At 45.1% G+C, this 144,179-nt stretch overlaps 1 protein-coding gene and 1 pseudogene across 1 annotated transcript; both read left to right on the top strand.

Annotated features, from left to right (window-relative positions):
* Window positions 1–12,250: 12,250 nt before the first annotated feature.
* Window positions 12,251–75,945, top strand: CDC34 (cell division cycle 34, ubiquitin conjugating enzyme). The gene is made up of 5 exons (XM_077475622.1): window positions 12,251–12,622; window positions 28,143–28,229; window positions 32,820–32,917; window positions 48,862–48,996; window positions 74,987–75,945. Exons 1-5 carry the CDS (start codon window positions 12,440–12,442, stop codon window positions 75,195–75,197), a joined length of 714 nt encoding a protein of 237 aa, XP_077331748.1. The 5' UTR covers window positions 12,251–12,439; the 3' UTR covers window positions 75,198–75,945.
* On the top strand, window positions 63,658–63,773 carry LOC143979651 (5S ribosomal RNA; annotated as a pseudogene).
* Window positions 75,946–144,179: the final 68,234 nt, after the last annotated feature.

Here is a 144,179-nt window from a genome sequence, read left to right on the forward strand (position 1 = left end):
AAACTGGAGTAAATGATCGACTCAGGTTCATACGTGGGCCCCTCATCCAGAGTGCCACATGACCTAGAGAGCGCACCAGTCCGACTATTGCAGGACACATCCCAGAGATTGCTATATACAGCGGGAAGAGCAGAAGATACTGGGATGGTGGCAACAGGAAGTTTCTCTTGGGGTAACCTTGAGTAGGCAGGAAGAGGAACAGGAGGAACCCCAAGCCAGGATCTGTCCAGCAGTCTAGTCAATGTGTGGAGAATGGAGCCGTAACCAAGGAAGACCTAATATGATAGGAGATGAAGCCTTAGGTAAGACAAGGAAGGATATCCACTCCTGGTGGAGTGTTCCTACTGACATCTTAACAGGAAGGGTCTGGAAGTGGATAGGGCCCCCTGGGAAAACAGTGCCATCAATAACCAAGACCATCAATGGCGTTGTAAGGGGCAAAAGGGTAAGTCATGGAGGATGCAGTTTCCCAACCCATGAAATTGGCAACGGCTCCAAAATCCAGATGTGCTGAGACCAAACAAGAGGAAGCGCCCACATGAAGCAACACAAAGGAGAAGGTGAAGGTGATATTTCAGGGTCTAATACTCCACCTTCCAGATGTATTAGCCCTGAGCGTTTTTCCAGACAAAGATCAAGTGTCACAGAAATGACCTCTGGCCCCACAATAGAGGCATAGGCCCGGAGTTCTGCGCCTAGCGCATTCTTGGGGAGAGAACTTGGTCCAGCCCAGCTGCATAGGTTCCCCAGCAGGCAGAGGGTGCCTGTAGATCCTCAGGCTGCCTATAGAACGGGGATTGCTGAGGTCTTTTTTCCAGGGCCCTCTCCTGAAAGCAAATATCGATCTGGTTACACAAGGTGTTGCCACTGTCCAGATCAGCAGGAAGGGATCTTCCTGCTAATTCATCCTTCACTCTATCAGAGAGGCCATGTAAAAAGGTTGCAACTAGGGCCTCATTATTGCAGCTCAATTCAGCTGTGAGGATATGGAACTCAAGAGCATACTGTCCCACAGAAGCGGACTCTCGACAGACGTGAAAGAGTGCTAGCCGCTGAGGAGACACGACCCAGTTCCTCGAAGATATTCCGAAAAAGTTTCAAGAAATCAGACAGGCTAGAAACCACTGGATTATTCAGTTCCCACAGAGGGGCAGCCCAAGCTAGCGCCTCGCCAGACAGGAGGGATATAAAATATGCTACTTGCGCCCGATCAGACAGGAAGTTTTGGGGCGGAAGTTGAAAATGAATTGTGCACTGGCTAAGGAATCCCCGGCAAGCTTTGGAGTTTGGAGAAACGGGCCAGAGCTGGTAGTTGTAATGAATGTGTGGCTGCGACTGATGCGATAGGTGCAGCAGCAGATGGCGGTTGAGGTTGGTAGGGGGTTCTAATGAGGCCTGAACCTGTTCAAAACAGAATGCTAAATCCTAAAGGAATCGCATCACCTGGGTCTGATGCAATTCTTGGGTCTCAAGTATGCGAACAAAGCCCTGCAACGGATCATCTGCAGATAGCGACACATCAGCTGGGTCACCTAGAGGCCAGGTGACAGATGCACTCCATAGGAGTCAGAAGTGCACTGCTAGGTAGTGGACCTTAGGACTGACTGCTGCAGATTGTACCCAGGGAGAATCAGGACACAGGTCTACTGGATCACTAACGCAGATCCCAGTAGGAGCTAGAGCATAGATTTCCCAGGGCACGGAGTCTAAGAGTCAGCAGGTGTTCACCAGAGCCTCCACTGCAGTCTGGCTTCAGGTCGCGGCCCCTAGGGTCTCACAGCTCAAACTCACAGTAGACTATAGGAGAAGGAAGCAGCAGGCTGGAACAACAAGGATAGTAAGAGGATAAGGCAGAGGTCAGGGCAACTAGCAGACAGAAACAACAGAGTACACACCAAAGGTTCAGAGCCACAGGCCAACAGGAATCATTAAGAACACACCAAGGCTGGTACCAGAGACAGACATCGCACACCCAGGAAGCCAAACACACAATGGTTGATCAGCACCTGGCTTGCAGTGCACAGGTTAATATAGGGTTCCCTGATAGGGCCTGGGGTGGAGCCATGCTTAGAGGAGAGGTTATAAAAACCACCAGGTGGAAGTGGCTGGCCTCTTAGGCTGAACACATGAGGAGAGGTAAGCAGAGGAAGATCACTGCATAACAATGACACCACATACTTGCATGCAGCTCTTAATGCATTAAGATAAAAATAACCTTCTGTTTGCAGAAGCCTAGCTTGATCCAGCGATGTTGCAGGAATTTCTAGGCTGCCTGGAATTCTCCCTCCTCATTGGCAGAGACAGCAGCGCTGCACCATCAGCTCCCACTGTTGTGAATCAAAATCAGTGAGCCAATGAAGAGTTACAGGGGGCAGGGCCAAACCACAGCTCAGCAGAAGGGAGGGGCCAGGAGCATCAGCGAGGGCCCCGAGAAGGAGGATCTTGGCTGCTCTGTGAAAAACCACTTCACAGAGCAGATAAGTATGACATGTTTGTGTTTTTTTTGTTTTTTTAAGAGACTTTAGTATCACTTTAAGTCTAATGCTGACCATACATGTATAGATTTTCGGACAGGAATATTCATAAAAAATTCTTTGTACATTTGATGAAAGCACGAATGTTAGAAATTTTCAATTGCAGTCAACATTCAATTTTAAAATGAATGCCATTTTAATGTTGCATTTTTAAAGCGTAAAGGTGTAGTGCTGAGCAGTGAGGGGTGTACCAAGATGGCCTCTGCGCCACCTTCCTACTGCTGGCATCCAGCTTCTTTCAATGTAAAATTAAAACAGCATCACAGATTTCAATACACTATATTTTTCTTTATACCCACTCAGTTTATTGCTATAATTACTGTGAAATTCAAGAAATAGTTGGGTGTAGTAAGATGTACGCTGCCGCCTTCTGATTGTAGGTGTTCTGTTAGATTAGCAAACCTGCTAATGTGCAGTAAGTATTCAGCTGATGGAACGTCATTTCTGTTAGCTATTCTGAGGGGTCGCTGATTCTGACGGAGCACAGGCTAATCTAGCGGGGGAAACAGAGCTTGACCCGGAAGTGACGTCGCTTTCCGGGTCACAACAAGAAGGGGAGGAGAGCGGATGTGTCTTTTTTATTGATTTTATATCACATGAATACAGAAACAGAAAATAGAGAATAGGCCCACAAATCCCGGTCCCAAGAGGTCAGGTACAAAAACGTACAAACAGAAAATAGGTAACTTCTACAAGCGAACACAAGACATCCTCTCTACCAACTAGAACACATTGGCATGTGAGTAATGTTGTCCATAGTACAATTCTCCTGCGCTAGGCTCTCATATTGTCCGCACCCCTCTGACACGCAGATCATAGGAGGTCGGCGATCCGTGGGCCTTACCGAAGAGGAAAGAGGAAAGACTGAAAAGAGAGTGAAGATGGAAAAGAGAGGAGAAGGGGAGAAAAGGCAAGAGAGAGAGGAGAGGGGGGGGGGGGTGGAGGCGGGTTACTTGTAATATTTTTATGGCCACATGAATTAGTATAAGGCTTGGTTCACATTGGTGCAATGCGAGAACCAAATCCACTGCGTCGCACCCAACTTGCAGGCAGTTCACAGTGCCAATACATAGCTAATAAAACAAAATAGATTACAGCGCACACATACAAAAATGACATTTAAATCCTGCAAGGCTACTTAAAATACCTGAACATATAAACAAATTTGGGGATTTGGTCACACTATAAGGTCATATAGTGCTAAGCCCACTACTGTGTCAAAGTACCCCATTATCAGTGGGTCCTACACTATTCATTGAATGCAAGGTCCTGCATCTCAACCATGGGAAAAATTCCTCTTTACGGCTAGGTTCACACCGGAGCGATGCGGGAACGCCGCAAATCCACGGCGTTTTCCCGCATCGCATGCCTCCCGCCGGCAGTTCACACTGCCCTATGCAGACTGCTGGGAGTGTCAATGAAATCTTAATGACACCCCCAGATCAGTCCGCATATCGCAGTGCGATCTGCAAACTCGGACAGGAATCGGATCGCATGGTGTGAACACCCATGCGATCCGATTCTGCTGCGGTCCAAAAAAAGGGTCCTGTGCGAGTTTGCGGTGGGTGCGATGCGAATTCAGCCATACTATCTGTATGGCTGAACTCGCATCGCTACAGAGATCGGATGCGATTTGCACTGCAGTGCGGTGCGAATCACATCCGGGTCTCCCACCCGCAGCGGTGTGAACCCAGCCTACAAGTGAACTGAAAGGACTCCTCCTATAAAACAGGTGGCCACTAATAAGAGGTAGTGTGCCATTAGTAATTGGTTTTTGAACTATATGAAATTCGTAAATTTTTCCAAAATTTCCAACATGCCCATTACTTTAATTTGATGGCAACACACAAATTGGCCATCGCTGAAGCCCCACTACTGGTGCAAAATTCTAAAGAAAAATCTTTTGGAATTCAACCCATGTATTTTACGATCAGTAAAATATTTACATGTAAATGTACTTAAACACATAAAGATGCGTAAAGACATGTATGCATACATTATATTTTATTTTTCCCCCTTTGTTTCGACAATGTATGAGCTTAGAGACATGAATACATGCATTTATACGCATAAGCATGTACAGTGCATGTTTTTAGACATGCTGGATTTTGTGTTACGGATCTGACAGATCTTTGTGTGGGGCTGCTGTTCATTCTGAATGCCACTAGGGTTGCTACCTCATTCCACTTCTGCCCTGGAAAGATTTTCCCCCCCTAATTACCAGGCTATTTTTTACGCGATACGACACTACGTCACTTTAACTGACAATTGCATGGTCTTGTACCCAAACAATTTATCCCCCCCCCCCCCCCCCAACAAATAGAGCATTCTTTTGGTGGTATTCAATCACCTCTGGGGTTTTTATTTTATGTGCTTTGTTACTTTCTGCTATAATACATGTCCAAAAAAATATTAAAAAAATTATTTATTCATCAATTTAGACCAATATGTAGTCTACTAATTTTTGGTAAAAAAAAAAAATCGCAATAAGCGTATGTTTGGTATGCACAAAAGTTATAGTGCCTACAAAATAGGGGATAGATCAGTGGCGGCCCATCCATAGGGGGTGCCTGGGCGCCCCCCCCCCCCTCCAGGCAATCACAAAATAAGTTCCTTAACCACTTCAGCCCCGGACCAATAAACACCCTAAGGACCAGAGGTCATTTTCCAATTTCGCACTGCGCTGCTTTAACTGGTAATTGCGTGGTCATGCTATATTGCACCCAAACGAAATTTGCGTCCTTTTCTTCCCACAAATAGAGCTTTCTTTTGATGGTATTTGATTGCCTCTGCGATTTTTTTTTTTTTGCGATATAAATGAAAAAAGAGCGAAAATTTTGAAAAAAAAGATATTTTCTTCTTTTTGTTATAAGAAAAATCGAATAAACTAAATTTTAGTCATACATTGAGGGCAAAATTTATTCAGCCACATGTCTTTAGTAAAAAAAATGTCAATAAGCGTATATTTTTTGGTTTGCGCAAAAGTTATAGCGTCTACAAACTAGAGTACATTTTCTGGAATTTACACAGCTTTTAATTTATGACTGCCTATCTCATTTCTTGAGGTGCTAAAATGGCAGGGCAGTACAAACCCCCCCAAATGACCCCATTTTGGAAAGTAGACACCCCAAGGAAATTGCTGATGGGTATGTTGAGCCCATTGAATATTTTTTTTTTTTTGTCCTAAGGGATTGAATAATGACAAAAAAAAAAAAAAATTTACAAAAAGTTGTCACTAAATGATATATTGCTCACACATGCCATGGTTATATGTGGAATTGCACCCCAAAATATATTCCGCTACTTCTCCCGAGTATGGGGATACCACATGTGTGGGACTTTTTGGGAGTCTAGTCGCGCACGGCACCCCGAAATCCAATCACCACCTTCAGGATTTCTAAGGGTGCAAATTTTTGATTTAACTCCTCACTACCTATCACAGTTTCGAAGGCCATAAAATGCCAAAATAGCACAAAACCCCCCAAAATGACCCCATTTTGGAAAGTAGACACCCCAAGCTATTTACTGAGAGGCATGTTGAGTCCATGGAATATTTTATATTTTGCCAAAAGTTGCGGGAATATTACAAACTTTTTTTTTTTTTTTTGCACAAAGTTGTCACTAAATGATATATTGCTCACACATGCTATGGGCAGAAGTCAAATTACACCCCAAAATAAATTCTGCTGCTTCTCCCGAGTACGGGGATACCACATGTGGGGGACTTTTTGGGAGCCTACCCACGTACGGGACCCCGAAAACCAAGCACTGCCTTCCGGATTTAAATATAAAATGCTACCAAAAAAACTGTTAGCGATCGCAGGGATCAGGCCTGACTCTGCGATCGCTGCAGTTATGTGTTTAGTGTTTTGTAAGTGACAGTGATCGATCGATACTGCACTTGGGTGGGCTGGGCAGAGGGGCAAAACGCAGGTGCTAGCAGGTATCTGGGCTGATCCCGCTAACAATGCGTTTTTTTGGAACCCTGAACTGCTGGGGACGCTAGTATAGATCTGATCAGATATTGATCTGTTCAGATTCTATACCACTACGGGAGGTGTATGCTTTGCGCGTGGGTGTTAGCGGTACTGGCACTAACCTAGCGCTGCCTGGGGCGACGCAGACCCTGACCCTAAAACCTAATTGATATCACTCGCCGGGTGATCAGGGGGTTAAACCTTTATTGGGTAATAAATGGTGGGTGCCCTGATGCTATAAAAAGCAAACTAACCAGAGTCACCCGTAACACTTATACGGTGATCAGTGGTGAAAGGGTTAACTAGGGGCAATCAGGGGGTTCAAATTTTTATTAGGTAGTATATGGGGGTCCCTGGCGCTATATAAAAACCTGAGGGGGAACCTAAATAACTAACTGGCTAACCAGCGTCACCAGTGACACTTATACTGTGATCGCTGGTGAAAGGGTTAACTAGGGGCAATCAGGGGGTTAAAACCATTATTGGGTAGTATATCGGGGTACCTAGCGCTATAAAAACCTGGCGGTGAACCTAAAAAAATAACTAGCTACCTAGCGACACTGATGCAGCGATCAGAAAAATGATCGCTTAGTGACACTGGCAAAAGGGGGTGAAAGGGTTAACTAGGGGCAATCAGGATGTTAAAACCATTATTGGGTAGTATATCGGGGTACCTAGCGATATAAAAACCTGGTGGTGAACCTAAAAAAATAACTAGCTATCTAGTGACAGTAGCGACACTGATGCAGCGATCAGAAAAATGATCGCTTAGTGACACTGGCAAAAGGGGGTGAAAGGGTTAACTAGGGGCAACCAGGATGTTAAAACCATAATTGGGTAGTATATCGGGGTACCTAGCGCTATAAAAACCTGGCGGTGAACCTAAAAAAATTAGCTACCTAGCGACAGTAGCGACACTGATGCAGCGATCTGAAAAATGATCGCTTAGTGACAGTGGCAAAAGGGGGTGAAAGGGTTAACTAGGGGCAATCAGGATGTTAAAACCATTATTGGGTAGTATATCGGGGTACCTAGCGATATAAAAACCTGGCGGTGAACCTAAAAAAATAACTAGCTACCTAGTGACACTGATGCAGCGATCAGAAAAATTATCGCTTAGTGACACTGGCAAAAGGGGGTGAAAGGGTTAACTCTAGGGGCAATCAGGGGGTTAAATCTTTATTGGGGGGTGATAAGGGGCTACCCTGGACCTAACACTAACTGCCCTGACAGTTTTTACTTTTACAACTGACACTGAATGCATTGATCAGTAAAGAAATGATCAATGCAATCAGTGACACTGTGACTGGGGGGGGGCAGGGGGGAAAAGGGGGGCGATCGGGGGGGGGGGGGGGGGGGGTTTGTGTACCTATGTGTCAGTGTAGTGTTTTGGTGCACTTACTTTTAGTCTTCTCCTCGTAGTCCGGTCAAAAAGACCGCCCCGAGGAGAATGACATCACTTCCTCCTTCCTGTGTAAACAATACACAGTGGGAGGAAGTTCGTCATTGGCCAGGAGCGATCGAGAGGGGGTGGCCAGAAACCAACGGCCATCCCCTCATCACGGATCGCTCCCGGAGGGAAACGGACCGCCGTATCCAGCGGGAGGGGGTCCGATCGGACCCCCCACCCACTGGAAGGCAGGCACGTACATGTACGTGCTTGTGCCTGCCTGTGCCATTGTGATGTACAATGGGAATACGGCGGTCCTTAAGTGGTTAAGTGCACTGTGTTTGGACGCCAGGGCGTTTAACCCGCCTTGCGGCACTTTCTGAGGCGCCGAGTAGCTTCTGCCCGTTCGTAGTGTATATTACTACGGCCAGGCGGTTTTACATCTGAGTTTGATGTCACTTCCTGTTTTCTCTCTCCAATTGTGCCCAGGAGAGAGGAAATGGGAAGTATGAGAGGATGGACCTCTCCACAGGAGACACCGCTGGAGAGGACAACACACTGCAAGGTAAGTAAGGGGGAGGGGGGGATTTGATGTGAGGCTTCTGCAATTTGGTGGTGACACATTCTGCTGCAATTTGGTGGAGACACATCCTGCTGCAATTGGAGACACATGCTGCTACAATTGGTGGTGACACAGGCTGCTGCATTTGGTGGGACACAGGCTGCATTTTATGTGACACAGGTTGCATGTAAGGAGGGACTCTGTTGGGGGCACCTGATGTAAGGATGGACTCCACTGGGGACACCTGGTGGCAGGCGACGTGGCTAGTGACACGCTCAGGGCTCCCACTGATTCTGTATTGTGAGTTGAATGATTTAATTTTATATTACAATGTTATAATAGAAATAAATCGCTTCAATCATCCTAACACCATAACAACCATGGTGCCGGGATGAAGTGCTAACACCAGGTGTTTGGAATATCTTTGCCGATTGTTAAACTTTCTAGAATACACATATTTCTATTGTGTAGGATCTGGGCCTGCTGTCCCTCCATCTGTCCCTCCCTTTCCCTCCGTCCCTCGTTCATCTTAGACACTAACCACACTACCTTAGAGCCATGCCCACTATTTTGCTGAAACCACGCCTGTTTTCACCAAGTGGGAGGGGTCAAAAAGGAAGGGCGGGGCTGCCCCCCCATCCTAAAGCTTTACCAGCTGCCACTGGGATAGATTTATGGACAAGGATTACTTGTTGTAATGTTTTTACTGGTAGTGGCGGTGATCTGCAAATTTTAGCAAGACTGCGATATTTCAGCGGACAAATCTGACCCTAAGTGACACTTTTTGGGGACCAGTGACAATATTACATGCTAAAATAAAATGAAAAAATACACTGATCAATGTATAAATGACACTGGCAGGGAGGGGGTTAACACTAGGGGACGATCAAGGGGTTAACTGTTCCGTGGGTGTGTTCAAGATGATCAGCCGAGTCGCCTTGCTGCAGTATATCTGCGGAAGGCAGTCAGCAAGTGGTTAAATCTGAGCACCCTTTGAATTACACAGGTTCTGAGGTCAATTTAATGCAGATAAGGCACAAAGTGAGTTTAACCACTTCAGCCCCAGAAGGATTTACCCCTTTAATCACCAGGCCATTTTCTGCAATACGGCACTGCGTCTCTTTAACTGATAATTGTGTGGTCGTGCAATGCTGTACACAAACAAGATGTATGTCCTTTTCTCACAAATAGAGCTTTCTTTTGGTGGTATTTGATCACCTCTGTTTTTTTATTTTTTGTGCTATAAACAAAAAAAATGACCGACAATTTAAAAAAACATATTTTTTTCTTTTTGCTATAATATTCAAAAAATAAAAAAAACATTTCTTCATCAGTTTAGGCCGATATATATTCTACTACTTATTTTTGGTGTAAAAAAATTACAAGAAACGTATATTGATTGGTCTGCGCAACAGTTATAGCGTCTACAAAATAGGGGATATATTTATGGCATTTTTTTTTTTTTTTTTTAATACTAGTAATGCTTAACTGCTTCCCGACTGCTGGACAATGATATACATTGGCAAAATGGCCAGAGTTGGCAAAAGGTAGTACAGGTACGTCCCCTTTAAGAAGCGCTTCTGTGGGTGCTTGCCACATTCTCCATGACTGTGGGTCCCGTGGACTCGATGTCCGCAGGGTGCCCGCAATCGTTTTTTTTTTTTTTTACCAAAAACACGTAGAAGAATATCGACCTAAACTGAGGAAAAAATAACATTTCTATACATTTTTGAGGGATATTTATTATAGCAAAAAGTGTTTTTTCAAAATTGACTTTTTTTTGTTTTTATAGCGCAAAAAATAAAAAAATGCAGGTGATCAAATACCACCAAAAGAAAGCTCTATGGGGAAAAAATGATGTAAATTTTGTTTGGGTACAACATCGCATGACCACGCAATTGTCAGTTTTTAAACAATGCAGTGCCGAATCACAAAAAGTGCTCTGGTCAGGAAGGGGGCAAATCCTTTCCAGGGCTGAAGTGGTTAAAGGATGATTTAGGCTTGTTCACAGACAGAATGTGCAGAGCCCACCAGGAAGTCATCACTGCACAGCGCTAATCACAAGCAGTGAGACATTTCCCGAACAATGTCTCACTGCTTGTGATTAGCGCTGTGCAGTGCTGACTTCCTGGCGGACTCTGCAAGTGCTGTTTGCGGACACGTCTGAGCTCATCCTTAGCAGTGATTATCGCTGTTGACATTTATACAGTGATCAGTGCTATAAAAATGCACTGATTACTGTGTAAATGTCACTGGCAGGGAAGGGGTTAAATTTGATTGCAACTGTGGGGGGAGGGAACTGACAGGGAGTACAGAGAGATGCTGTTGCTGATCACTAGGAACAGACAATCTCAAGCCTTGTACACACAATTGGATTTTTCTGACGGGAATTGTGTGATGACAGGCTGTTGGTGAAAACGCCAACCGTTTGTGTTGGCCAACTTTCCATGGACAAATGTTGGGTGGCAGGTTTATAAATTTTCCTCGGACAATGGTGTGTCCTCGGATTTTCTGAGCGTGTGTAGACAAGTCCACTGGACAATAGCCCAAAGTACAAACATGCATGCTCGGAATCATTGCTCACCAAACACAACATTAGCAGAAGGTGCCCAAAGGGTGGCACTCAAGAGAAGAAAAAAACGTGTAGTACGTCACTACGTTCATGTTTGTTGGTCGTTGTGTGCCATTTGTATGCAAGACAAGTTCCTGGCCAACTTTCCACAAAAGTCAGATGCTTTGTGGAAAATCCGATCGCATGTATGAGGCGTCACTCAACTTCCCTGACAGAACGGGATCTGTTTGCATTCTCTTTCTAGCTTTCTATGGAACGATCGCAGCTGCTGGCCCCATGCATCAGCTCTCCTGCCGTGCAGCGGGCGTGCCCACTATAGCTGTTAAAAGTGACCGACATACAGCTATTCGTGGGAATTAGCTGACCTGTCGCAGTATAATGATGGCAGCTGGTCGGCAAGCAGTTGGGCCTTTTTCACACGAACGATCCGTTCAGGTCTGCCTGTCAGTTTTTCAGACGGACCTGCTCCATAGACCTCTATTGAGAGTCGGATGTCAGCAGTGACATGTCCGCTGATATCCAACCCGTTCCAATTCGGAAAAGTGTAACGGCGGAAAAACCTACTTTTCCATCCACCCGCGGATCGGGTGATGACAGACTCTGTGGGCCGATGTCATCTGATCTCCCACAGGGGAGAGCAGCGCTCTGACAGGTCCATCCCTGAGCAGTGTGCAGAGACGGACCTGTCATCTTCCTGCTCATCGGGAATCAACAGGGTGATTCCCACTAAGCAAGCGGATATCCACGGGGGATCATCACTGATCCGTCCCGTGTGAAAGCCTTATGTGATGAGATGGCACCCCCACGCAACACTATAGTGGGTGTGGGAACCATATGCTCAAAAAGACCTTGCGTTATGTTAAAGGTGAACGCACCGTTTTTATTTTATTTTTTTGCGGTTCACGCAGCACAGCAGCCCATTCCAATGAATAGCGTAAACAGAGCCTGAAAGCTGCTCGTTTACACACCTTTGTGAATGTCTCCATGAAAAACAATGCAGCTGCATTCAGCAAACACTTGTGTATGCTATTACATTTTTTTTTTTTATGTTTGTGTGAATGAGGCCTAACACTTTTGGTGGTTAAATGAGACCAATAGCAGGGTACACAAATCCCAGTCAGAAACAGTTGGACGCTTTGTCTTCCCATCCAGCACTGCTCCAGTGAGGGGACACGCTCTCCCCTCCCCCACCCAGCAGAGCTTTCCTGTGTTCCCAGCCCCCCCCCCATCCCTCACACAACAGCAGCGCCACTGAGAGGCGTCATCGGGCCCCGGGCTGCTGGGAGTTGTAGTTCGCGCCTCCCCCTTTCTGTGGTAGACGGCGAGCTGTTGTCGACGCTATGTCCTCCTGAGGTGTCGTGTGTCCGGACAGGGATTGTGCAGAGACTCCGGAGCAGAGCCGCCATGGCCCGGCAATTGATGCCGGTGCCCAGTTCTCAGAAGGCGCTCCTTTTAGAGATGAAGGGGCTGCAGGAGGAGCCAGTGGAGGGGTTCCGGGTCACCCTGGTGGATGAGGGGGATCTGTACAACTGGGAGGTGGCGATCTTTGGGCCCCCCAGCACCTTCTACGAAGGGGGGTACTTTAAGGTGAGGAGGAAGCAGCTTGTCTTATGTAATGGGTTGCTGTATACAGGCCTGGGGAAGACTAGGGCAAAGGATGTCTGACCACACGAGTTTTTGTTAGTTTTCCATAGGGTTATGAAGGGGTTAAGCTCTCTCAGATTTCTCTGGGTTTACTTCCTGTCAGAGAAGCAACAGGAAGTGAGAGAAAATCCCTCTAAGGCCCCCTTCAGGCTGGGTTCACATTGGTGCACTGGCCGATAGGGATGCGCGCCGGCGTGTCCGCATAGTCCACCAGGAAGTCGGCACTGCTCTAATCACAGGCAGTGAGACATTTCCTGATCTCTGCAGCCGCACATCTGGAAAATGACTCCCTGTCTGTAATTAGTGCAGCACCCTGGTCTGGACAGAAAAAAGGGTCCTGTGCGTGTTTGCACTGAATTCGGTGCGATATCAGCCATACTATCTGTATGGCTGACATCGCATTTAATGTGAACAGCAGTGCACTGCTGCGCATTACATGCAATGTCTGCCATTGCAATAGTGTGAACCGGCACTTACTGTCCAACATCACATGTAATTCACACCACACTGAAGGGCAAACTACATGCTATGCAAATTCAGCCATACAGATAGTATGGCTGATTCGGACCAGAGTCGTCCAGGACCCCTTTTTTGGTCCGCACCAGAATTGGATTGCGTGGGTGCAATCCGATAAGGGTTGCCACATCATCCCCCTTAAAACTGAACACATATTGCACAGGTTCTGTGGCTGATTAAGGGGGAAATTAAACAAATTTGGTGCCTTATCTTCATTAAATTAGCCTCAGAACCTGTGTAATTCATACGTGTTTGGGTTTAAAGGGATGAGATGGCAACCCTAGTTCCGATTCCTGTCCGAATTGACAGTTTGCAGTGCGATATGCAAACCGATCTGGGGGGCTGTCATTAACTTTGTATTGACACTCTCAGTGGTTTGCATAATGCAGCAGTGTGAACCGCCTGTGATTCAGGTGCGATGTGGATTCTCAGGATTTCCCGCATCGCACCAATGTGAATCAAGCCTTAAGTGGAACGTAGGTTTGCCACCTCATCCCGTTAAACCCAAACATTAATTACACAGGTTCTGTGGCTGATTAAGGTGATAAACTCACTTAGCACCTTATCTGCATTAAACTAGCCTCAGAACCTGTGTAATTCAAATGTGTTCAGGTTTAAAGGGATGAGGTGGCAACTCTAGCTCAGCGGCTGTAGCCAAAACTGCAGGACATAGAACTATATAGAAAGATGCAGCTAACCTACACCCAACCTGAGGGCACACTGTTCTACACCCGCGGTGCAGTCAAACCGCTCCACATCAGTGTGAAAGGAGTCTAACCTGAGGGATATTCTGTTTCCTGGTAGTATACTGCCATGGATTAAAGCCAGGAATGGAAAATTACCAGAGTTTCACCAATACCTTTTTTTTTTTTTTTTTTTTTTTTTTCATCTGCCGAGTACCAATACTTTGGGTCAAGTACTCGCTGAGTACTGATACCTTTGCAGTACAATTTGAGCCCATACAAAATGAATGGGCTTTAATCGCACCACAAAAGATCATGTGCAATTCCTGTCCGAATCGCGCGGTTTTGCCTGCACTGCTCCTTTGTGAATCCAGGCTTGTCGTAGTGACTTCAGCCAGGAAACCACCTGTTAGGACAGGAATTGTACCACATCTCTATTCAAATCACATGCAAATCTTTGCAGTGAGATTAGAGTCATTCATTTTGTATGGGCTCAAATGGCACTGCAAAGGTAAAAAATGCTATAAGAAGCCGCACTAAGGTATATACTAGGTTGCCGCCGCCCTATAAATCCTCAGCCCCCACCAGAAGGCTGTGGATGTGTAAAAATTATATTAAAAAAGTACTAGGGCCCTAGGCGCTACCCCCAAAAAGTTATATGAACTAGGCCAATATTTTGGGGGAGTTTCCAGATTCCTCTTTAACACTCGAGGCCAGAGACCCTCCTAAACAATGGGAAGACCAGAGTGTCTTCTCTATTAGGGAGATCACACTGCATATATTTTATCAGACTATATTGTCCAATGAGGCTATCAAAATTGTATACAGCATTTCCCTGTGTTAAGTACGTGTACAACTAAACACTTAAGATGGACAGATTAGACACCCCGTCCTCTGCATATAGCCTATTATGTAAGGCAATACAGAGTGTTGGGATGGGTTAGACCAATGAAAAATGATAAAGGGATATAGAAAATAATGAATAATAAATAATCATAAATAACAAGATCAAACCAGGAACTCTATATAAATCAGACTATACATATCAATGTGAAATAATCAATCACAGTGCTACTATTTCATCCAATTGGTCCAAACTATATATGTCCATATGCAAAAAAAAAAAAAAAAAAAGCATCATAAGTAAATCCATGTGATAATGAAGTCCAAATGTGCAATAAAAAAACGTCCAATCACTGAGTGATTGAAACAACTCAGCAGAGCAGTGATTGGAGCTCATTGAAAAAGTCCTCAATCTTCAACAGCAAGTTGATATTGGCGTAACTGATTTGGTGATACTGCTACATACTTACTATCCTAGGTTGACAAGGTTTACACAGTGACTGACTGTGTCTATGGAGGAGCAGCAATTTCACCCTGGGAAAGGAGCATTTTTGCCATAAGCCTTTATTAAAGTGGTTGTATACTCGGTTTTTTAACTTTTACCTACAGGAAAGCCTATAATAAGGCTTACCTGTAGGTAAAAAAAATATCTCCTAAACCTGTACGGTTTAGGAGATATTCCCCTCGGTATGCGCCGCTGACTGCAGCGGCGCATGCGCACAAGGGGATTCTCGGCCTGAAAAAGTGGCCGGCCGGAATGAAATCTCCCACGCGCATGCGCGGGAGTGACGATATCACGGCTCCGGCCACTTACAGCGCCGGAGCCGCGATACCCGGAAGAAAGGATCGGGCCAGATGTCGGCGCCTCGTTCTAAGGTAAGTATTTCATAATGAGCTAGTATGCGGTGCATACTAGCTCATTATGCCTTTTGCTTTGCAGGTTTAAAAAAAAAATTTGCGGGTTTACTACCGCTTTAAAGAGGATCATCCTACATATAAACAAGTGAAAGAAGGCGGATGAATTGAATGGAAAGCAGCTGGACACTGAGGGATTACATGCACTTAACCACCTAGGGGGACAAAGATTTGGTGAGTGGGGACCCGAGGTGGGCGAGTACAGATTCTTCTGATTGAGCAGCAAAGTTACCTTTAACTTGATTTGTTTTCCCTTCAGTCTTTGAGACCTGTTACACATTGACGCACTTTATCTTAATATTTTGTTTGTTTTGTATTTATTTTTTATTTCTTATTTAGATCTTGCATATAGCTATTTTGGGATAAAAAACAGCTGGGGCCGCACTTTTTTGTACATGTATTGTAAAAAATTGGGCTAACATTTTACTATTTTTTTTTTTTTCTTTCCAATTCATGCATTTGAAAAATCACTGTACAAATACCATGTGACATAAAAAGTAGCAATGACCACCATTTTATTCTCTGGTGTGTCGGCTAAAAAAAAAAACGCATATAATGTTTGGGGTTCTGGAGTACTTTTCTAAAAAAAAAATGTTTTTACATGTAGGAGCAAAGTGCTAGAATTGGCCCGGATGGGAAATGGTGAAAAACTTCACCATATTTCTAGGTAAATATTTTTCTAAAGGTACTATTGACATGAAATGTCCACCACATGTCGGTAGCAATCCATACAAATAACCAAAACCAAAGTTTATGTGTAATAAAATGGAATGACACAGGAAAAGTATTGAACACGCTAACGGAAACTTTATTTAATACTTTGTACAAAATCCTTTGTTGGTAATGACAGCTTGAAGATGCTTCCTGTATGGAGAAACTAGTTGCATGCATTTAGCTTATTCTTCCACACAGTCTTCGAATCTTGAATGTTCTGTGAGCCTCTGCTATAAACTCTGTTTAGTTCTTTGCATAGATTTTCTCTTGGATTCAAGTCAGGTGATTGGCTGGCCATTCTAGCAGCTTTATTTTCTTTCTTTGAAACCAATTGAGAGTTTCCTTGGCTTGGGTGTTTGCCATCATTGTCTTGCTGACATCCTGGTGGATGGCGGCAGATTTTTATCAAGAATGTCTTAGTACATTTTTCTATCCATCCTCTTTGCCATGATATGAAGTTTGCCAGTACTGTATGCTGAAAAACATGGTGTGTATTATGGCATCCAAAGAGTTCAATTTTGGTCTCATCTGACCAGATTATATTCTTAGTATTTCACAAGCTTGTCTAAATGTTGTGCAGCATCAAATTTTAAACTAGCTTCATCATGCTTCAGCCATGGAGACTTGCATGGTGAGCATGCATACAGGCCATGGCGGGTGAGTGCATTGCTTATTGTTTTCTTTGAAACCATTGTACCTGCTTAATTCCAGGTTTTTCTGAAGCTCTCCACAAGTGGTCCTTGGCTCTTGGACAACTCTTCTGATAATTATTTTCACTCCTATGTCAAATCTTAAGAGGAGAACCTGGTCGTGGCCAGTTTATGGTGAAATTATGTTCTCTCCACTTCTGGATTATGGCCCCAACAGTGCTCACTGGAACATTCAGGAGTTTAGAAATCCTTCTGTAACTAATGTCATCAGTATGTTTTTCCGACAAGGTTGCAAAGGTCTTTAGAGAGCTCTCTGCTTTTACCCATCATGAGATGTTTCTTGTGTGACACCTTTTTATAAGCTATCAGTTGAGACTGAACCAGCTGATATTAATTTGCACTGACAAGGGACTGCTTTCTAATTTACTGATAGATTTCAGCTCTTGGATTTCCGTGCCTTTTTTAATCTCCTTTTCTTCATGTGTTCAATACTTTTTCCCTGCGTCAATCCATTTTATTACACATACCTTAACTTTTGAACTTATTTGTTTGATTTCTTTGTATGTATGGTGTGCATATGCGTTGTTACTGAAGTGGTGATAATTTCATGTCAATGGCACTTTTAGAAATATATTTACCTAGAAAAATGATGGCGCGTTCAATACCTATTTTTACCCGCTGTATATATTATAGCTGCTGACCTCAAAGGCCATATACGTGATCGGAAAAGAGTACGAAAAATACCACTTTTGAAGTGGCAGAGGTACAGATATTTGGAGAGCCGATCACGACCATTAATCCGATATTATCTGATCGGACAAGCATGGAAATTTTTCTCGTATGATACCAGATTGTATGATTTTAGTTTAATCTGTACAGTTGTCCGATTTTTATTCTGTGGTAGGAGAATTTTCATAACTTTAGTAGACTCTTCATGTTTGATATGCGACTAGCATGCAAAAAAAAAAAATGGACAATCTTATCTGATTTTAGGATTGTGTGTGTCTGGGCCTTTAGAAATCAGGTTCTTGCCATTGACTGACTTGAGTCCAGTGCTGTCTTCCCTTATAGCTGCAGGTCCTCTGCGCCACCATCTTGCATACCAGAGCTAGCTTCCGGAGGAACCACAGCTAGCTCCCTACTGCGCTTTGTGAATCGTCCCGTGTGTGACATGCTGTGGGAGGGGATGGGACAAAGGATATTGTCCTCTCTTAGACAAGGAATGCGAGAGTGAGTACTGATAAAAACTGGTACTTCCCCTTCCCCTCTCCTTGGGGGGGGGGGTGTGAACAACTTGTAACTTAGTTTAGTTACAGGCTGGGGGAGGGAACGAACCAGTGGGACTTCACCTTTTTGAGGAAAGTTCAAGCGGTTGAGCTGCAGTTTTACTCCTCACTTTAACCACTTATGGACCGCACACCGTCATTATACAGCGGTACTTTGAAGAGGGATATCGTTCTTATGGCAGCAGCTATCTGCCATAACTCTGGTATCCTGTTCGTCAGCGGTCCGATTTCAGATAAAAGTGGTCCCTGCAGCGGATTTGCCTTGATCACTTTTATCGGTGGCGGGAGGGGGACTCCCGCCAGGCTCCTGTGCCCTCCCACGATTTCCGAAGCTATCGGGCCCTCTTCCAAGTGTGGTATGGAGATGAGTGAGGGGAAGATGGCCCCCCACCCGTCTCCTTACCATTGCATGGCGGAAGCGACATCTAAATGTCACTTCCACCCATAGCTCTTTAAGAGACTAGTATATTTTTTATATTTTTTTATTGCATTTTAGTGTGTTAATATGTCCTTTTGACCCCCAGATCTCATGTTTAAGAGGCCCTGTCATGTTTTTTTCTATGTTTACATTTTTTTTCCGATTGTTTGCATTTCTCGTAATAGGAATAAAAGTGACACTTTATTTTTACACTGTTCTTTAAAAAAAATATATATTATTATATATATATTTTTTAATGTGCCCCGTCCCACTGAGCTTGCATGCAGAAGCAAACGCATACGTGAGTAGCACCTGCATATGAACACGATGTTCAAACCACCCGTGTAAGGTATTTCTGCGATCGTTGAAGTGAGATCAATAAACCTGTAGAATTTTTTTAAACATCTCCTATGGAGATTTTAAAAGGTAAAAGTTTGTTGCCATTCCATGAGCGGGCGCAATTTTGAAGTGTGACATGTTGGGTATCAATTTACTTAGCGTAACATTATCTTTCACAATATAACAAATTGGGCTAATTTTACTGCTGTCTTATTATTTAGAATTTTTTCAAAAAACAACCACCATTTTATTCTCTAGGGTGTTGGTAAAAAATATATATAATGTTTGGGGGTTCTAAGTCCTTTTCTAAAAACAAAAACAAAACTGTTTTTAACTTGTAAACACCAAATCTCAGAGGCTCAGTCCTTAAAGAGGAAGTAAACCCTGATGGGTTTACTTCCTCTTTTTTTCCCTGCAAAGGTAAAGCATAATGGACTACTATGCATCGCATAGTAGCTCATTATGTGTCACTTACCTGACACAGGAGCCAGCGAAGTCGCCGCTGTCACCTGTAGTCCGCCGCATCCATCTTGGTTGTGGCGTCTCTCGCAGCTCCGACGAATGACAGCGGAGAAGCCGCGATGACGTCACTCCCGCGCATGCGCACGGGAGTCGCGTCTCGGAGCTCCGACGCTGCCATTCGCCGGAGCCGCGATGACGTCACTCCCGCGCATGCGCACGGGAGTAGACAAATTTGGCAAATCCATTCTTGGACTTGCCGCATTTAGTGCGCCTGCGCGCCGCTGTCTACGGCGCATGCGCCGTAGACAGCGGTGCCCATTTTCGGGCAAATATCTCCTAAACCATATAGGTTTAGGAGATATTACTTGGACCTACAGGTAAGCCTTAATCTAGGCTTACCTGTAGGTCAAAGTTGTTTGGAAGGGTTTACTTCCATTTTAAGTGGTTTACCTTACATGCTAGCTGGAAAAGGTGGTTCACATGTTGTGGCTGTGGTGCTTTAGTGCTAGTTCACACCAGATGCAGTTCAGTGCACTTTTTTTTTCTGTATTAAAAATGCACACAGTGTTTTTCGTGTATTCCAATGGTGCATTTTTTTTCTGCACAGAAATGTAGTACAGTTCTAAGCCTCTGTTGTAGAGTAATTCTCCCCATTGAGGACACAAGTGTGGGTGTTTTTTTTTGTTTTTTGCTGACAGGTGTTCTAAATTCACCACACTATCCAAATTTTAGAAAAAAAATCACCGTTGGCGGCGGGAGAGGTGCCACCCCCTTCCGCCGCCCTCTCGCGCCTTCCGCCGCTTACCGGAGCCATCGGTAGCGGCGGAGGCGATCGGGTCCTGTTGATGGCTGGGTATGGAGACGAGTGAGGCTAAGATGGCCCCCACTCGTCTCTATACCATAGGAGGGTGGAAGCGACGTCAAAGCAACGTCAAAAAAGGTATATATTTTTTAATTTTTTTAAATTTTTTTGCATTTAAGTCCAAATATGAGATCTGAGGACTTTTTGACCCCACAGGTCATATTTAACAGGACATGTCATGCTTTTTTTCTATTACAAGGGATGTTTACATTCCTTGTAATAGGAATAAAAGTGATCCATTAATATTTTTTTTTTAAAGTGTAAAAATAAAACCAAGTAAAATAAATAAGAAAAAAAAAAAAATTTAAACCCCCGTCCCGACGAGCTCACGCACAGAAGCCAACGCATACGTGAGTAGTGCCCACATATGAAAACGGCGGGCAAACCACACGTGAGGTATCGCCGCGATTGGTAGAGCGAGAGCAATAATTATAGCCCTAGACCTCCTCTGTAACGCAAAACATGCAACCTGTAGAATTTTTTAACCACTTCGCGCCCAGGCCAATTCTGACACCTCATCCTACATGTAAAATTCCTATTTTTTTTGCTAGAAAATTACATAGAACCCAAACATATATTTTTTTTTAGCAAAGACCCTAGAGAATACAATGGCACTCGTTGCAACTTTTTATCTCGCACGGTATTTGCGCAGCAATTTTTCGAACACGGTTTCGTGCTTAAAAAAAAAAATTGTGAAGTTAGCCCATTTTTTTTGCATAATGTGAAAGAGGAGGATACGCCAAGTAAATAGATACCCAACACGTCACACTTCAAAATTGCACGCGCTCGTGGAATGGTGCCAAACTTTGGTATTTAAAAATCCCCATAGGCGACGCTTTAAATTTTTTTACTGGTTACATGTTTTGGGTTACAGAGGAGGTCTAGAGCTAGAATTATTGCTCTCGCTCTAACGTTCGCGGCGATACCTCACATGTGTGGTTTGAACACCGTTTTCATATGTGGGCGGGACTTACGTATGCGTTCGCTTCTGTGTGTGAGCTCACGGGGACAGGGGCGTTTTAAATTTTTTTTTTTTTTTTTTGTTTTATTTTTTTTTTTGTTTTTTTTTACACTTAGGAATAAAAGTCAATTTTTTTTTTATTATTACAAGGAATGTAAACATCCCTTGTAATAGGAATATGGCACGATCGGACATATTTACAGTGAGATATGGGATCAATAAGACCCCATATCTCTCCTCTAGGCTGGAAAAAAAAAAACGATCCACAGAGGTCAGATGTTTCTTCTAGTTGGCCACCAGGTTTGCACACAACTCTAGAGGGATTCATCCCTTTGATGCAGTTATGTTGTCCTGTCCCCTTAGTGGAAAAACACCCCCAAAGCATAATGTTTCCACCTACATTTTTTGATGGTGGGGATGGTGTTCTTGGCGTCATAGGCAGCATTCTTCCTCCAAACGGCGAGTTGAGTTAATGCCAAGAGCTCTATTTTGGTCTCATCTGACCACAACACTTTCACCCAGTTCTACGCTGAATCTTTCAGATGTTCATTAGCAAACTTCAGATGGGCTTGTACATGTGCTTTCTTGAGCAGGGCGACCTTGCTGGAGCTGCAGGATTTCATTCCTTCATGGCGTAGTGTGTTTCCAGTCGTTTTCTTGATGAATATGATCCCAGCTGCCTTGAGATCATTGACACGATTCTCCCATGTAGTTCTGGACTGATTCTTCACCGTTATCATTGAAACTCCACAAGGTGACATGTTGCATGGAGCCCCAGACTGAGGGAGATTGACAGTTATTTTGTGTTTCTTATTTTATGTTTCTGTGGACAGGTGTCTTATGCAGGTAACACACTGGGATTAGGAGCACACCCTTTAGAGCCGGTTCACACAGGGCCGACTGTTCAGGCGGCTTAGCCACCTGACAAGTCGCGCCCTGTTCTGTACTATGGAACTGTTAGAAACGACTTAGAAAAAGGTTCCTGTACTACTTCAAGCGACTTGTATTGACTTCTATACAGAAGTCATTTTGCAAGCCGCCACTGAAGTCGTGTGCAGGTCGCCTGAGGCAGTCGCGCTGCAAGTCATGCTGCCCCTGTGTGAACCTGCTCAGTGCTCCTAATCTCAGCTCGTTACCTGCACAGAAGACATGTGGGAGCCAGAAATCTTGCTGATAGGGGATCCAATTTTTTAAATGCAGTTTTCTGGATATTTTTGTTCGGTCTCACTGTTAAAATAAACTTAACATTAAAATTTATAGACTGATCATTTCTTCGTCAGTGGGCAAATGTACAAAATCAGCAGGAGATCAAATCCTTTTTTCTCTCACTGTATCAACTATAACTTGACAAAACCTAACCTTTAACCACTTCAATACTGGGCGCTTTCACCCCCTTTCTTCCCAGGCCAATTTTCAGCTTTCAACACTCTCGCACTTCAGCACTCTCGATCCATACCAGACCCTTATTCGAGCACGCAGCCCAGCCAGTCAGGAAAGGGGGTGGGGGCGAACGAGTGCCCCCCCCCCCCCCCGAGCTGTAACAGGCCGCATGCCCTCAATATGGGGGATGGGTGCTTTGGCCCCCCCCACACCAAAGCACCTTGTCCCCATGTTGATAACAAGGGCCTCTTCCTGACGACCCTGGCCGTTGGTTCTCAGGGTCTGCGGGCAGGTGGCTTATCGGAATCTTGGAGCCCCCTTATTGGCCCCCAGATCTCGGCCCCCCACCCTATGTGAGTAAGGGGTACATTGTACCCCTACGCATTCACCTGGGGGAAAAGTGTAAAAAAAAAAACACAACACAGGTTTTTAAAGTAATTTATTAGGCAGCTCCGGGGGTGGTCCTCCGACTTCGGGGTCTCTTCCGACTTCTCCGGCCTCTTCCCCTGCTCTCTGGTTCTTCTGCCAGGCTCCTCCGCTATCATCTTCCAACTCTTTTGCTAGCGTTGGCCCAGTCTTAGCCGTCGTCGTCTCTCTTCCGATGTTGACACGACGCTCTCTCCCGCTGTAATGCAGTGTACGCAGGGCGCAACAATTTATATAGGCCTAGGGGGTGGTCACTGGGTGACATCACCCGGTGACCACGCCCCATGCCTATATAAATCATTGCGCCCCGCGTACGCTGTATTACAGTGGGAGAGAGCGTCGTGTCAACATCGGAAAAGGAAGAAGACCGGGCCAACGCTAGCAAAAGAGCTGGAAGAAGATAGCGGAGGAGCCCAGGAGAAGAGGCCGGAGAAGTCTGAAGAGACCCTGAAGTCGAAAGAAGACCCCCGGAGCTGCCTAATTACTTTAAAAACCTGTGGTGTGTGTGTTTTTTTTTATTTTTTTTAACACTTACCCCTTACTCATTTAAATGAGTAAAGATTCCGATAAGCCCCCCCTCCGCAGACCCCAACAACCAACAGCCAGGGTTGTCGAGAAGAGGCCCTTGTCCTCATCATGGGGACAAGGTGCTTTGTTGAGGGCATGCGGCCTGGTACGGCTCGGGGAGCACTCTCTCGTCCCCACTCCCTTTCCTGACCGGCCGGTCTGCGTGCTCTGAGCACACAAGTCACACCGCAAGTCGGATCATCTGGATTCGACTTCTGGTACGACTTCTTTTCAAATCAGTGGGCTCCCATAGGGAACCATTGGTTTTTGAATAGACTGAAAAACGCGGCTGAAAGCCAACGCGGCTTAACGTGCATTGAATTCAGTTCAAAACACGGAAAAAATTGAGTTTTTAACGCTGCTTTTTTCCTGACGTCTGTACTAGCTTTACATCCCGGTTTTTAAAACGTCTGTGTGTATGAGGCCTTATTGCTCTTTCCCTTTGGGCCTGTTCAGATCTATGTGGTTCATTTTTAAATATTTATCTCATGTTACGGTGGCTCAAAAAATGAGCATACTCTATTTTTCATAGGCAGTAGAGCTGCATGATCGTTAAAAAATCCTGATCTCAATTCAACCACCCTCGATCTTATTTCCAGCATTTCCAAGATTCATTCATGTAACAAGTGCAGAGCCCTTCTCTGCTCAATCACAGCTGTCAAAAGAAAACAAAAAACAACCATCTGGCAAATGTTTATCAACATTGCTCAGTGCTGAGAGATAAAAGGAAACATTGTAACTTTTAGTTCAAAGGGATGAGCTTTGATCTGTACCTGATGTCAGTTTAACTACTTAAAGTAGTGTTCTACACACAAAAAAATTATTAAAATTCCTAAATTGTAAAAAAATAAAAAAAAGCGCTAGCCCCTAGGACAGGTAAGTGTCTGATTTATTAACCACTTGCCGACCGCCGCACGACGATGTACGTCGACAGAATGGCACGGGCAGGCATAAGGGCTTACATGTACGTCCTTGCCTGCCCGCGGGTCCTTCATGGCCACCCCCTCGCGATCGCTCCCGACGAATGAAAATGTCCGGTGACATCACTTCCTCTCCTGTAATGTAAACACAGGAGAGGAAGTGATGTATTCTCTCCTCCGTGTCGGTATTTTTCGTTCCGGCACCGAGGAGAGAGCATCGGTGAGTTGCACAAGCACTACACTACACAGTAGAACATGCCAGGCACACTCACACCCCCCCTTTACCCCCGATCACCCCCCAATTACCCCTGCCCCCCCAGTCACAGTGACACCAATTGCTTTTTTTTTTTTTTTTGCATTGGTGTCATTTGTGACTGTAATAACTGTTAGGGCAGTTAGGGTTAGCCCCCTTTAGTTCTAATGTGCCCCCCTATCCCCCCCAATAAAGGTTTAACCCCGTGATCACCCCCCGTCGCCAGTGTCACTAAGGCTGGGTTCACATTGCAGCGGTTTATGAGAACGAATGTGATTCTCACCGCACTGCAGTGCAAATCACATCCGATCTCTGTGCGATTCGAGTTCAGCCATTTCGTGTTGCACCCGCCGCAAATTCGCACGGGACCCTTTTTTTGGCCCGCAGCAGAATCGGATCGCATGGGTGTTCACACCATGCGATCCGAGTTTGCAGATCGCACTGCGATATGCGAACTGATCTGGGGGTGTCATTAACATTTCACTGACACTCCCAGCAGTTCGCATAGGGCAGTGTGAACTGCCGCCGGGAGGCATGCGATGCGGGAACCCGCCGCGGATTCGTGGCGTTCCCGCATCGCTCCAGTGTGAACACAGCCTAATAAGCGATCATTTTTCTGATCGCTGTATTAGTGTCACAGGTGACGCTAGTTAGGCAGGTAGGTATTTAGGTTCGCCGCAGCTTTTTATAGCGCCAGGGACCCCCATATACTACCGCATAAAGCCCCCTGATTGCCCCCTAGTTAACCCTTTCACCAGTGATCACCATATAACTGTTACAGGTGACGCTGGTTGGTTAGTTATTTTTTTATAGTTTCAGGGCACCCGCCATTTATTACCTAATAAAGGTTTAACCCCCTGATCACCCGGCGGGTGTCATTTGTGACTGTAATAACTGTTAGGGCAGTTAGGGTTAGCCCCCTTTAGTTCTAAGGTACCCCCCTAACCCCCCCAATAAAGGTTTAACCCCGTGATCACCCCCCGTCGCCAGTGTCACTAAGGCTGGGTTCACATTGCAGCGGTTTATGAGAACGGATGTGATTCGCACTGCAGTGCAAATCACATCCGATCTCTGTGCGATTCGAGTTCAGCCATACAGATAGTATGGCTGAATTCGTGTCGCACCCGCCGCAAACTCGCACGGGACCCTTTTTTTGGTCCGCAGCAGAATCGGATCGCATGGGTGTTCACACCATGCGATCCGAGTTTGCAGATCGCACTGCGATATGCGAACTGATCTGGGGGTGTCATTAACATTTCACTGACACTCCCAGCAGTTCGCATAGGGCAGTGTGAACTGCCGCCGGGAGGCATGTGATGCGGGAACCCGCCGCGCATTCGTGGCGTTCCCACATCGCTCCAGTGTGAACCCAGCCTAATAAGCGATCGTTTTTCTGATCACTGTATTAGTGTCACAGGTGACGCTAGTTAGGCAGGTAGGTATTTAGGTTCGCCGCAGCTTTTTATAGCGCCAGGGACCCCCATATACTACCGCATAAAGCCCCCTGATTGCCCCCTAGTTAACCCTTTCACCAGTGATCACCATATAACTGTTACAGGTGACGCTGGTTGGTTAGTTATTTTTTTTATAGTTTCAGGGCACCCGCCATTTATTACCTAGTCTCACTAGTGTACCCCTAAATTTAGGGGTGTCTACTTTCCAAAATGGGGTCATTTGGGGGGGGGTTTGTGCCATCTTGGCATTTTATGGCCTTCAAAACTGTAACGCCCTTAGAAAGCCTGAAGGCGGTGCTTGGTTTTCGGGGCCCCGTACGCGGCTAGGCTCCCAAAAAGTCCCACATATGTGGTATCCCCGTACTCAGGAGAAGCAGCAGAATTTATTTTGGGGTGTCATTTCACATATGCCCATGGCATGCGTGAGCAATTATATCATTTAGTGACAACTTTGTGTAAAAAAAAAAAATAAAAATTATTTTTTGTCATTATTCAATCGCTTGAGGCAAAAAAATAAAATATTCAATGGGCTCAACATGCCACTTATCAATTTCCTTAGGGTGTCTACTTTCCAAAATGGGGTCATTTGGGGGGGGTTTTGTACTGCCCTGCCACTTTAGCACCTCAAGAAATGAGATAGGCAGTCGTAAACTAAAAGCTGCGTAAATTCCAGAAAACGTACCTTAGTTTGTAGATGTGACAACTTTTGCGCAAACCAATAAATATACAATTATTGACTTTTTTTTTACCAAAGACATGTGGCTGAATAAATTTTGGCCTAAATGTATGACTAAAATTGAGTTTATTGGATTTTTCTAATAACAAAAAGTAGAAAATATCATTTTTTTTCAAAATTTGCGTTTATATCGCAAAAAATAAAAATCGCAGAGGCAATCAAATACCATCAAAAGAAAGCTCTATTTGTGGGAAGAAAAGGACGCAAATTTTGTTTGGGTACAACATTGCATGACCGCGCAATTACCAGTTAAAGCAGCGCAGTGCCAAATTGTAAAGAGACCTCTGGTCATTTACCAGCAAAATGGTCCGGTCTGAAGGTGGTTAAGAGTCAGCAGCTGCAGTATTTGTAGCTGCTGACTTAATTTTTTATTTATTTTTTAGCACCTGCAAACCGACCTGAAACAGCTGCTGCTGTCTCCAGTGTGAAAGCCCTGAGGGCTTTCGCACTGGAGCTGTGCGCTATTAGGACGGTAAAAAGTCCTGCTAGCAGCATCTTTGGAGCGGTGTATACACCAGTCTTGCCCATTGAAATCAATGGGGCACCGCGGCGATACATTTTTAACAGTTTAAACCCTTTCTCGGCCGCTAGTGGGGGGTTAACTGCCCCAATAGCGGCTGCCGCAAATCCGACGGTAAAGCGCCGCTAAAAATAGCGGTGCTTTACTGCCGACGCACCTTCCGCCCCAGGGTGAAAATCAACCACTTGTTTCTGCACTTCTACAGATGGTTTGCTGTGTTAAGAGGTGACTAAGCACCACCTCTGTATGCAGCAACACTTTGTGCTAGGGCTACATACAAACTGACCAATTAATGGCAGCCACTTAATCAGCATCCAGCGTCTGCGTTTCTGTGTTCTAGTTACACACAAAGTCCAGGGTCGGTCAGATTTTTTTTGCATGTTAACTCAGATGGGTGGCTATGTATGAACAAATCTGACAGCCATGTCTAGCTGCACACAGCTCATGCTTCCTGCTGAAAAAGCTTTGGCTCCTTCCTTCCATTAAACCGCATTGATGAAGGTTTATTATGTGTATTTTATATATGTTAACCTGAATTTTTTTATTTTTTTGTAACAGGCTCAACTGAAATTCCCAATAGATTATCCATACTCTCCTCCAACATTCCGATTCCTTACAAAAATGTGGCATCCAAACATCTATGAGGTAAGTAATATTTTCCTGTACAGGGATTTAGAAAGTGAACAAAGAAAACTTAAATATTCCTTCTGAACAACTTAACCGTTTGCCGCACGCTGGCTGTCATATGACGGCCAGGCAGCACAGCTCTCATTCTGGGAGAGCGTCATATGACGGCTCTCCATTTTAAACAGGGAATGCGTGCGATCGTATGCGCGCATCTCTGTTCCTTTGGTGGTGTGTCACGGAGAAACTGCTTGCCACTGAGGGCATGGCTGTTTACAGTCGGTACCGCCTCACTTTGTACATCGCATGCGCGCGATCTAAGGCGCGATGCACGTCAATGGCGGCGTGTTCCCGGGAACACTGCTCATCACAGATGCTGGTAAACAGCCATTGGCTGGTGGCTTTTTACCACGTGATCGACTGTGATTCTTTCATCACTAAATGTCAACAAACTGCGGTAACAAGAGGTTACTGGGTTCTCCTCCTTACACACCGATCGTGTGTGAGAAGGAGATTGCGGTAACATCCCGTTACCGCTTACAGTGTACACCAACACACACTGATCCCCCCCCCCCCCCCCCCAATAAAGAGGACCTGTTACCAGGTCATCAGAGTACCTGAGTACTTATTTGCAGCTCATGCCTCAGAGAATGTACGTTGGGGTGCTTGCTTTCCAAAATGGGGTAATTTTGTGGGTAATTCCATGGTCCTGGTGCTCCAGGACCTTCAAAAGTGTGATAGATAGGAATGTAATGAAATGTGTAATTTATGCTCCTAGAACGCCTGAAGGTACTACTTCAATGTTGGACCTCTGTATGTGGCCAGGCTGTGTAAGTCTCACACATGTGGTATTGTCATACTTTGGAAGAGTAACAGAATGTATTTTGGGGTGTAATTTTTGCTATATACATGCTATGTGTTAGAAATATCTTATAAATTGACAACTTTGTGTAAAAAAAAAAAAAAAAAAAAAAAAAAGTTTTCTTTTTTTTTCCACACCTTCCAAAAACTTCTGGAAAAAAATGAACCATTTAAAAGACTCATTATGCCTCATAGATTATACGTTAGGGTGTTTGCTTTCCAAAATGGGGTCATTTTGTGGACAATTCCATTGTCCTGGTGCTCCAGGGACTTCAAAAGTGTAATAGGTAGTTGATAAATAAGATGTGCCATTTATGCTCTTAGAATGCCTGAAGGTGCTACTTCAATATTGGTCCTTTGTATGTGACCAGGCTGTGTAAAAGTCTCACACATGTGAGATCGCCATACTCGGGAAGAGTAGCAGAATGTATTTTGGGGTGTAATTTGTTGTATGCATATGCCATGTGTGAGAAATAACCTGATAATTCTACAATTTTGTAAAAAAATAAATAAAAAAAATATTCTTTTTGCAAAGCATTGTGGGGAAAAAAAATACAACTTTAACCGCTTAACAACCAGCCCATAGCCAAATGACAGCTACAGGGTGGTTGCTTAACCCCGGGAGAACATACTATGATGTCCTCCCAAAATTCCACTCTCGTGTGCCCCTGGGGCGCGCACTCAAGAACATCCATGACTGCAACATGGATCACGGTAAACGCTGTTTACCACGTGATCACTCCATCAAATGACGGAGCGATTACTTGTAAACAAATGGTTCCTCCCTCCCCTCTCTGTACCGATCAGTACACTGCGAGAGGGGAGAGATCGTTGGCAGCAGCGCTGTGGGCTAGATCTGTAATGCCCACAGCGCTGCTCACTGACAATACTCTGCAATGCCCTGCCAATACTCTGCAATGCCCTGTAATACCCAGCCATACTCTGTGATACTCGGCTATACCCAGCCATACTCTGTGATACTCGGCTATACCCAGCCATACTCTGTGATACTCGGCTATACCCAGCCATACTCTGTGATACTCGGCTATACCCAGCCATACTCTGTGATACTCGGCTATACCCAGCCATACTCTGTGATACTCGGCTATACCCAGCCATACTCTGTGATACTCGGCTATACCCAGCCATACTCTGTGATACTCGGCTATACCCAGCCATACTCTGTGATACTCGGCTATACCCAGCCATACTCTGTGATACTCGGCTATACCCAGCCATACTCTGTGATACTCGGCTATACCCAGCCATACTCTGTGATACTCGGCTATACCCAGCCATACTCTGTGATACTCGGCTATACCCAGCCATACTCTGTGATACTCGGCTATACCCAGCCATACTCTGTGATACTCGGCTATACCCAGCCATACTCTGTGATACTCGGCTATACCCAGCCATACTCTGTGATACTCGGCTATACCCAGCCATACTCTGTGATACTCAGGTATACCCAGCCATACTCTGTGATACTCGGCCATACCCAGCCATACTCGGCCATACCCAGCCATACTCGGCCATACCCAGCCATACTCGGCCATACCCAGCCATACTCGGCCATACCCAGCCATACTCTGCCATACCCAGCCATACTCTGCCATACCCAGCCATACTCGGCCATACCCAGCCATACTCGGCCATACCCAGCCATACTCTGTGATACTCGGCCATACCCAGCCATACTCGGCCATACCCAGCCATACTCTGTGATACTCGACTATACCCAGCCATACTCTGTGATACTCGGCTATACCCGGCAATGCTCGGCCATACCCAGCCATGCTTGGCTGTACTCAGCCTCTGTATGTGGCCAGGCTGTGGAAGTGTCACACATGTGGAATTGCCGTACTCAGGAGGATTAGGAGAATCTATTTTGGGGTGTCATTTTTGGTATGTACATGCTGTTAGAAATGTTGTATAAATAGACAACTTTGTGTTAAAAAAAAAAAAGCATTTTAACCACTTCCCGCCCACCGGCCGTCATATGACGCCCTTGACTTTGTGCGGGGATATCTGAATGATGCCTGCAGCTACAGGCATTATTCAGATATCAACTTTTTCAGCCGGCGATTCCCTACACCATAAGAATGATCATAGCAGCTGTTCCGCTGCTTGATCATAATTACGGGAGGCGAGAGGGGACATCCTCCCCCCCCCCCCCCGCAACCCTCCGGTGCTTCTACTGACTCACCGCTATGATCGAAGCCAGGATCTTTTTTATTTTTTTTTATTTCAGGCTTCCCAGTCTAGAGGTGGGATGTGGGGTCTTATTGACCCTATATCTCACTGTAGAGAGGACCCGTCATGCCATATTCCTATTACAAGGGATGTTTATAGGAATTTTTAAGTAGCGAAGTTTGGCGCCATTCCACAATTGTGTGCAATTTTTTTCTTTTTTTTTTAAAGCAGGAAACTTGTCTTTTCCTAAAAAGAGTTCGAAAAATTGCTGCGCAAATACAATGCGAGATAAAAAGTTTCAACGACCGCGATTGTGTTCTTTAGGGTCTTTGCTAAAAAGACATATATAATGTTTTGGGGTTCTATGTAATTTTCTAGCAAATAAATGATGATTTTTACATTTAGGAGAGAAATGTCAGAATTGGCCTGGATGCTCCAGAACGCCTGATGGTACTCCCTGCATGTTGGGCCTCTGTATGCGGCCACGCTGTGTAAAAGTCTCACATGTGGTATCACCATATTCAAGAGTAATAGCAGAATGGGTTTTGGGGTTTAATTTGTGGTATACATATGCTGTGTGAGAAATAACCTGATAATGTGACAATTGTGTGAAAGAGAAAAAAAAAGGAAAAAAAAATTTGATTTTTGCGAAGAATTGTGGGAAAAAAATACAACTTCAAAAAACTCATAATTCCTCTTACTAAATACCTTGGAATGTCTTCTTTCCAAAAAGGGGTCATTTGGGGGGCATTCATACTTTTCTGGCACGTTAGGGTCTCAAGAATTGAGAGAGGCCGTCGGTACATCAGGTGTGATCAGTTTTCAGATATTGGCACCATAGCTTGTGGACTCTCTAACTTTCACACAGACCGAATATACACCAATTTGTACTTATTTTTACCAAAGATACCCTTTAGTTTCATTAGTGTATGCAAAATAAAGGACATCCTCCCTTCCCCATTTAAATACCTATAGAAAACGGTAAGAAATTCGTTTAAAAAAAAAAAGCACACACATAGTATGCATATGTGTGTCCAAGCAAAATTAGGACCCAGACATGCACAAGACCATATTGCACTACACATAAACTATCTGCACTTGTTTGAGGTTTAGAATTAATTTCAGCTTCCTCCATAATGGCAGCCCTCTTCCTCATTCAGGGGACAGGAAGCCCAAAGATTAAACAATCTCTCCAACCCTTCTCATGTCAGAGCTTTATGCCCCTTTCTTAGAGGCAGAAGCAACCTTCGTTGGTCCCTTGATAGGGGTCATAAAAAGTCCATCACCCCTGCACTGTTGCCTTGCTTTGGGGATCCAGATAGTTGGGGCTGTTGCTGGCAGGTGGAGCAAAGGGTAAGGGTCACCAAATGCAAAAGTTGTAGTGTAAATTTAATGGCTTAGAGTTTATCCCAGAAACTGTTCACCAGGAGACCTAACTGAATCTATTAAGATATTGGCACATAGAGGAAGAATCTACAAATGAAATCATGCAGTGAAGAATAACTGTTTTGAGCTGTTGTAGTTTGTTAAATTTATATGCAATTTTCCCAACAGAATGGAGATGTGTGTATTTCCATATTGCATCCTCCAGTAGATGACCCCCAGAGTGGAGAACTTCCTTCTGAACGGTGGAACCCTACTCAAAATGTGCGGTAAGCTTTTCCTTCCATCCGCTTCTGTATCTTACCATAAGCCTGTTTATTGCAGTAATGGATTTAACCGATCCGTGTTGTAGATTATGGGGCAACACAAGTCTGCAAAAGCTTGACACAGTAGTCCTCTTTTCAGTTCAGGACAGTTTTCTATGAATTCCTTGCAGAGTTATTAAAGCAGTAGTAAAGGTTGGGGGGGGGGAAAACAAAACCTCTTTGCAATGGTGCTAGAATAAACAAAACAAAACAAAGGCGCCGCCATCTATGTATATCTATTAAATGAATACTAAAAGCAATTAAGACTGCACTGTAAATTGGCTATATCATAGTTATAGTCAGGTTGAAAATCATCTAGTTAAACCAAAAAAAAAAAAATCCCCATATGTACAAATCCTATACCCACAGTTAATCCAGAGGAAGGCGAAAAATCCCAGCAAAGCATGATCTAATTTATTTACAGCAGGGGATTCCTTCCTGATCCCCTGAGAGTCAATCTGATATTCCCTGGATCAAATTTACCTATAAATGCTAGTACCCATTCCACAATTTCACAGCTTTAACTGTAAAGAAACATTTTCGTATTTGGAGATGACATCTTCTCTAGACGCCACCAGACAAGACCACACAGTGTGTGAGGATCGTCCCCTGTGGAGTCTTGCTGTCCATTTGGACCTCATTATGATGTGCCTGTTTTTATCCTACTCGGTGAGTGCATTTTTACTACAATTAAAAACGTGTTACACTACTGCACTTAGGTTGGCACTGCTTGTTCTTGTATTTGTCCTAAAGGCGTTTCTACCCTTCAGCGTGCTGCCTCCTGCATTTGTGCCAGTGACATTTCCCTGAGGTTATATACCCAGGCTACAGACTCCCCTTTTCAACCAGTTGAATTTACATCAGGCGTCACTCTCTAAATAACTGTTTATTGACTTACTGCTGCTATTATTATTATTATTTTTAACTGTGCCTTACCTCTGGACACTTTTTTTTTAACCCCTTCCCTCCTGTATACAATACACCCTTGCTTACAGTTAATATTTTTAGGGCAACAATTTTTTTTTATGGCGTCAGAAGCTGGCGCTACTTCCCCAGACATCCCTGTTTTTGCAACTGGCTCACTTGCCCCTGCGGTGCCCATGGACGCTTTGTCGGCGGTCCTGAAGATTTTTGTTGCCAGGGTGGAAGCGGTGTGTGGGCACAAGGGGGGTAAAAGAATGCCCCCTAGCCGCCCCCCCCCAATCTTCTGGGGAAAGCTCTGATTCAGACTCTGCTCCGCTGTGACAGGCGACCCCTGTTCTGAGGTGTCAGAGGATGTGGACCAGGACTGTGCAGACAGTGAGGATAACTCTGTGTCCGGGTTAGCGCAGGAAAAGGCGCTTGTAGGAGCACTTATCACAGCAGTGCAGGGTACCCTGAACAGACCGGATACAGCAGGGGCATCTGCATGGTGGCGGTCCTTTTTAGGTCCCGCAGACTGGCCTGCACTGCTCAGGTGTTTCCGTAATTAACTTATTTTGATACGTTTATATACAAGGAATGGGGGAGCTGCAAAGGGCCTTTTCAGTCCAGAGAAGGATGGCGGTGCTTTAGCCCCTTTTTAAGGAGAGCCTCCTGGAAAAAATGGGCATCTCCTCCGGTCGTTGACCTCCCGGTATCCAGGTTAAAGAAAGTAATTACAATTCCGGTAGAAGGGACCCTACCGATAAGGAGGCCAAGGCGGTGGCCCGGTCCATGTGTACAGTAGTGGGGTCAGCATTACGACCAGTGTTGGCCGCGGCCTTGGTGTCGCAGGCGTTTGCTGAATGGGAAAAATTGCTGCACCAGAATTGGTGAAGCAACAGACTTCCCCGGTCTGCATAGAAATGGCAGACCTGTTGGTGCATGGCCTTAAGTATGTCTGTGATATGGTCCCCCTGCTCTCTAGAGCATCAGTATCAGCAGTGGTGCTACAGCGCCTGATGGCTGAAATGCTGGTCTGCGGCCCAGGCATCCAAAAAAAACACTGGTGGATCCAAGGTGAGAGGCTATTTGGAGCCTCGCTGGATGACATTAAGACTCTCACTGCTGGGAAGTGCACGTTGCTCCCGCAGTCCAGTAAGGGTAAGGAGCCACACCATAGGCATGGGCCCTCTTCTTTTTTTTTTTTTTTCTTTTTTTTTTTTAACGCTCTGAAGTGACTTTTCCGCCTGTCCTGGTTGGCAGGTAAGCACTCCCAGTCTGACGAGGCACATGCGGAGGGACGAAAGCGCCCCTGGTTTCGCAAGCCAAACAAATTCTGCAAGCATAGATGTTACTGCATGAAGTTTGCCTCTCAGGTGAGGGGTCAACTTCGGGAGTTTGTAGCTCGGTGGACCCTCCTACGGTCCGACCGATGGGTCTACAAACTGGTTTCATCGGGGATACAAGATAGTTTTTCTTGTCCTCCAAACAGATTCTTGCCAGCTCATCGGGAGGCCCTGTTTGGGGTTGTACCGGACGCGCTTTTGCACGGGGTGATAGTTCCTGTACCGGCGCTGGAAAGGTTTCAGGAATTCTACTCCAATCTGTTTGTAGTCCCGAAAAAGGAAGGGGTCCGTCCAATACTGGACCTTAAAGCCCTCAACAGCTTTGTGAAAGTGCAAAGGCTCAGGGTGGAATCAGTTTGCTCCTTGGTCGCTGCATTCCATTAGGGGAACATCCTAGCATCCTTGGACATCAAGGACGCATACTTACATATATACCCATGTGCCTCAGGCATCAGAGGTTTCTGCGTTTGCAGTTGGGGAAGAGCACTACCAATTGTTGGCTCTCCCTTTTGGCCTGGTGTCAGCGCCCAGGCTCTTCACCAAGGTGTTAGCCCCATCCTGGCATTGTTAAGGCAACGCGGGATCGCAATCCTAAGTTATCTGGATGACCTCCTTCTGAGAGCAGCTTCTGCCTCAGAATTAAGGGATGATGTGCGATCACCATGCAAACTCTTCAGGAATTTGGTTGGGTACTGAGCCGGGGTTGGTGCTGTCTCAACGCCTGGAGTACCTGGGCTTACTGCTGGACTCCTCAGAAGCGAGAGTCTTCGGACAAGCTGCAGACTCTTCAAGCTGCGGTGAAGTTGTTGGTGTCCCGCAGGTGGATATTCGCTGCCTTTTTGCATGCGAGTTCTGTGTCTCATGGTAGCCACTTTCCAGGCGGTACCGTATGCTCAATTTCACGTGTCTTGCAGAGGGAGATCCTGTCAATAAGGGACAAATCTCTGGCATCCCTGGAATGTCAAATTCTGGTGAGCCAGCTAGTTAGGGATTCTCTGCTCTGGCGGCTGAAGTCTCCGACCCTTTGGTCCGGGAAAAGTCGTTCCTTCCTCTCCATTGGATGGTGATCACAACGGACGCCAGCCTGACCGGTTGGGGGGAGTTTTGGGGTACAGTCGGCCCTGGGGTACAGTCGGCGTGTTCTAATCAGTGTGCTTGGGCTTCGGTGCCTCTCCCCATGGTCAAAGTGGCTGCAGGGGTGTCCGGTCAGGATCCAGTCAGAAAACAACGCCACGGAGGTGGCGTATGTCAACCATCAAGGAGGAACAAGGAGCTCGGCTGCAGCACGGGAGGTTGCTCACATCCTACAGTTGGCAGAGCGGCGCGTCTCGGCATTGTCGGCCGTATACATTCCAGGGTGTAGAAAACTGGCATGCTGACTACCTGAGTCGTCAGATGCTGAACCAAGGGGAATGATCGTTACATCCGGATGTATTCTGGCTCATTCACCTAAGATGGGGCACACCAGATGTGGATCTCTTGGCTTCTCGGCTCAATCGTAAGGTACAGAGGTTTGTCTCCAGGACAAGAGACCTCTGGGGGGACGGGTTGGTGGCTCCATGGGGGCATTATCGGCTGATTATGCCAGGTTTTGATGGCGGCTGTTTAAGGTGGGAACTCCTCTGTGTTCTTGTGGGTGAAGTTTTTGTGTGTGTGTTTGTTTTTGTTTTTTTTCTGTTTCCATCCCTTGTTTTTTTTACACTGCTTGGGGACGTCCCTAAGGTCAAGATTTAAAGGAGCTGTGTTCTTCAATGAATGAAAGAGAAAATGGGATTTTTGTATTCAGAGAAAAGGATTTTACGAAGAGTACAAAAATCTTTTTTTTTTTTATCCCAGACCCTATATCATTAATAAGGATATTAAAAAGTAAGGGTCCCAACACTGAACTTTTGGGTACACCACTAATACCCTTAGACCATGCAGAGTAAGAATCATTTACCACTACTCTCTGAATTCTGTCTTTTAGCCAGTTTTCTATGCATTTACAAACCAGTCTTTCCAGGCCTGTAGACTTATATACTTATAAATAGATTTGAAGAATCTTTGGGGGTTTGTCCTATGTTTTTTATCTGCCGTTAGTTTTGAATTAATTTTCGCATCTTTGATTTCCCTTTTACATATTCTGTTATATTCTTTGTAATATTCAAACAATGATAGTGTGTGTGTGTGTGTGTGTGTATATATATATATATTTTTTTTTTTTTAAAGCTTTTCTTTATAGCTTTTTTTATATATATATATATATATATATATATATATAATATATATATAATTTTTTTTTTTTTTTTTTTTTTCAGTAAGCCACATTGGTTTTTATTTTTAGCCTTTTTAACTTATTGCTCATGGGAATGTACTTTGCAGTGAGTTTACATACAGTCTTTTTGAAGAATTCCCATTTGTTTTGTGTTTAATGCCAATATTCACTCCCAGCCCTTCTCCTTGGAAAATTTGCTCTCTTAAAGTTAAGTGTTTTTATATTTACCGTACGTGTTGGTGGCTTACAGCTAACATTAAATGAAAACATGGTCACTGCTACCCAGATGTTGTTTTTATATGAATATTGGTAATAAGCTCTGCATTGTTTGAGATTACCAGGTCCAGCAGAGCATCATTCCTAGTCGGACCTCATCTCCTCATTAACACTGGGTGGTCTATAACAAACTCCAATGATCACATTTTGTAGTACGCACACCCATGTATAGTTTCATAATGCTTCAGACTCATCACGCTCTCCGTCAACTAGGTCCTCTTTCACACTCTTTGAGATGATTCATCAATCACAATTTTATGCGTCTGTTCCAGAGGGTCAATAGTCCCAGGAAGTCTAAGCTCGTCTGTCAGCCCAGTGGAGCCACTCTGGTTAACACACAGCCACCTTCCGTCACAGGAGACACAGAAGCTGTACTCGGTATATGCCGGATCTACCTGCCATTCCTACCATTGTGAAGCTACGGTTTCATCCTGTTACAATAGAATATACAGCTTTTTTTTTCTTTTTTTTTTTTTTGTATGCATTGCTACTAGCACATAAAGTACTTGCCTTGAAATGAGGCACTCCAGTGGTGCGCTTTCACTGTTGCGAAGGCTTCCATTTTCATCTTCCTTCCAGGTTCACTGGCCGTGGCCACTTTAAAGAGCCAGGATGACGCCACTCCTGCGCATGTACGTGGGAACAGTATACCTGAGATATTCATTTAACCTACAGGAAAGCTTTATTATAAGCATAACTGTAGGTAAAATTGGAGTTTTAATAATGTTTTAAGACCAGAACTGTCTCTGAAAGCTCACAGTTCTGCATTTTCTAGCAGTTTATTTCTGTGCTCCGAGGTGGGGCTATATGTTGGGCTTTTTCAGTGGCTGATATTTGTGCTGCACAGATACCTTGGGGATTTTTTGTTTTGCTTTTCTCATTGCAGGGGGCAGGTAAATTGGATTTTTTTTTTTTATGGTCTGTATGCTGTTTTTAAACTTCCCCTCACCTTTCTGTGCAGTCAAGACCCTTGTAATGCACTTTTTCATCGCACAGCAGCTATTTATTCAGTGTTTACATCTTCCTGACACCCTTGCCCTGTTGTCGCTTAATATTGTGCATGCATTAGCTAATGAACTCCTTCACTTTTACCTACCAGAAGTTTTCACTGATGGAGTATAGGAGCACCACCAACCACTTCATTTCTGCCTTCTTTTGTTCATGAATTGTTTTTATAACACAGCTTCTAGTATTCGAAAACCATTATGATTTTCCCTATAAACCCAGTGGTCTTGTCGCAGAGCCATTGTGGATGTATAACCCTCTACCACATCACAGCTTTGGTCTGCAAATACTCCTTTTGGATTTTGGAGAGTTTCTTTTCCTTAAAGGTATAGGATTGCCACCCTGAAAAACATTTCTATCTCCAAGTGGAAGAGCAATCCTCCAGTGGGCAAATCATTTAGTCAGGCCTCAATTTGCACTTTGTACAAGGATGAACTTGGCACTGGCAAAGAGTGTGCTTTTTGTACTGCTTAAGCCTGGTACACACTGTTCGATTTTGAACTGAAAAAAAACCTGTCTGCTTTGGTTGGAGCTGCTGTACTATTGATCTGATGTTGATACAGTGATTTTCCCTGCTGAGCTGTTGTGTTCTGACGGGGAGGCCAACCAGAACTCTGCCAGAATACTCCTATTGGCTGCTGGTTTTCCAGCAGAAGCAGGCCAAACGTCAAGCTTCTGCCATGTCTACCATACACACTGGGCCGAATGTTGGCCGTTTTCTATTGAACTGGCCGATGTCAGCCGGCATTTGGCCTATGTGTGCTTTTAAGAGTCTGTCAGAACCATTGCATCAGGAGCTATATCTGAACCCCCTCATGTAATCTTTCCTATGGGGGGTTTCTATTTTGTTATGGATCCTTTGTCTTGGTTAAAGACGCTTTCTGCTTCCCCTGAACCAAAGTGGTTGAAACGCCCTCCATTACTTTCTCCAGTGGAATTTAATGTAATGCTCTCTAATCTTTGATTCTGTGTAAGACCGTCTCGAGGATTCTTTGTGGGATGCTTAATCTCCCCTTTCCCTGGAGTAGAAAATAACCCTGCCAGCTAAATTTCGGTCAGCAGTTATTTCTCCAAAAGAGAAGGAAACTTTACTTTCTCGTTGAAGCTGTACATTACACTTCACCTACCACAGTGTCCTTGATTCTTAGACCCAAACATTCCATCAAGGTTTTTCCTCTCCGTGCATTATTCAATAAATTCATTTACAAATTTTTTTAACTGGATTAACCAATTCACTGTACCCAGATGGTTCCACATGCTCTGTACTTTTGCAGAGGACTAGTCAAACTTCTATCAAAAATGTTTGGTATTTTGGGGACCCTAATAATAAAAATTTTGAAGTAGTTCTTCAATTAATTTACTCCCTAAATCGATGGGTCCTTCAACCTTTGCTGGCCTCTGATGCTATTTTGACTGGTCTAAATCATTATGAGATCAGGACACTATTGGCATTGAATGGGTTAAAAACAACAAACCTGGAACACGCTTTCCTGAGTTGCCAGAAGCAACATATGTTCTTGATAATCCCTGATTTGTCAGTGAGACGGGATAGTTTCAAAGCTCAAATAAGTCAAAATGTAAAGAAAAGAGCAATGGAACAGAGAGTAATGTCCCAAAGAAGAGCTATGAGGAGGATCAACCATGGAATGTCATATTTAAAAATGGCTTTATTATGTTTACAAGTGTAAAATATGGCCACTACAAATATATTGAATAAACGTAGCAGTGGAACAATCCCCCTAGTGCACTCAGTAATAAAAACATATAGACAAAAATGACAATACAATATGGCGCCAACCACAGAGCACCACTCATACACACACATGCAGACATACCAGCTATACCGCATACCAGCTATAACGGGAATGATGCTGCTAGAAAAAGAAATCCTGAAAAAAAAAAATCCTGATCCTGAATAATCAATAGTCGCTAACTATACATACTGCATGTCCATATATCAGGTTTGTATGGTTATAGTGTAGAGGAATTACCACAACAGTTGTATGTGTTTTTATTCCTGGGTGCACATGGAGGGTGGTTCCACTACTACGTTCAATATTTGTAGTGGCCATATTTTACACTTGTAAACTTAATGCTATTTTTCAATATAACATTCAGTGGTTGATCCTCCTTATAGCTCTTCTTTGGGGCATTAGTCTGTTCCATTGCTCTTTTCTTTACACTACTGCCATTGGTCTTTACTTTAATTGCCTGAGCAGATGACGGTGTCTCAATTTTTTTGGTGTTATGTAGGGTTGGATACTATTATCTGTGTTCTGTATTGGGCATCCCTTTCTACTGCCCAGAGCAGCAGAGCAACTGTGTAAAAATTTTGTAGGAGGTGGTCCTTTCAGTTATGCACAGGATGAAATCATTAACACCCCTTTCACACCACAGTGTTTTGCAGGCGCTATAGCGTTAGAAATAGCACCTGCAATCCGTCCTAAAGAAGCTGCACCATTGTGTGTAGTGTGAAAGCCCCGAGGGCTTTCACACTACAGCGGTGCGCTGGCAAGACGTCAGAAAAAAGTCCTGCCAGCAGCTTCTTTGGAGTGGTGTGTTTACCGCTCCTCCACCGCTGTTCCTCATTGAAATCAATGGGGCAGCGCTGTAATGCCGCCGGCAAAACGCCGCTATTGCGGCATTTTACCGCTGACGCAAAGGGTGGTGTGGTGTGAAAGGGGTCTTAGAAAAGAAATGGCAGGGTACTCACACTAGAAACACAAAAAATAGGAATCGACAATAGAGAGCAAACATTTTGAGGTAAAAAAAGGAAGATGTTAATCATTCCCCTATGTCAGGTTCAGTTCCCAGACTTATAAGTCATCTACTTTGATTCTAGGGCTTCCAAATGCTCTTGACAGGCCAAGAGCCCAAAACCTGGACATGGGTCTAAGTATGAAGGTCTGTACCCACCAGTTTGCCCACAGGTGGGCTAGATATATACAGACCTTCACGGAAATTTAGGGGGTTTGCATAGCTAATGATTGGTTGCTAAAGATTGTATCTGCAGGTTACAGATGCAGTGGATATAAAAAGTCTACATACCCCTATTAAAATGTCAGGTTTCTGTGTTTTAAAAAAAAGAGAAAAAGATTAATTATTTCAGAACTTTTTCCACCTTTTTTAATGTAACGTATAAACTGTACAACTCAGTTGAACAACAAACTGAAATCTTTTAGGTGGAGGAAAGTAAAAATAATATTGTTGCACAAGTGTGCACAGCCTTAAACTAATACTTTGTTGAAGCACATTTTTATAGCATATTTTATTACAGCACTCAGTCTTTTTGGGTATGAGCCTGTCGGCATGGCACTTCTTGACTTGGCAATATTTGCCCACTTTTCTTTTCAAAGAAACTCCAAATCTGTCAGATTGTTAGGGCATCTCCTGTGCACAGCCCTCTTCAGGTCACCCCACAGGTTTTCAATTGGATTCGGGTCTGGACTCCAAAACTTTAATGTTCTGGTGAACCCATTTTTGTTGATTTGGATGTATGCTTTGGGTCCTTGTCATGCTGCAAGATGAACTTCCTCTTCATGTTCAACTTTCTAGCAGAAGCCTGAAGCTTTTGTGCCAATATTGACTGGTATTGAGAATTGTTCATAATTCCCTCTACCTTGACTAAGGCCCCTGTTCCAGCTGAAGAAAACAGCCCTGAAGCATGATGCTGCCACCACCATGCTTCACTGTGGGTATGGTGTTCTGGTGTTCTTTTTGTGCTGTTCAGTGTTGTTTTTGCACCAACCATATCTTTTGGAATTATGGCCAAAAAATTAAACTTTGCTTTCATCAGACCATAAAACATATTCCCACATGCTTTTGAGAGACTTCAGATGCTTGGATTTTTTTTCTTCATAGGAAAAGGCTTCCGTCTTGCCACTCTACCCAATAGCCCAGACATGTGAAGAATACGGGAGATTGTTGTCATTTGCCACACAGCCAGTACTTGCCAGATATAACTGCAGCTCTTGCTAATGTTGCTGTAGGCCTCTTGGCAGCCCCCCTGACCAGTTTTCTTGTCTTTTCATCAATTTTGAAGTGACGTCCAGTTCTTGGTGATGTCACTGCCATATTTTCTCCACTTGATGACTGTCTTCACCCTTGTGGAGTGGCTGCCCCCCTATCCATGCGTGGATTCCAAAGGGTTGGGGGTTTTTTTTTGTTTTTTTTTGAAGCACGTGATTTAGAACCCAAGACTCTAGGCTTCAAAAAAGGGGCCCATTCAGTTGTTTGTCACACTGATTCTCCTCCTGACCAATCAGGAAGTGGGTCTTCTCCCTTGTACCCTTTTCTCCTAACTGATGCCTTTAATTCAATCTTATTTTATTCATATACAAAAACGAGAGAGAAAAAATGTAAACATTACAGACATTGGTAAGGTACACCAACAATAGGTGTCGCGTGCGTCGGAACAAAAACATGTCTAGGTTACATATAAATGGAGTGAAAACATGTTTATAAGGCTCATCAGGATGTCAGGTTGAAAAAAGACAAGTCCATCCAGTACAACCTTAAGACCATCTGTGATAGCAACCCCTGAAAACATTACAGGTTAAAGTAACCTTCATCATCATTTCAGAGAAGGTGTCCCATACGTTGTGCATCAGGAAAGGAAAGGTTATATGAAAAAACCACACCACACCGTAACGATGGGTCAAAGTCATGGTACGTTTGCTTAATGGATTCCTAAGGCTGTATTTCAATATAGAAAGAAGAAAAACAAACAAAAAATGGAATAGGGGCAGAAAGATGGGGGACAAGATGCACTCCATCATAGTCCCAAGGTGACGTCATCTAGGCCACTCTCAGCCCAGGAGATATACTCAGAGGAGTATCGGAACACAGACCATGAAGTTCAAGTGAGAGAAAACTGTTCGTCTTTACCACATCCCTCTGCCAACAGATGTTCAAGGTCCAGTATGCAGTCCACTTCAGTAGCCCAATCCCCCAGGGAAGACATGGTTGTCGATCTCAAGTGACAGGGAATTGCTCTAGCCGCTGCCAGAAAGTGTCGTAGTACATCTTTTTTCATGGGTTTGAATTTACCAGGGAGTATAGATAAGAGAGCCATCTCAGGTGAAGGTTGAATGGAAGCCGCCATCAGTTAACAGTATAGTTTGAAGATCTGTTGCCAATATCCCTGTACAGGAGGACATTCCCACCAGATGTGGGGCATGGTACACAGGGAGCCAAGACACTGCCAACAGGTATCTGGTACTGCCAAGTTGAAATGGTGTATAGTCGAAGAGCATCTGTACCATCTCATTACCAGTTTAACCATTTGCTGTCCGCCCACCTTCAAATGATGGGGGGGGCGGTGCATCTCTCGTTCTAGGTGGACGTCATATGACTGCATGCCCGTGGGGGTGTGCAGCAAGGTGGTCGCGCCATGTTGCCAGGACACGGCGTGCCCCTGCTCTCTCTCAAGGGCTGCTGACGTGGCTCTTTAATCATGTGATCGGCTGTGTTGGACCACAGCCGGTCACATGTAAACAAGGAAGTGTCGTAATTGGCTCTCCTCGCCTCACACTATCGGCAGCATTTCCTCAGAGTGAGAGATGTAATCAGGGCACTGATGATCAGTGCTCCGATTACATTAGAGCACCACCAGTGCCAGCAACCCATACTAACCAGTGCCAACAATCATTGCCCACCACAGCCAGAAATCTGTGCCCATTAGTGCTGCCCATTAGTGCTGCCCATTAGTGTGGCTTATCTATGCCGCCTATCAGGGCCCATCAGTGCCGCCTATTAGTGCCCATAAGTGCAGAATATTAGTGCCTCCATCAGTGCACCTCAGTGAAGGAGAAAAATTACTTATTCACAAAATTTACAGACAGAAACCTAACAAACGCAATTGTCATTCAAATTGTGATAGCTCTAAAAGCTGAAAAATGGCCTGGGCAGGAAAGGGGTGAAAGTGTCTGGTAAATAAGTGGTTAAATTCTTTTTCCTGGCTCTTGGTCGCTAGGGATAGCTTGTGTGTCAGGATAAAACATTTTTTCCAGTCAATAGGGGAGATAGAATAACCTAATTCTGCCTCCCAGGCCACCTTAAATGGTGGAAGGTCAGGAGAGGAGTTATTGAGCAAGAGGGAGATACCACATGTGCTGGAAGTTCCGCCTGCATGAGCAGATCCTCAAATCCTGTCGGTTCAGCAAGGATGTCTGGAATGGATGGGAAAGTCCAGATGTAAGAAGTAGTCTGTTGTCTCTGAAGCCACTGCATGGGGTATTGGGAAGCCAGACTGGAAGGGGTATCTGCCCTTAAAGTGGGGTCTGCTGGAAGGACTTGGGCAAGTCTCCTATGATCTTCTTTTTGCCATGGTCCATATCTTGTGGCGTGCATAGCTTGTGGAAAGGCCGGGGTCCCAAAGAAGGGAGTCATAGGCCCCATGTGGTTTGTTGAGCCTTTTCTGGGACAGCATGCAATTCCCAGATCTGAATCGTTTGATGGGTAAGGAGTGGGAACAAGGTTAATGGGAGAGCGAAGAGTTCAATTGGGTTCATGTGGCTTTCTAAGTGAACCCAAAGCTTGGTTGAAGAGCAGTGAAACAAATGTAATATGCAAATGAGCTTTATGGTATAAAAACCATATGGTATAAATTCCCCCCCCCCCCCCCCCCCAAACCTTTGGAAGAGATAATGCTTCTGATCATATTCATTCCCAATTAATTTGGAAAAACAGCTGGCTTAGTTTCCAGAAGAGAAGTACGAATTGGGTATGTGTATAGGAATGGTTTGTAACAAATACAGGAACCTAGGGAGAAAATCCATTTTCAGGACATTCACTCTACCGAGCCATGAGAGCCGTTTTGACACATAAGTAGATACATTTGCTTGGGCTCTAAGTAAGGATGAGCTCCAGCGTGTTCGCACAGCCCATGTGCAGAGCATGCCAGGAAGTCGGGACTGCGCTGGACTAATCAGAGGCAGTGAGACATTTCCCGATCTCTACAGCCTCTTATCAATCAACAATGTCTCACTGCCTGTGATCAGTGCAGTGCCAACTTCCTGGCGGGCTGTGCGAACACGCCGGAGCTCATCCTTAGTTCCAAGGAGTAAGGGATTAAAGTTCTGGGAAAAGAGCTGGGATGCATCTTTCAGTACTTGAATTCCGAGGTAACTGATGGAAGTGGACCCGGTTTGGAAGGAGAAAGTAGTTGATAGTCTTTGTAGGTCCGACTTAGGCAGGGTTATGTCACGGATTTTCGATTTACTGTAATTCACCTTGAAGTTACTAACTGCTCCAAATTTCTGGAACACCTGTAATACTGAGGGCAAGGATGTGTGTCTGTGTCACGAACAGGAGCAGATCTGCGAAGAGGGTGAGTTTAGTATGGGTGGGTTGGCGGATACCTTTTTAACAATAAGATCCCTCTGATGCTTTGGAACCTCTCTGCGGACCATGGCTTTTGCTGTAGGATGCGACTAAGAAAATGTCAGAGAACAGCTCAACGTCATTTTGGGTTAATCGGAGTCACTTTAAATGATTGCAGGTGTGTACTAACTCCTATTTAAAATTAGTTTGAATATGATTGCTTAATTCTGAACACAGCTGCGTCCCCAGTTCGAAGAGGGTGTGCACACTTATGCAACCATTTTTTTTTCTCCCCTAAAAGATATTAGTTTTGTCTTACAATTGAGTTCTACAGTTTATAGTTCACATTCAAGATGGGAAAAGTTCTGAAATTATTTATCTTTGTCAAATTTTTTTTTACATCACAGAAACCTGACATTTTTAACAGAAGTGTTGACTTTTTATATCCACAGTAGTTTTACCTTGATTTTTTTTCGCTGTCAGACTTTCTTTCATCTATTCCTTGTTGGATGCAGGGGCGTAACTATAGGGGGTGCAGCAGTCGCGACCGCAACTGGGCCCTGTGATTCAGGGGGCCCATGCAGCCCCCTCTGCATATGCCCGGCAGCAGCATAGGCAGCTAGGGGTACCAGTGCACCATGCACACGGGTGGCTGGAGGTGGAGGGTGACTAGCAGAGCTCAATGCTCGACTATCGCACTGGCTGCTCTTTAGTTGTGCATTTCCCGCATGACCTGTGTCCTCGGCCGGCTCCTCAGAGTACCCCTCTCCTGCTCTATGCATTGCCGCTCAGTCCGATGTCTGTTCTCTCCAGCCAGAGTCCCGCCCCCCCGAGTCTGGCCCACACTGCACTGCATACTTCTCCCGGGTAAACAAACTTTAAGCACACATATGCAGTGCAGCCCTATGAGAGCCCCCCGGAGGACACTGCAGGCTTGTCTGCCAGCCCCCCCCCTCCCCCGTCATACACAGATGATAAAAGGTCTTTCTGGGAGATATGCTGATCACCCGTCCAGCACACTGGATGGAGCCCAGGCCAACATGGATGAGTGCGTGGCCTGCAGCTTGGTCATGGTGAGTGAGAGGACCCCATCCCCCACACACCATTACTTACCCCCTCCATCTCCCCCTGGGGACAGGGGCCCCTTCTCACCTGGGGGCAGTAACTTCATCTGCCCTGGAGAAAAGGACCTCATCTCTTCTGGGGACGGGGACCCCATCCTGCCTAGGGACAGTCCCCCAATGGGGCACCTAAAAATAAAAATAATAAAAAAAACTACTGATACCAGTGGTGGAACTACAGGGCTCACAAAGGTCATACCTGTTACCACGCCCTGGAGCTCCACCGCCGGAGTCAGAGGGAAGGGCCCTGGCTGGGGTTCAGGGGGGCCCTTCATGGTTTCTTGCATCGGGGCCCTGAAGGTTCTAGTTACGCCACTGGTTGGATGTAAGCGTTAAAGTGGTTGTAAAAACTTGCTAGACAAAGACATAAGCTAGTGTGCATCACTTACTAGCTGTTTATGAAATACTTAACTTAGATCAAAGCTGTTGCAGCGGTGCCCGTATGCCGATATGGCAGGTGACACGTCTCCCGGTCACAGCACATGTCGGCACATGCGGATACAGTGAATATCTCCTAAACGGTGAAAGTTTAGGAGATGTTCATGATACCTTGAGGTTGGCCTGTTTGCCACTCCTCCATGAGCTCTGCCAGATAAGCTATCTCAAGGACCAATTGTTCCACCTTTTTCCTTTGGTCTCTGGCTTTGACAGTCTGGCTGTTGAAACCTATGTTCTGAGAGACAGAGGCAATACAGATTTGTTACCCTGACTTTGCTTTAAACTTGTAAATCCGCTTCCTGCAAGATTTCTTTGCATGTGGAAGACTTATTTTCACTGGTGTGAGACTTTGGAGTTTTCCCAGCTTGCCTCTTTGGTGGACCATGTTCTTTCTTTCCTGCAGCTGGGGTTAGAATAACATTTTGCCCTTTAGTATGTTAAGGGTCAGGCATCTGCCCTGTCCTATCCCTGTTTAATGTCCTCTTGCTACTAATTCACTAGCTTATACTTTTCATTCAAAGGGTTGCACATAATGCCCCCATCTCCTTTCCACCTGTTTGATTTAAACGTAGTGTTGGTGTAAAAAAAAAAAAAAAAAAAAAAAAAAAGCCCCCCCCCTTCAATTCTATTTGGGACATGCTGCCAACTTGTAAGACTTTCCTTTGGCCATCACTCTGGGTAGAAGTGATGAGTTGCCAGCAAGGAGCCTCATTTTGATTTTGTATAAATGCAAGGGTTTTTTTTATTTTTATTTAATTTTTTGCCCAGAGGTCTCTGCCTTTCACCTTTTTTAATGTATATAATTTTTTTACCCTTTTGTCCAGGACTGGTTCACTGCTTACCTCAGTTTGAACTGCTTTTGAATGTCCTTTGTTTTTCTCTAAATGGACAATATAGAATATCGCTTGCTACACTAGATCGGGTGTGAGGTGACAGGCATTAGTTTCTAAGGAATTAGTCTTTAGTTTCTGGGTCTAGTGTCCAGTTCTCCTGTGGGTGGCAACATAACCCCTGTTTGCTTATTACCAAAAGTGTCCCTCAAAGAAAATGAATTTATGGTGGGTATAAATCCCCCTCCTCCTTTCCCCTTTTTTTATTTTATATAAATTCAGCTTTAAAAAAAATAACCCTTATGTTGGTTAATTCCTAATCTGTTTTTACAGCTTGCTTTTTATTGTTCTTGTATACAGAGATAATAAAATGGTTTAATTTAACTTGATATTATGTAATGAATTTCCACAGAACAATCCTTCTCAGTGTAATCTCTCTGCTGAATGAACCAAACACATTCTCGCCGGCCAATGTGGATGCATCAGTTATGTATCGAAGATGGAAAGAAGGCAAGGGATGTGATCAAGAGTATACAGAAATTATCAGGTGAGGTCACTTACTGTGAATATCTAGTATGTACAGTGACTTGAAAGTATTCACACCCCTTGAAATTTTCCACATTTTGTCATGTTGCAACCAAAAACATAAATATTATTGTAATTTTATGTGATTGATCAGCACAAAGTGGCACATAATTGTGAAGTAGAAGGAAAATGACAAATGGTATTTTTTATATATATATATATATATATATATATATATATATATATATATATATATATATATATATATATATATATATATATATATATATATAAAAAAAAAATTATTTTTTTTTACAAATTAATAACTGAAAAGTGTGGCGTGCATTTGTATTCAGCCCCCTTTACTCTGATGCCCCTAACTACAATCTTGTGAAACCAGTTGCCTTCAGAAGTCACCTATTTAGTAAATAGAGGGCACCTGTGTGTAACTTAATCTCAGTAAAAATTAGAGCTGCACAATTAATCACAATTCAACTGATTCTTTCATATAAGTGGAGAGACTTATCTGCTCAATCAGCTCTCCAAAGAAAACATCTGGGCAGTCTTCCAAGTTTTTTAACGTGAAACATTGTAACTAACATCCTCCTTAGATCAAAGGGATAAACTTCTGTGTGTAAAGAAAAAATCCAGGCAGTCTGACAAGTTTTTAACAACCTGTAAATGCAGGAAGTTTAACCACTTAAAGTCTAAATGTTTTTCTGGCACTTCTTTAAGTTAAAATCAATATTTTTTGCTAGAGAATTACTTGGAACCCCCAAACATTATATATATTTTAGCAGAGACCCTAGGGAATAAAATGGCAATTTCTGCAATATTTTATGTCACACTGGATTTGCCCAGTGGTCTTTCAAACGCATTTTTGGGGAAAAATACACTTCAATAAATAAAATAAAAAAAACGAAACAGTAACGTAAACAGTAAAGTTAGCCCATTTATTTATTTATTTTTGTTTTAATGTGAAGATGATGTTACGCCTTGAATTGTGATCTATCTTCTAAGCAAAAAATTCATGATTCTCATTTTAGCCAGAATCGTGCAGCTCCAGTATAATTACATCTGTTCTGTGAAGCCTTCAAAGATTTGTTAGAGAGCTTGTTCTTCTCTTTCTCATTCAAGCATACATGTTCCATAAACACAAAAGAATGCAAAGTTGTAATGTACAAAAGGTAGAAAACAGGCAATTACAGCTTCCAACTGCATAGAGCTCACATAGAGAACATACAGCCCCACCGGGTCAAATGGTAATAACCACCATTAAAGAGGAAGTAAACCCTGATGAGTTTACTTCCTCTTTCGTTCCCTGCAAAGGTAAAGCATAATGGACTACTATGCATCGCATAGTAGTCCATTATGTGTGACTTACCTGACACAGGAGCCAGCGAATTCACCGCTGTCCCCTGTAGTCCGGCGCATCCATCTTCTCGGTGGGTCTCGCTGCTCCGCCGCTGTCGTTCGGCGAAGACGTCACTCCCGCGCATGGCATATTCACCGTTGGCGGTGCCGCGCTCAGTGCGCACGCCGTAGACAGCGGTGCCTGTCTTTCGGCAAATATCTCCTAGGTAGGTTTAGGAGATGTTTCTTGGACCTACAGGTAAGCCTTAATCTAGGCTTACCTGTAGGTCAAAGGGTGTTGTAAGGGTTTACAACTACTTTAAGTAACCAACAGAAATCACCCCAATATCCTATCTATAATCGGGTCCACTGGGACCAGGCCTAGTGCATCAAGCCAACCTCCCTAAACCCTCTCAAATTTAGCAGGACATCCAGGATGCTGGTAAATAACTTTTTCATATCTTAACCCCTTCCCCCCTTCCTGCGTACTCGGCTTCCGGGGGGTATACCGGGATGATGCCCACACCTGTAGGCATCATCCTGGTACCGTTTTTTCCAGCGGGCGATTGGCTATCCAGCCATAACAACCGAAGCGGCTAAAAGCCGCTCAGCTGTTATGCCGGAGGAGCGGGAGGGGACGTCCCCCCTCCCACCGCTGTTACCGGTGCTCCCGATTCAACATCCGATGCCTCCGGCTGCTGGGGAGGAACTAATCCTAATGGTAAACACGAAGCGACGTCATGACGTCACTTCCCGTTTACTCGGCTGTAAATGGCGCAGGTTTTAAAAAAATATACAGTATTCAGAATCGCTGTTTTCGGCGATCTGAATACATTGAAGTGTAAAGGAGGGATGGGGGGTCTTTTAGACCCCCCATCCCTCCATAAAGAGTACCTGTCACCACCTATTGCTGTCACAAGGGATGTTTACATTCCTTGTGACAGCAATAAAAGTGATCAAATTTATTTTTATTTTTTTAAACAATTTAGTCATTTTAAAATAAATAAAAAAAATAAAAATAAATGTTTTAAAGCGCCCGCCATCCCCGCGAGCTCGCGAAGCAAAGAAAACGCATACGGAAGTCGTGCCCGCATATGTAAACAGTGTTCATATCACACGTGAGGTATCGCCGAGATCGTCAGAGCGAGAGCAATAATTTTAGCACTAGACCTCCTCTGTAACGCTAACCTGGTAACCCGTAAAAAAAATGTAAAGCGTCGCCTATTGAGATTTTTAGGTACTGTACTTTGTCGTCAATCTACGAGTGCGTGCAATTATAAAGTGTGACATGTTTGGTATCTATTTACTCGGCGTAACATTATCTTTCACATTATGCAAAAGAATTGGGCTAATTTTACTGTTTCGTTTTTAAATTCATGAAAGTGTCCCTCTTCCCAAAAAGTTGCGTTTAAAACACAGCTGCGCAAATACAGTGTGACCTAAAATATTGCAACAATCGCCGTTTTATTCTCTAGAGTCTCTGCTAAAAAAATATATATAATGTTTGGGGGTTCCAAGTAATTTTCAAGCAAAAAATATGGATTTTAACTTGTAAACACCAAATGCCAAAAATAGGCTTAGTCATGAAAGGGTTAAAGTAGTACCCATATGGTATAGCCATTCCTTAAGGGATAGAGGGGAAGTGGTTTTCCAGTGGAGGAGAATAATTTTATGTGCCTGAAACAAGGCTTTGTTAACAGCTTTCCTAGTAAAGGCATCTAATATAATATCAAAAACTCCCAGCACAAAGCGCCTGGGGTCAGAAGGGATGTCTGTTTGGAATACTCTATTGACCATTGCAAGAACAGATGTCCAGTATCTGAACCTTTGGACATCTCCACAGCATGTGGATGAGATCCCCATGATCTCCGCTACATTTTGGACAAACTGGTTCTGACAAAAGACCCATTTTAATCAATTTCACCCGGGTATAATGAATTTGGGATTAAACGCTGAGAACTAGTTTGCACTGTTCACTGGACAAGTCTACCACGTCGGATTCCCACAGATCCATGGCCTTACAGGGGTACACTTCCAAATAGATATTCAGTAGGGATACATAACAATTAGAAATAAGGCCCTGCTGTGTTTCACTATGCCACAACAGCCCAAAAATAGGTGCTGGGGAGAGAGAGAAGAGGGCAAATTTTGTGCCTGTACTAAATGGGACAGCTGCAAATAGTAAAAATACATGGATTGTGGTAGACCGTAAAAAGTCTGCAACGAATGAAAGGATAGCAATTTACCAACTCTAAAGAGATGCTTAATGTGTGTAATACCATAAGCACCCCAATTAGGAGCATAGTTAAGTTTTGCCAGTTCGGGGTACATATTCCAAATAGGGCTAAATTTTGTATCCCAGTTACCCCTTGCAGCTATTTAACCATACCCCAGATTTTGTGCATTAACCTATATGTGGGGAAGAGACGGTTGGGTTTAGCAAACAACTGTAATTCTAAACCACCTGAGAGTGAAACTGATCTAGTGTGGTGAGGCATAATGGACAGGGAGGAATTCCGAGTTTCAAGAGCGGCTCTAGGTAACTATTCCCACGTGCTGCAGTTGAGCAGCCAAATGGTAACTTCCTACCATAGAGAGCCAGAGCTTTTTACAAAGTTAACTTTTTCCAGGAATTTAGTAAGCAGCAGAATTATATTGAGAAGGGAGTAGTTAAATCGGGTGAAATCACCACACCTAAATACTTAAATGACTCAACTACCGGGACAGGGCAGAATGTGTGCAGAGAGGGATCAACTATGCCCTCCAAGGGTAACGCTTGGACCAATTGATGGTTAAGCAAGAATAGGTACCAAAGTCTGATCACTGCCATAGCTGTTCTCAATGAGGCATCTGTGTCCCCCAGCAGCACCAGAATTGTCGTTTTGCATATAGCATTCATTTCTTATGCAGCATGCCATACTGGAAGCCCACTATGTCCCCTGAGGCACGAATTGGAGTCCTTAGTGGTTCAACAGCTAGGGATAATGGGTGAAAGCTTGCCCCTACCAAGATGAAAGAAGGGGGATACCGCACTGCCCATCCGACTAGCGGCATGCAAGGTTTGATAGAGGAACCGCACCCAGGAGATGAATCTCTCTCCAAATCCAAAGAACTCCAGTACTACCCACAAATAACACCACTCTGTTTGGAGTAGGGAAATGGGTCTGCATGAACCGGGATCCGTGGGAGATTTGGCCTGGCTTAAGTAGAACATTAAATGTTTGTAAGAGATGAGGCAGGATAATGGCTGAATATTTTTTATAAACCTTGATGAGGATACCATCTTTCCCTGCTGCTTTACAAGCCGAGAACAAACCCACCTCTCTTTTATCGCCTCCCAAATCAATAGGAGCGTCCAATCGTGCCCGCTGTGTCTCAAGACCCGAAATATGCATATTCAACTCGCCGTCGGTGTAGTGTATACAAGACTGGTACGTTTCAGAGTAAAATCGCACCAGCTCAGTCATGACCAGGTCAGGTGTATTAAGAAGCCTGCCTGATTGAGACTTCAGGGCTGCCATTGGTGGAGCTGCAGATCAAGCATTAAAGTGGTTGTAAACCCTTAAAACCAACTTTGACCTATAGGTAAGCATAGATTAAGGCTTACCTGCAGGTCCAAGAAATATCTCCTAAACCTACACGGTTTAGGAGATATTTGCCGAAAGACAGGCACCGCTGTCTACGACGCATGCGCCGTAGACAGCGGCGCACTGAGTGCACCTCGGTCAATGGCGATATGCCACGAGTGGTGGCTCCCGTGCGCATGCGTGGGAGTGACGTCATTGCGGCTTCGCCGAATGACAGCGGCAGAGCAGCGAGACCCACCGAGAAGATGGATGCGCCGGACTACAGGGGACAGCGGTGACTTCGCTGGCTCCTGTGTCAGGTAAGTGACACATAATGGACTACTATGCGATGCATAGTAGTCCATTATGCTTTACCTTTGCAGGGAATGCAAGAGGAAGTAAACTCATCAGGGTTTACTTCCTATTTAACTAGATTGGCTAACAGGTGGCCGGTTTGCTCCCCCTCCTCCTAAAACGCACGCTTCCTAAAGAAACGTCTCTGCTCCACAGAAGAATATGCCAAACATACAAGTGCATCCTGTGTGGACAACCATAATTCTTTAGTGTTGTCTAATGCCGCGTGCACCCGACCGAACTTTCCAGCAGAAAAGGTCAGACGGAATCATTCCGTCAGATATTGCGATCGTGTGTTGGCTTCATCAGATTTTTTCTGAAACAATTCAGACAGATCTAGAAATGGAACGTTTCTAATCTGTCCGGAATCAATTTGTCGGGAAAACCGTTCGTCTGTATGCTGGTCCGATGGACCAAATGCAAAGCTAGGGCAGCTATTGGCTACTGGCTAATTGAACTTGGTTTTCTAATCCCGTCGTACGTCATTACGTTCAAAACGAATGGACTTTAGTCCGTCGGACCTTTTCTGCTGGAAAGTCCGGTCGTGTGTACACGGCATTAGGGATTCTAAATGTATTCCCGTTCCTGCCTTTGCTCATGCTGAGACAGTTGGGGTTTACCCTGTTTGCTAGCGTTTTTCACAGCTGTTCTCTCTGAGATAAGTATGCTGCTCAAAAAAACATTTAAGTTGACCCATCTAAGAAGGACATCTGAGGAATTATCCCCCAAAAAAGTGATATTTGGGTCTCTGTGGTCCGCGGAAGGGAACAAGTTAAGCCAGAAGGCGTTTATTTTCCAAGGAGCATGCTTTCGGGTAGTAGAAAACCTGGCTTGCACTTGGATCATCAATAGGGAGTGGTCAGACTGTGGGTGCATAGCCAATATCACTGACAGTCACGTGCAGCAGTGTTACTCAAACATAAATCTATCCTGGACAAAGATGAGTGAGTTTTAGAAAAACATGAAAAAGCCAGTGTCAAGGGATATCTAATCCTCCACAAATCCTGCCAGCCGAACTCTTAAATAAAATGAGATGCTCTAGATGTTGGTGAACCAACAGGAGGAGGATGCCTATCCATCTGTGGCTGTAAGCAACCGTTAAAGTGCCCCAGTATAAAAAGGGGGATGTCAGGTTTGTCAGACAAAAAAAGTTACCAAATGTCTCACACAGTAGTAGAAAGGGATATAAATCATTGCAATAACACATATAAAAGCATACAGTCTAAAATATATATGAAAATATATCTGCCTTCAGCATCAATTTGAGCAGCAATCTCCTGACAATCCTGTGAGCCCTGTGTCTAAACACACTGGCCCACCCAAGCATATCTGACACATGAATTATTTGGCGTGAGGTGGGTTTCCTGTATCCCGCATATAGCAGGCTGGTATTTACGAAGCAAGGCATTCATCATGGCCCTTTGTATGGGACAGTGAAGACTCTGAATATTCCATGGCACTAATGTGTCCTCTGACATGGGTCTCTTGAGTAGGTAATGTGGCCAGAGGGGCAACAGCACACCGCCTCCCCAGCAGGAGTTTAATAAAGCAGTCCAGTGTGTCTAAGCCCTTGTACACATGGTCGGACATTCCGACAACAAAATCTGTCGGATTTTGTCCGAAACTGGTGTTGCATACACATGGTCGGACAAAGTTTTCGGAAAATCCGATCGTACCTAACGTGATGACGTTATTTAGTTACGACGGACTACGTTCAGGCTAGTAGCCAATAGCTTTGGTCTAGGAATTTGATCTGAGCATGCGTGGCACTTTGTCCGATCGGAATTCTCTACACACAATCGGACAAAGTCCGATCGGATCATGTTGTCGGAAAGTTTTATAGCCCAGCTCTAAAACTTTGTTGGTCGGATATTCTGGAAACAGTCTGATGGAGCCCACACACAGTCGGATTATCCGACAACAGGGTCCGATCGGACATTTTCTGTTGGAATGTCCGACCATGTGTACAAGGACTAACCGTTCACCCCAAGGAGGCCACAAGGATGGAGCAGGTATGGTATTCATCCAAGCCATAGGAACAACTAGGTTGGAGCCATAGTACCAGAGAAGGTACTTCATCCATGCCTACATGGTCCCTTCTAAACAAACCCCTGGGTACAGTGTGCACAACCGTTAAAGGGTACAAATTCACTGTAGTCTCCCAAACATAGCAAGAAAAACATTGAAGAAGGTGATCTCCCCGGGCAGGCAGATCCCCTCAAGGAGAACAGCTGTGCTCATTAGTACAGCAACTATCGTGCGGGGTTAACTGCATGCGAACGCCCATCGTCTTCCTCCTGGTGTCATCCACTTGGGAAGCTTCATTCATGCCCAGCCACTCCATAGCTTCCCCAGCTGTGTTAAAGGCGGGCAGGATATAGCATTGCATAGGTGAGTGAAAACCTCTGCAGTCGTTTTCTAACCTCCTGTCAATTTTGATCATTTGCGCTGCACTTCAGCAGACAAGTCCAGATAAAAGGACACTGTGACGCCATTGTACTTGATGTTTCTGGCTAAGCGTAGCACAATTTCTCTGTAATGGAGTAATCCGGCAAGTATAGGTCTGGGTGAGTTCCCTGGGAGGGAGTTGAGTGTGGTGGGCTTGTTCCACAGCAAACGATTGTAAAGGCATCGCGCCCACATATATCCTTCAACCATTTTCCCACAAAATCGGTAGGGTCATTCCCCTTCAGAGCGTTCGTTAAGACCGACTATGTGGACATTGTTGTGCCTGAACCGATTCTCAATATCGTCAGCACAATCATGAACTGCATGAACCATAGGGCTAGCACATCTGGATTCAGCAACTAAAGGTGGCAGCTAGTCTTCCAGGTCACTTATTCAGCTCTCTGTCACTGTAGTGCATTCGCAAATTTTCTGAAAGTCCCATCTCAACAGGGAAACTTCCTTCTGCAGCCCTCCCAGCTGTGTTTTAACAGACTTAACTGTGGCAGTACAAGTTTTTACTGCTTCAAGTATTTCTCCTAGTGTTTGTTCCTCTCCCTCCCCAGGATCTGTTCTGTCCTGTACTCCATTTGCTCCTCATCCAGGGATTGTAATGCAGCTAAATCGGGGTTTTGTATAGTGCAGGGAAGCAGCAGCCTGTGTGTCTGTAAAGCACTCGTTCCCGTCCCTGAAACTTATGGGCATAATAAAGGATGTCCCTGGGGTTGTCCTTACCCGACTGACTGTGGTCTGGCCAGTTCTGGCTCCTGCCCATTTCAACTTGCCTGAGCCATGAGGTGTCCTCTGAGGCTGTGAGCTGGTGCTGTGTTGAAGCTACTGACCCGCAGCTTCTTTCTCAGATTTCCGGGTCATGAGTGCTATAGGGGCAAAACCATTGTCTAAACGGGAAGAGCATGGGAAAATCGAATGGTGACAGCCCCGCAGCGATCAGTAAAAGGATCAGTGCAGGGAGCCTTGTGAAGCACTGCTGCTCAGATGCCTGGTCCATCTACACCCCCCTTGTTGGAGAACCTTAGTGAATTACAAATGCATGACACACGTTTCACATATTTATTTGTAAATAAATTTGAAAACCATTTATAATTTTCCTTCCATTTCCCAATTATGTGCCACTTTGTGTTGGTCCATCACAAAAAATCCTGGTAAAAAACATTTTAAGTTGTAACATGACAATATATGGAAAATTTCAAGGAGTATGAATACTTTTTCAAGGCACTGTACTTCTGAAAATTTGACCTGATAAGGTACAAGTCATGTTGTACTACTTTAATGCTGTGAAAGTTGAACTTCCCCCCCCCCCCCCTTTCACTAGAAATTAAATCAGCACTTCATCTTCCATTCATTAGAGAACCACGATTAATACCTTAGGCCAATTTAAAACTGCCTCACATTTTTGCCGCCTGCGATCACCATGTCCATGGGAGCAGGGTACATAAAGCCAATGAAATTGACCTTGTACTGCATGATTGCTGTCACCAATCTCAGCGATCACACATGTAAACAAAGACCATGTTGCAGCCAGCATTCTTGTTTCCTCTGGCACTGATTGGCTGTCAGAAGAAACCGATATTCCTCAGTGATCGGCAGAGGTTTTGTTTTTTCAATGACCCTGTACTGAGGTGGCTAATGATCAGGGACACTGGCTGCTCTCGTGACACTGCATGGTGGTGAAGCAAACCAGTGTCCATGATCACTAGCCACACCAGTACAGTGTCCTCATCCCTGTGCAGCCAGTCAGTGTTCTTGATCAGTGCCTCACTAGTAGTGTCATCATATCAATGCAGCCAGCCACAGTGCCCCTGATCACTGCACAAGCCACAATTCTTGCCAACCTGCACAGCCAGCAACAGTATTCTTGATTGCCACTACACCAGCCCCAGTGTCACTACACCAGCCCATTGCAGCCAGCACCAATGTCCCTGATCACCACCACACCAGTCCCAATATCACCAGACCATTGTAAGCCAGCAGCAGAGTTCCCGATCACTGTCACACCAGTGACCGTGTCCTCAGACCAGTGCAGCCATCAACTGTGTTCCTAATCACTAGCCCCGTTAGTACCAGTGCCATCAGAACCAGTGCAGGCATCAACAGTGGTCCTCATTGCCACCACATTAGTACAGTGTCACCAGAGCCGGTGCACCCAAACATTGTTTCTGATCATCACCACACTGGGGCAGTGTTGCTGCTGCCTGCTGCCTGTACAGATGCATATAACAGCGCTGCTAGACAAGCATGAGACAACCAATAAAATAAACCTATGCTCAAACTGGAGTCCAAAAATGACTTAAAACATGGAAAACCTATGTAGGCAAACTCATCCAGAGGAGGATAGCTGAATCTAGTAATTCCCTGGTGGCAGATTCATCTAAGGGCAAACCCAGACAAACCATATTCTGTATTGTGTGAACAGATAACAGAAATTTCACAATACTCATTTTAAATATCTTCACAGATTTACCTGATTTTCACCATAAACAAATTAGACAATCTCTAATGGAAAGTATTCTATAGGTTCAATAACTTCTCAATCAGAATGAATTTGAGTCAGATTATCACCCAGCATTAATGAATGACACCGTCACAAGCCAACCTCAATGCACTTTCATTGGGCAACTATGTGGCAAATGAGGTTTTGATAGTATAGAAAAATCTTGCGCTAAATATAGGCAAGACTGCTGCACTTTTACTACTCCTTGAGTATGAGGAGGTGAAGATACGGTGTACAAAATATAAAAGATGTGCACTGTCTCGTTTTTAACATTTACGGTAATTATATTTGGAAAAACGTATTGAAAACATTCTTTCACTGGAAAGTGGTTCGCTTGATTTTATAGAAAGTTTTGAACATGGATTGAAATAAAAACACCAGGACACTTTTGATATTTTTTTTTTTTTTTTGATGATGCTATGATTATTATTTTTTTTTGATTTAATGTTTATTTTGAATTTTATTTTTTGATGAATCATTTTCTAATGAATTTGGTTTCAAATTATGTTATGTTCGTTTTAATCACATGGTGGTAACTTTTGTGTTTGTTCACAATACTCCACTTTATTGATTCACATGAGACGGCGCATATCTTTATTTTTTTTATTTTTTTATATTTTGAGCACCAGATGGGGTTTATTGATAAATGTAAAGTTATGGACTTAGGGGCTAAAAATATGCATGCATCATACACACTAGGGGGAGTACACCTGGGGGAATCCATAATGGAAAAGGATCTGGGAGTTTGGTATCGTCAATAGGCGACGATTAAAATTTTTTTTACAGTTACCAGGTTAGCGTTGCAGAGGAGGTCTAGTGCTAGAATTATTATCTCACGTGTGATTTGAACACCGTTTACATATGCGGGAGCGACTTCCGTATGCATTTTCTTTGCTTCGCAAGCTCGCGGGGACGGCGGGCGCTTTAAAAAAATAAATTTTAATTTTATTTTTTTATTTATTTGAAAATGAATAAATTGTTTTAAAAAAATAAAAATTGAATCACTTTGATTGCTGTCACAAGGAATGTAAACATCCCTTGTAACCGTAATAGGTGGTGACAGGTACTCTTTATGGAGAGATCGGGGGTCTAAAAGACCCCCACCCACCTTTACACTTCAATGTATTCAGAACGCCGAAAACGGTTGGCCATTGGCAGCCGAGTAAACGGGAAGTGACGTCATGACGTCGCTTCCGTGTTTACTATTAGGATACTGGAACGAAGCCGATTACGGCTTTGTTCCAGTTCCTCCCCAGTAGCCGGAGGCATCGCAGCGTGAATCGGTGCTCCCGCTCAATAACAGCGGCGGGAGGGGGGGACGTCCCCTCCCGCTCCTCCCGGCATAACAGCCGAGCGGCTTTTAGCCACTTCGGTTGTTATGGCTGGAAAGCCAATTGTCCGCTGAAAAAAACGGTACCGGGATGATGCCTGCAGGTGCGGGCATCATCCCGGTATACCCCCCGGTAGCCGAGTACGCACATCTGCGTACGCTCAGCGGGAAGGGGTTAAAAGAGGCATGGACTGCAGAGAGATATAATTTCTTTAAATACATCACGGGGCACAGAGCCATAGTAATTACTATGTTGGTTATAGTCCACCTTCAGGTGCTGGACACTGGCACACCCTAAACAGGAGGAAGTTGTCTCCCTATATAACCCCTCTCATACCAAGAGCATCTCTGTTTTTTTCGCCAGTGTCTATGATGTTGGTCACGAGTGAGGATGTGCTGTGCTGAGCTCCACTGGAGCAATCCTTGCTGGGGCTAGCTATGCAGCCGGATCCACTTAAAGTGTTTTTTAGGCCAAATTGAATGGAGCCCGGGCCTCTTATCCAAAGGAATGAGGCTTTGCTTGTAAACGCTTCTCTTTTTAGAGAGCCGGACCCCCCGGATCCAGTACTTTTGGTATTAAGGCCATAAAGTTTTACTTTAACGGAACCCACCGTGAAGGGTGAAGATTGGGTCTGTTGGTTTTACCACAGAAAACCCTGCGGAGGGAAAGGTATGTGGAGTTTTCTTATGAAATGTCTCCTTTAAAGTAAATTTTGTCATGCCTAAGTGTCACCATGGGGGGGAGGCTGAAGGGATCATGTACCTTCTCATACTTTCCTCAGAGATCATGCTGTGTCACAGAAGCAGCAGACTTTTTTTTTTTTTTTCCTCCGGCTAGCAGGCAAACCTCCAGTAAGTTTGGGGGATTTTTGCTTCCTCCAGACACCCCCACCTGAGCTGAACTCTTCCCCTCTTCATAAGGCTGAATATAAGGGAGAACTAATAATTATCGGCAATGCCGTTTTCTTTCACCACCCCTACTTGGCGGCGGCTTCCAGGTCTCCTCCACACCATCCCTCCCTCACTCACAAGCCGATCCTGTCGGAGGCCCGTACCTGCGCGGGAAAACTTTTTTTGAAAGGGAAAGGAGGGGGGGGGGGGGCACGATGTGAGGTGGGGCCAGGGTTTAGCACAGTGTTGGCATCCTCCAACGTAGGAGTGTGTTTAAAAAAAAAACTCCATTTGTGCTGGCTGCAAAATTGTCGGAGAGACAAAGAGTAAAGAGGAGCATGAAAGAGGTTTTGGTGGCATTTCCTATTTTACTATTTGCATCAGGCTGAGCATTAATAGCAGTGGCTGGACTATTGCTCAAGCAGTGGATGCGATTTCTTATGGTAGTACCTCTGCTTTGTGCATTGGACTAAGGAGAAGACGGGTTCCCTCAGGGGACCGTGGTGAGGCTAATGAGTCCTCTTCTGAGGTGTCAAATGCGGGACAATCGGCTGTTTCAATCTTAAGATTCATGGTGCAATTTTTTGCTGAATGGTCCGCTCCACATTTATGTACCCTTAAGTGAGTGAGTTCGCTAAAGCCTCCTCAGGCTGTGCATGCCTTTTCCTGTCCATTCATTGTTGGAAACGTTTTTTGTATCTGAGAGGATCAGCCAGAAAAGCATTTTATTCCCTCCTAAAAAGTTTTCACACTTTATCCTATGGTGGAGGAAATTCATTAAGTAGGGTATACCGGCAATTAACACTGCTATATCCTTTGTGAATAGGAGTTTGACTTGTCCGGCAGACAATGCTCAAATGCTTAGGGATCCAATGGATAAAAAGTTGGAATTCCTATTAAAATAACTGTCTCAGCCTGCGCTGACAGTAATTGCTTAATCGTTGAGAGACCAGTTTAAACAGGTGTTCAAAGTTATCCTGCTCAGCAGGCCCAGGATCTGGCAGCTTTGTTTTCAATAGTTGCTATGAGCGATTCTATCCTTCAGACCTTGCGCCCTTCGCTAAGCTCCATGCAGAAGCTCCTGGCTAGTGTTTCTTTTTGTTGTTAAACAGCTATTTGAGGATGTTTTGGATAATACATCCAAAGAAATTCTAGTGGAAAAGTACCCCTTTTGCCATTTAAGAAAAGGAATAAATGTATTTTCGTTTTAAAGCTGCTCCTTCTGTGCAAGGGGCATCAGCCTCCAGGCAGTCACAACGGCTTCTGCTGTCAGGTTCAAAAGGTAATCCTTGGGGTTAACCCCAGGGACAAAAAGTCTTGGGGGAGGAAACCTACAAGATACTGAAGCCTGTTTATGAGGAGGTGCCCCCGAACGCTCAATAGGGGGAATTCTTTTGCAGTTCTCAAGGATCTGGCAGGAAGAGTGTCAAGACGAATGGGGGGGACTTCCTCAATAGCTCCAAGTTACAAACTGGAGTACCAAGAGTTTCTCGTTTTCTCAGATCAAATGTTCCTAAGGATCCAGAGAAAAAGAAGTCTTTCACTCAAGCATTAGACCATCTTGTGGCCTCCATGTAAAAGCAGAGGTTGGGGTTTGGTTAAATCCAAATGGACGTTCTGGATCTCAGAAATCTAAATTCAGTTCCTGAATATAGCCATGGAGTCAATCCAATCAGTTATCTCCATCAAAGATGCACACTTCCATATGCCCATTTCCTCGCTCATTAGTAATATCTACTTTTCAAGGTAGAAAATGCTTTCCAGTCTAGCTACTGCACCTTGAGTGTTTACAAAGGTTCTGGCCCCTCTTCTAGCTGGATTAAGGGCCCAATGATTTACCTGGACGATCTGTTCTTGATAGTCCAGTTGATAGCCCGCTTGGACCAAAGTATGGTCACCACATTCAAATACCTGGAATATCTAGGTCGAATTCTCAACCTAAGAGAAATCGTCTTTAAATCCATGAAAAAGGCTAAAATAATTGGGTCCGATCATAGCTACACCCAGAAAATGGTATTCTTGCCCCAGGCAAGATCAGCACCATAAAGGAACTGATTTAGGTGGTCGAAGCAAGATGACGTCTTTTCAACTTTGCATGAGGATGTTGAGATGATAGGTTCATTCGGGGCCGTTCCTTATGCTCGGTTTCATTCGAGACTGCTACAAAACAGTATCCTCTCGGCTTGGAACAAAGGGTTCAAGCTCGAGAGTCCCAATGTGTCTGACTCCAAAGCCCACGGCCACATCACCCTGAAAGTGCCGGATCTCGTCTGATCTTGGAGGCTAAGCAGGGTCGGGCCTGGTTAGTACCCGGATGGGCCACTTGGAAATACCAGGTGCTGTAGGCTGGGTATGCCAGAGCCTCAGTTTATGGTGAATATCCAAAAATCTGCAAAGGTGAAAATCTTTCCTTCAGTCACCACGGAAGTGCCCCAAATCAGAAATGGCCTTGCCCATTATCATTCTAGAAATATCAGGCAGAGCACTTGGTTCTGAGGGCCTGAACATTCAGTTTACGGTATTGTTTTGCCAATATTCAATCCGACTATGCCATAGCAATGGCCTATATTAATCACCAAGGGGGTACAAGAAGTTGTGCAGCCCAGAGAAAGGTGAATCATATCCTATCTTGGGCAGAAAACCAATATACTTTGTCTATCGGCAGTCTTCATTCTAGGAATAGAAAATTGGCAGGGGGACTACTTGAGTCGCCAGCAGTTGTTCTCGGGACAAGGGTTCCTTCACCCCAATATCTTCCTGTCAATATGTCAAAGATGGGGGATCCCAGACATAGATCTGTTTACGTCCAGGTTCAATAAAGAAATCAACAACTTTTGTGTCAAAGGATCAACTAGCATGTGGAACAGATGCCTTGCTATTCCCGTGGAATCGGTTCTCACTGATTTATGCATTCCCTCCTATTCTGCCTGTGTCCACGACTTCTTTGCAGGATGAAGCAGGAAGGGAAGTCAGTGATTCTTGTGGCCCCCAGCGGGGCTCATGAAATCTTGGTATGTAATCGTGGATCGTAAAGATGACAGTAGAGGACCAGTGGACCCTACCGTCACAGCCAAACCTTCTTTCACAAGGTCTGGTATTCCATCCTACTTTACAAATGCTAAATTTACCAGTTTGGCTATTGAGACCCTCACTATGAAGAAACGTGGGCTGTCAGGTTCAGTGGTTTCTATCTTGGTTAATGCAAAGGAGCCGGCCTCCATAATTTATATATTATGGAGTCTGGGAAGCCTATGTCTCCTGGTGTGAAACCCGGGGTTGCACCCCAGGAAATAGGTCAAAGGTAGAATCCTTCACTTTCTGCAGCTGGGGTGAGAAATAAAGCTGGCCTTGAGTGCTTTCTAAGGACAGGTTTCGGCATTATCGGTATTCAACAACTACTTGCTTTGCATTGTTTGGTTCGTAACTTTATTCAGGAGGTAACACGGCTTAATCCTCGGTTAGGTCACTCCTGAACCCTTGGGACTTTAATTTTAGTTTTGTCGGCATTACAAAACAGCCTTTTATTGGGCCAATACGACATATTCCCACTTTTTGACAAGTTGGCTGCTTTTTTTTTTGTAAATAGCCATATTATTGTTCACAAGGATAAGGTAGTATTGCATCCTCATCCTAACTTTTTACTGAAGGTAGTATCTGTTTTTTATCTAAACCAGGATATTGTTATATCTTCATTTTTTCCAGAACCCTGCTCTATGGGGAAAAAAATCACTACATTCTCTTGATGTGGTGAGCAGTCTACTTAAAGATGACTGCTCTCATTTGGAAAATGGATGTTTTGTATTGCCTGAAGTTCCTAAAAAGAGGACAGGCAGCATGGAAATCTACTATTCTAAATGGATTTGACAAGTAATCGTTCTAGCTTATTGTTTAACCACTTGCTTACTGGGCACTTAAACTCCCCTCATGCCCAGACCAATTTTCAGCTTTCAGTGCTCTCACATTTTGAATGACAATTACTCAGTCATGCAACACTGTAACCAAATGATTTTTTTGGCATTTTCTTCATACCAATGGAGCTTTCTTTTGGTGGTATTTGATCACCTCTCGGTTTTTTATTTTCTGCGCTATAAATGAAAAAAGACCGAAAATTAAAAAAAAAAATGAATTTTTCTTCGTTTCTGTGATAAAATTTTGCAAATTAGCAATTTTTCTTCATAAATTTTGGCCACAATTTATACTACTACACATCTTTGGTAACAATGACCCAAATTATTGCATATTATATGATCTGTGTGAAATTTATAGAGTCTACAAGCTATGGTGCAAATCATAAAGATTTGCAAAAAAAAAAGATGACATCTGATGTACTAAGGCCTATCTCCATTCTTGAGACCCTAACAAGCCAGGAAAGTACAAATGCCCCCCAAATGACCCCTTTTTGGAAAGTAGACATTCCAATGTATTTAGTAGAGGCATGGTGAGTTATTTTAAGTTGTCATTTTTTCCCACAATTCTTTGCAAAATTAAGATTTTTTTTTTTCACAAAATTTTCATTGTAATAGCTTATTTCTCCCACACGGAATGTGCATACCACAAATAACACCCCAAAATACATTCTCCTACTCCTCCTGAGTATAACGATACCACATGTGTGAGACTTTTACACAGCCTGACCACATACAGAGGCCTAATTTTGAAGTAGCACCTTCAGGCATTCTAGGAGCATAAATTACACGTTTCATTTCTCAACCACCTATTAGTTTTGAAGGCCCTGGAACACCAGGGTAATGGAAACGTCCAGAAAATGACCCCATTTTGGAAAGCTAACACCCCAACGTATAATCTATGAGGCATAATGAGTCTTTTCAATGGTTCATTTTTTTCCAGAAGTTTTTGGAAAATGTGGAAAAAAATGAAAACGCATTTTTGTTTTTTTTACACAAAGTTGTCCGTTTTATAAGATATTTCCAACGCATAGCATTTACATAGCAAAAATAACACCCCAAAATACATTCTACTACTCCTGAGTATGGCAATACCACATGTGTGAGATGTTTACACAGCCTGGCCACATACAGAGGCGCAACATGCAAGGAACGCCGTCTGCGTTCCAGGGACACATAGCCTGCACATACCAAGAATTACACCCCCAAATACATTAGGCTGAGCAAAGTGTAAAGAAAAGATTACCTGTGGTTTTAGAAGCGCAGTTGTCCACAGGAGGATATCACTGGTCCAGGCAGCAGGCAGGGACTTGGTCAACAACAGCGAACACAATTTTTCAGGCAGCAGGCAGGGATACAGTCCAGGGTCAGTGCAGAGATATTGTCAGCAGTGCCAAAAATATTGGTCCTGGTAGTACAGGTCCTTGTGGTGTGGTCAGTGCGGCGTGACGGCAGTAAGTCCTACAGGCAGCAGACAGAAGTACAGCCTCGTTCAGGACAGAATGGGGATAGGGGTAGAGGCTTCTCCCTCCCAAATCTCTTTGAAGCCTCCGGGTCTCCAGACCCTAATCTAGGAATAAGAAAACAAAGAAAATTATTTTCTTCATCCAGAAAAACTATACTGGAGCCCCTCACATATGTGAGACCCCGTGTTGAATCCCACTAGTCCAGTTGCAGAATACAAGATCAGTCCAAGAGGCAGGCAAATATCGTGGTCAAACAGTTCAAGGTCAGTTCCAGATCAGGCAGCGGTATGTACAGAATCGGCAGGCATAAGAGTGGTCAAATAACAAGCCAGGGTCAGTTACAGAGCAGGCAGTGGCATAAGGGGTGTGAAGGTGTATGAAGGCAGGAACTGAGGATTATGTTTACCATACTTCACAACAAAACATATTGAAGTATGGTAACACCGAAAACAGTCGCCTATGCAGAGGCCTGGTTGGGAAGGACGTTGTGCACAATAATATGTGTCTCTTCTGACTCCTGCTCTGGTACACACCTTACATCTTTTTTGTCGTCTTTGGCCTGTTGGTTTGGGAGGGATTTTATCGGGAAAGTGGCGCTCGGAGAGTCGACTAATAACATGTGATCGGATATTTTCTGGTGGGCCGTTTGGGAAAATAAGGGCAGTGAAAACTTCCTCCTGGTAGCCAAAGAAACGTTTGGGGTTTTAGGTGGAGTTGCGGTAAATGACATAGGAATTGTAAATGGCCAATTGAAAAAAATAAATTGCTACTTTTTTGTACCAATGGTATGTCCGTCTTGTGACAAGATATGGTTCCATCATTTGGTCGTTGAAGTCGACTCCCCCCCATGAACAAATTGTATTCATAAATGCATTTTGGTTTTTTTACGGGGCCATGCCTTCTGGGGATTTCCACGAACGTATCATTGTGGATAGAAGACAACATATACACATCCCTTCTGTCCCTCCACTTCACTGCCAGAACCTCCTTGTTTCTCAGACTTGCAGTTTCTCCTTTTCGCAGCTTCTTATTTACAAGACTTTGAGGAAAGCCCTTCTGATTCCTTTTTACGGTGCCACATGCTGGCGTCTTCTTCCGGTGAAGGTTGTGGAACAGGGGCAGAGATGTGTAGAAGTTATCTACATACAGGTGGTAGCCTTTATCCAATAGGGGGTATATTGGGTCCCAAACAACTTTTCCGCTGGATCCCACGTAGTCCGGACAATTAGGGGGCTGCAGCTGGGTGTCCTTCCCTTCGTACACTATGAATGAATATGTGTACCCTGTGGCTCGGTCGCATAATTTGTAGATCTTCACCCCATAGCTGGCCTCTTTGCTGGGCATAAATTGCTTCATTTTAAGCCTACCACTAAATTTAATAAGGGACTCATCCACACATATGTGTTGGTCCGGGGTGAACAATTTGGGGAATGTTTGTGAAAAATAATTAAGTATTGGAAGAATTTTGTAAAGCCTGTCGTAATTTGGGTCATTTCGTGGAAGGCACTGGGTATTGTCGCTGAAATGTAAGAACCTCAGGATCATCTGATACCTGGTTCTGGGCATTACCGCGGAGAAGAGCGGTGTGTGGTGGAGGGGGTGGGTTGACCAATAGGTACTCAATTGATTTTTTTTGTTGAGTCCCATGTTAAATGTGAGGCCTAAAAAAACCTTGAACTCCTCCACCGTTAGGTCTCTCCATTCATAGGGACGGGCATAATAAGATGTCGGATTTTTCAAAATAAATAGTTGTGCATACAGGTTGCACTGGGCCACAATTGACAACAACATATCCTCCGTAAAAATTAAATTTAAAAAAATCTATTGGGGTAAAAGTCTCCGTGTCCACCTGGACTCCTGGCTGGGCAGTGAAAGGGGGAACATTGGCCTCTCCTGAATTAGGAGGAAGCCACAAGGGGTTCTGAAGGGCATAGGGAAGGCCGGCATGGCTCCTAACCCTTTGGGGCTGAGATGACACCCCACTGGTACTTGGCCTTTCTTGCCGGGGCACTGCGGTGCTGGTGGATGGCACTGCGGTGCTGGTGGACGGCACTGCCTCACTAGAACGCCTTCGTTTGATGGGCCGGATATCTTCCTCCTCGGATTCAGTCAGTGTTTCACTGCTGAGGACTGGCTCATAATTTATGTCTTTTTCAGAATCCGAATCTGAAGAGGAGAGCTCCCTGTTGCTCTCGTCGGCCGTGGAAAGAATTTTGTACGCCTCATCGGCGGAAAAGACTCGTTTAGACATGGTAGCTGGTGTTAAGCCTGCACTGATGGGCACTGATGAGGTGGCACAGATGTGCACTGATTGATGGCACAGATGTGTACTGTTGAAGCAGCACAGAGGTGGCACAGATGTGCACTGATGAGTCGGCACAGATGTGCACTGATTGTACAGATGTGCACTGTTTAGGTGGCACAGATGGGCGTTTTTGAGGTGGCACAAATGGGCACTGATGGGTCGGCACAGATGTGCACTGATTTATTGCACAGATGTGCAGATTTATTGCACAGATGGGCACTGCTGAGTCGGCACAGATGGGCACTGCTGAGTCGGCACAGATGGGCACTGCTGAGTCGGCACAGATGGGCACTGCTGAGTCGGCACAGATGGGCACTGCTGAGTCGGCACAGATGGGCACTGATTTATTGCACTGATTTATTGCACAGATGTGCACTGATGAGGTGGCACAGATGTGTACTGTTGAAGCAGCACAGAGGTGGCACAGATGTGCACTGATTATACAGATGGGCGCTGTTGAGGTGGCACAGATGGGCGCTGTTGAGGTGGCACAGATGGGCGCTGTTGAGGTGGCACAGATGGGCGCTGTTGAGGCGGCACAGATGGGCGCTGTTGAGGCGGCACAGATGGGCGCTGTTGAGGCGGCACAGATGGGCGCTGTTGAGGTGGCACAGATGGGCACTGTTGAGGTGGCACAGATGGGCACTGATTTATTGCACAGATGTGCAGATTTATTGCACAGATGTGCACCGATGAGGCGGCAGATGGGCACAGATGGGCACTGCTGAGGCGGCACAGATGGGCACTGCTGAGGCGGCACAGATGGGCACTGGCAGGGTAGAGATGGGCACTGGCAGGCACAGATGGCACAAAAAACACTTTTTTTCTCAACTCACAGAATCTCTCTCCTCACACGCTGTCTCTGTGTGAGGAGACAGATTCGGCAATGGGAGATGATCTCATTTGTTTACATTTGAGATCATCACCCATTGGAGGCGGCGATCGAGCTGTAAACGGCCGCTGTAAACAGCCGTTTACAGCGATCTGTGATTGGCTGTGTCCAGGGGACACGGCCAACACAGATTTTCCCCGATGCGCGTAGTCAATAGACGTAGTCCCGGCATTCGAGATCCGCGCTGTAGCCGTCATTTGACTATAGCACGGATCACAAGTGCTTAAAGAGGTAGTTTCTACCCTCTCAAATCAACACACTCCTCTAGGGCTGTTAGTGCTTGGTGGATAGTGCATCACCAAGCCTCCATGGCTAAAATATGCAAGGCTGCAACTTGGTCTTCAATCCATACATTTACCAGATTTTATCAGGTGGATGTAAAAAGACATGAGACTGTCTCCTTTGGCGCAGTGTACTGCAGTCAGCAGTATAAGTCCTCTGATCTCATGGTGCCCTACTTTTGTTGTCTCCCTCCCCTCAGTTAGCATTGCTCTGGGACACCCACATAGTAATTACTATGGCTCTGTGTCCCGTGAGGTACGATTAAAGAAAATAGGATTTTTATAACAACTTACCTGTAAAATCCTTTTCTTTTGAAGTGCATCACTGGACACAGAGGTCCCGCCCCTCTTTCTAGTATACACGTGTATTGCTTTGCTACAAAACGGAGATGCTCCTGGTATGGGAGGGGTTATATAGGGAGGCAACTTCCTGTTTAGGGTGTGCTAGTGTCCAGCACTTGAAGGTGGACTATAACCCACATAGTAATTACTATACTAAAGCTCTCTGTCCCGTGATGTACTTCAAAAGAAAAGGATTTAACAGGTAAGCTGTTATAAAAATCCTATTTTTGCCCCTGTACTAATCAATAGTAAGACCTCATTTGAAATATGCAGTTGAGTTTTGGGCAACCAAACTGATAAAAGGCATGGAGGAGCTCAGCTATGAGGAAAGATTAGAGGAACTGAATTTATTCAGTGTTATTCACTTTAAGGTCATGACAGAGGACAAGGGGGCACGCTTTACTTCTAGAGGAAAAGAGATTTAATCTCCAAACGCAGAAAGATTTCTTCACAGTAGGAGTTGTGTAAATGTGAAATAGACTCCCTCCAGAGGTGGTTCTGCCCAGCTCAGTAGATTGCTTTAAAAACAACCTGAATTCTTTCCTTTCTTTCCTAGGTGAACATAATATAACTGGGTACTAACATTTATAGGTAAAGTGGATCAAGAATAATTTAATATTTTTTCCCTGCAGTAGCAAATTGGATCATGTTTTGCTGGGGTTTTTTCTCATTCCTCTGGATAACTGTGGGTATGGGATTGTAAGGGATTTTTTTTTCCTTGGTAGAGCTAGATTGACTCGTGTCTGTCTTTTTTTTTTTTTCCCAACCTATGTAACAAAAGTCAGTTCATCAGGGACACCTTAAAAAAATGTATAGGAAAATATATCTCCATTGCAGCCATGGGTATCTCTTATGTCAGGCATGTCCAAAGTCCGGCCCGCAGGCCAATCGCGACCTGTGGTCCGGTTTTGAACGGCCCGTCTGCTGTGCTGCGGGATCAGGGCTATAAGATGAGCCCGATCCTGGCACTGTAAGAAGCTCCGTGTGCTTCAAAAGTGAAAGTAAAGTGCAGAGCAGTGTGCTGTGCTCTCTGCTTCCCCCTATAGTGCAGTACCCGGCTGAATAAGGAAGCTGGAAAGGTACTTTACTATGCTACAAGCTACATTCGTTTTAAAAAGGCTTTATGTGTCTGTGTGTGTCTATATGTGTGTGTGCATGTGTGTCTGCATGTGTGTGTGTGCATGTGTGTCTGCATGTGTGTGTGTGCATGTGTGTCTGTATGTGTATGTATGTGTGTCTGTATGTGTGTGCATGTGTGTGCATGTTTCATAGTAAGGTTGAATAAAGACACCAGTCCATCCAGTTCAACCTGAGTGTCTACCTCTATCCCTGTATATTGCACACTCACATTGGTTCCTACCCTCAAGGAGCCCACAATCTAAGGTCCCCATTCATATACTAGGGACAATTTTTGGACAGAGGCCAATTAACCTACTTACATGTTTTTGGAGTGTGGGAGGAAACCGAAGTACCCAGAGGAAACCCACGCAGGCAGAGGGAGAACATGCAAACTCCAGGCAGGTAGTGTCGTGGTTGGGATTTGAACCAGTGACCCTTTTTACTGCTAGATGAGTGCTAACCACTACACCACTGTGCCGCCCTGAGTGTGAGTGTGTGTGTCTGTATGTGTGTGCATGTCTGTGTGTGTGCATGTGTGTCTGTATGTATGTCTGTGTGCATGTGTGTCTGTATGTATGTCTGTATGTATGTCTGTGTGCATGTGTGTCTGTATGTATGTCTGTGTGCATGTGTGTCTGTATGTATGTCTGTGTGCATGTGTGTCTGTATGTATATGTGTCATGTCTGCCTGTATGTGTGTGTGCGCGTATGTGTGTGTGTGTGCGCGTATGTCTGTGTGTGTGTGTGCGCGCATGTATGTCTGTGTGTGTGTGTGCGCGCATGTATGTCTGTGTGTGTGTGCGCGCGCATGTATGTCTGTGTGTGTGTGCGCGCATGTATGTCTGTGTGTGTGTGCGCGCATGTATGTCTGTGTGTGCGCGCATGTATGTCTGTGTGTGCGCGCATGTATGTCTGTGTGTGCGCGCATGTATGTCTGTGTGTGTGTGCACGCATGTATGTCTGTGTGTGTGCGCGCATGTATGTCTGTGCGTGTGTGTGTGCGCGCATGTATGTCTGTGCGTGTGTGTGTGCGCGCATGTATGTCTGTGCGTGTGTGTGTGCGCATGTATGTCTGTGCGTGTGTGTGTGCGCGCGCGCATGTATGTCTGTGCGTGTCGCGCATGTGCGTGTGTGCGTGTGTGTGCGCGCATGTATGTCTGTGCGTGTGTGTGCGCGCATGTATGTCTGTGCGTGTGTGTGTGCGCGCGCGCATGTATGTCTGTGCGTGTCGCGCATGTATGTCTGTGTGTGTGTGTGTGCGCATGTATGTCTGTGTGTGCGCGCGCGCGCGCGTGTGTGTGTGTGTGTGTGTGTGTGTGTGTGTGTGTGTGTGTGTGTGTGTGTGTGTGTGTGTGTGCGCGCGTGTGTGTGTGTGTGTGCGCGCATGTATGTCTGTGTGTGCGCGCGTGTGTGTGTGTGTGTGTGTGTGTGTGTGTGTGTGTGTGCGCATGTATGTGTGTGTGTGTGTGCGCGCATGTATGTCTGTATGTGTGTGTGTGCGCATGTCTGTATGTGTGTGTGCGCATGTGTGTCTGTACAGTGCCTTGCAAAAGTATTCAGCCCCCTTGAACTTTTCAACCTTTTGCCACATTTCAGGCTTCAAACAAAGATATAAAATTTTTATTTTTTGTGAAGAATCACCAACAAGTGGGACACAATTGTGAAGTGGAACGAAATCTATTGGATTTTTGAAACTTTTTTAACTAATAAAAAAATGAAAAGTGGGACGTGCAAAATTATTCGGCCCCCTTGCGTTAATACTTTGTAGAGCCACCTTTTGCTGCGATTACAGCTGCAAGTCGCTTGGGGTATGTCTCTATCAGTTTTGCACATCAAGAGACTGAAATTCTTGCCCATTCTTCCTTGCAAAACAGCTTGAGCTGAGTGAGGTTGGATGGAGAGCGTTTGTGAACAGCAGTTTTCAGCTCTTTCCACAGATTCTCGATTGGATTCAGGTCTGGACTTTGACTTGGCCATTCTAACACCTGGATACGTTTATTTGTGAACCATTCCTTTGTAGATTTTGCTGTATGTTTGGGATCATTGTCTTGTTGGAAGATAAATCTCCGTCCCAGTTTCAGGTCTTTTGCAGACTCCAACAGGTTTTCATCCAGAATGGTCCTGTATTTGGCTGCATCCATCTTCCCCCTCAATTTTAACCATCTTCCCTGTCCCTGCTGAAGAAAAGCAGGCCCAAACCATGATGCTGCCACCACCATGTTTGACAGTGGGGATGGTGTGTTGAGGGTGATGAGCTGTGTTGCTTTTACGCCAAACATATTGTTTTGCATTGTGGGCAAAAAGTTGAATTTTGGTTTCATCTGACCAAAGCACCTTCTTCCACATGTTTGGTGTGTCTCCCAGGTGGCTTGTGGCAAACTTTAGACAATACTTTTTATGGATATCTTTGAAAAATGGCTTTCTTCTTGTCACTCTTCCATAAAGGCCAGATTTGTGCAGTGTATGACTGATTGTTGTCCTATGGACAGACTCTCCCACCTCAGCTGTAGTTCTCTGCAGTTCATCCAGAGTGATCATGGGCCTCTTGGCTGCATCTCTGATCAGTCTTCTCCTTGTCTGAGCTGAAAGTTTAGAGGGACGGCCAGGTGTTGGTAGATTTGCAGTGGTCTGATACTCCTTCCATTTCAAAATGATCGCTTGCACAGTGCTCATTGGGATGTTTAAAGCTTGGGAAATCTTTTTGTATCCAAATCCGGCTTTAAACTTCTCCACAACAGTATTACGGACCTGCCTGGTGTGTTCCTTGGTCTTCATGATGCTCTCTGCGCTTTCAACAGAACCCTGAGACTATCACAGAGCAGGTGCATTTATACAGAGACTTGATTACACACAGGTGGATTCTATTTATCACCATCAGTCATTTAGGACAACATTGGATCATTCAGAGATCCTCGCTGAACTTCTGGAGGGAGTTTGCTGCACTGAAAGTAAAGGGGCCGAATAATTTTGCACGCACCACTTTTCAGTTTTTTATTTGCTAAAAAAGTTTAAAATATCCAATAGATTTCGTTCCACTTCACAATTGTGTCCCACTTGTTGGTGATTCTTCACAAAAAATTAAAATTTTATTTCTTTATGTTTGAAGCCTGAAAAAAAGTTCAAGGGGTCCGAATACTTTCTCAAGGCACTGTAGGTGTCAGCAATGTCAACCTTTGCATTTTTCTCAATATAGGTTGCTTTCAGCTCTAAAAACTGAAGACTTTACCCATCTTTCTTGTTTACGTTCACAGAAAACAAGTTCTCAGTACAAAAGCAGATGCAGAGATGGATGGAGTCAAGGTCCCAACAACACTGGCTGAATATTGTGTAAAAACAAAAGCTCCAGCTCCAGATGAGGGATCTGATCTTTTATATGATGACTACTATGAAGATGATGACATGGAGGATGAGGGTGACAGCTGCTATGAAGACCAGGATGACTCTGGCAATGAAGAATCCTGACCCATCCTGCTTCCAGCAAGTTCTTTTTGCTGGTGCCTACCTTTTTGCCCACACTCCCTGATAATAAAGCAGATGCTGAAAAAATGTCAGTCTTTATTTCTGTGGCCATGCTGCAAGAACTTCAGGAAGTGACTTTGTTAGCTAACAGTCACCTGATGCGTGCAGCGTTAGAGAAAAAAGGGAGTTATGAGATTTTTTTAAATTGAAATGCCAGGAATGCTTCTTGAGCTTTAGAAGTGTCTTAATACTTGCAGTACAGGCTTCTGCCACCTGAGTGCACCAGAGTGCTCTGCAAGTCCTGATTAACTCAACCTTACCAGGGCTGTTTCAGGCTGCAGTGCAGGGCTCAAATTGGGCTACGAGGGAGGGTGTAGGATTGCTTACACTGAATTTGCTTATTTTATTTTGATGGCTGTTTGTGATAATTTTATTATTCTGAGACACACATACTGTTTTACTTTTTGGTTGGGGTAGGTTAGTTCACAGCTGTTTTTAAGTGGATTTTGATTTACTATGGTTTGTGGGTGGGTTTTTTGCAATCTTTCTGCTTTTTTTTTTTTTTTTTTTTTTTTTTTTAATTAAAAAAATGTAATAAAGGAAAAAAAGAATATTTAATACAGTGTGCATTTTCTTTCTAACAATCAAGAAAGAGGAAGTGCTTTTGTTATGTTAATGGTAAGTTTTACTATAAATTGTCCTATACAAGTCAAACAATTGCAGCATTCCTTTATAAACATTGATAAAATCACTACATGGAACTTTTTTATTGGCTGAATGAGTAGGGTTGAAGCTGCACATGTTTGTGCTGCTCATAAATGCTAACAATCTGGTCAGGTAGCACAGTCTGAGTTGCATAAATCAACATTTTTATCCATATGTTAGAGAACTAACTATTGTAAAATTATGTAAAAACTAGGTTAAGGTTCACAGCACCTCTCCACCGTAGTTTTTTAAATTTTTTTAGAATTCTTAAATACAATAAATAATATCTGTGCACATATGAGTAACTAATTTGTTTCAGAAGACTTTTGAACTAGTCAGATTTTGCCCTTTTTTGCTAGTCTATAGAATAACAGCTCCTTGGTGACGCGTGTAATTCCTGTCACATGCTATATGTTCCCCAGCATGTGAGTTGCAAATCACAGCTACTATTATTAAGGAATGTCTTTTGCTAGACACGTGCTCTTGAAGAATAGAATTCTATATCCTTGAACATGAAAATGGAGTTGATCCGAACAAACATGAATTGTAGATTTTGAGTTTTTCATGAAGTGTAATTTTTGTATTAATCTGCTTAGTACCTGTCGGACAACTATAACCTTGATAAAAGGCTGCCGGAATGATGCAGAGGAACGAAGGCCTGCTTTACCCAAGCTTCAGCTTGCATTAGGGTAGTGTAAAAAGCAAGCTTTTGGAATGCTTTTGGCAAGCTTTGTGTAGCTTTCTCTAAGACTTAATTTAGACGTGTGGTTAGGGACACATTTTTGCCACTCATAAACTGCCCTCCCCTTTTAAGGTGCAATAGGCAGTGGTCAGGGGTGTTTGCATGCCACAGTCGAGATGCTTTGTGCCCGTGGCAAAGTTTACCTGACCTGTAGCAATTGGGCAGCAAGCCCACTGAACCCTAGACACGCAAGCAAATAGGAAAGTGGCACAAATGTCCTGCATTAGCAGGCAATGCACGTTTGTTGCCAAAAATCGATTCCTCCCTACCTGGCCTGGCAGCCACTGAAGTACAATCTGAAATCAGATTGGGCTCCAGAGGAAAAGGAGAGTTAGATGCATGTCTACTGTACCCAAAGCCTTTAAAGTGCCCTTCAGGTCCTGTTTGGAAATGCTATACACAGCTCTTAACAGGAGTGCTTATTTTCAGTTTAACCCTTTCATGACTAAGCCTATTTTTGGAATTTGGTGTTTACAAGTTAAAATCCATATTTTTTGCTAGAAAATTACTTGGAACCCCCAAACATTATATATATTTTTTTAGCAGAGGCTCTAGAGAATAAAACGGCGATTGTTGCAATATTTTATGTCACACGGTATTTGCGCAGTGGTGTTTTAAACGCAACTTTTTGGGAAAAGGGACACTTTCATGAATAAAAAACAAACAAAACAGTAAAATGAGCCCAATTTTTTTGCGTAATGTGAAAGATAATGTTACGCCGAGTAAATAGATACCAAACATGTCACACTTTATAATTGCGCGCACTTGTAGATTGACGACAAAGTACGGTACCTAAAAATCTCAATAGGCGACGCTTTAAAAAAAAATTACGGTTACCAGGTTAGCGTTACAGAGGAGGTCTACTGCTAGAATTATTGCTCTCGCTCTGACGATCGCGGCGATACCTTACATGTGTGATTTGAACACCGTTTACATACGCGGGCGCGACTTCCGTATGCGTTTTCTTTGCTTCGCGAGCTCGCGGGGACGGCGGGCGCTTTGAAAATTTTTTTTTTATTTATTTTAAAACGACTAAATTGTTTTAAAAAAAAAAAAAAAAATTTGATCACTTTTATTGCTGTCACAAGGAATGTAAACATCCCTTGTGACAGTAATAGGTGGTGACAGGTACTCTTTATGGAGGGATCGGGGGTCTAAAAGACCCCCCACCCCTCCTTTACACTTCAATGTATTCAGATCGCCGAAAACGGCGATTCTGAATACCGGATATTTTTTTAAAACCGGCGCCATTGGCAGCCGAGTAAACGGGAAGTGACGTCATGACGTCGCTTCCGTGTTTACGATGAGGAGACTGGAACGAAGCCGATTACGGCTTCGTTCCAGTTCCTCCGCAGCAGCCGGAGGCGTCGGACCACTGATCGGTGCTCCCGATCGTGCGGGAGCACCGGTAACAGCGTCGAGAGGCGGCGGGAGGGGGGGGGACGTCCCCTCCCGCTCCTCCGGCATAACAGCCGAGCGGCTTTTAGCCGCATCGGTTGTTATGGCTGGAAAGCCAATCGCCCGCTGAACAAAACAGCACCGGGATGATGCCTGCAGGTGCGGGCATCATCCCGGTATACCCCCCGGAAGCCGAGTACGCAGATCTGCGTACGCTCGGCGGGAAGGGGTTAAACAAGCTGGTCCCAGGCTTCAGCAGGTGGCCAACAAGCTTTAAAAGAAAAGTATGGGGGGGGCGGTGTATCTTAAATGTAATAATCGCGCTTACCCAGGTGGATGCAGCATCGGTCCCCCGAGCAATCAAACACAAAAAATCACTCGATTCTCAGAGCTCCCTGAACAGAGAGCTGCTGACTGTCAATCACCAGCTCTCTGCTCTGCCCCTCTTCACTCACTGGAGTGCTAGTCTATGGAGGGTGTGGGAGCAGACAGCTCAGGCTTTCAACGGTTCGCTGAGAGGCTGATACGGGTGCCGATCCAGGCATGTAGGCAGATCCCAACTCCATTGTCCCAATCTTGCCCGAGCCTGAATGGCTCTGTGATGACAGCAGGCTTTAGCCCGCTGTCTACTGAAAATGGGTCACAGGAGGGGGGGCGTGGCCGTAGCATGAAAGTTTGAGGACGTGCATAGGCAGAGCTCCGTGAACACGCAGCAGCTTCTCTGGAGGATTTTTTGCCCCACACTATGCCATCCAGACGGCGGACATCCCCGCAGCCCCAGCGGACCCCTCGGAACCGATCCGAATCACTGGATTTATACTTTTACAGAGCCGCGCCGGACCGCTCCAGGGAAATCCAAGATGGTGCCAGCTGGTAAACATAAAACAGCACTGCAGCCTTCCCTATCCCCTCTCCACAGCTGCCATCTCCCTCGCTTACTCCCCCCACTTCCCATATCAGCTCAGTCAGCCCTACACCCCCTGCAGCAGTGGGAGATGTGATGGGGACACAGAATTACGAGCTCATATTCTTGCCCTCCCCACAAAAGCTGACCTGGAACTGTTTGTTAACAGGGTGGAGAAGGCCTTCAGGCAACACATTGGGGGTAGAGTAGAAGACCTGGAGGCTCAATGGGAAGTGATTATCCCTGCCTTGCAAGGTCTCCATGAACACTGTAAAACACAGGACTACAGGATTAACTCTTTGATCAAATGGATGACTTTGAAAACGGAAGTCGCAGAGTTAATTGCATCAGAGGTATATTTGAAGCTACTGGCCCCAGGGACATAATACCCTCCCTGCAAAGTCTATTTAAACAGATTCTCGGCCATGCTGTACCTGACTACATAGAGAGAGAGAGACCATGCTCACAGGATCTCTGCCCACCATCAGATGACCCGGACAAGCCAAGAGACATTATTTGCAAGCTACATAAATACTCCTTGAAAGAAAGCATAATGTCCCACGTCAGAGGGATCCGTCATGTGGACTTCAATGGAGCTCGATCTTTCTAGGTGCACCTTGATGCAACGCCGGGCCCTTACACCACTGCTTGAGGCACTACAAAATGCAAAGCTGACTTACAGGTGGGGCTTCCCGTTTCACCTATCGGTGACTAAAGATGACCGACAAGTTGTTTTGCACTCTAAAGATGAACTGCCAAAGTTCCTGCAACAGCTGGGCCTACCCGCCATCGACATCCCGGATTGGAGGTCGGCCCAACCCTGGCGCACCTCCCGCCGCAGAGGACGGAACAGGCACAGAACTGGCGCAGAACATTCCCCCTCCCAAAGGAGACCCTGAAGGGCTCATGCAAATTAAGGATATAACGTCCATTTTTGTTTACAGGAACCCCCCCACACCCTCCTTGTGACATTCTTACTTTATATACTGCTGCTGCGGTAACAATGCATAGAGCTGGCACGTCTCTAATGTGACTATGCTCTTCATGTTTCATGGGAATGGTTCTCTTTGGCAGACTTGCACTTAGTGTTGTACCACTTCTCCTGCACATCGCTACCATCCCTCTCTGCCTATACCGGAAATTGGCGATATCACATGTTTTAAATGCAGCTAGAAGAAGCACACTCATGGCATGGCGCCAAACTTCGGTAGTTAAAAATCTCCATAGGCGACGCTTTAAATTTTTTTTTAAAGGTTACCAGTTTAGAGTTAGAGGAGGACTACTGCTATTTGTTGCTTGCGCTCTAACGCATGCGGCGATACCTCACTTGTGATTTGAACAGCGTTTACATATGTGGTAGGGACTTGATTGTGTTTTCAGATATTCCCACTTAAAGTCAGACGTCATATGATGTCCTTAGGCTGGAAGTGGTTAAAGTGGAAGTAAACCCGATTCATGAAATTTGAGCTGGGCACATATATCTGCAGTGTTTTGTTAGCTCTCTTCAAAGCACTAAGTCCATTAGCTGTCTACTGCTCTGTTCTTCTGTTATCAGCCTGATAACATCTGACAAGTTCTCCATCACATATGATAAAAGCAGCCTGAGTTTTGTGTTAGGGAGGATGTGATCAATAGATTAGCGGTGTGCTAAATGATTTAACCGCTTCAGCCCTGGAAGATTTTACCCCCTTCCTGACCAGAGCACTTTTTGCGATTTGCGTCACTTTAACTGACAATTGCACGGTCATTCGACGTGGCTCCCAAAAAAAATTGATGTCCTTTTTTTTCCTCCACAAATTGCGCTTTCTTTGCGTGATATTCGATCGCCCGTATGTTTTTTATTTTTTTGCGCTATAAACAAAAATCGACATTTTGCAAAAACTCATTATTTTTTACATTTTGCTATAATAATATCCCTCAAAAATATCTAAAAAAAAAAATTATTTATTTTTATCCTCGGTTTAGGCAGATACGTATTCTTCTCCCTTCCCCAAGTGCCTCCCGGAGGTGCTATGCATGACGTCACCCACTGCTGCTCTACGGAACTAACATGGTTGTTGGCTTTACATGCTGTGTTTTTATCATCTTTATGTGAGTAGTTTGTGTTTGAACACAAAAATTAAATGTTATACCTAAGTGGTGAGCACTTAGATCTTTTCTTTCTACCCATGACCTGGCGTCCTTGCTGATATCTAAGGAGACGTGAGAGAAGTTGGTTTGCACAGGGGTCCATGCCATAAGGTGAGAGTGATTAGTTAGACTGGAGGTGGAGGGATTGTTTCGCTACTGTGGAAAAAAATACTTGTATCAGTGCTTCAGTTTGAATTTAAAACGTATTTGTGTGAACTGTAAAGTTAAGTCATGGATTGTGGAAACTAACTAGTGTGGGGTGATTGTATATACCACATTTACCACTGACTAATGCAGAGTTGCAATGCAAGGTGATCAGTTAAAGTAGTTGGATTTGTATGTGTGTTATAATTAATTGAAATTAGTCGATAAATCGATTAATCAAAAACGAAACTTTTAATCAGTAACAGCCCTACTTTTAAGTGATTGTAAAGGCTCACTTTTTTTTTCTTTTAAATAACAAACATGTTATACTTACTGCCTCTATGCAATTGGTTTTGCACAGAGCAGCCCAGATCCTTCTCTTCTTGGGTCCCTCTTTGCTGCTCCTGGCCCCTCCCTCCATCGAGTGCCCTCAGCCAGCAGGTTGTCACCCAAACTGAGTCTCCCCTGATTGGCTGACTTTGACAGTCATGGGAACCAATAGTGCCGCTGCTCTGTCTCAGCCAATCAGGAGTGTACTGAGTGGCTGAGAGGATCATGGACATTGCTGGAGAGAGAAGGAGCTCAGGTAGGCAATTAGGGGCTGTTGGAGAGGCTGCCACACACAGAAGGTTTTTTTTTTATCTTAATGCATATAAAGACCATAGGAGTGAGCCATCTTCCTGCAACTGATCTGTTACCAGCCGCTGGATCAGTTGGGGCTACTGATCATCTGGGTAAGCCCAAGAACCACCGGAAAGTGCTGGTGATCTAGTGGCTAATTAGCCACTCTGATTACTTTTAGCAGTATGAGAATTTGGCTGAGAAAAACGATATTGGGGTTATGGCATATTGCTGCCGCCATAACCCCAGTATTCCACTTCCAACCACCGATGTTTATGGCCCGATTGCGAAGTGGTTAAAGTGACAATAACACACCCGCTAAAGTGATTGTAAACTATCATCTTGTAAAACAACTCACTCAGTTTAAAAATGAAATGAAAAGTAAAACATTTGTGTATACCGTATATACTCGAGTATAGGCCGACCCGAATATAAGCCGAGGCCCCCAATTTACCCCCAAAAAAACTGGCAAACTTATTGACTCGTGTATAAGCCGAGGGTGAGACATGCCTGTCCATCCCTGTGTGTGTGTCCGTCCATCCCTGTGTGTCCGTCCATCCATCCCTGTGTGTGTGTGTGTGTCCATCCATCCATCCATCCCTGTGTGTGTGTGTCTCCATCCATCCATCCATCCATCCCTGTGTGTGTGTGTCTCCATCCATCCATCCATCCATCCCTGTGTGTGTGTGTCTCCATCCATCCATCCATCCCTGTGTGTGTGTGTATCCATCCATCCATCCATCCCTGTGTGTGTGTCTCCATCCATCCATCCATCCGTGTGTGTGTGTCTCCGTGTGTGTGTGTGTGTGTGTGTGTGTGTGTGTCCAGCCTACCTTTGTCCCGAGCCTCCGTCCCGTGTCGTGCCTTGCCTTCGTCCCGTCCCGTCCCGTCCTGTCCCGTGCCGTGCGTTGCCTTGCCTCCGTCCCGTGCCCTCTTCGTCGGCGGCCATTGTAAAATTCAAAAGCCGCGCCTCCTCCTTCGCCTGTGATAGGCGGAACACTGAATTTCCCAGCAGCCTGTGTTCCGCCTATCACGGACGTCGTATCATCCTCGTCCGTAGTACGAGGATGAGCGGATGCCCGTGATAGGCGGAACACAGGCTGCTGGGAAATTCAGTGTTCCGCCTATCACAGGCGAAGGCGGAGCCGGAGGCGCGGCTTTTGAATCAGAATGGCCGCTGTCTGTCTGCTCGACACGCTGATCGAGCGGGCAGACAGCGATGACTCGAGTATAAGCCGAGGGGGGCACTTTCAGCCTCAAAAAAGAGGCTGAAAATCTCGGCTTATACTCGAGTATATACGGTAGATAGTTTTCCCTGAGGGGAGAAGGAGAAGCAGCAATACACTGATCTTCCCAGTGAAAGTCTGGGGGGTGGCTGAGAACAAGTCTGACCACGCTGTGCTCTCTTGCCTCATGTGGTCAGTTTTTAATTGGAAAACAGAGGGACTGTCAGGAACACCAGGGATTTAACACACAGGAAGCAAAAACTAACAGAAAAGGAGCCTTTTTCATACAAGTATATAGTACAGCAGGCACATATCTGGAATATGAAATGCTGGAGTAACAAACACTTTAAGATCTGTGTTCAACATTTACAAACTGGAGCTGAATTTTACTTTTAATAGCGTCAACAAAACTTGCTCAAAGCGCAACATATGCTAAACAGGTGTATGGAAGAGCCAGCAAATCTGAGCAGAAATTTGCAATCTTTATTGTCTTCTATAACGGGGTGTACAAGTCAGCATACAAAAAGTTCTAATGTGTTTCTCCACAGTGGCCTTAGTCATAGAAAAGAAAACACATTGATATCCTCTTTTACCCTTCTATATCTTTGCTCTCCAAAATCAGAGGGGAGAGGTAATTAACTTCTCAAAGTCAAGCAAGATGACATGTTAAAACATTAAACGTACAATAATTCAAAGAAAAATAGGTGCGCTATTCCTATAAATTATATGTGGCCCAAATAATGCTTCAATAATAAAGGCATAGCAATGAGAAAAAAAAAAATCAAGTGATATCAAACCATATAATTAATCAAATAGTTGCAGAATGTTGGTATGAGTACCCTTTAAATCCATGAGAAGAAATGCACAAAATCCGGTGAAGTGCTTAAAAACAAGACAAAACACAAGTTTCCACTGCATGGTGTCCACCCCAGTAATAAAGCCTCCTTACCGGATGAAAATAATTGCTAGATTATAAGGTTTCGCTAGTGTCTGACTGTCAGCCTTGAAATACTGTAAGTAGATTCCGTAGCTGTTCACTAGCTTCAAAACCATATGTAAAAGAACACCGGGTTTATTGCAAGTAATATACTCACGTGAGACAGCAGAAAGATCGGTTTATAAGCAAGTACAGCATATCCGTAAGTTCGCCAGAAAGTGTGATGATTTTATGAACCAGGCCCTGCCCTATACGTTTCGTCATTCCATGCACATCAGCAGGGGAAGAGGGCTATAGCCCTCGCTTGCAAGCCAGTGAAGATTTGTGTAGGTGTGCATGTTGGCACAAGTCTCGTAAATGGAATACAGGCAGGCTGTGCCCCCTATGCTGAATGTAAAGAAGAAAACTGACCACACTGGGATGGATGTGCTTTCATTCCTAGCATGGTCAGTGTGAAATAAGAAAGCAGGAGGACTGGCAAGATCACCAGGTATTGCACATTAAGGAAGCAATGCAAACATAATAGGATACTTTTTAAAACTAGTACATGGTATAGACATATCAGGAATATGAAATGTTGGTGTAATATACATTTTAATGCTGTCCCCACAAGGTAGGTTTAGTTTTAAGTTTGTTCTGTCAGATCATTTTTTTTAACCACAAGAGATTAGTGTAAGGACATGGACATAATTCGGGTTGCTAAAGCATGCCCTCACTGAACAAGAGTTTTATTTATAGAGGCCATTCCTTTTGCAACTTAAATGTGTGAGTACTAAAAGGGTGCAGCACTCAAGTATTATTATATTATCTTCAAGCTTGCACACATTTCTAGTGATAAAATGACTAAACAAACCATTACAAGAATGTGACTGACCTGTGTTTTCAATGAGTACAGATTGTTTGGTTATCTATCAATAGGGCTAGCTGGCAGGAAAATATTGATCTAGATCTTGCTGATCAAGAGCAAATCTGTGCGAACTCCGCAGTTCAACTTTTCCTTAGCAGTTACTGTCAATATCACACCCACATCCAGTAATTTTCCCTGTGATTTTGATAAAGCTGGTATTAATGCAATACATGCTAAATTATAGAGTATGTTTCTCAATATTTCGTTCTTGCTTTGCATTTGGAGTTTTCATCTTTTGTCATTTAGCAAGACATTCCTTGGGATATATCACACCAACAGCTGATGACTAGACACACATATACTCAAGGTGACCTTTTAACTAGAGCTGACCTTTCCTGCACCTGTTTTTGCAATGTCATGTTGTAAAAAAGCACTACAAAATACATCTGCAGACGTCTAGGGATCATCTGTACACAAAGCATTAAGTTACAATGGCTGTAGTAGGATCATAGGCTATTGGGTTCCTTCAGAGACAGAAGCTCATATAATGGTTGTGTTATCTGTAATGTGCTATGGAATATGACATTGATATGTAGACAAAAGTAAATGTGTAGCAGAAAACTATAGATCAGTTTCAGTGAGCAGATATTTTAAGTTTGTATGGCAGTGTTTTTCTTAGGATTCATTCACACATGCCCTACTGTGGGAGGTATACTGTGGATACTTGCTGATGGGATCCCAGGTGCTCTTATCAGTGGTGGCTGCGCGGCCTGTGCAACTGAATAAAAGGCTGACAGAAGCCATAGCTATCTGAGATGTAGGTCAGTTGCATGTGCGGTAGATCAGTGTGTGTCAGGTAGGCCAGTGCGTGTCTGGTAGGTCAGTGCACATCAGGTAGGTAACAGCTCCCCCCACCCCGGTGACAAGCTCAGACTTGGGGCTGAAGCCCTTGGTCTTTTTGCCACCTAGCAACGCCCCTGGCTATCTGCTTCTGTTAGCATCTATAAACCTGTTTCCTGCAGTTAGGGACAGATGCAATCTATCTGCATCCAAGGGCAGACATATGTCCTTACCTGCAGATAACCACTGGATGTGAGAATATATGCATATAGATGCTTACAGCAGTGAGAGCCTCGTCTCCTGTCCACCTGTCATTCATTTGCACAGGATGAGCACCTTGGATCCTGTCTGCAAGTATCTGCAATAAACTACCCGGAGGAACCTACATGAGGGCACATTTTGCTCACATGAATGAGACCTTTAAGCTGAACAGGTAAACGACTAAATAAAGAGAATAAAGCTCAAGCCCGGGCTGAAAAATAAAGAATTCTCCTACATTGGGTAAACATAAACAGCAGTTCTGGCTGCTACATTCATCTAGTCACCAGCGATGTCTCCTTGGTCTGACCCAAGTGAGTCGCCAAGCAAGTTCTCTAGGCTCCGCCCCATCCTGAACTCATACAGCATCTAGAAGAATGCTACAGAGGGTGGCACCCTGTCATTGGTATATGCCAAAACACGAGGAAAACAAAAAGGATCTGTGGTGTCAATGAATCGGACTGCAGATCACTGGAGAAAAGTTATGCACTGTATATAGGTTGGGGGGTGCTCTAACGGTGGTAGGGGGTAAAAGTGTGAGAGAATCCTAAGCTTGGAGCTGGGATTTAAAAATGTATGTGGGAGCTATTTTACCAGCCAAAGATGTGCATTTCTGTCCATTCATTTACAAGCATTAACAAGTTTTAAAATGCAATCCCTAACACATAGGTAACAATAGTAAACAGTACAGTTACATATTTGCCAGTAAATAATAATCGTGCCCCCAATAATCAGAATGGGCTCTCATGTAGCATTTCCAACATGTTTCACAGGACAATGCCTACTTTCTCAGGGAAAATTGGCATACGTTTCTAAGATTATAAACAGAGTAGATAGCATACATTGTATACATAAACTTCCTACTGTGAATGCTCAGATTGCCTATATCTTGACCCCAAATTCAAGGAACCATGATTGCTGTGTAAGAAAGGGATCCATCCCTGCAGAAAACTTTGTTTGCTGTGTTAAATTATGGGGAGTATATATAAATCCTATAGAGATTCAATGAAATGGGGGAACTGGGATTAAACTTCAAACACTATTCATAAAGGCTAATAAATACTGGCCAAATAGTATAAGCAAGCATCTCTACATGTTTAACCATCTTTGAACTACACCCCTACTCCCCATATTATGTAATACATCTTATTAAAAAAATGTCCTTTATGTAGCCAAAATATTCCCTACAATACACTATAAGAATGTCCTACATATAACCCATACCATTAATAACACTAAGTATTCCCCAAATGCACACTATGCCAATATAGGGCCATACAATAAAAAGAGGACCTACTGTAGCCTCAATAAGCTGTAAAAGAGAAGACAAAGGTGTATCCATCCAAAGAGGGGAACCCCCACACATTGGTCCTTCAAAGTATCCTGGATGTTTTTTAAGATGCCAAACTCAGGTACTCACACTGCTAACATTTTAAAAATATATAACAATATAGAGCTGCATTAGTTTACCCTGATCTCAGTTTTAAAGTAATTTCTGATGTAACTTTCCCATTTGTAATGGGAATGGAATCGAATTTGTAATGGGGCTTGACCGAAAAAGGCCTACCGATCCGCTCCCGATCAGCACTCTCAGCCGATGGCTGAGAGCACTGACCAGAGTGTTCTGGCGGTGGGAGGGTGGGGATTGTCCCCCTGTCAGAACACAATAGCACAGCAGGGGAGATCGCTGTACTAACGTCAGATACAGTGCCTTAAAAAAGTATTCATCAACCTTGAAATTTTCCACGTTTTGTCATGTTACAACCAAAAATGTAAATGTATTTTATTGGGAGTTTGTGATAAACCAACACAAAGTGTCACATAATTGTGAAGTGGAAGGAAAATGATAAATGGTTTTAAACATTTTTTACAAATAAATATGTGAAAAGTGTGGCGTGCATTTGTATTCAGCTCCCCAAGTCAATACTTTGCACAACCACCTTTCACTGCAAATACAGCTGCAAGCCTTTTTCTCTACCAGCTTTGCACATCTAGAGAGTGACATTTGTGCCGTTCTTTGCAAAATAGCACAAGCTCTGTCAGATAAAATGAAGAGCATCTGTGAACAGCAATTTTTTTTTTTATAATTCTTTTATTTAATGCCGGAAGAAAGAACAGGCACATGGACAACAATAATAAAACATACAGAATTTCAAAACATACAGCTTACAGTATCACCCAGGTGGGATATACATAGAGACCCCCCCCAATATAGGCTTAAACTAAACAAGAAAACATTCCCGAACCGGGGGCTAGAGTCCCTTCTCAAGACCTCCAACACCAATTAGGCAAACCAATCCCACCCAGGTGGGCAGTAATCATCGCATGGCCATGCATTGCAGCGAGATGCACAAATTTTGTTGTTTTATAAAGAAAGGGAAGAGGAGGGAGATGGGCGATGAGCCGGGCCCCAAGCGGACAGAGCATACACTTGTTGAAAACTGGTCATTCCCAGGGAAGCCCACAACTCACCGTTGCCCGCCAGGGCTAACCAGCAGGATCTAATCATAAAAGATAAAGGGCTGAGGAAGCGAAACGGTAAGGGGGAAGGGGATTACGGAAGGAAGGGACTACAGGGGAAGACAGGGAGGAAGGGGGGTCAGGGAGAAAAAAGGGGGATCAGAACAGAGAGACAGACCAAGTAGAAGAAACACAGAAAAGGCTCCAGGCGAGCTAAAGCGACGAAGGCGAACAGCAATTTTTAAGTCTTACCACAGATTCTCAATTGGATTTAGGTCTGGTCTTTGACTGGGTCATTCTAACACATGAATATGCTTTGATCTAAACCATTCTATTGTAGCTAATCCAACCGTGTGTGGGCTCCATCGGACTGTTTCCGTCGGAATATCCGAGCGACAAAGTTTTAGAGCAGGGCTATAAAAATTTTCGACAACATGATTTGTAGAGAATTTCGATCGGACAAAGTGCCACGCTTGCTCAGATCAAATTCCTAGACCAAAGCTATAGGCTACTAGCCTGAACGTAGTCCCGTTGTAACGAAATAACGTCATCACGTTACCAACGATCGGATTTTCCGACAACTTTTTCCGACCGCGTGTATGCAACACCAGTTTCGGACAAAATCCGTCGGACAAAATCCAACAGATTTTGTTGTCGGAATGTCCGACCATGTGTACAAGGGCTTACGGGTTTTCTTCTAAGATTGCCCTGTATTTGGCTACATCCATCTTCCCATGAACTTTGACCAGCTTCCCAGTCCCTGCTGAAGAAAAGCATCCCCACAACATGATGCTGCCCCGTACCATGTTTCACAGTGGGGATGGTGTGCTCATTGTGATGTGTAGTGTTTGTTTTCCACCACACATAGCGTTTGGCTTTTAGGCCAAAATGTTCCATTTTAGTCTCATCTGACCAGAGCACCTTCTTCCACATGTTTGCTGCGTCCCCCACATGGCTTCTTGCAAACTGCAAACTGGACTACTTTATGGCTTTCTTTCAACAATGACTTTCTTCTTGCCACTCTTCCATACAAACCAGATTTGTGGAGTGCACCACTAAAAGTTGTCCTGTGGACAGATTCTCCCACCTGAGCTGTGGATCTCTGCAGCTCCTCTAGGGTTACCATGGGCCTCTTGGCTGCTTCTCTGATGAATGCTCTCCTTGCCTGGCCTGTCAATTTAGGTGGATGGCCATGTCTTTGTAGGTTTGCAGTTGCGCCATACTCTTTCCATTTTGGATGATGGATTGAAAAGTGCTCTGTGAGATGTTCAAAGCTTGGGATTGTTTTTATAACTTAACACTGATTTTAACTACTCCATACCTATATCCCTGACCTTTCGGGTTTGTTCCTTGGCCTTCATGATTCTGTTTGTTCACTAAGGTTCTCTAACAAACTTCTGAGGGCTTCACAGAATAGCTGTATTTATACTGAGATGAAATTTACACACAGGTGGACTCTGTTTACTAATTATATGACTTCTGAAGGCAATTGGTTCCACTCGATTTTAGTTAGGGGTATCAGAGTAAAGGGGGCTGAATACAAATGCATGCTACACTTTTCAGATAATTATTTGGAAAAAAATTGTAAAAAAAATTTATAATTTTCTTTCCACTTCACAAATATGTGACACTTTGTGTTGTATTTTATTGGAATTTTATGTAATAGAACATTTACGTTTGTAGTTGTAACATGACAAAATATCGAAAAATTTCAAGGGGTATGAATACTTTTTTCAAGGCCTGTCGTTTCAGCGGCTCTTGTTAAGCTGTCAGGTTTTTTTTCTCGTTCAGCCCTGATGTGTATGATGCTTAAGAAGGAGTAATAAAGCAGAACCACTGCACAGCTCTGCAAACCAAAAAGCCAGTTTTACGCATTCAGTGGGCAAGTATGGCTGCTATATTTATATACATAATTATACAATGTGCTTATACAAACATTTTACCCATATGAGGGCTATATGATACTAGCTGATCGCTATATTATTATATTTTTTTGTTTATTTTCATTGGTACATGTCCCCCATTGGCAATGCCTAGCTAAGGTTTGAAAGTCTACTACCAAATCTACAGGCTATTTGTAGTTATTATTTTAGTGAAATGGAAACAAATAAAGTTGTAAAGTAACACCTGCTGTATTATGTTACTGCTGTTTCATCTTGTTACAATGCAAATGTAGACAAGGCTACTGTCTACTGTACTATTGTTGGGAGCAGTCATAACACAGGATATTTGTATTTTAAACACTAACCACTAATACCTTTTTTGTAAGATGAGGTTCTGGTGGTTGTGCCTGCATATGAATCAGCTTGTCTTTATCATGTCGAACAGGCTGCTTATCATATTAGACAGAAGTATGACGATACCTACATTATCTGCTGCAAATATTCTCAACTCATCTGAAGTATGGTAATGCTTCACATAGAAAGTACGGTATTTGTAGTAACTATACACTGCATTTCAGTTTTTTTCACCAATAACAAATATTTGGCTTTTACATAATAAGCATCCTTAAACCCCCAAAAATGTCTCTTATAAACTATTGATAAGTGTACGAACGTAACCTTGCTTTTTTTTTATTATTTAATACAGCGTACACCCACAATGTATGCAATAGGTTAAACCTTGATTGAAATATGATTTTGATTAGGTTTCGTAAACAATTTTCTCATCTGTAATAATGCTGTGCAGCCAAATATTGGGCAAGAATGAATTACGAGGCTTCTGCAAAAGTCATTTTAGAGGCCGTGTGGAGTGACCGTGAACTGTATGAAAAAGGGGAATTTATAGAATGAAAACAGTAAACTATTTATAAGAAGACAAGGCAGATTCATTATGTTGCCTTTGAAGCTCAACTCCACACATACATTTTTCTGCTTTAGCTAGAATGGGAAATGAATATGATCTAGTTGGAAGACAGGCCCATCAACCTTGGGGATGATATTTTTCTCTTTTCAGGCACTCAACTTCTGACAACTTTTTTTTCAGATAGTGGGGAAGGGTTGGAAACTTTAAGGCTCCTTTCACACCTACTACAAGCATACTGCAGCAGCACCTGCTGTGCCATGTTTTTATTTTAGTTTTTTGTTGCACATTTTTGTGGGGCATTTTTGGAACTGCACCATTCATTTGAATAGGCCTCCCTCTGCTCCAAAAACAAGCCAACGAAGCTCAAGTACCACATTTTTGCCTTGATTTTGGTGTGTTTTTTCACTCATCAATTACAGCAAAATTGCACTGCTTTGGGGTGCCATTAAGAAGCTTGGAAAATCTCAGATACTTCTGTAACCGTTGTATTGGTGCATGCAAGTTAGCATTCCTGAATTCCCGGGTACATCTAATTCTGCAGTTTCGGGGAATCAAGTCTGACTTTCCTTCTGTGACGTGGGAAATGGCTTTCTGTAACCTTTCTGCAAAGAGTGATTTACTATCAGAAAATTAGTATTTATACTAATTTTGTTTTGACACAGTGTCAGCTGCCCGTAGTTCTGACCACAATACCCATATGGCTATCACAAGTAGTGATGTTGATCTTGCGAAGTAATGAATTGTAGGCATCGTTGTCTCACCTGTGACGTCTGCTGAGACCCATAATTAGTCCAAAGCCTTGACTATATTTTCCCAAGGAACATTTTATGAATCACTGTTTCTGTGTTTTTTTTTTACAGATAAGGCAATTGCTGACTTCCCGGCATTTACCCGCCATTTGGTAAGCTCCTTTAAGTTGGGGTCTATTCATCTGTCTAAGGATCCTCAGTTGAGGCTGAATTATGAATTGGTGAGATTAAATTTTTTGTTATACAAACCACTGCTGCGTCTACCTCAGGCGGACCGTCTGGCATTGCAGAATCTTGTTCCAACATGGATAATGTTTTCCTAGGCAATTGAGAGGAAAAAACATACTTTTTTATTTATTTTTTCCTTTCCTCTTCAACAATGTCTCTGATATCATCCATCAGAGTAAGCCTATGTTTCCACTCTTGCAACCTGAAAGTCGGGCAGCTTTGCCGCAATTTTGATGCGACTCTAAACAATGCCTGTGTATTCTTGAGGTCTATAGACCTCAAGATTGCATTAAAAATCTTTCTTTATCTCTCAGCAGTACATAGGGAAGAATGGAGAGACTGCATTTACACTGTGTGAGAGCTGATTGGAGGAAAGGGACACACCCCTCCCCCCTCCACATAGGCAGAGGAACAAAGGAACATGCAGAGCTGTATTCTGAATAGACAAGCTCCCTGCTTATCTCTCTCTAAGCACCCTCCCTGACAATTTTTTTAAGCTCATGTTAGCTCATGTTAGCTCATGTTATCTCATGTGTCGGAGAACTTGTCAGAAGTGACTCATGAGGAATGAAGCACCAAAGAGAAACAAAACGTAAAGCTTTGGAGCGTGACAAGTAAACATGGGGTTTATAACCACTTTAAGGTTTTTAAGAAAGAGTAAACAATCAGGCTAAAGCTAAATAGAACTCTAGAAATGTGTGTAGGCTTACATAACATCCAATATATATGTATATTAGCAAGTGCACAGCTGAAGTACATTTACTGTATGTGAACTGTTTTATATACCAAGGGATTCGTAATTATGTTCAGCCAGTTTTGTGATCCAGCACTCATCCCAAAAAGGATATGCAGGTACTGCATCTCCAGTAAAGCAGCAGTAAAGCCTGGTCCAGGGGCGGATCCGGGGGGGGGGCAACAAGGCAATTGCCCCCTCCGAGAATACGGGTGGCACCGCGGGTGATCGGGCGGTCAGCTCCACGGGTTACAGCCCGCGGGAGGTTCCGCTGGTGTCGTTCCGGGCAGGAGGCTCCGCGGGTGACAGCCCGCGGGCGGTTCCGCGGGTGTCATTCTGGGCGGGCGGCTCCGTGTCTGACAGCCTGCGAGCGGTTCCGTGGGTGTTGTTCCGGGCGGGCGGCTCTGTGTCTGACAGCCCGCGAGCGGTTCCGCGGGTGTTGTTCCGGGTGGGCAGCTCAGCGGGTGAGAGCGTGGGCGGGTGAGGTTGGGACAGCTGGGCAGCTCAGTGTTCGAGCAGGGGAGCAGGGCGATGACATCATCTCTCACTTCCCTGCATCTCTGCAGTTCCGCCCTCACTGTGCGGGAAGCAGTGGGCAGCAGAGAGATTACATTATCTCTCCGCTGCCTAATTTCACTCTGGGAACAATCCGCAACGTGTGCAGGCGACATGGAAAGTGACAATCTGCAATGTGTGGCAGGCTACGTGGCAAGTGACAATCCACAATATGTGGCAGGTGACGTGGCAAATGACAATCCGCAATGTGTGGCAGGCTATGTGGCAAGTGACAATCCGCAATGTGTGGCAGGCTACGTGGCAAGTGACAATCCGCAATGTGTGGCAGGCTACGTGGCAAGTGACAATCCGCCAACGTGTGGCAGGCTATGTGGCAAGTGCCACGTAGCCTGCCACACATTGCGGATTGTCACTTGCCTCATAGCCTGCCACACATTGAGGATTGTCACTTGCCACGTAGCCTGCCACACATTGCGGATTGTCAAGTGACAATCCTCAATGTGTGGCAGGCTACGTGGCATGTGACAATCCGAAATGTGTGGCAGGCTACGTGGCATGTGACAATCCGAAATGTGTGGCAGGCTACGTGGCAAGTGACAATCCGCCAACGTGTGGCAGGCTATGTGGCAAGTGACAATCCGCAATGTGTGGCAGGCTATGTGGCATGTGACAATCCGCAATGTGTGCCAGGCTACGTGGCAAGTGACAATCCTCAATGTGTGGCAGGCTACGTGGCATGTGACAATCCGAAATGTGTGGCAGGCTACGTGGCATGTGACAATCCGAAATGTGTGGCAGGCTACGTGGCAAGTGACAATCCACAATGTGTGACAGGTGACGCGGCAAGTGACAATCCACAAGGTGTGGCAGGCGACGTGGCAAGTGACAATCTGCAACATGTGGCAAGTGACAATCCGTAATGTGTGGCAAGTGACAATCCGCAATGTGTGGCAAGTGACAATACACATTTGGTGACAAGTGACAATGTGCAGTGTGTGGCTAGTGACGTGGAAAGTGACACCCTCAGGGCTCCCACTGATTCTGCATTATGGTGAGTTGAACCATTTATTTTTATATTACAATGTAATAATAGAAATGATACGCTTCAATCATCCTGACACCATAACAACTATGGTGCCGTAATGATTGAAGCGACAATAATAGCTATTTCCCCGATTGCCCCCAAAAAAACATTTTCTAGCAGTGCCCCTCCCGCGACTAGGCTCTGGATCCACCCCTGGCCTGGTCAAGGATATACCCCAAAGTTTGGTTACTGGATAATGAGGGAGAAGCAGCACAGTAATGTTACTCATCCATACCTCCCAACTTTCTGAAATTATAAAGGGCACCCTTAAGCACACAATATGTAGGCAAATAACACATCTCTGCCACAATCCTGCTTGCATGGATCACAAAGGTTTAATATGGAGAAATGAATGGCTAAACCACACAAGTGTGTTTTTTATCCTCTATTTTTTGTTTTATATTGGCTTTTCAATCTAACCGATGTGCTTCTTTAAGTAGTAAAATGGTAGATTTTGTTGTAGGGATATACACATTCAACCAAAAGTAAGGACAGCTGAGGCTGCATGAGGGGCAAAGGGATTTTTTCTCAAAAGGACAGTTGGTAACTATGCTCATCAGTGTTCACTGCTCTCTCCTCTTGTCAGCATGTTCACTGCCAGCACCTGTATACTGCAGCAAAACCTGATGGACCTCTACTGCTGCCTCACATTGGCTTGGTCTAATTTACACTGTTACAATTAGCTCCGTTAATATATATGTAATGACTTTTAATTATTGAGTAACTGCATTAATAGTTTTTTTTATCTGCCTGGAATTCAGATTTAATTTACTATGAAACTAGCATGTAATTGTATTGGGTGTGATACATGCTGATTGAATTTGGGAAAAAGACTTTGCATTTTACATTCACAAAGCTCTGACAAATAATCAGTAAGGAAAATCAGTGATTTTGACTCAGAATTCTGCATGTACAACGTAGATATGAGTTCTTGCCACTGTTTTTACAGAAAAGAATTAAAAATGACCACACTCAGTTTAGCATTGTGTATAAGATATTAAGGCTGGATGTTGAAAGACTTAGGGCACTTCCACACTGGGGCGGGGGTTTTTTGGCGGTAAAGCGTTTCTATTTTTAGCAGCGCTTTACTATCGTTTTAGTGGTGCTTTTCGGCTGCTAGCGGCTGAAAAAGGCTTCGAAGCACCCGCAAAGCACTGCTGCCGAAGCCCTTTATGTGCTGCCCATTGATTTCAATGGCAGGGGTGTTTTAGGAGCAGTGTATTCACCACTCCCACACCAACCCAAAGATGCTGCTTGCAGGACTTTCACATTGGGGTGGCAGCAGAGGCGTTTTTCAGGTGCTATTTGTAACCCTTTAACACTTGAAAAATGCCTCAGTGTGAAAGTAGCCTTATGCCGCGTACACACGATCAAACAATCCGGTGTAAAAGTCCGGCAAACTCAAGTCCGCCGGACAATCCCCCCGTGTGTAGGCTCCGGCGGACTTTTTTTACCCAAAAGTACGGCGGACTTAGAAATTAGTTTTGCACTCCAATCTTACCACCGGACTCGCATTTCGGCGGACAATCCGGCCGTGTGTGTGCACCAGTCTGCCGTACTTTTGAAATTAACTGACTTTTCCCGCCCGGAGAGAAGTCCGCTCATTTTGAGCGCGTCTCCAGGTAGCCGGGCCAGCGAAGGAGGCGTCGCTGGCCCCGCCACCTGGTATGGACTTAAAGGGTAACCCGAACGCCGAAAAAATTGGCGTGGGGGTTCCCCCCAGGTCCACATCAGACCCTTGTCCGAGCACGCTACCGGCCGGCCAGGAAAGGGGGGGACGAGTGAGTGCCCCCCCCCCTCTGAGCCATACCAGGCCGCGTGCCCTCAACATGGGGGAAGAAAAGAAAAGAACAGAAGACGGCGACAGCGGTGACAGAAGACCGGGCCACTGCCTGTAAAAGAGCTAGAAGAAGGCGCGGTGGCCCGTCAAGAATAACCGAAGAGGGGGACAAGACTCCCGAAGAAAGGGACAAGGCCCCCGAAGTCGGAAGAAGAGGGCGGCGGCAAAGAAGAAAGCCGCAAAAGAGCTAGCAGAAGATAGGAAGAAGACCCCCGGAGCTGTGCAATAAACTATTTTAACCCTTGTGTGTTGTGTTTTATTTTTACTTTTTCGACAGGTGAATGGGTAGGGGTACATTTTACCCCACACTCATTCTCATAGGGTGGGGGGCCGGTATCCGGGGGCTCCCTTATTAAAGGGGGCTCCCGGATTCTGATAAGCCCCCCGCTCGCAGACCCCGAACCAACGGCCAGGGTTGTCAGGAAGAGGCCCTTGTCCTCATCAACATGGGGACAAGGTGCTTTGGAGTGGGGGGGCCACGCGGTCCCCCCTTCCCCAAGGCACCCCCCCATGTTGAGGGCACGCGGCCTGGTACGGCTCAGGAGGGGGGGCGCTCGCTCATCCCCCCCCCTTTCCTGGCCAGACGGGTAGCGTTCTCGGACAAGGGTCTGATGTGGATCTGGGGGGAACCTCCATGCCGATTTTTTTCGGCGTTGGGGTTCCCCTTTAAGTCCATACCAGGTGGCGGGGCCAGCGACGCCTCCTTCGCTGGCCCTGGCTACCTGGAGACGCACTCAAAATGAGCAGACTTTCCTCCGCGTGTGTGGGCGAGTCTATTCATTTCAAAAGTACTGCGGATAGTCCGGCGGACTTAGTACGCCGTATTAGTCCGCTGAAAAAGTGCCGTGTGGGCGCAAGTAGCTCGTTCGGAAAGTCTGGCGGACAGTCCGGCGGGAAGTCCGCCAGACTAAGTCCGCCGGATAATCCGCTACGTGTGTACGCGGCATTAGGTTCAACTTTGTATCTAATAAGTGAACTTCTGTATGTTAATTGTGTTCTTGTTTCCTTCTGTTTTTTTTTTTTTTTTTTTAACCTATAAATTTCATCATCTATAAATGGAATCTTCCTACTACTATAAATCACCCAGTGTGCCCTGTTATTACCATGTACAATAGTCTGTTTAACATAGTAATCGACGTCAACGAGTAAGGACATACAGTGTGTTGACAATGCAATATTAAAAGTATATAAAAACATATGTGGAAACCATGTTTTTATTGTTTTACTGCTGTAATAGTATAAAAAGTTACCAGTACTACTGGTTGATAGACTTTATTGGCCACATACAGCACTATCCCCCAAAAAAGTGTATAAAAAACGAATAATTCATATCATAACAAATAATCTATACACTGCATTGCTCTTCCTTTTATTACCATTAATTATCTGTTATGGCTCTAAATATTCCTTTTTTTATATACTTTTTTCTTGGGTAGCGCTGTATGTTGCATACGTTTTTTTTTTAAATATTCACATATTTATACAGGCGCTTGGGTTGAGGTTGTTTAGGGTGAGCACAGCAATTTTTGTATTTGCTTATGAATACCACTGGCTGTTAGCATGCATCATTTCTGGTGGTCATTACACTATTAAATGGCAGCAGAAAAAGAGTAAGGATGTTGACCCTAGCTACCAATCAGATTTTTGCTCAAATCTTGAAAACCTGCAGTAGGAAAATGACGACCAGATTCTAATTGGTTGCTATGTGCAAAACTGACACTTTCATTTGTGCTACGTTTAATATTAACTTGTACCATAGTTAATGAGACTCTATCAGCACAGGTTCATTTCGAAATAATAATATACCTGGGTAAGGATAATATACTTACCTTTCCAGTGACCCATGTGTTGAAATGTCAGCACTATTTACTGGTCTCTTCAAGCATTCAATTGGTCAAATGGGTTGAAACCTGTTACCCCTGCTGCATGCTGTGGTTCCTCCCACCAGCTTGTACACCATGTACTGACACTAAGCTGGTGGGAGGAGCCACTGTGTGCAGCAGGGAAGCAGGTATCCCATATAACTGAAGTGTGTAATGTATGCAATGGCTGGGGATCAGCAAAAAGGCAGCTTTTTCGTACATGGGCTGCTTTTCCTTTTTAACTGCAAGGGGAGCCATAGAATCTAAGGTTTTTAAATATGCAAAAAGTAGTCCGCCCTGTCTGCCTCCAGCATATACTGTAATTAAGTGCAATCTTACTGACCAGTTGTAAAGAAGGGCCATGCCAGAGCCCAAATCTGAAGTTTAAAGTAAACCTGTTGTAGGATATGTATATTGTATGTGTAATATACACTGTGTATATATCTATATATATATATATATATATATATATATATATATTATGTTTCTGAATGTACATGCATAGACAGGTGACAAGTCCATTTACACATTTCGTCTAGGTTCACATCTATGCGGACTGCGATTGATGTGTTTTCTGGCGTGTTTTTAAACCCACATTTTTGCATGCAGTTTTCATGTTTTTTTTTTTCTCTTTAAATAGCTTGATGCTAAGGAGAGGTCCAGGAAGCTGCCTGCTGCATCCTTAAAAACCGATGGGTCATAAGCTATCAGCAAGATTCCCCACTGACCGCTGAATGTAAAAAAAATTGCCGGCTGAAAAAAATGACGTGGGGTCCCCCCGTCAAATCCATACCAGGCCACCCGAGTCTGGTATGGATTTGGAAGGGAACCGCATGCCAAAATGAAAAAAAATTGATGTAACCCCAAAATCGATACCAGACAGGGGCGCTTTACATTTTTTTTTTTTTTTTTATTGTTCATTTTACTTAGTTTGACATTTTTTTCCCAAAAAATAAATTTTTTGATCACTTTCATTCCTATTACAAGGAATGTAAACATCCCTTGTAATAGGAATATGGCATGACAGGTCCTCTTTTTAAAGTGAGATGTGGGGTCAATAAGACCACACATCTCACCTCTAGGCTGAGAAGCCTGAAATAAAAAAAAATAAAAAACGGTTCTGCCTTTGATCGTATTGGCGAGTTGGTAGAAGCATCAGAGGGCAGCGGGAGGGGGGGGGGGACGTCCCCTCTCGCCTCCTGTAAGAACGATCAAGCAGCGGAACAGCCGCTATGATCATTCTTATGGTGTAGGGAATCGCTGGCTGAAAAAGCTGATATCTCTACAGGCACCATTCAGATATCTACGGCCGGCAGGCGGGAAGTAGTTAAAATGCATTTTTTTTTTAACACAAAGTTGTCCATTTATACAATATTTCTAACACATAGCATGTACATACCAAAAATGACACCCCAAAATAGATTCTCCTACTCCTGAATACGGCGATACCACATGTGTGAGACTTCCAAAGCTTGGTCACATACAGAGGCTGAGTACAGCCAAGCATGACCGACCATGGCTGGGTATCACCGAGTATTGCAGGGTGTCACAAAGTATGGCTGGGTATTGCAGGGTATCACCGGGTATGGCTGGGTATTGCAGAGTATCACCGACTATGGCTGGGTATTGCAGGGTATCAACAAGTATGGCTGGGTATTGCACGGTATCGCCGAGTATGGCTGGGTATTGCACAGTATCACCGAGTATGACTGGGTATTTCAGGGTATCACCGAGTATGGCTGGGTATTGCACAGTATCACAGAGTATGGCTGGGTATTGCAGGGTATCACCGAATATGGCTGGGTATCACCGAGTATGGCTGGGTATGGCAATTTATGGCAGAGTACTGGCAAGGTATTGCAGAGTATTGGCAGGGAATTGCAGAGTATTGGCAGGGAATTGCAGAGTATTGGCAGGGAATTGCAGAGTATTGGCAGGGAATTGCAGAGTATTGGCAGGGAATTGCAGAGTATTGGCAGGGAATTGCAGAGTATTGGCAGGGAATTGCCGAGTATTGGCAGGGAATTGCCGAGTATTGGCAGGGTATTGCTGGGTATGGCAGGGTATTGCTGGGTATTGCTGGGTATTGGCAGAGTATTGCTGGGTATTGCAGAGTATTGGCAGGGTATTGCTGGGTATTGCAGAATATTGGCAGGGTATTGCAGAGTATTGGCAGGGTATTGCAGAGTATTGGCAGGGTATTGCTGGGTATTGGCAGGGTATTGCTGGGTATTGGCAGGGTATTGCTGGGTATTGGCAGGGTATTGCTGGGTATTGCAGGGCATTGCACACTATTGGCATGGAATTGCAGAGTATTGGCAAGGAATTTAGGGGTTAATTGTCGGTGAGCAGCACTGTGGGCACTGCAGATCCAGCCCACAGCGCTGCTGACGCCGATCTCTCCCCTCCACTGTACTGATCGGTACAGAGAGGGGAGGGAGGAACCGGTGTCATAACATGACGCCAGTTTGTTTACAAGTGATCGCTCCGTCATTTGACGGAACAACCACGTGGTAAACGGCCACGATGAGCGGCCGTTTACAGTGATCCGTGATGCGCCAGGTCCAGTGGACCCGGCGGTCATGGATGCTCTCGAGTGCGCGCCCCAGGGGGCGCACGAGAGCGGATCTCTGGCATCATATGACGGCTTCCCAGAGTTAAGCAACTGCCCTGTAGTCGTCATTCGGCTATGGGCCGGTTGTTAAGTGGTTAAAATTATTTTATATTATGGAGCATGCAATAGGAAGAATAGGAACATCCCACATTCTGTGGAAACCCAAAGCAAGGAGGACACGGACAGGGACAGAAATTAAAAGAACACTTGAAAGGTTTTAAGCTGCAACTAATGTTAATTTTGACATTGAATTTTGATTCAGTCTTAGTTATAGTCTTTTGACTAAAATTCCAATTTTAGTTTTAGTCTAGTCATTTGAATTATTTTACTTTTATTTGTATTTTAGCTAACTAAAACTCCAATACATTTTAGTCTACTTAAATCTAATGGGTTTAGTTAAATTTTATTGCATCATTTTTTTAGAATTGCCAAACATTATATACTCCTGCAGTAATAATCTAACATGTTTATTATTTGGTATTAAGGCTTTAGACCCCATTCACACCTGAACGTTTTGTAGCCCTACGCCTGAAGCTACAAAACGCTGGAGGGGAAAAAATACATTATTCTCAATGGAGATGGTTCACATCTCCACTCCAAGTCGCCTGAAGCCCTACGCCTGAAGCTCAAACAAGTTCCGGACCCTGTTTTGTCGCGCGAATCGGGCTGATTTTGGTTTTCATTCCCATGGAAACTAATGGAAACGCTCGATTTGAGCGTTTAGCGCGACAACGAGCGTTTCTATGGGCGTTTTGACACTGTATCTGCAATGCTTAACATTGGTGACCTTTTGCCCTGCACAAATTCGCGACAAAACGCGGCAAAAAACGCCGCGAATCGCGGTAAAAAACGCCGCAATCGCGGTAAAAAACGCTGCGAATCGCGGTAAAAAACGCTGCGAATCGCGGTAAAAAAACGCCGCAAAAAACGCTTGAAAAAGCTACGCTCAGGTGTGAATGCAGCCTTAAGATTAGCCATTGTGATATATTACGTCTTTATAAATGAAACCAAGTTTCATAAACAAACAAAAATAATGCTTTTTGACAAGCAGAAATACAACTTGAAAATATGAAAAAACCCAAAAAACGGCAAACCCTTATTGCCTGAAATGCCATTGCGCATATTACCTGAATATATTACCAACATTAAATATTAACAAACACTGTACTTTGTGAATGGTCTGCGGGTGAGGGAAAAAGAAAGAGGGCCGAACTTCTAGGGGACCTTGCCGTGGCAAATTCACCCACAAGTGGGGACAGGTACCTGTCAAAAACAGGTTCCCCTTTCCCCCCTGAAGGGTGCCAAATGTGGCATTATATGGGGGGAGAAAGCAAACAAGCGGAGCTTCCTCTTTTGGGTGGAGCTCCACTTTAATGAATGGGCTGCTGTAACACAATACAGATTCATGGACAATGCAACATACTGCAAGTAGAAATCTAGCTTTAAATGATGGCAGGAACCAGAAGTAATTCCACTAGCTCTAGCATAGGGTTTTTGGAGAACTGTATCTCAAAAAGCACAGCAAGTAAATTTAACACATTCCACTGGGCTACTGCAGTCCTCTCTGATGACATTTATTGAAGCTTTCCCTTAATGCATCATAAACTCCTATCTCATGCCTTGAAAGTGATAGAAACAGTATTTTAGGCTATAAAGTCATCATCAGTATGTCTTTTTCATTATCTCAAATAGGGAATGATGCCCCCAGTTCTATATTTGATAGAAAATGTTGACAAGTAAATACATGGCTTGTCTGTATTATGCACTCTCCAGAATTAATTCCTCAGTGTTGCTTATACATTGTTTATACCAAGTTTATGACTTGTTAATCCCACTTTCTGCTTTTAGTAAAAAAGCAGATATAAATAGTGGAGGACTATCTCATCTCATAATGGTTTTATCCCTAGAGTGCTGTAACATTGATGATATTTCCCACGTGTTTGAGTATATATATAAAATACAAAATATATTATTACAGAATTATAATTGTCCATGAATTTATGGATACTGTATGTGCAGCCCCAAACGGGGCATAGAATTTATATAGATTGTTAGCCTTAACCATTTTCTATGGACGTTTATATTTAATTCACATGTTGCCATCTAGTGACCTTTTGTTGTAATGCTCTTGTTTTCTTATGTTCTTTTTCCCTTATATATGACACACTGCCTTTGTATGTAATGCTCCACCCTTCTTCCTGAGTTTTTACTTCTGGTGTCATGGATGAAGCTAACAGGCCACCTGTAGCAGGGCACATGTATTCTGCATTGTAAGCTACAGACAATATCATCTTTTGACAGCATATATACTACAACCTATTCAACTGTGTGTATCCTGTCATCTGCTGTAACCTGATGTTCAGAATAAGAGCACCTTTGTGCATGGAATCAGTATTTGGTGAGTTCAGACTATCTGATGAGGATTGTCCTCAGTGATTATATCTTATACAGGTCAAGCATAGAGGTCTCACAAGGAATAAATCGCTTCACAACAGTCAAAGTCAGAATAGTCAAAAGATGTATAGAATTCCCACACGCTGCTGTGTATATGTGTGTGTCTGATCTGCAATCAAGCTCAGTGCCATCCACCATCTTGCGAAGCACATGGTCACACAAGTTTACTGCACCTCATCATGTGAATGTTAAAAACTGTTTCTCTACATTTAACTGCATTACCCCACCTGTCTAAGCTGCTGTTCATCTTCTTAAAGAAACGGTACCATTTTTTGCAAAAATTTGAAAAATGTTTAGACAAGACTCCGAGCACCCTTTTGTGGCTGAACCAATGCAGGTTCACCATGCCTCTGAACCCGCAGATGTACAGGGAGCAGATTCTGCAGATATTTCCAAACAGAATGTAAAACCCAAACGTACAAAAAAACCGACACAGAAACTTAGAGAAAACAATGAAACCACTAGAGATGAGTTCTCGAACAATCTGTCAGGCTTATGGGACAGAACTTCACACTGCATGTCAATTTTGTCACACTTGATTGATCAACCAGCTGAACTAAGAGACTCTATAGATCGATGATCTCCCACTTATGAACTCTACCAGTGACTGTTTGCAAAATACAAAGCTTTTTTGCTGGACTGTAATATAGAGGTCTCTTCAGCAGAACTGACCAGGGCTGATGCACTAAAGGGATCGCCGAATTGCTTAACTGCAGGAGACCAGATCTCACAGATCCACATCAATCAAGCACACTGCACGTTCTTCTAGATCCTCTCGCTACAGAAGTTCAACATTAAGCGACAAGCTAATAGAGACCCGTGCAAGTCTGGAAGCAGAAAAAGTGTGAAGCTCCTTTACCAGAAAGGAAACAGAAATAGAAACACAAAAGGCAAAGATGGAAGCTCAACAAGCAGAAATAGAAACACAAAAGGCAAAGATGAAAGCTCAACAAGCAGAGGCAGATACCCAATTAAAGATTCTGCAAATGGAAAAGGAGGAAGCAGTTGCCCTAGCAATTCTAAGGGTCCTTGAACAGGCAATGGACGAAAGTGCTAACTCAGACTGGTCCATCCCAGCGGAACTGCAAGACCCAGCTGAATGCACCAGTGAATATGTACTAAAGCATAATGTTTTGCAATGATAGTTATCTCCTATACGTCTTACTAACAACACTGTTCTGACTCTCAACACAGAGACCTCTCAGCTCCAAATGCCTAAACCTCTTCAAGTTTACAACACAAGTGCATCTATGCAGCAAACCGCATCACCTCTTGCTGACAACAAGGTGACTTCCAGTGTCAAGCCACAGCCAGCACAAGCCTTAGGGACTACACCACAGTTAAACGCTCGTGCAACAGGGGCCTTTTTGCTGGCGGACATACCCCCACTCCGCAAACACCTCTTTCCAATCCCAGGAAGTTATCCACTGCCTAATGGATCTCAACCAGCGTCAGTCTGCCCCAGTCAGCTCTCTAGAGCGGACTGGGGGAGAACGAACACAGGGAGACTTATGACAATACATGTTAAAATACATCCAAATACATCTTTAAAAAAATTTCCACAACAGGAAGAAAGGGGATTTAAGTGACTTGGAACGTTGCATGGTTGTTGGTGCCAGATGTGCTGGTCTGAGTATTTCAAAAACTGACAACCTACTGATCACTTGCATATTGGAAGATGTGACATTCGTGAAATTATCACAAGCCTTTAACAAAATTTTCTGTCAAGATGGACTCTGCACAGGCCCATTTGTTTGTTGAGGAAATGTGCAAACTGACACGCCAAGTCCAGGAATTGTCTTTACGTGTAAACACACCTCCAGCAGTAATGCAGGAGCCAGAGCTCAAACTTAACCCGCCTGATCATTTTTCTGGTGACCCCCATGTGTTTTCCAACTTTAAAATAGTTGTATGCTATATTTTAAGCTTAAGCCACACTCTTCTGGTTCGCTAGCACAGCGAGGTAACTTGATTACATGGTTGCAGGGGGATCCCCAGTCTTGGGCTTTTAGTCTCTCTGCAGGTGACCCAGCCAGAGGGTCAGTTGAAGAATTTTTCAAGGCCTTTAATTTAAACTATGATGAATCTGATCCTGCCCACTCAGCAGAAGCTAATATTAAGTCATTACGGCAGGGTAAATGCATTGCTGAGCAATACCGTTCTGATTTTCGCCGCTGGGCACCTGACTTGACGTGGAATGACCCCGCTCTAAGAAGCCAATTCAGGTTAGGCTTATTAGACTCTATCAAGGACTCCTTATTACACTACCCTGAACCAAAGTCGTTGAATGAAGCCATGCAAGTAGCCATACATATAGACAGGTGTTTATGGAAAAGGCGTGCAGAGAGGTCCGTTCCCTTGTCCCCTTGCACTCTGCTTGCCACTTCTCCATCAGCCCTTCCTGGGTCCACTCATCCTATCCAGGAGATGCCCATGCAGATTGGCGCAACCCATTTGTCCTCTGGTGAAAAGGCTAAGAGAAGATCTCAGGGCTTCTGCCTATACTGTGGCAACCATGGCCACTTTGTCGCCAGTTTCAGTAATAAGCTGGGAAACATCAAGAGTCTAGTGAGGGTGGGGTCTGCTTCTTTAGACTGTACTGGGTCAGGTGCCACCCCCCCAAATAAACTATTTGTTCCTGCACAACTTGGCTCCGCCAAGATTTTTCATCACCTCTCAGCCTTCATTGACTCTGGTGCCGCTAGCAATTTCATTGATAGGGACCTAGAACATCATCTACAGATTACCTTGACTGAGGTGCACAGACCCTTTTCAGTCTTAGCTGTTGATGACCCTTCCTTGTCCATGGGCATGGTCACCTTAAGCACGGGACCCATTGCTCTGACCATTGGGGAATCTCATAAGGAGACAATCAGCCTCTACTTAATAACATCTCCTGCTTATCCCCTTATCATAGGTTACCCTTGGCTTAGACTCCATAACCCATACATAGATTGGGCTACAGGGGAGATTATGTCCTGGTCCCAGACCTGCCTCCAGAATTGCATTAAAACTACCCAACTACTAGCCCATCTCACAATCCCATCTCTCCCTACCCATCACGCTGATTTTGCTGACGTCTTCTCTGAGAAGGCTGCTTCTGTTCTTCCTCCCCACCAGTCATACGATTGTCCGATAGATCTCCTAACACTGCCCCTCCTAGAGGCCAAATTTTCCCTCTGTCACTACCTGAGACCCAGGCCATGAAAATCTGTTAAGGAAAATGTGGAGAAGGAGTTCATTCACCCTTCCACTGCCAGGGCGGGGTTCTTTTTCATTGAGAAGAAGGATGGATCCTTACAGCCCTGTATCGATTACGGTGGCCTGAACAAGTATCCCCTACCACTCATTACTGAGATTTTTAGCTATATTCAAGAAGGTGGAAAAGGGTGTGTCAGGGGCTACTCCAAAACATTTCCCCACGACAACAAGAATTGTTGTGGACTATCTCGGTACCCAGGGATTTAGACAAGGTAAATATAAAAATTATAAATTTATTGAAAAAAGAACATAGATAAAAAACATTAAGTACAACAATACATAAAATAGTTATTGCATACAGTTACAGGTGGTTCAAAAGAGAACAGATAGACCCCACTGGTATAGGAGGAGTAAAGATGTAGGTCCAGATATAATTCTCTACATGTTTTACGACACAAGTCACTTCTTCAGGAGGAATCAACCATAAACATCTATAGAAAAATACAGTCTCATAATTATGTAATCGTAGATAATGAGAACAGTAGAAAGAACAAAGTACAATTTTACATAGATACAGTAAATAAGATCATTTTGGAGTGTTATAGTTCAGGCATAGCTTACCAGTGGAAGCCTGAAGAGGGCACCATATGGCACAATTTGAAGCACCCTAAATGGGTAATCCCCCTGCGCCGAACATGGGAGGCAGTAAAAGGTGCAACAACTGAAATCAAAAGATTTAAGAAATAATCTAATGTGGCTCTATATAGTCTATGGAAGGGGACAAACAAAAAACCAGGAAGGGGAGGAGGGAGGGGAAGGGGAGGGCAAAGGGAGGGGAGGGGGGGAAGGGGAGGGGAGGGGGGGGGAGGCAGGGGAAAGGAGGGGAGAGAGGGAAGGTGTTGGGTAGGAGGGGAAGGATAAAGAACAGAGGAATGGGAAGGGGAAAGTTAAACATCATCTTTACCCAGCTTGATTTTACTATTGCCTACTGTCCTGGTTCTAAAAATGCCAAGGCAGATGCCTTGTCTCGCAGTTTTGAGCCCTGTTCGGGAACTTCATCTAAGATTTATAATATCTTATCTCCAGCACAAGTGATAGGGGCCCTTTCGCCTGGCCTTTCAGACTCTATTTTAGAAGGTCAGTCTTCGGCTCCATCTGATCTACCCCCTGGAAAACTGTTTGTCCCTCTCCATCTTAGGCTTAAAGGGCTTTCTGAAGCACATGAAGCTAAGACTGCCAGGCACCCAGGAATTTCTAAAACATTTCCCTTGATTTCACGCAGGCTTTGGTGGCCCTCTCTCTGTAAGGATTCCCGTTTCTATATGAAAGCTTGCAAAACCTGTGCTCGCTCTAAGTCCTCAAAGGTCAAGCCCTCTGGATTACTTCTGCACTTGCCTGTCCCTAAACACTCATGAACGCACATAGCTATGGACTTTATTGTAGAACTGCCCCCCTCATATGGGCTCACTGTCATCTGGGTGGTAGTGGACCGCTTTAATAATATTTCATTCCACTTGCCAAACTCCCCTCCTCTAAACTCCTGGCTTTCTTGTTTGTCCGAGAAATACTTGGACTCCACGGGGTGCCCCAGAACATTGTTTCCGAGAGGGGTACACAATTTGTTTCCAGGTTCTGGAAGGCCTTCTGTGACCTCTTGGGAACCAGCCTCTCTTTTTCATCTGCCGATCATCCTCAAATGAATAGGCAAACTGATAGGTCAAACCAATCCCTGAAGACCTATCTTCGCTGTTTTGTCTATGATAAGCAAGTGGAATGGTCCTCAGCATTGCCCTGGGCTGAATTTACCTATAATAACTGGCCTCATTCTTCTACTGAAATTTCTCCTTTCTATTGTGTTTATGGTTTCCATCCCAACTCCTGTTAATTCTCAGACATTTCTTCTGACCTTCCTGATGCTAACACCACAGTGCACACATTTTCTCAGCTTTGGAGTAAAGCTCAGACTAACTTGTCCTCTAGTTCCACTGCCCAAAAACGCTTTGCGTATCATCTCCGCTCTCAGGCTCCTCAGATTAAAGTTGGGGATCGGGTCTAGCTGTCCATGAGAAATCTGTCCCTCAAAGTTCCCTCACAGAAACTGGCTCCTAGGTTTATTGGGCCTTACAAAGTTATTCACCAGGTAAACCCAGTATCCTTTAACCTCTTCCCATCCAAGCTATAGCAGAATGACGGCTACAGTGCAGACCTTCTTTGCCAGGAGGTGCTCGAGCAACCTGCATGCCCCCTGCAGGGCACATGTGGCGTGCTCTTTGATCAGCGAGTCTATGAGACTCAGCTGATCGGAGTAAGGGGTCAATCCCGACCCCTTACCATGTGATCAGCTTTCAGCCAATGACAGCTGATCATGTGATGTAAACAGAGGTGGTAATAGCGCAAGGAGAAAAAAAAGCCGGTCCCTCTCACATCTAGTCATACCAGCCCTAGTTGAATGTTGTGAAACTTTCCATGAAATGTCACTGTGTACTAGGAGGTTGCTTAATGAGTGAGCCCTCCTCTAAACCAAGTGTGGTCTCTGTGAGACAAATTTACTCACAGAAGTGTCCTCTCTTAGAAGGTGCCAATGCGAGGAACAAATGTCCCTCACCCTATACACCTTCTGTGAGTATTGTAGACAAATTCTTATGGGGTCTGTCTCAAAGGCAATTCCTTGCCATTCCCATCAAGCTAACATGTAAAAGAAATGAGAAAAGGTACACACGCAAGGTCCAGCTTGTATGACAATCATGGCTCTTTCCACAGATACACGGGAGGAATGAGTGCAGACAGAAGAGACAGGAGGTGTGTTATTTGAATAATCACCAACTAGAAACAAAGGAAAAAAGTGACTGGTAAGCTGCGTTATGTTACATTTTTATTTTCGGGTTTAAACATACATTTAAATGTATCCAATTGTAATTGCCAAATGCTATTTTTACCTGCATAAATCACAGACAGTGCTGGGTCTCCTGCACTTCTGGTCCCCAAAGTATTTTTCTTTTTATATCTAGAGATTCCAGTGTTAATATCTCATACAATGACCTTTATGTAACAAGGCAAACAACATAGTGCAAGATACAGAAATCCAAATCGGCAACAATCTTTCTTTGGTTGCACTAGGCAGTTACATAACACTGCTTTGCCCTGCCTTACATAAATTTGCATAAACACACAAAAAATCAAAATGATTAAAATAATAAATATGTTATCTATATATCAAATGGATTCCTCACAAGACTCAGAAACAATAAGCCATGTTTTGGCTTTTTTACAGGGAAATCATTCCAAAAGCTGATTTTGGCTCGATTTGCAATTATGCAAACCTAGAACAATAGGAGCACCCACAAAATGACCCTGTCATCTCCAAGTATATCTGCAAGGTATTTGTCTAAGTTGATTAAGATCCAAAGTTAATACATATCCAGAACAGTTTTTCAATACTACCTCTGTGGCAGGCAAGAGAGCCTTGTATGGGATGTTCCCTGGGGCCCACCTAATGGTTTTGGGCCCCATTGTACTGCCATCTAATATATTGTGTGCACATATTCCAAGCTTGTATCTAGAGCTTTTATTTTGTGGTCTGATTTTACTGCCATCTTTTCATGCCTCTAGTCTATTCCTCAGAGCATGTATGTAAAACGAAAATGTACTTAAAGTGGTTGTAAACCCTTTACAACCACTTTAAACTACAGGCAAGCCTATGATTAGGCTTACCTGTAGCTGCACTGGATATCTCCTAAACCTGCACGGTTTAGGAGATAGCCTGTATTTGCATGTGCCCACATCATGGGGCACATGCGCACTTAAGCCAACTGAAACAATGGCACGTACGTGCCGTTGCTTCAGTTGTACTGTGCCGTTCCCGGCGGCTCCTGCGCATGTGCGGGAGTGACGTCATCACAGCTCCGGCCAATCACAGCGCCGGAGCAGCGATACCCGGAAGTAAACCCCGGGATAGATGTCACCGGCCAGAGGGGGAGACGAGGATGGCTGCTGGGGCTTCGTTCTCGAGTAATAATTCATAATGCGCTAGTATGCTATGCTTTTTTTTTTTTCCAGGAGGGTTTACAAGCACTTTGTTTCAATATTTTTACTGAAGGTTTCAATACAAAACAAACAAAATTCTCATCAATGCGGCTAAGTATTACATCTAGTACAGTGCACAATTGAGTAATTCACCGGTCATTTCTTAAAATACTTTGTGGGTGGCAACTAAATTCCTACAGCCAAAGACTCTGGATCACACATGACCCCACCTGCCGATGCTTGTTACCTCTTATTTTTTATAGGTATCTAATCGTGCAACTAGCACCGCTCAATGAGAGATGAGGAGAAAACAAAAAGCAGAAAAGAAGAGGGGAAAGACCCAATAGTAGAAAGGGAGAGAGGAGTAAAGAATAGGAGAGAGTGGGGAAGGAAGAGAATTGGGGGAGAGCTGTGGTCCTAGACCCTCGAGTCCTTACTGCTATAATGCCATTAAGCAACGTGTGCCCTGGGATAGTTAGTTAGGTAGACAATCCATGGGTCCCATATTCTGTGAAACATTCCCATCCTGTCTTGAGACAGCGCGGATAGCCGCTCGTTAAGCATTAACCATGACATTTTATGTTTGAGCTGTGCTATCGGCAATGCAGCAGACCTCCAGTTTCGTGTTATGGTAATCTTAGCTGAAATAATTAGAAAGGTGAGGAGCCTCTGCTGATACTTGGAGGCCTCTACCGCTTTACCTCCCAAGAGGGCCAGCTTAGGCGACTTTTTCAGGTTCAAGCCCGTGATAGTATAGACAAAGTTATACACTCTAATCCAAAACCTTCTGACCTTCGGGCATGACCACCAAATATGGTAGGTGGTCCCCACCTGGCCGCAGCCCCTAAAACATTGGGACGTTGCCCCTGGTACAAAAGCGGCCAATCTGGTTGGGACCATGTACCACCTTAACAAAACCTTATAGTTTGCTTCTATCACCGATGTGTTGGTGAGTGAACGATATGCCGTCTCAGAGAGTATACACCAATCATCTAAATCAAAAGATTCCTGAAGGTCCTGCTCCCATTGGATCATATAACTCAATTTCTTCGCGGTACCCCTCAGGATTGTATATATGGCTGATAAATGGCCTCTAATTTTGTCATATTGTCTACTCAGCTGTTCCATGGGAGTCAGGGACCCCAGGTTCCCCCTGCGGGCCACACCCTGCACATAATGGTGCAGTTGGGCGTATCGAAACTTCTCCGAGGACGGCATAGAAAATTTATCTATCAGAGCTCATTCAGAAAGCATGCCCCTATGGTCGCATAAATCAGCGATGCGTAGTAGCCCTTTATTTGTCCACCAACTAAATATTTGAGGAGAGAGGCCCGGGGTGAACTCTTTATTGTTCAATAATGGTGCTAGTGGATTGTGGGGTGACTTGAATTTATGTATTTTCGACAGTCTGTCCCATATAGCCAGAGCCAGTGACAGAGTGGGACACAATATCAGTGGTCTATCCTTCATTGGAAGCCACATTATCTGCGAGATCTGTGAGGGACGGCAGGAATAAGATTCCATATCCATCCATATAGCATGTGGTTGGTGTGAGTGGTATCTGGAGAGGTGGGCCAGCTGAGCCGCATGAAAGTATTTCTGCAGATCAGGCAGGCCCAGCCCCCCATGTTTTTTTAGAGTGTACATTGTGCTTCTGTTCACCCTGGGCCTCTTATTTCCCCAAATAAACCGAAGGATTCCATTTTGTAGTAATTGAAGATCCCTTCGTAGTAAAGCCACCGGTAGAGTGCGAAACAAATATAAAATTCTAGGCAACACATTCATTTTAATGGAGTGTAGTCTGCCGAACCACGATGGGGGATGAACCTGCCATTTCGCTAGATCCTCAGTTAGTTTTTTATAAAGTGGGGGATAGTTTTTCCTATACAATGACTGAATCATCGGGGTCAAATAGATACCAAGGTATGGCAGTGCCTCTGGCTCCCATTTAAATTTATATGAGCGTTCAAGAGCCTTCTGTGTGGCCTCCGACAAGGAGAGATTGAGCGCTCTAGATTTCAGAGAAGGGTTGCAGGATCGCATGTAAATTGGGGAGGGAAGTAACTGGTGATGTCAGCGTTAGCAGTAGGTCGTCAGCGAAGAGTAAGCATTTATGTTCTCTATTTCCACACGTAATCCCCTGGACATCCTGGCACTCCCTGATCCTGATAGCCAGTGGCTCTATCGCAAGGACAAACAGGAGCAGGGACAGTGGGCAGCCCTGTCTCGTGCCCCTTCTGATCGGAAGAGGCCGAGAGGAGTATCCCCGTAGCATCAACGCTGCCGACGGAGTGTCATAAAGCGTTCTGAGAAGAGTCAAAAAGCGTTCCCCAAAGCCATATCTGTGTAGTACATCAAATAAATATTCCCAAGAGAGGGAGTCAAACGCTTTCTGAATATCCAACGAAAGCAACATACCCCGTCGAGTGCCCCCACCGTCCCAGTCCGACTGCACTACTGATATGAGATTGATTAATCTGCGGGTTTGGTCTGATGACTGTCTGTTCGGGACAAAGCCGGCCTGGTCGGGATGGATATAGTTCGGCAGGAAGGTGTTAAGTCTAAACGCCAAAACTTTAGTTCGAATTTTTAGGTCCGTGTTGATCAAGGAAATTGGAAGATAGTTTGCACAGTCCCCATGATCCTTGTCGGGCTTCGGAATGACACTGAGATATGCTACATTTTCATGTAAGGGTATCTTACTTCCCCTCCGAAGCTCGTTAAAATATGAACACAGGTGAGGAATCAATATATCCTGGTATTTCCTATAATAATGGCCTGTAAAACCATCTGGTCCAGGGGCCTTTGAGGGGTGTAATGATTTAATCGCCATTTTGACCTCTAGGTCTGTAAATTCAGCATCCATCAGGTCTGCGTGGGCACGTGTCAACTGGGGTAGTGGGGCGTCACGGAAAAAAGCATCGGCCCGACGAGGATCATACTTGGTCTGCGAACCATATAGTTTGGAGTAGAAATTGTGAAATTCCTTCAGAATAAGTTCGGGGTTTTGAGTGGAGCGACCCGTGGAGAGCCTTAGTTTAGGTAATGTGGGTGTGTGGGGTCGGGGAACTAGTTTCCTGGCTAACATGGTGTTCGGTTTGTCACCCATTGTATAGTACCTATGTTTAGACCAGCTAATATGTTTTTCTGCCTGAGTTGTCAAAGCCAAGTTTAATTCCAGTCTAACATCATCAATCCTATGTCTTATGTCGCAGTGCGGGTGAGTATGTTGTTCCTGCATCAGCCAGTCTAAATTGGCTTCTAGTTGCCGAATCGCATGTTCGTGGGCCCGCTTTTGCCTAGCGCCTATTTGTATCAGTATGCCCCTAATCGAGGCCTTAAGGGCTGCCCAATTGATCGTGGGTGACGTATCTGAGGATTTATTAACAGTAAAGTACATTTGTAGTTCTTTTTCTATTTCAGTGTGCAAAATGGGGTCGTTTAACAGGCTGGCATTTAGTCGCCACGGGGCTGAGGAAGCTTTAGACCACAACCCTGTCAAAGACAGTTTAATCGGAGAATGGTCCGACCAGGGGGTTGACAGTATTTTCACCGACGTCAGATACGGGAGTAGAACCAATAGATGATCTATCCTGGAATAAGTGCGGTGCACCTGTGAAAAATGTGTATAATCCCTAGTAGTGGGATTACTCTCTCGCCATGCATCGATTAAATCATATAGATGTAGCAGTCTAGGTACCCTATTGCTCCCAGTCGGCGGTCTTTTGAGAGCAGGTCTGTCGGGTTGGATTTATCCATAATTCTGTCAAGCGGTATGTTGCTATCCCCTCCCATGATCAACTGTCCCTGGACCTTGGACATCAGTATCCTCAACATCTTACTAAAAAAGTCCACCTGTCCTGAATTTGGGGCATAATAAGACACAAAGGAAATGAGTTGGTCATGAATGCGTCCCACTGCCATGATATATCTGCCTCCCTTGTCCTTAATTATGGTGATGGGCGTAAATGGGGTTCGTCTAGAAAAAGCAATAGCTACCCCCTCTTTTTTATTGGGTCCGTTAGCTAAGTAAAACTGCGGGTATTTAACATTAAGATAACCTGGGGCTGACGTCTTAGAAAAATATGTTTCTTGTAATAGCAATATATCTTTCTGTTTGTGATAGAATTGGAAGGCTTTGGTCCTTTTAGCTGGGGAATTTAAGCCATTTACATTATGGGTGATCACCGAAAAATCGGATGAGTATGACCTAGCCATCGTGGTAGGGCAGAGCACTCTTACCTTGTAATACTGTGGAGGCGGAAAGATAGGACTTCCATTCCCTTGACCTCCCAGACCAACATGCATGGGTGAGGGTGAGGACCAGAGCTCGGGGAAGACGGGGGGGTAGAAAGAGAAAAGAGGAAGAAAAGAAACAAAGGATTAGTTAACATAAAAGACAAGGGCCATTGGCCCGCAAACATATACCAATTAACTTGTGCAAATCGCATAACAATATGGGAAATAGTCCCTGCCGGATTTGATAACCTATCCGGACTTAGCAAGGGTACCTCACTCCTTGGAGGGAAGGTAGTCTTGCAAGAGAGCAGCATGGATTTCCGATCCAGCCCAAATGGCCCTAGCTCCAAAGCAGGCCAGCAGGGCAGGTCTGGGTCACACATACTGTCGGTCTGAGCTTTACACTGGCCGTGCGAGCATGTCCTTCCCCAAGGGCAACGACTCCAGGGTGGGCCGGCACCTAATGGCACCCCCAGCCCCAGGACCGACTCTGCACCCTCAGGATAGCAAAAATAGGGTTCAGGCAGTAAACAAAGAGAATGCTATAAAAACATGTATAAAAATAAGAAAAAAAAACACAGTAACTTCAAGTCAGTTACGATGGAACTGTTTTTAGAAAAAATGATTCAGAAAAATAGGAAACTGCACTATGGTTGTGCTAACAGGGCGACTATGCCATTGCGCAGTCAAAGGCGGACTCAGTTCGTCCATCAGGTCAAAATGGTAGTATCACTTCTTCTTCGTGCAGTATGTCCTGGAGTACATGGGAGACACTAAAGTACGCTTTCAGGTCTTCCGGGGGGTATCCCTGGCTGGGTTCCGCTTTCGCTCCGTCCAAAGCGGGGAGAGAGAGCGGTGGGCTTGGGTCGAAGGGGAGGAGGCCGGTGAGTCCCTCGTGATAATACCCAGGCTAAGTAGGATATCTTCGCCCTCCGGCAACGTGGAAAATTAATAAGACTTGCCATTATAGGTAAAAGATAGTCTGAAGGGAAAGGCCCATCTATATCTGATTTGCTTGTTGATGAGGTGTTGTAACAGGGGTTTCAGATTCCTGCGCTTTTGCACCGTAGAAGGAGCAAGGTCAGTAAATAGCTGAATTGATGATCCACAAAGTGTCAAGTCCTGCCGATTGCGAGCAGCAAGCATCCACTTTTCCTTTGCCCGATAATAGTGCGGTTTGACAATTACATCACGAGGTAGGCCATAAGATCTAGGGGCAGTGAGAGCCCTGTGGATGCGGTCAATTTCCATGTGATGTGGGGCAATGTCTGGGATCAATTCCTTCATCAGCTCCTTCATAGCCCCTTCCAGATCTGTATGCGTTTCCGGTAGGCCGCGAATGCGTACATTATATCTGCAAGAGCGATTTTCCAAGTCCTCAATTTTTGTAAGGGCATCCTCTAGTCTGTCCTGGAGGTCTGTAAGCATGTGGGTGTTCTGGTTAACCCTTTTGACAGTGCCTTCAACCTTAGCTTCCACCATGTCAAATCGCTCACCAATACTATGAATGTCCCGTTTAAGATCTGTTGTAATCAAAGTACAGGCCTTAGAAAGCTCCTGTTGTAGCATTGTGGAGAACCGGGCTAATAACACCGTATCCCCGGAGTAATATGCTTGCTGTGGTGCTACGGTGGCAGAGCTAAACTGACTGGACATGGCCTCCGCCATTTCAGCCATATTTTTGTCCATAGAGGACCCGGGGGAGCCCACCAGTTCCTGTGCATCCTCATCTATGGCAGGGGAAGAGGGACGTGAACGGGACTCACCCTGTTGGTCATCCTCCATGTCCCCGGAAGATTGTGAGGAGAATGGATCTCTGGGGAGTTCCAGGGGGACTCTACTGTCTCCCTCCCGTAAGAAAACTTGCTGCTCCGGAGGCTGGGCCTCATGTATCACGGCGTCCCGGCTCCATCTTGGATTGCGGCCTGCGTTCAGGGGAGAACCTGGTCCCTCTGGAAGATTTCGAGGCTTTGCGCTGACCCTGAGCCTGCCGGTTCATTACCGTCTCCGGAACTTCCCCCTGCCATTTCCGTTGCCGCTGTCCCGCTGGCTGTGCTTAATATAGCTGTATTTGGGCCGGATCGTGCGGAGCTCTCTCAGAGCACGTCTGTGTCCGAGATCCTGTGCATGCGCTCCAAGGTTTACAAGCACTTTAAAGTGAAGCAATATCTTTTTTCACTTCTGGGGTTGTCAGGGGCTGTAGTGGGGTTGTCAGGGGCTGTAGAGGGGGGTTAGGGACTGTAGTTGGAGGGGGGGGGTCAGGGAGTTATGGTTATGTCCTTACTCACGAGTGTATATAAATTGAGTGTACATAAAGCAGGGTATGCATGTAAAAAATAACATTTTTGGAAAAAAATAAAGTCTTTCTTTGTTTCTGTTATAAAATGTTGTTTTCTCCTTCACTGATTGGCACTAATGGGCACTGATGAGGAGGCGCTGATATGTTGAATTGATGGGCACTGATGGGCAGCACTGATGGGCACTGATAGGCAGCACTGATAGGCACTGATAGGGACGACTGATGGGCACTGACAGGTGGCACTGATGGGCACTGATTGGCACTGATAGGCGGCACTGTTTGGCACTGACAGATGGCACTGATGGACACTAAGAGATGGCACTGATGATTAGGTACTGACAGGTTTTATCGATGGCCAATGATTGGCACTGTGATAGGCACTGATTGGTAGTTTGATGGGAACTGACAGGCGTTTCTAATGGGGGACTGACTGATGCTGATGGACACTGATTGGCATGCTTTTTGGCACATCTGATGGGGCTGTCCTGATAATCGATGTGCTGATTATCAGCACAGACCCCCCAACCGACAGGGAGAGCCACCGATCGGCTCTCCCTGTCAGCGCAAACTGAGGAAAGCCGCTGGTTCACACTGTGATCAGCTGTGATTGGCCATAGCTGATCGCGTGGTAAGGAGCCTCCCGCAGAGACTTCTTACTACGATCGGAGATGCAGGTTGTCAGAGTGACACACAGCATCACTGATCGTAGCGCAGCATGTTATCCTGATGGGCATCAAATGACACCCAGTCAGGATAACTGAACCACCGCCCGGCCGTCATTCTGCTATAGGCCGGGTGGGAAGTGGTTAAAAAAAAAAAACTCTTCCATTACATATGATTTTGTGTACACTAAAAATAGTGTCTATAGAGAGCTAACACTGAGCTAACTTTAAAGATGACCTTAGTTAAAATAGTCAGAGACTGCTTAGTAACCAGCTGCTGTTAAGACAATGAAAACTTTGGTGAGAAGTATGTTATGTTCAATATAGTATGTATAGTGCAGGAGTGCAAGGAGTACTGTGCGATGTTGCATGGTGTATAGGGATGCCTTACAATGTATTGGTGTGAGTGCTGTGTGATGCAGCACAATGTACAGATGTGAATACAGTATGACACAGCACAGTGTACAGATGTAAATACTGTATGATGCAGCACAATGTACAGATGTAAGTACTGTATGACACAGCACAATGCATGGATGTAAATACTGTATGACGCAGCACAATATATATGGATGTAAATACAGTATGACGCAGCACAATATATATGGATGTAACTACTGTATGACGTAGCACAATATATACGGATGTAAATACAGTATGAGGCAACACAATGTGCAGATGTAAATACTGTGTGATGCAATATAGTGCATAGGTATGAGTACTTTATGAAGCGGCATGCTGTGTTGTCAAAATTCACACAGATGAGATGCCGTGCATTGTAAGCCTGTGTCACAGTGTATGGAGTGTCTGAATGCAGAAAAACAGCTGCACTACCACACACAGCTGTGCGTATGACTTGTGAACTCTTATAGAGAACTTACAATGAGAGGTAGAAGAACTTCATAGAATAATCCATGGAGAGATCTGTAGAGATCTGGGCTATGTCCTCATACAGCCTAGTGTCCACAACACCCCATGTACAGGAGAGGGGTGCAGCGTGTATGGAGGCGGGTAGTATTTACAGGAGTGGCGTGCGATATGTATGGCAGTGGGTAGTATGTACAGGAGAGGAATGCAGAGTGTATGGCCCTGGGTAGTATGTACAAGAGAGGGGGGTGGAGTGTATGGTGGTGGGTAGTACATGTACAGTGCCTTGTGAAAGTATTCACCACCCTTGGCATTTTTCATTTTTTGTTGCCGCACAACCTGGAATTAATATGAATTGTTTGAGGATTTGCATCATTTAATTTATAGAACATGCCCACAACTTTAAAGATTTTTTTTTATGTGAAGCAAACAACAAATAGGACAAAAGAGCAGAAAAATTCAACATGCATAACTATTCACCCCCCCCCCCCCCCCCCAAGTCAATACTTTGTAGAGACACCTTTTTTAGCTATCACAGGTCCAAGTTGCTTTGGATATGTCTCTACGAGCTTGCCACATCTTACCACTAGGATTTTTGCCCATTCCTCCTTGCAAAACTGCCCCGGCTCCTTCAAGTTGAATGGTTTGTGCTTGTGAACAGCAATCTTTATGTCTGACCACAGATTTTCCATTGGATTGAGTTCTGGGCTTTGACTAGGCCATTCCAACACATTTACATGCTTCCCCTTAAACCACTCAAGTGTTGCTTTAGCAGTGTGTTTGGAGTCATTGTCCTGCTGGAAGGTGAACCTCCGTCCTAGCCTCAAATCACACACAGAATGGTACTGGTTTTGCTCAAGAATATCCCTGTATTTAGCACCATCCATCTTTCCCTCAACTCTGACCAGTTTCCCAGTCCCGACTGCTGAAAAACATCCCCACAGCATGATGCCAATGCTGCCACCACCATGTTTCACTGTTGGGAGGGTGTTCTTTGGGTGATGTGATGTGTTGGGTTTGCACCAGACATAGTGTTTTCTTTGATGGCCAAAAAGTTTAATTTTAGTCTCATCAGACCAGAGCACCTTTCTCCATACATTTTGTGAGTCTCCCACATGCATTTTCGCAAACTCAAAATGTGCCATTTTGTTTTTTGCGGAAATTAATGGCTTTCTTCTGGCCACTCTGCCATAAAGCCCAACTCTATGAAGCGTACGGCTTATTGTCGTCCTATGTACGAACAGGGCAACCATCAGAAATTTTTAGGCCCCTTGCACAGCTTTAGGCCTAGGTCCCCGAGCCTGACCACCAACATTCCCCAGGGCTTGTCCACGGGCCATCCTACTGAATCCACACATCGGCCACCTCACCTGTACACACTCAGCCCCCCCTTCAATCCTGTATATATGTTAGCCCCCACTCACACCTGTATATGTGTCAGCACCCCCCACGCCTGTATATATGTCAGCCCCACTCCCCACTTGTATATATCATCCCTCCTCACACCTGTAAATAAGGCAGTGCCCCCTCCACACACTTGTATTTATGTCAGCCCCACCTCCTACCTGTATATATCAGTCCCCCCTCACGCCTGTATATATGTCAGCCCCCCACACACACACCTGTATATATGTCAGCCCCCCCACACTCACACCTGTATATATGTCAGCCCCCCATACACACACCTGTATATATGTCAGTCCCCCCCACACACATCTGTATATATCAGCCCCCCTCACACCTGTATATATGTCAGCCCCCCGCACACCTGTATATATGTCAGCCCCACCCCCCACCTTTATATATGTCAGCACCCCCACACACACTTGTATATATCAGCCCCCTCACACCTGCATATATGTCAAACCACCCCCCACACACACACACACACACACACACACACACACCTGTATATATGGCAGCCCATCATATAAACAAACCTGTAAACAGGAGGGGGGGGGGTGTTATTCTCCTCCTATCACCAGAAAATTCCGCTCTTATTATGTTGCCCTCTACATTATAAGGCAGAAAGGGGAAGAAATAAGAGATGTAAGCATTGGAAGCACCTATATAACACAGGAGGAAGTGGAGAGGGCAATTAAGAATACCGCCAGTGGCGGTGCCCCCCCCCCCAGCTAGTGACAAAAAAAGTTAATAAAAAAAGGGCCCTTTTAAAAAAAATAAAAAAAAGTTCTTCAAGTTCAATGTGCATGTGCTCCGGCCATACTGCACTATGGAAGCGTCATGTCACTGCAATCTCGCGATTGCAGGCAAGATGCTACATTTGCGGGGTTTTGTGTTGCTTTTTGGCGCACAGCTAAGCGCCTCTCCACTATGATTGGGTCAGCCTTCTGTCTCTCTGCCTAGCTGACCATTAGCACTGCCGTAGGACTTGGGTGGTGCTGTCCCCCGGCAGCGTGTTACTTTCGGTTTCTATGCCAGTGGGAAGAAGGCTCCATGAAGCAAGAACAAGGTAATGTGATCTGGCACTCTGCTCTGCCAGTGTCTGTCCTCCACATACCTTGTATTGTATTCTTATGTTGTGACCTGTGATCGGACGGAGGGGGAGGGGGTGCCCTGCTCCTTTAGTGTCCTTCCTCTACATACCTTGACTGTATTCTCCTGCTCTGATCAGATGGTGGGGGGAGGGGGTGCCCTGCTTGTTTGTCTTTCCTCCACATACCTTCTACTGTATTACCCCGCTGTGATCTGTGAGTAGAGGGAGGGGGAGGGGGTGCTCTGCTTCTTCTGTGCCATTCACCCAGCAATCTGCAGGAGCATTTATGTGTGCCATGTCTCCCAGCTACAGCCATCGTATGCAGTATCCTCACCTTCACCAGGTCTCTATCTCTCTCCCTCTCTCTATCTATTATCCACCTATCTATCTGTCTATCTATCTGTCTATCTATCTATCTATCTATCTATCTATCTATCTATCTATCTATCTATTTATTAATCTATTTATTAATCTATTTATTAATCTATCTATCTATCTATCTATCTATCTATCTATCTATCTATCTATCTATCTATCTATCTATCTATCTATCTGTTTATCTATCTATCTATCTATTTATCTATCTATCTATCTGTTTATTAATCTATCTATCTATCTATCTGTTTATTAATCTATCTATCTATTATCTATCTGTCTATCTATCTGTTTATTAATCTATCTATCTATCTATCTATCTGTCTGTCTATTAATCTTTCTGTCTGTCTTCTTTCTACTGTCTGTCTATCTATCTATTTATCTGTCTCTGTACCTATCTTCCTATCGGTCTGTCTGCAGGCCCTATCAAGGGCGAGTGATGGGGGGGGGAGTCATTGGTTGGGGCTCTGTTTGCGCCCCCCCCCCCCCAAAAAAAAAAATTTGTGAGTATTTTAATGCAGTGGGAGAAGGTGAGAAGTTCCGTGAGGAGTCACTTCTAGCATATATAGCTCTGATTCTGAAAGAAGGTAAAGACCCAGCAGCCCTAGAGAGTTATAGGCCAATCTCATTATTAAATTCAGATATAAAGCTCTTCTCAAAAATTATAGCAGAGAGATTGAAAGTATATTTACCAAAATGGATTCATAATGATCAGGTGGGGTTTGTCCAGGGGAGGGAGGGGAGAAATAACTAATTAAAATCAATACTCTTGGTCCAGCAAGTTATTAGGAAGGGTACCCCCACTGTACTTATGTCAATTGATGGCGAAAAGGCTTTTGACAGAGTTGAATGGGGGTTCATGTTTGAGACGTTAATTTATCATCCGACTGCTAGAGTTAGAGTAAATGGCACCCTGTCTTGCCCCTTTGAATTATTCAACGGGACAAGACAGGGTTGCCCACTCTCCCCACTCTTACTCATAATTACACTGGAACCTCTCCTGGCTGCAATACCTAAAAACCAAGACATCCAAGGAACCCGGGTGGGAGATAAGGACTACAAAGTAGCCGCATTTGCGGACGACCTGCTCTGTTATATCTCGAAGCCCAGAATAGTCCGGAGCCCATAGTCTTGAAGAAGCTAAAACAGTAGGGAAGTTAACGAATTTTAAAATGAACATGACCAAATCTGAGATTTTAAATTTAACTCTTCCAGAAGAAGAGCAGAGAATAATTCAAGCCAAACTATCACTATCACGTGGCGTAGGGAAGAATTGGGGTATTTAGGCATAAACTTGCAATCACGCAAGCTAATTATATAGCTAATTATAGTTAATTATTAAGGATGAGCCGAACATTCCCCTGTTCGGTTCGCACCAGAACCTGCGAACAGACCTAAACTTTGTGTGAACTTTAGAACCCTATTAAAGTCTATGGGACTCGAGCGTTCACAATCTAAAGTGTTAATTTTAAAGGCTAATATGCAAGTTACTGTCCTAAAAAGTGTTTGGGGACCTGAGTCCTGCCCCAGGGGACATGGATCGATGCAAAAAAAAGTTTCAAAAATGGCAGTTTTTTCAGGAGCAGTGATTTTAATATTGATTAAAGTGAAACAATAAAAGTGTAATATTCCTTTAAATTTCGTAACCTGGGGGATGTCTATAGTATGCCTGTGAAGGGGCTCATGTTTCCCATGCTTAGAACTGTCCCTGCACAAAGTGTCACTTTGCAAGGAAAAAAAGTCTTTTAAAATCACTTTCCATTGTCGGCTCCCGTAATACAGAGAACACTCAATGAGTTTTCTCTGTATTAGCCGACAATCATTGATTAAATCCCCTAAATTCAATTACCAGGCCCTTCAGGTCTGGAATGGATATTAAGGGGAACCCCGCATCAAATTAAAAAAAAATTGACGTGGGGGGTCCCCCTAAAAATCCATACCAGACCCTTTATCCGAGCACGCAACAGGCCGCAGGAAAAGAGGGGGGACGAGAGAGTGCCCCCCCTCCTGAACCATACCAGGCCACATGCCCTCAACATTGGGAGGATGCTTTGGGGGTCTGTGACTCCTCAAAGCACCACGTCCCCATGTTGATGTGGACAAGGGCCTCATTCCCACAACCCTGGCCGGTGGTTATGGGGGTCTGCGGGCGGGGGGCTTATCAGAATCTGGAAGCCCCCTTTAACAAGGGTACCCCCAGATCCCGGCCCCCCTTGTTTGAAATGTTAAGGGGTTACAAAAGTACCCCTACCATTTCACAAAGAAAGTGTAAAAATGGTTAAATAAGACAAACACACTTTTGAAAAATTCCTTTATTAAAAATAAAAAAAAGATTCCAGCGGTGATAATTCACTCTTGCTATCCAGTGATGGATGATCATCTCTCCGGGGTACAGCGATGGCTGATCTGATCCAGCGACGGGTGATTTTCAGTCCAGCGCTGTCCATACATGCATCCGTCTTCTGTCTCCACTGCGGAGACACTGCGGGGATCCCGTCACCTGACCCCGCCCCCCTGATGCTGGTGAGGGAAGCCATGGGGTTCCCCAGTGACATACGGTTGAGCCCGCCCCCCTCTGATGTAACGCACCTTTAGGACAGTAACTTGCATATTGGCCTTTAAAATTAGCACTTTAGATTTCTCCCATAGACTTGCACAGGGTGTTCCGGCTTTTCGAATTTGCCGCGAACAGCCCAAATTGTTTACTGTTCGCTGAACAGGCGAACAGGCAATGTTCGAGTCGAACATGAAGCTCATCCCTACTAATTATATTCCCCTACTTAACAAAATTAAAGAACAATTGAATAGGTTACACCATAAAGTTCTTTCATGGATTGGAAAGATAAATGCAATCAAAATGTTCATACTCCCCATGCTAATTTATACTTTTCAGATGATCCCAATCCCTCTTTCTCAGTCTTTTTTTGTAAATGTAAAATCCATGGGACTAAAATTTATTCGGGCACGTAAACGCCCCCACATCGCGTACAACATAGTAGCAAAAGATAGGAAAAGATAGAGGGGGGCCTAGCAGCACCAGAGTTCAAATAATATTATGAAGCAATTGTGATTTCTAGAGTAGTCGATTGGTTACACAATAAGAGGGAGAAGAGCTGGGCTGATTTAGAAAACACGTTAAGTAAAACTGACATAGAGAAAATGATATGGATACCACCACAACACCCAGATTTAAGACCCAACACAAACACCTTGACAAAAAACACATTCAAGATTTGGGATAGAGTAGGTAGGAGACACAACTGGGACCATAACTCACCATTAAAGCGGAGGTCCACCCTAAAATGGACCTTCCGCTCATCGGAATCCTCCCCCCCTCCGGCGCCACAATTGGCACCTTTCAGGGGGGAGGGGGGTGCAGTTACCTGGATAATCCAGGTAACTGCACCCACTTCCGGGATAGCTCTCTGCGGAAAGGGGCGTAGATTACGCCCCTTTCCTGCAAGTGCCCACCCCCTTCCGCAAGTGCCCCGCACACAGATCCCAGAGGCAGCGGGGACCGTCCTTATTCGTCCTTATTGCGCAGCGCAACTCGCGCATGCGCAGTAGGGAACCGGGCAATGAAGCCGAAATCTCCATTTCCTGATTCCCATACCCAAGATGACGGCGGCAGCACCCGAGTGACGATCTACAGATCGGCTTCGGGTGCCGACATCGCGGGCGCGCTGGACAGGTAAGTGTCACTATTTTAAAAGTCAGCAGCTGCAGTATTTGTCCCGGTGGACTCCCGCTTTAATGTCACTTTTAGACACAAACTTTTTTTTTTACCTGGGAAGGAGGAAGACTTATACTTTACTAAGTGGGTTAAAAAGGATGAGATATTATTGCAGGATGTGATGGTAGGGAATTGAATATTCACTTATGAGGAAATCACTTGGGAATGGGGACTTAAACCACTTGATAAATGGAGATACACTCAAATACAACACTTTGTACAATCTTTACCACAACCACTACCAGGAAGTCATCAGCTGAGACCCCTTGAGAAGCCCCCCCTAAGCTTAGTAAGAAGGATATCAAAAATATACAAAATATTGATGTGGGAGGTGGAACATGAATATCCTTCCTACCTAGGAAAGTGGGAAAGGGAGATAGGCCCCTTAACCACTTCGCACACAGGCCAATTCTGACATTTCTCTCCTACATGTAAAATTCATAATTTTTTTGCTAGAAAATTACATAGAACCCCCAAACATTATATATGTTTTTTTTAGCAAAGACCCTAGAGAATACAATGGAGGTTGTTGCAACTTTTTATCTTGCGCGGTATTTGCGCAGCAATTTTTCTAACATGTTTTTTTCAGAAGAAAAACAGTTTCATGCTTTAAAAAAAAAAAAAACTGTAAAGTTAGCCCAATTTTTTTGCATAATGTAAAAGATGAAGATACACCAAGTAAATAGATACCCAACATGTCACTCTTCAAAATTGCACGTGCTCGTGGAATGGCGCCAAACTTTGGGATTTAAAAATCCCCATAGGCAACAATTTCAATTTTTTTACTGGTTACATGTTTTGCGTTACAGAGGAAGTCTAGGGCTAGAATTATTACTCTTGCTCTATCGTTCGCAGTGATACCTCACATGTGCGGTTTGCACACTGTTTTCATATGTGGGCGGGACTTACGTATGCGTTCGCTTCTCCGTACGAGCTCACGGGGACAGGGGTGCTTTAAATTTATTCTTTATTGTTAATTTTACTTTTATCTTTTTAGTTTGACACTTTAAAAAAAAAAATTACTTTTATTCCTATTACAAGGAATGTAAACATCCGTTGTAATAGGAATATGGCATGATTGGACCTATTTACAGTGAGATATGGGGTCAATAAGACCCCATATCTCACCTCTAGGCTGGAGCCTAAAATAAAAAAACAAACAAAAAACAAAAAAAACGATCACGGCTTCCCAGCCAAGGCAGCGCCGTTGTTTGAATGCACAGGCCGGGCGTGACGTCATAACATCACGCCTGGCCTCCGAACGATCATAGAGACTCCATCTGGTCCGCCGAAAATCTCTATGATCGTTATCTGGGGGCCGGCGGATCCTGTGTCCGACTCACTGATGGAAGCGGTGAGTCGGTAGAACCACCGGAGGGCGGCTGCAGGGAGGGACGTCCCATCCCGCCGCCTGTAAGAACGATCAAGTGGCGGAACAGCCACTATGATCATTCTTATGGTGCAGGGAATTGCCGGCTGAAAATGCGATATCTGAATGATGTCTGTAGCCTCAGGCATCAATCAGATATAACCCCGGAAAGTCGAGGCCGTCCCAGGACGTCCTCCCGGCGCGAAGTGGTTAAGAAATGATGAACACAGGAACAAGATAATTAGGTTGGCACATTCAGTAACAAAGAATACACAAACAACGGAAATGTCCTATAAGTTGCTTGCCAGCTGGTATGTGACACCCCAGAGAATACATGGCTATGGGGGGGGGACAACCCCCCAACTTGTTGGAGGGGATGTTCCGCACTGGGGACTTTTTTGCATCTCTGGTTTGAGTGCATTAAAATACAAACTTATTGGGAAGAGATAATAGAAGTCATTTTTGATATAACAGGTGAACGGATTAAAAAACAACCATGGGTATGCGTGTTCCATGACACAGAGAAGGGGGTGTCCCAATATAGATTGACTCTAGTTCCACACTTATTGAATGCAGCTAAAGCCTTGATTCCATGCCTCTGGAAAAACCAGGAGGCTCTGACGATGAAGGAATGGATGATGAGGGTGGAGTGGACGAGAACTATAGAAGAGTCTATACATGGGACAGAAGATACAAGGGACATATATCAAAAGATATGGTGATTATGGCTTTATTTCAGGAAAATGGAGAGATACTTGAGTTGGATAGAAGGATAGAACGGACGGAGAGGGATATGGCAGGGAGCCCCCATTTGTTTTTTTTTTGTTTTTGTTTTTGAGGGAGGGTGGGAGCAAGGGGAAAAATGTTATATTTGTGCGAGGTTAAAAATTGACTGTAAAAGTATGTATGTTTAATAGAGAATGTCTGTACAAGGAAAAGAAAAAAAAACGTTAAAATAAAGAATATAAAAAAACAACAAAAAAAACAAACCTGTAAACACACAAGGCTCTGGCCCCTCCCTGTACACAAACAGCCCCCTTCCTTTCCCTCACAGCCCCCACTTGTAAATAAGGTTTTCCTACCTAGTAACAGCTCCTTTTTACAAATCTGACATGTTGCTGAGAAGCACGAGAGGGGTGCACATGCACATATTAGCCAGAGGTGGCAGTAAAGAGCTTGATGACTGAGCTCAATGTCACAGAGAGCAGAATGAGCCGAGATTGATTCTGTAATGCACCCTTCACCCGTCCTGCCTCTGTCTGGCTTGGTCGGGCCCCTCTGGGTCCCGGGGCCCCTTACAGTTGTGACGGCTGCACACCCCTGTTGGCGGCCCTGTTTACAGATACTCTAGTCCCTGATGTGGAACTGTACAGCTCCTCCAGGGTTACCTTAGGTCTCTCTTAGCAGATTTGCTGTTGTGCCATGTTCTTTCCATTTGGTTATGATAGATTTGATGGTGCTCCTAGGGATCATCAAAGATTTGGATATTTTTTTATAACCTAACCCTGACTTGTACTTCTCAACAACATTGTCCCTTACTCGTTTGGAGAGTTCCTTGGTCTTCATGGCAGTGTTTGGTTAGTGGTGTATCTTACTTAGGTGTTGCAGCCTCTGGGGCCTTTCAAAAAGGTGTGTATATGTAATGACAGGTCATGTGACCTGTCACAGGTTGACATCATTTCACAAATTTTGTGACTTCTGAAGGTAATTGGTTGCACCAGAGCTTTTTATGGGCTTTATAACAAAGGGGGTGAATACATTCCCACATGCCAATTATCAATTTTTCATTTATGAAAAATTGTTTTATGTATATATTTTTCTAATTTGACTTCACCAACTTAGACTATTGTGTTTTGATCCATGACATATTATTCCAATTAAATATTGAACTAAAGGCTGTAATGTAACAAAATAGGTAAAAAGCCAAGGGGGGTGAATACTTTTGCAAGGCACTGTACATGAGAGGGGTGTGGATGGTATAATAGTATAGGGTGTAAATGAGCCCTGGTTCATGAAACACTGCAGAGGCCACTTTGCAGTGGCATTCATAGAGCAACTGAACTTAGCTGCACAGCACCAGTACTGGTCACCCTGCTGCAGATACTGCTCTCACAGCCCCCCTACCCAAACTCATGCTTCTTCCTCAAGTCCCTGCACACAAGTTTCATTATCTCACAAAAACAAACAACCTCCCTCCACACATCCTGCAAAACAGACTCCTGCAGACATCCCTTCTGGCAGGATTAGCAGCAGCAGGCAGCTCAGCCTCCACCTGTATCTTTCTACAGGCAGCGCTGTAGGACACTGAGCAGGGGCGCTGTAGAGAGTTAGAGGGAGGAGACAACATAGCGGCTCTGTATGTAGCGGTGCAGATTTTTGCATAGCAGCACTGGAGCAGCTGCAGAGTGAAGCAGTGCCGCCTATTTTACAGCGCATTAGAGCAGCCCGGGTGAGCAGCCTAATTTAGTGGGGTGGCAAGGAGAAACCTAGCCCCCGTGTGGCGACACTACTGATCTGCACCCCCCCTGACAGACCCCCATTAGATTAGAGTCCCTTTATATCAGTGCCCCCCATCCCCCCTGTAGAGACCTCCATTAGAGAGAGACACCCCCCCCCTGTCTATTCCTTAACGTCCTGGAGCCGCTACAAAGATGTATGTGTGAACCAGCTGGAGTTAGGGGGGCGGAGCTGGGTAAACGGGGGGGGGGGGGTAGCTGTAAGAAAAATTGCTTTTATCGGCGAAAGCAACACTGGTTGCTAGGACACCAGTGGTCCTAGCAACCAACGCCTGCAAAGCATTCACAAGCTGGCGGCATTGGCAGCGAGGAGGGGGTGCTGCTGGGAGAGAGCACACAGCAATAAGCTACAGCATTCAGGCTTCATTAGTACTGCATTGATGGGGGAGAGAGAGAGAGCACATTTTAATGCAGCACTAATGATTTCTGAAGGCTGCAGTGAGCCGCAGCCGGCAGGATTTACTAGTGTAGCATTGAAGGGGAGGGAGAGAGCACTCAGCAGTGAAGTTGCAGCCTTAAGAAATCATTAGTGCTGCATTAAAATATCCTGGGTAGTGATGGCCGAACGGTTCGCCCGGCGGTCGTTTCGCGGCGAATTTCCGACTTTCGCCGTCCGCGGGTTCGAACGCCTTTTTCCGTCGTTCGCCCCGGCGGACTTACGTGTTTAATGTATACAAGAACTTTAACCTTTCGTGACACGTTTATCATGTGTTACAGGACAACCAATTGAGACATGACAGCTCATGGACACTTGGACATTCCCCCTAACCTATAAATACACCCGATCCGGTGGCCATTTTACATTCTTTCTTCTGTCACTGTAGGGAAAGGATCCTGTGTGGAGTAGGGACAGAGAAAACGCTAGCTATTTGGTACACAAAAGTTCTTTTCAGGACTGGTATAGGTGTTAGGTCAGCAGCCTGAGTTTCTTTTGTCAGTTTAGATAAAGGGACAGAGCGCTGTATGCTGCTATTTTAGGGACAGCTCAGCCAGATTAGTCTTTCTTCATCATCATCATCATCATCATCATTAGCTGTTACTATCAGGTCCACAAAAGAGCTGTTCCAGCTAATCGTTCCAGCCTACTCTTTTTTGCCAATTTGTATAGGGACAGGCAGGAAGCAGTGTTGTCAGGCAGTGAGGATAATTTTAAAGACTTGCTGTTACTATTAGTTCCACAAAGGTTCTTTTCAGGACTGGTATCAGTGGTACGGTAATAGGCTTGTACACGTATAATATTCTTTCTTCCAAATATAGAAAGAATATTATACTTGACTGCTGCCCTTCTGCTGCAGTCTGCTAATCATTCACAACTCACTTGTTCCACAAAGCTCTTTATCAGGACTGGTAACTTGGTCTGTCTAGGGTGCTACGGTACATAGGCTTGGGTGCGGTACAGTCTGCTGTTCTGTAAGGACCGCTATCGGTCCACAATACATAGGGTTGCCGTGCACTACTGCTGACCGCTGCCCTATACTGCAGCAGTCCTTCATTGGTATAGGGACTGACGTACAGTCTGCTAATCACTAACACACAACCTGCTTGGTCCACAAAAGTTCTTATAAGGACTGGTAACTTGGTATAGGGTGCTACGGTACATAGGCCTGAGTGCAGTACAGTCTGCTGTTCTGTAAGGACCGCTATCGGTCCACAATACATAGGGTTGCCGTGCACTACTGCTGACCGCTGCCCTATACTGCAGCAGTCCTTCAGCGGTATAGGGACTGACGCACAGTCTGCTAAACACTAACACACAACCTGCTTGGTCCACAAAAGTTCTTATAAGGACTGGTAACTTGGTATAGGGTGCTACGGTACATAGGCCTGAGTGCAGTACAGTCTGCTGTTCTGTAAGGACCGCTATCGGTCCACAATACATAGGGTTGACGTGCACTACTGCTGACCGCTGCCCTATACTGCAGCAGTCCTTCAGCGGTATAGGGACTGACGCACAGTCTGCTAAACACTAACACACAACCTGCTTGGTCCACAAAAGTTCTTATAAGGACTGGTAACTTGGTATAGGGTGCTACGGTACATAGGCCTGAGTGCAGTACAGTCTGCTGTTCTGTAAGGACCGCTATCGGTCCACAATACATAGGGTTGCCGTGCACTACTGCTGACCGCTGCCCTATACTGCAGCAGTCCTTCATTGGTATAGGGACTGACGTACAGTCTGCTAATCACTAACACACAACCTGCTTGGTCCACAAAAGTTCTTATAAGGACTGGTAACTTGGTATAGGGTGCTACGGTACATAGGCCTGAGTGCGTTACAGTCTGCTGTTCTGTAAGGACCGCTATCGGTCCACAATACATAGGGTTGCCGTGCACTACTGCTGACCGCTGCCCTATACTGCAGCAGTCCTTCATTGGTATAGGGACTGACGTACAGTCTGCTAATCACTAACACACAACCTGCTTGGTCCACAAAAGTTCTTATAAGGACTGGTAACTTGGTATAGGGTGCTACGGTACATAGGCCTGAGTGCGTTACAGTCTGCTGTTCTGTAAGGACCGCTATCGGTCCACAATACATAGGGTTGCCGTGCACTACTGCTGACCGCTGCCCTATACTGCAGCAGTCCTTCATTGGTATAGGGACTGACGTACAGTCTGCTAATCACTAACACACAACCTGCTTGGTCCACAAAAGTTCTTATAAGGACTGGTAACTTGGTATAGGGTGCTACGGTACATAGGCCTGAGTGCAGTACAGTCTGCTGTTCTGTAAGGACCGCTATCGGTCCACAATACATAGGGTTGCCGTGCACTACTGCTGACCGCTGCCCTATACTGCAGCAGTCCTTCAGCGGTATAGGGACTGACGCACAGTCTGCTAAACACTAACACACAACCTGCTTGGTCCACAAAAGTTCTTATAAGGACTGGTAACTTGGTATAGGGTGCTACGGTACATAGGCCTGAGTGCAGTACAGTCTGCTGTTCTGTAAGGACCGCTATCGGTCCACAATACATAGGGTTGACGTGCACTACTGCTGACCGCTGCCCTATACTGCAGCAGTCCTTCAGCGGTATAGGGACTGACGCACAGTCTGCTAAACACTAACACACAACCTGCTTGGTCCACAAAAGTTCTTATAAGGACTGGTAACTTGGTATAGGGTGCTACGGTACATAGGCCTGAGTGCAGTACAGTCTGCTGTTCTGTAAGGACCGCTATCGGTCCACAATACATAGGGTTGCCGTGCACTACTGCTGACCGCTGCCCTATACTGCAGCAGTCCTTCATTGGTATAGGGACTGACGTACAGTCTGCTAATCACTAACACACAACCTGCTTGGTCCACAAAAGTTCTTATAAGGACTGGTAACTTGGTATAGGGTGCTACGGTACATAGGCCTGAGTGCGTTACAGTCTGCTGTTCTGTAAGGACCGCTATCGGTCCACAATACATAGGGTTGCCGTGCACTACTGCTGACCGCTGCCCTATACTGCAGCAGTCCTTCATTGGTATAGGGACTGACGTACAGTCTGCTAATCACTAACACACAACCTGCTTGGTCCACAAAAGTTCTTATAAGGACTGGTAACTTGGTATAGGGTGCTACGGTACATAGGCCTGAGTGCGTTACAGTCTGCTGTTCTGTAAGGACCGCTATCGGTCCACAATACATAGGGTTGCCGTGCACTACTGCTGACCGCTGCCCTATACTGCAGCAGTCCTTCATTGGTATAGGGACTGACGTACAGTCTGCTAATCACTAACACACAACCTGCTTGGTCCACAAAAGTTCTTATAAGGACTGGTAACTTGGTATAGGGTGCTACGGTACATAGGCCTGAGTGCAGTACAGTCTGCTGTTCTGTAAGGACCGCTATCGGTCCACAATACATAGGGTTGCCGTGCACTACTGCTGACCGCTGCCCTATACTGCAGCAGTCCTTCAGCGGTATAGGGACTGACGCACAGTCTGCTAAACACTAACACACAACCTGCTTGGTCCACAAAAGTTCTTATAAGGACTGGTAACTTGGTATAGGGTGCTACGGTACATAGGCCTGAGTGCAGTACAGTCTGCTGTTCTGTAAGGACCGCTATCGGTCCACAATACATAGGGTTGCCGTGCACTACTGCTGACCGCTGCCCTATACTGCAGCAGTCCTTCAGCGGTATAGGGACTGACGCACAGTCTGCTAAACACTAACACACAACCTGCTTGGTCCACAAAAGTTCTTATAAGGACTGGTAACTTGGTATAGGGTGCTACGGTACATAGGCCTGAGTGCAGTACAGTCTGCTGTTCTGTAAGGACCGCTATCGGTCCACAATACATAGGGTTGCCGTGCACTACTGCTGACCGCTGCCCTATACTGCAGCAGTCCTTCATTGGTATAGGGACTGACGTACAGTCTGCTAATCACTAACACACAACCTGCTTGGTCCACAAAAGTTCTTATAAGGACTGGTAACTTGGTATAGGGTGCTACGGTACATAGGCCTGAGTGCAGTACAGTCTGCTGTTCTGTAAGGACCGCTATCGGTCCACAATACATAGGGTTGCCGTGCACTACTGCTGACCGCTGCCCTATACTGCAGCAGTCCTTCAGCGGTATAGGGACTGACGCACAGTCTGCTAAACACTAACACACAACCTGCTTGGTCCACAAAAGTTCTTATAAGGACTGGTAACTTGGTATAGGGTGCTACGGTACATAGGCCTGAGTGCAGTACAGTCTGCTGTTCTGTAAGGACCGCTATCGGTCCACAATACATAGGGTTGCCGTGCACTACTGCTGACCGCTGCCCTATACTGCAGCAGTCCTTCATTGGTATAGGGACTGACGTACAGTCTGCTAATCACTAACACACAACCTGCTTGGTCCACAAAAGTTCTTATAAGGACTGGTAACTTGGTATAGGGTGCTACGGTACATAGGCCTGAGTGCGTTACAGTCTGCTGTTCTGTAAGGACCGCTATCGGTCCACAATACATAGGGTTGCCGTGCACTACTGCTGACCGCTGCCCTATACTGCAGCAGTCCTTCATTGGTATAGGGACTGACGTACAGTCTGCTAATCACTAACACACAACCTGCTTGGTCCACAAAAGTTCTTATAAGGACTGGTAACTTGGTATAGGGTGCTACGGTACATAGGCCTGAGTGCAGTACAGTCTGCTGTTCTGTAAGGACCGCTATCGGTCCACAATACATAGGGTTGACGTGCACTACTGCTGACCGCTGCCCTATACTGCAGCAGTCCTTCAGCGGTATAGGGACTGACGCACAGTCTGCTAAACACTAACACACAACCTGCTTGGTCCACAAAAGTTCTTATAAGGACTGGTAACTTGGTATAGGGTGCTACGGTACATAGGCCTGAGTGCAGTACAGTCTGCTGTTCTGTAAGGACCGCTATCGGTCCACAATACATAGGGTTGCCGTGCACTACTGCTGACCGCTGCCCTATACTGCAGCAGTCCTTCAGCGGTATAGGGACTGACGCACAGTCTGCTAAACACTAACACACAACCTGCTTGGTCCACAAAAGTTCTTATAAGGACTGGTAACTTGGTATAGGGTGCTACGGTACATAGGCCTGAGTGCAGTACAGTCTGCTGTTCTGTAAGGACCGCTATCGGTCCACAATACATAGGGTTGCCGTGCACTACTGCTGACCGCTGCCCTATACTGCAGCAGTCCTTCATTGGTATAGGGACTGACGTACAGTCTGCTAATCACTAACACACAACCTGCTTGGTCCACAAAAGTTCTTATAAGGACTGGTAACTTGGTATAGGGTGCTACGGTACATAGGCCTGAGTGCGTTACAGTCTGCTGTTCTGTAAGGACCGCTATCGGTCCACAATACATAGGGTTGCCGTGCACTACTGCTGACCGCTGCCCTATACTGCAGCAGTCCTTCATTGGTATAGGGACTGACGTACAGTCTGCTAATCACTAACACACAACCTGCTTGGTCCACAAAAGTTTTTATAAGGACTGGTAACTTGGTATAGGGTGCTACGGTACATAGGCCTGAGTGCAGTACAGTCTGCTGTTCTGTAAGGACCGCTATCGGTCCACAATACATAGGGTTGCCGTGCACTACTGCTGACCGCTGCCCTATACTGCAGCAGTCCTTCATTGGTATAGGGACTGACGTACAGTCTGCTAATCACTAACACACAACCTGCTTGGTCCACAAAAGTTTTTATAAGGACTGGTAACTTGGTATAGGGTGCTACGGTACATAGGCCTGAGTGCAGTACAGTCTGCTGTTCTGTAAGGACCGCTATCGGTCCACAATACATAGGGTTGCCGTGCACTACTGCTGACCGCTGCCCTATACTGCAGCAGTCCTTCATTGGTATAGGGACTGACGTACAGTCTGCTAATCACTAACACACAACCTGCTTGGTCCACAAAAGTTTTTATAAGGACTGGTAACTTGGTATAGGGTGCTACGGTACATAGGCCTGAGTGCAGTACAGTCTGCTGTTCTGTAAGGACCGCTATCGGTCCACAATACATAGGGTTGCCGTGCACTACTGCTGACCGCTGCCCTATACTGCAGCAGTCCTTCATTGGTATAGGGACTGACGTACAGTCTGCTAATCACTAACACACAACCTGCTTGGTCCACAAAAGTTTTTATAAGGACTGGTAACTTGGTATAGGGTGCTACGGTACATAGGCCTGAGTGCAGTACAGTCTGCTGTTCTGTAAGGACCGCTATCGGTCCACAATACATAGGGTTGACGTGCACTACTGCTGACCGCTGCCCTATACTGCAGCAGTCCTTCAGCGGTATAGGGACTAAGAGTTTTGTCACAGGGTGATTTAAAAAATGACAGGCAGAGGAAGAGGCAGGCCCTTCCGCAGGGGTGGTAGGGGTAGGGCAGGAGCAACAGCCTTGAGCCAAAGTGGGAAGTTGCAGAAGGTGCGTTCAATTACTTTAAAGGACGCACCAGACTTGGTTGAGTGGCTCACTCAGCCTTATTCTTCTGCACCCTCCTCATCCTCTCGATCTGCACCCTCTTCTTCACTCTCTGCTATGTGCACCCCCAAAGACACTACCACCAACAACACGACCACCACCACCACCACCACATACCTTCCGCTTGAGTCACTGGAATTATTTTCCGATCCATATCAAGAGGACATTTCTGATGCGCAGCCACTCTTGGTATTGGATCAGGAAGAGGAGGTAGCAACAAGCGCTACTCAGCAGTCTGACGCCAGTACCCAGATCAGCCCAAGGAGGAGGTTGGTCCCCGGTGTTGCTGCCTACTCTACTTATAGCGGTGGGGAAGGTGACGTTGATGATGACGTGTCTAGTGATGTCACGTGGGTGCCCACAAGAGAGGAAGAGGAGGGGAGTTCAGAGGGAGATATGGACCAGCAGATAGGGAGGAGAAGCAGCAATGACTTACATTGCACAGCAGGGACAAAGCAGACTGCAAATGTATCAGGAGCGAGTCATCGACCATGTACGGTCACATCTGGCGCTCCCAGGACACCGGCACATGGCTCCGCAGTGTGGGCTTTTTTTAACGTGTCCGCTGCTGACAATAGCGTTGCCATCTGCAATCTTTGCAGTCAACGCGTTAGTCGCGGTAAGCCCAATACTCACCTAGGGACGACCGCCTTAAGAAGGCACATGAGCAGCCATCACCGAGCCCAGTGGGAGCAACGGAACACACAAAGCCACACTGCAGGCTCTCACCGTCCAGCCTCGTCTTCTACTTCTCCTTCTCCTCTCTCCTCACAATTGTCCTCCACTCCACCTTCCATCACGCCAAGCTCACATTTTTCTGCAAAAAGGCAGGCTTCCGTGGGCCTAATGTTTGAGCGTAAAAAAATGATGACGCCGGATAACCCTCTTGCCCAACGGTTGGCGGCTGGCTTGTCAGAACTCATAGCCCGCCAACTACTGCCATATAAACTGGTGGACTCGGAGGCCTTTCGCAAATTTGTGGCCATTGGAACACCACAATGGAAGGTCCCAGGAAGGAAGTATTTCTCAGAGAAGGGCATCCCAGAGCTATATGGCCATGTTCAGCGGCAAGTGAATGTATCTCTGGCACACAGTGTCGGTGCCAAGATACATCTGACCACAGACACGTGGTCTAGCAAACACGGGCAGGGAAGGTATATCAGTTTTACTGCCCACTGGGTGAACCTTCTGACGGCCGTCAAGCATGTAACCCGTGGCACCCGTGTAGATTTGGTTTTACCGCCACGGATTGCATGCAGGCCTGACTCTTCTTCTCCTCCTCCTACTCCATCCTCCTCCCTCTCCTCCTCAGCTGCCTCCTCCTTTTCCGCTGCTAGCGTCTCTTCCACTGCACCGCCCAAGCTCCCCAGAACCTATTCCACATGCCAGGTGAGACGTTGCCATGCCGTGCTGCGTCTGTTGTGCCTGGAAGCAAAGAGCCACACTGGCCCGGCACTCCTTTCAGCTTTGCGTTCACAGGCAGATGAGTGGCTAACACCGCTCAATTTGACAGTTGGTAAAGTGGTGTGTGACAACGGTGCCAATCTGCTTAGCGCATTGAAACAGGGCAAAATCACGCACGTGCCGTGCATGGCACACGTCTTAAACTTGGTCGTGCAGCGATTCCTTGTCAAATACCCTGGGGTCCAGGACATCTTGCGGCAGGCAAGGAAAATCTCGGCCCATTTCAGAAGATCTTACACGGCCATGGCTCGCCTTGCTGACATTCAGCGGCGACACCATCTGCCGGTCAGACGTCTTATTTGCGATTGCCCGACGCGATGGAACTCAACCTTCTATATGCTTGATAGGCTGCTCCAGCAGAAACGTGCAGTTAACGTCTACCTGTATGAACTCTGCGAAAGAAACGGTTCTGGGGAGCTGGGTTTTTTTTCACCGCGCCAGTGGCTGCTCATGCGCGACACATGCAGACTTCTGCGGCCATTTGAGGAGATCACCAAACTGGTCAGTCGCAGCCATGGCGCCATCAGTGACATGGTACCTTATGCCTTCTTTCTGGAGCGTGCATTGCGTCGTGTCATTGATCAGGCTGTGGAGGAGCAGGAGCGGGAAGATGAGGAAGTCGCAATGCTGGATGAATTCCCAGGGGGGGCTACTCTATCTGAGACAAGTCAACAACAGGAGTCTGATGAGGAGTCAGAGGAGGATGGTGCCGGGGCGGATGAGCAGGAGCAAGAAGAGCATGCTTTAAACCTTTCTGGGATCCCTGTTGTGCGAGGATGGGGAGAGGAGAATGAAGAGGACGACATTATCCTGGATGATGAGCAGGAGCCAGGCCACCACACCGCTTCCACTTTAGTGCAAATGGGGGCCTTCATGCTCCAGTGTTTTAATAGGGACCCCCGTATAAAAAGCATGAGGGTCAAGGACCAGTACTGGGTGGCAACGTACTTAGACCCCCGGTACAAACACAAAATGGCGGAAATGTTACCGCCGTCGCAGAGGGCTGTCAGAATGCAGCACTTCCAGGCCTTGCTTCGAGAAATGCTGCATTCTGCTTTTGCGTGCGCTGGCAGAGGAGCAATTCCCACTCCCAGAGAAGGATTTGCGGGTACCAATCCAACAGCGCCTGCAAGAAGAGGCCGGTTTGAAGATGTGTTGGTGACTTCGGATATGAGGTCATTCTTTCAGCCGACCCATCGACAGGTGTCATCCGGATCCAGCATCAGGGAACGCCTAGACCGTCAGGTGTCCGACTACATTGGGTTAACGGCCGATGTGGACGCTCTGAGGAGTGATGAACCCCTAGACTACTGGGTGGGCAGGCTTGACCTCTGGCCAGAGCTTGCCCAATTTGCAATCGAACTGTTGGCTTGCCCCTCATCCAGTGTCCTGTCCGAAAGGACGTTCAGCGCAGCAGGGGGGATTGTGACCGATAAGCGTACTCGCCTAGCTCACCACAGTGTTAACTACCTCACATTTCTAAAAATGAATGAGGCATGGATCTCGGAGGAATTCAACACATGTGATCAGTAGACCATGTATATGTCTATAAACAATTTTTGGAATCAAGCACACAGACCTTCTTAATTCATTTGGCTCACTTCCCTGACCCAAAAAAGCACACCGTACTATATGCCCCTACCCTCCTCTTTGAAGAGGTTGAGCGGTGTCATATTTCTACTGGGGCTGCTTATTATGAGGGGTTCCCACCATCCCTGTGCTGTGCTGACTTCCTCCTGGGTGTTCTTATTATGAGGGGCTCCCACCATCCCTGTGCTGTGCTGACTTCCTCCTGGGGGTTCTTATTATGAGGGGATCACACCATCCCTGTGCTGTGCTGACTTCCTCCTGGGGGTTCTTATTATGAGGGGATCACACCATCCCTGTGCTGTGCTGACTTCCTCCTGGGGGTTCTTATTATGAGGGGATCACACCATCCCTGTGCTGTGCTGACTTCCTCCTGGGGCTGCTTACGGTGCTGCTGTCAGCGCTGTATGTCACGGAGCTGCTGTCAGCGCTGTATGTCACGGAGCTGCTGTCAGCGCTGTATGTCACGGAGCTGCTGTCAGCGCTGTATGTCACGGAGCTGCTGTCAGCGCTGTATGTCACGGAGCTGCTGTCAGCGCTGTATGTCACGGAGCTGCTGTCAGCGCTGTATGTCACGGAGCTGCTGTCAGCGCTGTATGTCACGGTGCTGCTGTCAGCGCTGTATGTCACGGAGCTGCTGTCAGCGCTGTATGTCACGGAGCTGCTGTCAGCGCTGTATGTCACGGAGCTGCTGTCAGCGCTGTATGTCACGGAGCTGCTGTCAGCGCTGTATGTCACGGAGCTGCTGTCAGCGCTGTATGTCACGGTGCTGCTGTCAGCGCTGTATGTCACGGAGCTGCTGTCAGCGCTGTATGTCACGGAGCTGCTGTCAGCGCTGTATGTCACGGTGCTGCTGTCAGCGCTGTATGTCACGGAGCTGCTGTCAGCGCTGTATGTCACGGAGCTGCTGTCAGCGCTGTATGTCACGGTGCTGCTGTCAGCGCTGTATGTCACGGAGCTGCTGTCAGCGCTGTATGTCACGGTGCTGCTGTCAGCGCTGTATGTCACGGAGCTGCTGTCAGCGCTGTATGTCACGGAGCTGCTGTCAGTGCTGTATGTCACGGAGCTGCTGTCAGCGCTGTATGTCACGGAGCTGCTGTCAGCGCTGTATGTCACGGAGCTGCTGTCAGCGCTGTATGTCACGGTGCTGCTGTCAGCGCTGTATGTCACGGAGCTGCTGTCAGCGCTGTATGTCACGGAGCTGCTGTCAGTGCTGTATGTCACGGAGCTGCTGTCAGCGCTGTATGTCACGGAGCTGCTGTCAGCGCTGTATGTCACGGAGCTGCTGTCAGCGCTGTATGTCACGGTGCTGCTGTCAGCGCTGTATGTCACGGAGCTGCTGTCAGCGCTGTATGTCACGGAGCTGCTGTCAGCGCTGTATGTCACGGAGCTGCTGTCAGCGCTGTATGTCACGGAGCTGCTGTCAGCGCTGTATGTCACGGAGCTGCTGTCAGCGCTGTATGTCACGGTGCTGATGTCAGTGCTCTGTATTACGGTGCTGCTGTCAGTGCTCTGTATCTCCTGCACCCTCTTGTTTGCCTACCCTGGTCCCTGACCTTCCCTCTCCTCCATTGCCTTCATTAGCTCCATAGTCCTGAATTGTCAGAACAATTTCCCAAATAAAAAAAAAATGCTTGTAGTTATCGATCCCAAATTCACCTCATACATGTATTATGCTATTGTCCAGGTGGTGGGACTACGTGCTACCCCCTAATAATTACCCCGTGGCCGCAAATTCGACCTAAAGGTTTGCGAAATTCGCCTCCCATTGAAGTCAATGGAGCCCGCGGCGAACGGTCGTTTTCGCGAACGTTTGTGCCCGTTCGCGTTTCGCGTTCGCGAAACGTCCCGTCGGAAGTTCGTCCATCACTAATCCTGGGGGCGCGGGGGATGTTTGGCGTTGAAAACAACCAAAAAAGAAAATCAGCCAGAAGACAGCGCTGCTTTTTACCAGTATGTAGTTCATGGAAAAAAGCTCTTCAAAGCATATCTGAAATATCAAATTTGGAATTTGGTGAAACCAACTTCAAAATTTCAATTTCATCACAGCCTGTGTAGAAAATATGCTGTTAAGCCTGAGTTCACACTGCTACAATCTCAGAGATCGCATGTGATTTGCACCATCACTGCAGGCGACCTCTGAGCAATGCGAGTTCAGCCATTCAGTTGTATGGCTGAACTCTCATTGAATTTGCACAGAAAATAGTGCGTGGACTTGTTTTTCCCCGCACTAGAACCGGATTGCATGGGTGTTCTCTCCTATGCTATCCGATTCCTGTGCGAGTTCACAGTTTGCACTGCAATCTGTGAACTAAACTGGGGGTGTCATTAACTTTGTACTGTACTCCAAGAAAATAATTTTACAGGTAATTCCAAAATCCTATTTTCTTCATCATACAATACAGGACACTGGATCTCTAGCCGCCAGTGGCATACCTAAAGTATGGCAGCCATGGCAAGTGCCCTGCACAAAAAAAAAACCCCACCCATCCTAATGCAGCCACCTAACGGACTAACAAAGCCCTTGGCGCCGCGGTCAGCCTGCTGGAGCGTGGCGCCAGTGTTCTGTCAGATAGCCGCTACCCGGCCCGGGCTGTTGGGCTCGGCTTAGGCTGAGGGAGGCTCTGTCAGCAGGGAGGGGTGGGGCCAGAAGCTTCACTGATGCTCTGAACCTGCTCTGCCCCGACCCGTCCCATGTAGTCTATGTGCTCAGAGCAGAGTGGGAATGCTGAGATCACCTCTCCTGGACTTCTGAGAGCTCCCCCCCTTTGCCCCTACCGCCAAAAGCCCTGCCCCCTACTGCCGAAAGCTCCCCTCCTAGACCTCTGAGAGCGGAAGGTGAGCCCAGCTGGCCAGGTAGGTCTTTCTCGGCAATATACACTGCCTGTAGACTCACTGTGCATTGCTGATGCATGGGGAAGTCCAGAGATCAAATCTGTTCTTCCCATGTAGCCAGAATGTTGATTTGCAATAGTCTGGAATGAAACTGGGCTTTTGGCACCACCTCAAAGGCAGCCACCATCAGACCCAGAATACTCACGTGGAAGCCAATTCAAGATGACTCTGAGACCTAAGGACAAACATAGGAGTTTTTCACAAGGCAAAAGCATCCTAGTGAAATAACAGATCCAGGAGTCAGTTTCCACAGTAGAACCCTGTGGAGAGAGACCATCGCCCATTGTCAGTTGAGTCAGAGTGGGCCAGGCCCCCTGACCCCCTATCTCTACCTTTGCGATCTGCCATGTGCAGTGCTCTGTGTCCCCAAAAAGGGGGTCTTACAACCTTCACAGCTGTGAAGCACATTGGGCCAAAGTTAGTTCCCACACAGTAACATTACAGGCTGGCCCTGCATCTTCTTCAAAGCAGGGTCTAAGTACAGCCCCTAAGGTTTCGCAGGAGACTGAACCGATCCGAAAGCACATAAAAGCCTCAGTAGCTGTGGAACAGCTGCAGATTGATAGGTGAACCCTGTGGAACAAAACCCAGTAAAAAGGGGGAAAGTAAGTTCACTCAGGAGAGAGAGTCCATCATTGAAACACACTAAACTGAGGCTTGCTGGAAGGGGTTGTATAATGCCGCGTACACACGACCGGACCTTTTTGACAGCAAAGGTCCAACGGAACGAGTCCGTCGGACAATTCGATCGTGTGTGGGCTCCATCTGACCTTTGTTTGCCAAAAATCCAGCGGACTATAGAAATAGAACATGTTTTAAATTTTTCCACCGGAACTCCGCCTGATCGAGAAATCAGTTTGTCTGCATGCTAGTCCGACAGACAAAAACCAAACCTAGGGCAGCTATTGGCTACTGGCTATGAAATTCCTTATTCTAGTCCAGTTGTACGTCATCATGTTCGAATCCGTCAGACTTTGGTGTGATTGTCTGTGGCCAAGTCCGTTCATTCAGAAGGTCCGTCGGAAAGACCGTCGGACCTAGTCCCTCGAAAAGTCCGGTCGTGTGTATGTGGCATAAGGAATGTCCGTATAAGTGCCTGCCATAATATTTTTTACTGTACACTTATCCCTGCACAGTGAAGTGAACCTACATGATAAGAAACAGGGCTTTTTGCTTCGTCTTGTGTTGGACTGTGCTGGGCAGTTTTACAGTTCTGTCCCACACACCTGATGTGAACATACTAAGAATGGAAAAATGCTAAGAGTGTGGGGTAAAGGTTTTTAGGTAAAGGAGTTTTCATGTCTATTTGCCAAAACATAGCTCCTAGCAATTTTCAAACCAGTTTGACTTGTTGTTTTGCCCAGTTATGCCCATAATCAAATGTTTTATGACACCTGGTCAATATATAGTATGAGGGGTTTACTAGGATAGATGAACATAGTACTGTAATATAAATCCAAGAGAAAATGTAACCTTTCCCCACTCTGCTAAAACAAACAAAATGTTTCCGTTGCTGATTTCCATTCAGAAGTGTTAGGCCGCATTCACTCCAGAGCAGATTGATTTGATCAAAGTACTGGTTGTTTTTGGTCCAACCAGTACTCTGATAGCTTCCACTTACACTTGAGTGTTTTTCTGCTTGTTTCCCTACACTTTACTACATTCAGAACCCTATTCTTTCCAATTGTCCCTGTTCACCCCTGTGCAATATATCTAAAAATCAATCTGCTCTGGAGTGAACACTTCTGAGTGGAAATCAGCAACGGAATCATTTTGTTTGTGCGCACCCTGTGCTTGCGTTTGCACAGTTGTGCAGGGGAACGGGGATTAGGGAAATTTTTTATGTAATATATTTTATTAAAATTTTTTTTTTTTTTTTACCTGATTGCTATCGCAACGGGTTAATAAACCCTTATGTGATAGCATTGGGCAGATGACAGGTACTCTTTATGGGGGCATTAGGGGTCTAATAGACCCCAGTTTCTCCCCTGCCCTTCACACATCTAACCAAGCACAGATCGGCTTGGTTAGATGTGTCCCCTGGCTGTACTGGCCAGGAAATGGTGCATCTGAACCCAGAAGTGATATCACTTTCAGTTTTATTGTTTGCATGTGAGATCGAGGTATGGATTTGCCTTAGTCTCACAACGCTCTCCCTCCCCTAGCCAGCAGTTGTGTTCCCAGGCTTCAATAAGA

This window comes from Lithobates pipiens, unplaced genomic scaffold (assembly GCF_037356315.1).
Source record: "Lithobates pipiens isolate NorthernLeopardFrog02 unplaced genomic scaffold, aLitPip1_a1.2 Scaffold_13, whole genome shotgun sequence".
Classification (NCBI taxonomy): domain Eukaryota; kingdom Metazoa; phylum Chordata; class Amphibia; order Anura; family Ranidae; genus Lithobates; species Lithobates pipiens.

Excerpts from the sequence above, each read along its gene's own strand:
- CDC34 (XM_077475622.1), top strand. The coding sequence starts at position 12,440 with ATGGCCCGGCAATTGATGCCGGTGCCCAGTTCTCAGAAGGCGCTCCTT. Across the intron at positions 12,623-28,142 it reads ACGAAGGGGGGTACTTTAAG|GCTCAACTGAAATTCCCAAT; the intron begins GTGAGGAGGAAG and ends TTTTTGTAACAG. Across the intron at positions 28,230-32,819 it reads GGCATCCAAACATCTATGAG|AATGGAGATGTGTGTATTTC; the intron begins GTAAGTAATATT and ends TTTTCCCAACAG.